Below are 134,484 nucleotides of genomic sequence, written 5' to 3'. Positions count from 1 at the left end.
ACACAGGGGATGCCAGGTCTGAACTCTAGTGTGACGGGTGCCCACCACCCGCTGGAGGATCAGCAGATGCTGAAACATGGGTGGGTTCTCGGGGGGCCACCTGCTCAGGGGCAGAGGCAGGAAGGGAAGAAGCACAGCAGGCAGAGGGTTGAGGGGTGTTTATTCAGAGGGTCACAGAGGACCGCTGGGTTTCAGCAGGTGCTGGGTAACAAAGAGAATGTTTGGGGAAGGGGCCCAGGAGACAGGTGGCAGCTCCTGAGGATAGGGAGAGCGAGATCTCTCGGGTTGGCGGGGTGGCTGTGGGGGATGGGCACTGGTCCTGGGCTCCCCAAGCCCGCCCTTCCCAGTCTGTGGATGCAGCTTCCATGCTAGTGGGGGGTGGAGGGCAGGAAGGGGTGGACAGGCAGGAGAGCTGCCCAGACAGGAGGGGGTATAGGGCTGGAGGGGTGGAGAGCAGGAGGGGTGAAGACAGGAGAGGGTGGAGGGCAGGGCGGGGTGTTGATCAGGAGGAGATGGACAGGCAGGAGGGCTGGAGTCAGACAGGAGGGGGTATAGGGCAGGAGGGGTGAGGACAGGAGGTGGTGGAGGACATGGGGGGTGGAGGGCTGGAGGGCTGGAGGGCAGGGTCACCTTGGCCCTGGTTAGTGGGTGTGAGGGCTGTCATGGACAGGGGAGTACACAGCCCAGCAAAAATCGCCATGAAGATATAGGAAGGGACATTCAGCAGGTACATTTCTAGGGTGAGGACAGGGCAGGCACCATGGAGCTATTTGTGGTTTGAAGATGGGGACTGTAACATTTTAGAGCAGTGCAGGCCAAGAACTCTGCAACAGGGTCTAGGCACTGAGCATGGCCTCATGGGGGATGACAGGTCTGCAGGGCCTTCTGAGACATGAGGCCAAGCCTCAGATCTTGCACTGGCAACAAATAGGGACACAGCAGCTGGACTGGGAGCAGGAGGGTTTGCAGCAGCTGGACTGGGAGCAGCAGGGATTGCAGCAGCTGGACTGGGAGCAGCAGGGATTGCAGCAGCTGGATTGGGAGCAGCAGGGTTTGCAGCAGCTGGACTGGGAGCAGCAGGGTTTGCAGCAGCTGGACTGCGAGCAGAAGGGTTTGCAGCAGCTGGACTGGGAGCAACCACAGGACCCACAGCCCCCCTGGCCACAGCTGGAGCTGGAGCAGGCTGGCACACAGCAGCACATGGGCTTGCAGCAACAGATGGGGACACAGCAGCTAGAGCCGCAGCCCCCACAGCTGGAGCTACAGCCTCCACAGGATCCACAGCCACCCTTAGAGCCTCCGCAGGACCCACAGCCACCCTTAGAGCCCCCACAGGAACCACAGCTTCCCTTGCAGCCCCCACAGGACCCACAGCCCCCCTTAGAGTCCCCACAGGACCCACAGCTGCCCTTGCAGCCCCCACTGGACCCGCAGCCCCCCTGGCCACAGCTGGAGCAGGAGCAGGCTGGCACACAGCAGCACACGGGCTTGCAGCAACGGACGGGGACGCAGCAGCTGGAGCCGCCGCCCCCACCGCTGGAGCCACAGCCTCCGGAACAGCCACAGCAGCCCATGGCTCTGGGGTTGAGGGTGGAGCAGGTGAGAGGAGCAGGTGTGGAGGGAGGGGCAGGTGTGGAGGCTCCTGTGCCGGGGCCCTTTATACCCCTCCAGGGTCAGGGTGACGCTGGGCATACGGCCACTTCCTGGTTCCTGTTTGCACTTTTCCCTGAGGAAATATCGTTGTTTTTTCTAAACTGAAAACAGTCACATCTGCTCTGTTGTGTTTTGCACTTTTACTTCTGAGCTGTGTGTCTGTCATTACCCTTTGGAGCTCATGCCACATGCACGTGACCTGGAAGAGACCGACGGGGCCCCGGCACCTGCCGGACCAGCCCTGTCCCTGTGCCAACAGGACTTCCGACCCTTGGGGAATGTCACTGGAGAGTGAGTGGAGACCTGGGCCTGGACCAGGGCAGCTGGGCCAGAAGCAGAGTGGGAACCCCCGGTGCTCAGGTCCCCTCCTGGCGGACCCTCTGGGCAGCTGGAGGCACCGAGCCCCTCACAGGCCTCACGGAGCGTGTGGCTGAGCATGTGCCTGCTCACTGGGGGATACCCTGGGTCACTGTGTGCACTGTGGGGTTGGGGAGCCTCAGGGGAGGCTGGCACGTCTTCCAACGCTGCCAGGCAGGGTGACACTGTATCCTTGTCCTGGGGATACGATGACAAATGACCAGAAACATGGGCATAGACGAGAGGCGTCCTCATTCAGGACTGTGTAGGACTAAGTCCAAAGTCAAGGTGTGGGCAGGCCCCGCTCACTCCAAAGTCTCACTGAGGACCCCTCCTGCCTCCTCCCACGTCCCTTGGGGCCCATCCCCTCCAGGCTCCCCCTCCATTCTCACTAGGATTCTCCAGGTCTCCACGTGTCTCCTCCTCTGCACTGCCATTTCTCCTCTGCATCCCTCTGCCCAGGACATCTGTGACTCCCTCAGAGCCCATCTCCCGTCTGGGCACCCTCCTCTCAACATCGGGAACATCATTCCCTCTGCAAGGACCTTTTCCAAAGAGGTTACATTCCCAGACCCAGGGACCTGGATGTGGGGAGGAGCCAGTCTTCCGTCACTGGCCCAGCCCTACCGGGATCTCCCTGAGTGGACAGTGCCCGGCAGGACCAGGTCAGTCCACTGAGAAGAGTGTTTCAGGTCCAGGCTGTGCCCTCCACAGTCACTGTCTGTGAGGTGGATGGGTAACGGGACAGACACCGGCTGGTCACAGAGACTTGGGAGGTTTACAGGGCCTTGGGTGCCCTGCAAGGCCAGGCTGGGAGAGGACTCGTCACAGGACTCCTAACCCCATAGGACCAGCTGGCTCCAGGCTGTGTGGCCCTCACTGCCATGACTGTAGCCCTCCTCCTGATCACACCACACCTGCCCCAGGCCCTAGAGCTTTATCCCAGCACCTCCCCGTGAACTAACCTGGACCAGTTTTTTGGGGAGACAGGACAAGCCCAGGCTGTCACGGGGTGTCCACAGACGGCATTTGGGGGGTAAAGTTGACCGAGTGGTCCCAGGCAGATTTAGGGGCCTTATCCACCTCACCCCTCACCTGCCTTCTGGGTGGACGAGCTCCAAGCAGAAAGCCTCCCCCGGGTGTAAGAGCCGGGGCCACCAGGACGAGGGGCACTGCCAGGATGGAGGAGGCCCAAGAGGCTGCTCAGGGCTACAGGTGACGTTCGCGGGGCCCCCTTCCACCTCCTCTGCTGCTCCTCCTTGCCTTTGAAGCTCCTGTCTGCACAGGCTCAAACTGGCCCTTCATCAACCTTGACTTAATTGCCCCCCAGCATCCATGAGGATCTGGCAGGTCATCACTGGGTGTTCGCCTCCTTCAGGGGACAGACAGCAAATGCCCATGACAGCCTCCCAGAGGGAGACAAGTCCAGGCACCGTCCCGTGGGGGTCAGTTCTGGGCCCACAATCCAAGACGGTTCTCCCCACTAGGACCACTGGGGCACTGCCAGCAGGGTGTGCCTAGAGGGGTTGCCGCGGCCACCCACGGGGCCACCCGGTGTCTGCGGGGACCTTCCGCACTGCCCTGCTTGGGCCTCTGCATCTGGTTCCCCCTGCTTGGGCAGCTACTCCTGCGGGTCCCACCCACACACTCATTAGTCTCTCACACGGGGGTTAAACTTCACCAAGTAATGAGCAGGACTAGATGCTGTCTCTGCCCCACGGCCTGGACATTGATAGGGCCACAAAGAAGACTCCCTGTCCTTCTGGCTCTGTGACACTTCCTTCCAGCTATGGACAGTTCTCAGCAAATGACCCGCCCACCCCTCCCAGGGCCTCCAGCCCGTGGCCTTTGTCTCCGTCAAAGCCAGGCCCTCTGAGGGACACAGCACACCCTGAACTGCTTTACAGAGGCCCCCCTCACCCAGCTGTGGCTGTTCTGCCTGCCGGAGGCAGCCATTTATGCAGAAGCTCTCAGTGACCTGCTGCCAGCTCCATTCAGCCGGGTTCCCCACGCGCCGTCCCCACGCACCGTCCCTCACAGTAGGACCGGGGCTGAGGGAGACTCCTCCTTCTGTGCCTGCGGGAGGACCTGCTCTGCTGGCTGGTGGCTCCTGCAGGTGCTTTGGGGTCTGCGTGCCCCCAGGGCCTCATCCACTCCCACCTGGAGCATACTCTGGGGGACTCTTGGGGTGGGGCCCAGGGGTGGTATCGCCTTTCTGTCCCCATCAGCATAGGTGCCCATGGCCCTGGCAGGGTGACTGGGGTGATCGTCTCTGTTCTCTGGCCAGTGCTCACATGTCACATGCTGGGTGCTGGGTCCAGGTCTCAGGGCCCCGCAGCTGGGGGACTCTGCAGCTTTAACCCATCTGCCCTGGGTCTCCTGGAATGTGCTGAGAGCTCCGCGGTCTCCCCTCTTCCCTGGTCAGCTCCTCCTCCTGCAGTTGTGGGGCCAGTGACTGAGGGACTCAGGGAGAGCCCAGTGAGCTGACTGAGGTCATCCTGTGGCAGAAGCAAGTGCTCAGGTTCGGCGCTCAGGGACCCTGGACACCTGAACTCCCTGGTGATGGGAGGGCCTATAGTTGTGCACTTTGCTGACACTGAGTTGGCGCTGATGCAGGGAAGAGCCCAGCGCACCTGGCTCCCTTGGGGGGCCAGTCACCAGGAAGAGGCACTCAGCCTGGGCACTGTCCACTTCCCCTCACCCTGGGGCCAGAACTGTCACAGTGAGACCTGAGGAGCCTGCAGGTTGTTGACGGCAGGGGAGCCCGGCCCCAGGGACAGGGCTTTGGCATCAGGGAGCTTGTGGCCCTGGCCGGGTGCCAGCCATTCCTGCTCATCTGTGCCCTGTGCACTGTCCTTTGTCCTGAGCCCAGAAACATAAGTCACGTCTTCCCTGAGTTCCAGGAGGCATTCCAGCAAATTCCCAATGCCAAGGTGGGAACCCTGGGGACTTGTGGGCAATGGATCAGAAATGCGGTGGGTCTGGACTCATGATGACCCCCAAAGTCTGGACAGTCTCGAGGGACTAGGATCTGAACAAGAAGGAGCTGAGATTCGTCCCAAGCAGACCTTGTGGAGCTGGCCTGGGTCCCAGCGTACCGGAATGGTGTCCAAGGGCTGAGGGCAGGAGACGGGAACCTGGGTTGCTGACAGAGAAACTGGCACATCCGGGTCAGAAGAGCTCTGTGTGGGAGGCAGAGGGGACAGCGCTTGTCTCAGAGCCAAGAAGACAGCAGATGTAACGGAGAGAGGGGGAGGAAACACCGGCACACATGTGGGGCAGGGCCCAGGGTCTTCTAGGTTCCAGAGACGTGCCGCTCCCCAGATCAGCAGCCAGGGCCATGAGCCCAGTCTCTCTGTCTCAGGGAGGCCGAGACACACGTTCCTGGGGGGACTTTGATGCCACCTGGCCACGTGGTCCCGCCAGGCTGGGAAAGCAGGCAGAGGAGGCATGGAGAGGCCCGAGGTTTGCCGTGAACTCTACTGGTTCGGGGTCTGTGGACGGCACCCGTGACGTCCCACTCTGTCTGGATAAGGCAGCCACAGTGTCCTCCCGCGGGGAACGGGGCCCTCTCTAGGTTTGTCTGCCTCATGGGCCCGTGATGGGCTTCACTGATCCGTTTTCTTGCCCTGACTGTGGGAGGGACCTACTCTCCTACTTTTCTCACCTCCTGAGGAGGGACCCCTTTCTCTGCATTTGCACGGGACGTCCAATGCAGTAAACCCCCCTCTGATCCAGGCTCCTGGGCTGTGTCCGGTGGCTATTGATAGGAAATCTGTCCACACATTATCCGTCCCGTCACTGCCCCTGTGGTCTGTGCGTCACTGAGCAGTGTGGTCTTTATTTGCAGTAGGAGGGGCGATCCCAGAGATCTTTCCATTAGTGACATTAGAAAACTATTGAGCAGCTGGAGAATACGAGCAGGGTGGCGTTTCTTTCCCGCCATCGGTGGGCCATTCTCAGCAACAGTCCCAGTGGGCATTAAACAGGCCTCGTAGCCGCCCCTCATTAGCGGGTACGGCAGTCTATACGCCCAGCGAGTTCAGCCTGCCAACTGCACGGCTCAAACTCCCACGACTTGGCTGACCTCACTGTCTCCGGCAACAGCAGCTGAGGGACACGTTTCAGCGTGTCCCCCCACGGGGTGGGAAGGGCCGGATTCTCCATCAAGGCTGGGGACGAGTGTGCGCCTTGGGGTCTTTGCACTGGCTGCCTGGGAACTTCTGGGGGGAGCCACAGCTCAGTCTCCAGGTCCTTCATGTCTGTGCCCCAAGAACCGGCCCAGTGAGAGTCCCCTACCCCGTCTGAACTCCCTGTGGCGCTTGCCCCTCGCACCCGTTCTATTTGTTCCCTGGGGCTCACTGGACAGTCCAGCATCCCACTCGGCTCACTGTCACTCTCCACGCCCGTGTGTCAGCTCCCTGGGTGGGTCTGGGGGTTTCTGCCTGCCATGTCCACAGCACCTGCAGCGGGGCCCAGCCCGGACAGACGCCACCTCTGTTCAATGCACTGGAGGGTTTTCCTCAGGTTACTCTGCTGAGCTGAGATATGGATTGCTAATTTTTTTTCTGTTTTGGATTCATTAATCCAAGTATGAGCATTGGGGTGTATTCTAGACAATTCTCCCACATTTTCTCTGAATGTGACTTCTCTCCTCTCGTTTTCCTTACCTCCTTCAGGAGTTGTACTGATGAGGGTGTTCAACTTTCTCCTGGCATCCTCTCGCCTCCCTGCAGCACCTTCACGAAGGTCCCATTTGCTTGTGTTTAAATATGGAATTATGCACAATTTACCATCATCTACTTTCCAACCCATTAGTTCTCCTTTTATCTGACTGAACATACTCACCGAGTTGTGAAATCTAATTGTCATGTATTTTGTTTGTAGAGTTCTGTATTGCTGTTTGGAATGCTGCGTTTACATTCTGTTCTTACGCACATTTCAATCTGCTTCTTTCTCGAGTCATGTGAAGTACTTACTTGTATCCCGTGCTTGATAATTTCCATGCCCAGCGCCTTTGCTCAGCTGACTCGGTGTGGTTCTTCCGCCAGCCGTCTCATGGCGTCCGTGTGCGGGTCGTGATTTTTGAGCGTGGACTTGTGTTGCTTGGCGTTTCATCTGTGGGAATCCTTGACCCTGTTGAAGGGGGCTTCTTTAGCAGGGAGAGGATGCTGTGTTTTGTCTCACCTAGGACACCCCAACCTGGCTGACTTCACGGAGAATCTCATTGAAGTGTTTGAGAGCCCGGAGCGGGTGCAGACTCAGCTGTGAATGCTGGACAGACCAGCTGCCGAGGACACACGTGGGGGGTGAATTTGGCCTCCAACCTGGACCAAGGCAGGTTGCAGCGTGTCCTGCAGTCCCCATTGCAGAGGGGTCTGTCCAGTCCCTCGTCCCGCTTGGAGGACGCTGCCATCTTTCATCCCAGTGGGTCCGGCACCCCTTGCTCATTCCTCTGAGGCTTCTCCATGTTCTGACCAGCACAGTGACTTCTAAATATGACTTTCTAAAACACAGCACTTTCAACAGCACTTTCAGAGGCCAGGCATGGTGGCTCATGCCTGTAATGCCAACACTCTGGGAGGCCAAGGCAGACAGATTGCTTGAGCTCAGGAGTTTGAGACTGGCCTGAGTAAGAGCCAGACCCTGTCTCTAAATATAGCCGGGTGCTGTGGTGGGCACCTGTAATCCCAGCTACTCGCAAGGCGGAGGCAAGAGAATCACTTGAGCCCAGGAGTTTGAGGTTGCTGTGAGCTGTGAGGCCTCTACTAAGGGTGACAATGTGAGACTCTGTCTCAGAAAAAAGTTATTTTATAATTAAATTCTTTGGGGGTCTGGGCTGTGAATGCTATCTACCTTATTATTGAAACAGAAACTCAGAAGAACTTTCTGAAATGTTCATGTTGCTAAGTACAACTTTTTCCTCCCCGCCGCACCAGGCCCTCCTGCCCCATCTGAGGGTGTCCCCTACGCTAGTGGTCCCCGGCCCTGCCAGTCAAGTCCCTGCGTCTGGGGACTCTAGTCACCTTCCATCTGCCCACGCTCAACCCAGAGTCCGGCTGAGTGTGGGCGCATGGGGTACCATTCCCAGGGGAGTCTGTGAGCTGCCTGGGGCCATCTGTCCTCATCGGAGCCACGTCTGCCCCCCACACCCGCCCCTCACAGGTCGGCCCCCAGCTGCTGTGGTCCCAGATTCCACAGTATCGATGAGCCCTTGACACTAGACTCGTTCTCAGGTGCCGTTTCCAAGATGACTCCAAGGTGGAAATAACATGTCTGGAGTCTGAGTCTGCCCCAGAGGTTGGAGACACCCCTACCAAGGATCAGGAGGAGCTCCTGGAGGAGGAAGGTGCCAGCTGAAACCGGAGCAGGAGAGCTGAGTGAGACATGGTCAGGGAAGGGGGGAAGAGCCTCGTCCCCAGGTGTGCAGCAGGGTGCCGGGCGTGGAAATGCCCGCCATTCCCCGCCTGTGTCGGGGACAGGGAGACTGGTGGGGTATGAGAAGAAGACGGGGCATGAGGTGAGAAGGAGATGCTATAACTAAAATCTGTGACCCCCAAATTTGTATGTTGAGTGCTTAACCCCCAAGGTGACCAAATGTGGAGACAGGCTGCAGGGTGACAAAAGTTACAGGAGATGAGGAGTAAGGATGAGCCCTATTGAAGAGACCCAGGTCTTCATAAGAAGAAGGAAAGCCCCAAAGCACTAGCACTGCCCGCCCTTGTGCCAGGGCCTCTGAGGAGGAGTCCACCCAGGAGCCAGGCATGGACTCCACGGGACACCCGCCAGCATCACCCTGGTTTCCAGCCTCCGCGAGGGTGGGGACGCGTGTGTGTTGGTGACCGTCCAGCCTGTGCACCTCTGTGTTGTAACCAGAACAGAGTAACTCACATTGTGCTGTTGAGAAGTGGGGTGCTTCTATGGCAAACCCCTGAAATGCCTTAGCCTCTCTGCTGCTGAGTGATGGTAGAGATGGGACAGTGCTGGGGACACGGTGCTGGGGACTGCTGTGCAGGGCAGGTCCAGAAATGCTGACTGAATGGTGGTTCAGTGAGGGCTTGGACATACAGGAGCCTGGGGACAACCTGTCTCAGCAGGACTACACTCAGGGGCAGTGGGTACATTCGTGGCCGCGTGAGGTCTCGCTGGGTCACATAGGACAGAGAAGAGGATCCTGATCTGGGGGTGGAGGGAAAGGGACCCTGTGCTGGCAAAGCACGTGGCCAGCAGGTCCCGGGTCCTGGGCAATGTGGAGCCTTCGAGCTGGGACTGGACGTGCTGAGTCTGAACAGCACTAAGGAGCTCGGCACCCCACAGCTCGGTGAGAGGAGAGAGGGCAGAGAGGGAGTGAAGGAGCAATCTCGAAGCAAAAACAAGGAGAAATGAAGGGTTCTGGGAATTCTCGGTCTGTCCGTGTCACCCACAGAAGAGCACGTGCTATGACTGTGGCTGGACAGCCCTGGTTGGAAAAAGAGATCCTGGGCTCAGCTCACGGCCTTGTGCAGCCAACTCAGCAGTTGCTGGTGTTCAGACGCATCCCGCCCTCCACGTCTCTATTAACTTGAACCACAGGAGACAGAGGGACAGAAGGGCACGGAGGCGGCCGTCAGAGATCCTGGTCGCACACTCGCACGGCAGGACTGCGGGCCCTTCAGCCACAACAGGCTATGTTGTTTAGGGAAGGCAAGAAGGACCCCAGAGTCACTTCAGAGATTGTTAGGGCCACCCTGCCCACCAGGGGCCCACGAGGAAGTCTGCTTGCTCCTTGGTGTCAGAGGTGGTCCCTCACAGGCAGCTGGCGGGAACGGGGACTGCAGACGACCGTGGGATTCATGCTGCCCGCTCCCCGGGTCTGGAGGGCAGAGCCCCAACCACAGAGGACTATTCTCGAACCCGAAACCCCCTGGAACTGGCCTTGCTGGACTTTGACCTTGCCAGGCACAAGTCCGTCCTTCCCTCTGGTCTCTCCGTCTGGGCTGGGGCGTCTGTCCTGCCTGTGTCCCATGGTGCACTTGGGAAGCCCCAAGGTGATTTACAGGCTCACGGCTGGGGAACCATGTGCCTCAGGGGGAATCCCACCTTGAATCTCACCCGTCTCTGACGTAGATGACGTTAGGTGGACTTTGCACTTTGGGTTGGTGCTGGAGAGAGTTAAGACTCCCAGGGACGAGGCGATGGAACGAATCTGTCTGCACCAACGAGGCCATGATGCTTGGGAGGCCCCGGGCCGCATGGTGGGGAGGGAATGTTTGTGTCTCCCAAATCCTCAGGCTGAAGCCTCTCTGCAAGGGACAGTGACCTTGAAGGTAGGGGCTCTGAGGAGGAGAGGAGGGAACTCACGGGAGGCCGTAGGGTGAGGCCCACTCTTCTGGGCAGGTCCCCTGAGGAGAGGCAGCCTTGTAGAGAAGGTGGGGGCTCTGCAGTAGGGCCCAGCCAGGAGGGGCCGTGTGCATGCGAGGTAGGTGGGACGTGGGCAGGAGTCTGGCAGGACAGGCCCCGATCCCGACTCTACAGCCTCCAGAACTTGGGGGAATAAATGTCTAATGTTCCAGCCACCCCGTCTGTGGCTTCCTGTCCTGGCAGCCCAAGTCCACTGGCACAACACACAGGGGACAGTTGAGGGACCTGGGACAGAGGCTGACAGAGGAGGCACCCAGGAGAGGTCAGAGGGCAGAGGGTGCGGTGGGCTGTGGTGACCTGGGACCTGGGAGACTGATGGGGAGATGTCAAAGGTGCCTCCAGGTGTGGAATTCTGGAAGACAGGAGACGGTGATGCCCGGAGCCAAGGTCAATGCCATGGGCTCAATTTCCCCCATTTGCATGTTGGGGTCCTAACCCCCACCTCACAGTGTGACCTCAGCATGTGACCTCACAGAGTGATCCAAGAGTGCGACCTCACAGGGTAACCTCAGAGTGTGACCTCACTGAGTGACCTCAGAGTATAACCTCACAGTGTGACCTCACAGGGTGAGCTCTGAGTGTGATCTCATGGGTGACCTCACAGAGTGATCTCACACTCTGACCTCACAGGGCGACCTCAGAGTGTGACCTCACAGTATACCTCATGTTGAGCAGGCCTTTATAGACGTAGTTAGCTAAGATGGGGACCTAACAGAGAAGGGGACCAATCCCAATGTGAAAGGTGACCTCACGAGAACAGGAGATTAGGACACAGCCGTGCACGGAGGGATCACCAGCTGAGGACACAGGAGAAGACCCCGTGTACAAGCCAAGAGGAGAGGCCTCGAAAGGAACCTACCCCGAGGCACCCCGAGGTCAGACTTCTACCTCCAGGGTGGTGAGACTCCCCTGTGGTTTATGACCGGCAGCCCTGGAGGGGCAGAGGATTCCCAAGGCATAGCTCCAAGTGTGTGAAAGTGTTGGAAAGAATCACGAAGCAAACTCATGGAAGGACAGAGTGTGTTTATTTAGAAGACAGATGGACTAGGGCAGGAAGAAGGCTCAGAGCCTGAGGCAGAGAGGCTGTGCCCTGCCCAAGAGGGAGCGAGGGTTGGACACCCCCCTCTCCTCAGGGGAGGGCCTCAGGGGACTCTGATGACTCCATGTCCTCTGGACAAATCCACAGACAATCGAGTTCAGGAGGCTCAGAGCAGGGACACCATGGAGGGAGGGAGGAGCCGGGGTGGCAGGGTGGGGAGAGGGGCCAGCCAGGGTCCCCAGCCAGAGGAATCCAGGCTCAGGGCACCTCCAGAAAGCTACCTGGGGAGGGCAGGAGATGTGGGTCTCCCAGCCCCGAGCAAGGTGGAGTGGGAGATAAGGAAAGAAAGAGGACTGGGCAGGATGGACGGAGGGTTCTAGATGCTGGAAGCCTCCTGGCCTCAGTGACTGGGGTGAGCTCTGAGTGGGGACACCAGGTTGTCACAGGGCAGAGGACAGACTCAGAATCATGCTGAGGACTTCAGGACACAGCTGCAGTCACTCCTGGGGAGGCCAGGTCTGCAGGACCCAGAGGAGGTCTGTGGGCAGAGCCTCAGATCTTGCACTGGCAGCAAATGGGTTTACAGCAGCTGGACTGGGAGCAGCAGGGTTTGCAGCAGCTGGACTGAGAGCAACAAGGATTACAGCAGCTGGACTGGGAGCAGCAAGGATTACAGCAGCTGGCCTGGGAGCAGCAGGGTTTGCAGCAGCTGGCCTGGGAGCAGCAGGGTTTGCAGCAGCTGGCCTGGGAGCAGCAGGGTTTGCAGCAGCTGGACTGGGAGCAGCAGGGTTTGCAGCAGCTGGACTGGGAGCAGCCACAGGACCCACAGCCCCCCTGTCCACAGCTGGAGCTGGAGCAGCCTGGCACACAGCAGCACATGGGCTTGCAGCAGCACACAGGGACACAGCAGCTAGAGCTGCCGCCCCCACAACTGGAGCTACAGCCTCCACAGGACCCACAGCCGCCCTTAGAGCCCCCACAGGAACCACAACCCCCCTTAGAGCCACCACAGGACCCACAGCTGCCCTTGCAGCCCCCACATGACCCGCAGCCACCCTTAGAGCCCCCACAGGACCCACAACTCCCCTGGCCACAGCTGGAGCAGGAGCAGGCTGGCACACAGCAGCATACGGGGACACAGCAGTTAGACCCACAGCCCCCACAGCTGGAGCCACAGCCTCCACAGGACCCACAGTCCCCCTTAGATCCACCACAGGACCCACAGCCCCCTTTAGAGCCTCCACAGGAACCACAACCCCCCTTAGAGCCCCCACAGGACCCACAGCCCCCCTTAGAGCCTCCACAGGACCCACAACTGCCCTTGCAGCCCCCACAGGACCCACAGCCACCCTTAGAGCCCCCACAGGACCCACAGCTGCCCTTGCAGCCCCCACTGGACCCACATCCCCCCTGGCCACAGCTGGAGCAGGAACAGGCTGGCACACAGCAGCACACAGGCTTGCAGCAACAGACAGGGACACAGCAGCTGGAGCCGCCGCCCCCACAGCTGGAGCCATAGCCTCCGGAACAGCCACAGCAGCCCATGGTTCTGGGATTGAGGGTGGAGCAGGTGAGAGGAGCAGGTGTGGAGGGAGGGGCAGGTGTGGAAGCTCCTGTGCTGGGGCCCTTTATACCCCTCCAGGGTCACTCTGAGCACTTGTCATGTCATCCTGGCTGTTTTGGAGTTTCCTGGTGACAGGCTTATTTGTTTGTCCAATTTAGGATTCTCTTTGGCCTAATCCAACATTGACTTGTTCAAGTTTCTAAATGTGGCCCCTTCCTGAAGGAACCGGACCCTATAATTAACCTGCCACCTGCCTTCCCCTTCCTCGTGTCACAGGTGGAAGATGAGTCTCTACAAGATTGTCTGAATGTTTCCTCTGCCCTTGCCCTCTCCCTGTGCTTCCTGTGAAATCGTCATCTCTGTGCAAACACAGTTTGGTTTTACCAGACTTTTCTACAATCACTAAAGAAGCAAAACTGAAGAAAAGCGGCAGCTTCCTCCCGTGCTGACACGGTGCACATCAGCTGATCCCACTTCCCGTATCTGGACACTGGCTCTTCCCGAGTCTTGGCGTCGTGCCCACAGGTCACAACAGTGGTATTTATAAAACCCTCACCAATTTCAGAGATGGGTGGGATGTCTTGTTGACTGTATTCTTGTTAATTTATTATTTTTTTAACTTTATTCAAGTTAATATGAGGGTATGATATTTAGGTTACAGTGTTCTCACTTCCAGGGTAAAGTTCCATTTGTAGAAGAGCCCCTCCCCCAGGCCGTGTGTTATACACCCTCCAATGTGCACATTAGAGAGATCCCACCTCCTGCCCTCCCTCCTCTGCCATACGCCCTCTCCCACCCCCGCCCGCTTCCCTCTACCTCTGAACTGGACTGTAATAGTCTTTCGTTGTTCTTAGGAAAATGTCATTGTTTATATATTGATTTCATATTAGTATGGAGTACATTGGATATTCATCTTTCCATTCTTCTGATACTTTACTAAGAAGAATGTATTTCACCTCCATCCAGGTAACTGTAAAAGAAGTAAAGTCTCCTTAAAATATACCAAGTTTGTTGATTCATTCATGGGTTGATAGGCACTTAGGTTGCTTCCCCAACTTGGTCATTATGAATTGAGCCGCAGTAAACATTCTAGTGCAAATGTCTTTGTGGTAAAATGATTTTTGTTCTTCTGGATGGATAGCTGGTAGTGGGACTGCAGGGCCACATGGAAGGTCTACTGTTAGATCTTTGAGGATTCTCCATACTTCTCCCCAAAATGTCTGATTAGTTTGCAATCCCACCAGCAGTGGGAAAGTGTTCCCTTCTCTCCACACCCACACCAGCATGGTTTTGGGACTGGTGGTGTGGGCCAACCTTGCTGGGGTAGGTGATATCTTAGTGTGGCTTTGATTTGCATTTCCCTGATGATAAAGATGATGAGCAAGGACACAATAAGAAAAGTGTAAGTGGGCAAGCGATTTGAACAGAAACTTCTCTGAGGATGACAGATGAATGGCCAACAAACACACGGAAAAATACTGTTAATTTCTTAATTATTGACTGTGATGGGAATCCCATTTTCTCTGAGTCCGTGCATGGAGGGGACCACTCTGTGTGCTCAAGCAACGCACTTTGTACTCCAACCTGTGTCCCTGCCAGTTTTATTTATAGCGTATTTAAAAGCCGTACTATTTCCTGTCCAGCCCACACTATCACAGGCTACAAATTGAATGTCTGAAGAGTCAGAGGCCTCGTGTTGTTCAGGAGAGGGGAGGGGACAAGTTTCGGCTCCGTGGGTTCCACTGCTGACCCGAGAGGAACTTGGAGGTGACGGGGTGTGGGGCGACGCTTGCAGAGATGACCAGAGCGTCACCCTCACCCCAACCCCGAGCTGGCACCCTGCCCTAGATGCCGGGCAAAGGGACCTCAGCTTTCCCTTGTGCTTCAACGTAAGTATGAGATCCAGAGAGGATGGCTCTGACCTGAGGATGAGGACAGGAGGACGGCTGACAGCTGCGCAGACTCCCGGGAGAGAGGAGGGTACGAGGGAGCGGCAGAAGAGGACGAACCAATATGAACAGCACACCTCTCAGGACAGTCTCCTCTGAACAAATGCGATATAGGGAAAATGAAAAATGTGGCACAGTCACTCTCATAGGCCACATGCAAAACAGAAAAACTATAGGTAAGTGTTAAAAGGAAGCAGATGAACCTCAGATTGTTCCAGACGGAGCAGATGGTCAGAGGGAGTGAGGGCGGGAGGGACGGCTGGGACAGGGATCACTGGCGGAAGACACAGGAGTGAGGTGGGCACTGTGTGGACGGAGGAGCTGAATGGGCAGGAGGACAGTGGAGACCCCACATCAGGACAGGTGGGGAGGCTGGCAGCACACGGAGGGGAAAACACTCAGAACCACATTCCACCGCCCACCCCACAGACGAGGACCTCAGAGTTTGTCCCCAAGGAGCCGAACAAGTTCCAGGAACGTTCAATGCGGCTGCCAAAGACTGAGGACTGCGTGTTTAATCGTGTGTCCCCAATACGCGTGACCCTTAGAACTGGCTCAGCCTCCTCAGTGAGAGCCTGTGAGTTTCCTGAACTTTCGCCTCCGCGTGACTTCCTCTGCCCTCATCTGATACACGGGACACTTCAGCTGGGTAATCAATTCTAGAACAGAAACTATAGCTGGGTAATCAATTCTAGAACAGAAATTTTACTGGGCAATCAATTCTAGAACAGAAACTTCAGCTGGGTAATCAATTCTAGAACAGAAACTGCAGTTGGGTAATCAATTCTAGAACAGAAATTTTACTGGGCAATCAATTCTAGAACAGAAACTTCAGCTGGGTAATCAATTCTAGAACAGAAACTTCACTGGGTAATCAATTCTAGAACAAACTTCACTGGTTAATCAATTCTAGAACAGAAACTTCAGCTGGGTAATCAATTCTAGAACAGAAACTTCAGCTGGGTAATCAAATCTAGAACAGAAACTTCAGCTGGGTAATCAAATCTAGAACAAACTTCACTGGGTAATCAATTCTGGAACAGAAACTTCACTGGGTAATCAATTCTAGAACAAACTTCACTGGGTAATCAATTCTAGAACAGAAACTTCAGCTGGGTAATCAATTCTAGAACAAACTTCACTGCGTAATCAATTCTAGAACAGAAATTTTACTGGGTAATCAATTCTAGAACAGAAACTTCAGCTGAGTAATCAATTCTAAAACAGAAACTTGCTCTCTGCCATCTGATAATAACATCGCTTCTCTTGTGCCTTTCATTGAGACTATAGAAAAGGGGCCCTAAACGTTCTCTCTTTAGGAGCAAACTTGGCGATGCCACCACAGCACGTGCGTTGGCTCAGGGACAAGGCAGGCGGTCACCTGGCCTGTGTCTCCCTCTGCGTTTGTGACCAGGGCTTGCTGTCCCTGCAGGAGCTGGCGGCTTCTCGTCCCTTTGGGGGCTCTCAGGTCTCTCTTGCCCGGCTCCCCGGCCTCCCCAGCCCCTGCTGTCCCTCTCTGCCCCTAAATGACCCCACACTAACACACTTCAAGTACGTCCACACATACTTGTGCGGCTTCCCTGGTTTTCTAACGGTCTTGGTTTAAAACTGACATGCGTGGGAGCAACTCATCTTCTTTCATCTTTTCTCTCAGAGTGTGGACTTGGTAGAAGTGACCTGCTGTTGGGGCCTGTCAATCTCGTCCATTCCCTCCCTGCGTGTGCGCTGGCTGGCACAGCCGCGCCCCTCCCTCCTCTCACTCATTGTTCCGGCCCTTCCCAGCTCCCCAGCTGCCCGGCCCCTGGCCCCACCATGAGCCCGTCCTGCATAACCGTGACCACATCCCCAGAGACGTACATGGCATGGGGGACGATTTCACGAGCTGGGGAAGTTGTTAGGGTCCTGGCAGGTTGGGGTCTCCCGACCCCACCAGGGTTCATCCCTGTTTTGCTTTCGGGTTCCCCGCACACCCGATGCTGTCTGGATATTGACCTGCTCGGCTGTGACCTTGCTGAGTCCCCTCTTCTAACGGTATCGCTGGCCCCTGGGAGCGTTTTCCCTCAGACATGGACTCAGATCAGCAAGCGACTGACCTGTCCTCTCCGTAGCGTGGTGAAGTATCTTCATCTTATCTCAAATTTTAAAGACAGTGTGTCTAAAGTTACTTAATTAAACCTGACATCTGCTGTGGTGTGAGATGGACAGACTCATGAAGTTAAATGGATCTTTGGTCCTCAGCTTCTGTGCAGGAGCGTCCTAACTAATTTTATCAACTTTATGCCGCACCTGCTGAGACGGATCGTGGGAATTCTTCTCTCCTTCGAGCTGTTTTCTATAACAAGTCACAATGACAGATGTCCAGGTGGACAGCCAGGCTGATGGTGTAGGATGGACGCTATTTGATTCTGATGTTACCTGTCGATGACCACACTCGTTTCTCCTCATATTTAACTCAGACTAGCTGCACTTTCATTAATAATGGCTTTTGTTTTAGGGTCATACTGAATCTTGACGTCTCAGGTACACTGAATTACACTTAGCCTTCTCTTTCATTTTATTCCTAGAATTTGAAAAGGGCAGAAAATTTCTTAGGACTCGTCTGTAAAACTGTCTGGGTCTGGACTCCACGGAGCAAAAGACTGCCCTTGGTCATTTCAAAGTATTTGCTGGTTATTGGTCTGTTCCGGTTTTCAGTGACTATTTGTATAAATTTTACCCTTTCTTGTTTTTTTTTTTTCCAGTAGTGTCTCCATTTCTTCTCATCTCAAACCGATAGCAAAAGTTGTTCCCAATATTCCTTTCCACAGCAACCGTTGTGTCTGGTTACTTCACCTTTCTCGGTCTGCGTTTTTTCGTGCTTGCTTTTCGCAGCCAGTCCCCTCGGAGCCGCGTCTCACGGACTCCTCTCGGGACGGCTTCCCTCTCGTCACTTGGTCACTGCTGTTCTCCGGCCTTCTCTGGGCTTCGTTTCTTCCTGTGCTTCCTTTTCCGGCTTCTGCATTTGAATCTCTTGTGTCAGGAGCTACATTCCTGGTGGTCCTGGCTTGGCGTCCCTCTTGAAGTCCTAGTCACGACCCCAAGAGGGGCTGTGTCACCTGAAGGCTCAGCTGGTGTGGGAGGACCCACTTCCAAGACGGTGCGTTCCTCACAGCGTGACCACTCCGCCGGGCTGTTTCTGACGCGGCATGTGGTTTCACCCAGAGGGGCCTGATGAGAGAAAGGGAGAGAGGCCTCGTCCCGCCCCCCACAGGGCTCGTCGTCCACGCCCTGTCCCCTCAGTGCTGTCTGCTCCCTGCATCACAAGCGAATCGCACGTCTGACACTCGGGCGCAGCTCTCTCTGCAGGTGTCAGCAGCATCACGTTCCAGCTCAGCTGACCCAGGCAGCCCTCTCCCATCTGGAAAGACCCTGCCCGGGCACCTTTATCTCACGTTGCTGTGGTCTCGGTGGGGCTGTGTGTGTGTGAAAACCCCTGTGCCCAGTGTGCCCGGTCTCATAGGAGGTGCAGGATTGTTAGGAAGAAACGCTGCCCCTCCCTCACTCGGCCTGCTGGGCCACCGGGTTCTGGTTCTGACATCTGGAGGATGCGGCTGGACGCGAGGCCCGGCAGGAATACTCAACAGTGCTGTGCAGGACCCCGTGTTTCCCTGCAGGACCCCGTGTTTCCCTGCACGACCCCGTGTTTCCCTGCAGGACCCCGTGTTTCCCCGCACGACCCCGTGTTTCCCCGCACGACCCCGTGTTTCCCCGCACGACCCCGTGTTTCCCCGCAGGACCCCGTGTTTCCCTGCACGACCCCGTGTTTCCCTGCACGACTCCGTGTTTCACCGCACACCATGCAGCTGTCCACAGAGCAATTTGCAGACACCTCAAAGACGACTCTGTGACCCAAGCAGTTAAGAAAGGGTCTCTGCGGGTGGGGAAAGGCGAGAGCAGAGAGAGAGAGAAGGAGGCAGAGGTGGGGAAAGGAAGAGCAGAGAGAGGGAATGAATGTGGGGTGTGGGGTCTTGGTGTGTGCCACACCTTTTGGGGGCGAAACACAATTTTAAGAGGGACTTTACCTAACAAATGCAATCAGTGTAACCTGGTTCTTGTACCCTCAATGAATCCCCAACAATATATAAAAATAAATAAATAAATAAATAATAAAAAATGCTCCACCCCAACAATAAAAAATATATATATTAAAAAATAAAAGTAGGCGGCGCCTGTGGCTCAGTGAGTAGGGTGCCGGCCCCATATGCCGAGGGTGGCCGGTTCAAACCCAGCCCCGGCCAAACTGCAACAAAAAAAAAAATAGCTGGGCATTGTGGCGGGCGCCTGTAGTCCCAGCTACTTGGGAGGCTGAGGCAGGAGAATCGCTTAAGCCCAGGAGTTGGAGGTTGCTGTGAGCTGTGTGATGCCACGGCACTCTACCAAGGGCCATAAAGTGAGACTCTGTCTCTACAAAAAAAATAAAAATAAAAATAAATAAAATAAATAAAAAAAAGAAGTCGGAAATGTACATCATGTCCATCAAGAGAAGTCTAATCCTAGTATATCTGTTCAGTAGGATATGGGCAGATACCAGAAAGAACAAAGACATTCTTCACATATTGTCAGAGCATCTGGATATATTGGTACTTGGAATAAGGTGCAAAATGGTGTTTATGATCTGTTAACTTTGTGTAATAGACATGGAGCAATAAGCATGTGTGTTTATACGTGTTAGTTTTCTGGAGGAAACTCAGGAAGGATATGCACAAAGGTAATCAAAGTAGTTGTCATGGGGGGGAGCTCAATGAATGGGAGACAAGAATAGGAATAAGAAATTTTCCTGTGTATTTTTTTACATTGCTTATTTTGTAAGCTATTAAAATATATTCCCTAAAAAAAAAAAAAGGGTCCCCACGCTTGATCCCTGGAGTGTAGTACAGCAGAAAGAGGACAACACACAGTGTGTGCAGCGGAGGCTTCATGAGCATCCAGTGGGTCTGAGGAGCCCAGGCCTGGAGCCTGCAAGGGCTTCTGTCTTCCTCCCAGGAAGGACCTGTCCCCTCCTGTGCTGCTGCCCTGGAGCCCCAGACTGCGGGGCAGACACGCTCAGCAGTGACACCAGGTGGCAGCAGGAGGAATCGCAGCGGGAGTGGTGTGGAGCACAGATGTCACGGTTACCCCTGTGACCCTTGGAACTCGCCACACTCAGAAGGTATCTTTACCTGAGATCCCAGTCTTTCTGGGCGTCCTGCGTGTCACTGTCCACCTCCCACCTGGAACAGAGCCTGTCACGTGGGAGCGAGCTCCTCTGGTCGAGTGGCAGAGACTGGGGTGAGAACGTCCAGGTTTCCATCAGGACTCAGAAACTGCCGGCTGTATCTGGCACCAAAAGGGCCCTGCTGACCAGACTGCTGAGCCCCAGGTCCCTGGACCTGCAGAATCAGACCCCCAGGTCCCCCCTGAAGACAATGAGGACGCGGGGCCCAAGCTCTTCCCAGCAGGATGAGGAGCTGCGACAGAGGGGCCTGCCTGGGCCTTCCAGAGCCCTGGGCTTGGAATGATTGGGAGAGACCAGGAGGTCAGGGCCTCACGGCGTGGTCTGTGCTGCCTCACTGAGCAGTGAGTGGTGAGTGTCACCAGCTGCTCACCTGGTAGAGTGTGCGGAGGGGCAGCATTCCAAAGTGCACCTGCCCACGCACGTGAGAAAAGCAACCCCACAACCATCTCCGCGCCTCAAACAGGAACCAGGAAGTGGCCGTATGCCCAGCATCACCCTGACCCTGGATGGGTATAAAGGGCCCTGGCACAGGAGCCTCCACACCTGCCCCTCCCTCCACACCTGCTCCTCTCACCTGCTCCACCCTCAACCCCAGAACCATGGGCTGCTGTGGCTGTTCCGGAGGCTGTGGCTCCAGCTGTGGGGGCGGTGGCTCCAGCTGCTGTGTCCCCGTCTGTTGCTGCAAGCCTGTGTGCTGCTGTGTGCCAGCCTGCTCCTGCTCCAGCTGTGGCCAGGGGGGCTGTGGGTCCTGTGGAGGCTGCAAGGGCAGCTGTGGGTCCTGTGGGGGCTCTAAGGGAGGCTGTGGGTCCTGTGGGAGCTGCAAGGGCAGCTGTGGGTCCTGTGGGGCCTCTAATGGGGGCTGCGGGTCCTGTGGGGGCTGCAAGGGCAGCTGTGGGTCCTGTGGGGGCTCTAAGGGGGGCTGTGGGTCCTGTGGGAGCTGCAAGGGCAGCTGTGGGTCCTGTGGGGCCGCCAATGGGGGCTGCGGATCCTGTGGGGGCTGCAAGGGCAGCTGTGGGTCCTGTGGGGGCTCTAAGGGCAGCTGTGGGTCCTGTGGGGGCTCTACGGGTGGCTGTGGGTCCTGTGGAGGCTGTGGCTCCAGCTGTGAGGGCGGCAGCTCTAGCTGCTGTGTCCCCGTGTGCTGCTGCAAGCCCATGTGCTGCTGTGTTCCAGCCTGCTCCAGCTCCAGCTGTGGACAGGGGGGCTGTGGGTCCTGTGGCTGCTCCCAGTCCAGCTGCTGCAAACCCTGCTGCTCCCAGTCCAGCTGCTGCAAACCCTGCTGCTCCCAGTCCAGCTGCTGTAATCCCTGCTGCTCCCAGGCCAGCTGCTGTAATCCTTGTTGCTCTCAGTCCAGCTGCTGCAAACCCTGCTGCTCCCAGTCCAGCTGCTGTAAACCCATTTGCTGCCAGTGCAAGATCTGAGGCTCTGCCCACAGACCTCCTCTGGGTCCTGCAGACCTGGCCTCCCCAGGAGTGACTGCAGCTGTGTCCTGAAGTCCTCAGCATGACTCCGAGTCTGTCCTCTGCCCTGTGACAACCTGGTGTCCCCACTCAGAGATCACCCCAGTCACTGAGGCCAGGAGGCTTCCAGCATCTAGAACCCTCCGTCCGTCCTGCCCAGTCCTCTTTCTTTCCTTATCTCCCACTCCACCGTGCTCAGGGCTGGGAGACCCACATCTCCTGCCCTCCCCAGGTAGCTTTCTGGAGGTGCCCTGAGCCTGGATTCCTCTGGCTGGGGACCCTGGCTGGCCCCTCTCCCCACCCTGCCACCCGGCTCCTCCCTCCCTCCATGGTGTCCCTGCTCTGAGCCTCCTGAACTCGATTGTCTGTGGATTTGTCCAGAGGACATGGAGTCATCAGAGTCCCCTGAGGCCCTCCCCTGAGGAGAGGGGGGTGTCCAACCCTCACTCCCTCTTGGGCAGGGCACAGCCTCTCTGCCTCAGGCTCTGAGCCTTCTTCCTGCCCTGGTCCATCTGTCTTCTAAATAAACACACTCTGTCCTTCCATGAGTTTGCTTCGTGATTCTTTCCAACACTTTCACACACTTGCACCTGTGCCTTGAGGGACCCTCTGCCCCGCCAGGGCTGCTGGTCCCAAACTGGGGCATAAACCACAGAAATGTGGAGTCTCACCACCCTAGAGGCAGAAGTCCGAGCTCAGGGTTCCTCGGGGTAGGTTCCTTCCAAGGCCTCTCCTCTTGGTTTGTACACGGGTCTTCTCCTGTGTCCTCAGCTAGTGGTCCCTCCGTGCATGGTGGTGTCCTAATCTCCTGTTCTCATGAGGTCACCTGTCACATTGGGTTGGGCCCCCTTCTCTGTTAGGTCCCGATCTTAGCTAACCACATCCGTAAGGGCCTGCTCCACATGAGGTACACTGTGAGGTCACACTCTGAGGTCACTGTGTGAGGTCACCAACATGCAAATGGGGGAAATTCAACCCAGCTCCCAGTCCAGCTGCTGCTGCAAATCCTGTTGCTCCCAGTCCAGCTGCTGTGTCCCTATTTGCTGCCAGTGCAAGATCTGAGGCTCTGAGCACAGACCCCAAACAGCTTCAGCACATTCAGGATGACTTGAAAGTCACTACTGCCTAATGTCAGAGTCACAAATTGCAATCCAAACCCCCTTCCCAGAACATGCCCCCCACACTTGCAGTGCCAGTGGTGTTTCTTCCCAGATTCTCAAAGGGAAGAGGGACCTTCTCGTGCCTTTGTGCCATTTTCGAAACCCCTACCCCATTTGTGTTGGGGATTAGTAAATTTCCTTTCCTCCTCCCCTCAACAATTCCGATCCCCACAAAGACCCCCCAGAGCTCAATGCCCCTTCCCCTAATGGCCCCAGGATGCTCCCCCCACAGCACAACCCTGACACTTCCCCAGGACCTTCTGTGCTGTTCCAGCAGCCAGGCCTGGTGCCAGCTCCAGAAAAGGGCCTCCTGGCCATGCTATCTCCAGGGCACTTCTTGTGGTGATTCAACCTGTGACCCAAGGTGAAAGCAGATGGAATTCTTTTCCTGAAGGTAAATTCAGGAACATTTACTAAAATTCTGCTTGTGGGTCTCCCTCACCCTTCCTCCTTCACAAGAAGGACCCACTTACAACTGTGTTGGGAAGTGTTCTAACTTTCTCTTTGTTCTTCCTAAATAACATCACTGTTCCCCCGACGCTTGTGCAGGTTACTTCACTTTCTGTCCTCGCTGTCTGTACCGCTCAGGTTTTATTTCCAGTTTCCACTCTGTTTTGCTTTTGGCTACTGTTGGGCCTCGGTCACCTTTCTACTTCAGCCAAGTAATAGAACCAGGTCAGCTGGGGTTGAGGACCTCGACCCCAACACCACCATCAGTGTCTGAGCGTGCCAGCCGCTCTGTGTCCCTGCTCGTACGTGGCGCCATCAGTCGAAAACATTTTTAGAGTCACTGTAACAGTTACATAGAGGCACCTCATTATGTTTTTTTGTTTGTTTGCAGTTTTGGCCGGGGCCGGGCTTGAATCCACCACCCCCGGTATGTGGGGCCAGAGCCCTACTCTTTGAGCCACAGGCGCCGCCCTCATTATGTTTTAAATTTGTGTTTCCCTGATGACGAGTGATGTTGAGCGCCTTCTCTGTGTACTTATTTGCCATTTCTATTTCTTCTTTGATGTCAGTTCAAGTCAAAGGATATTTTAAAATTTTTTTAAATAAAATAAAATTCCCCTTGCGTCACTACCATCGTTCCCGTGCTGGTGGCTCAGCCAATGCGATTGCAAAATTCAAGGAAAGGGACACGTCACACCTGGAACGGGAGGAGGCAGAGCTGCCATCGTGCCACGCGTTTCCCTGTGAACCTGTGAATGAAAACCGCTGCCCAGAGCAAGCGCGCCCAGGTGGGGGCTGGGCTCCTAGTGCCGGTGCTGCGACAGCCTCCACTCACACGCAGCAAGCACCACCTTAAAAGTGAGTTTCAGGAGAAAAGTTTTAAAGTCTGCGCAAAGTAGCCCCGTTTCTCATACCAAACGCTGGAAACTGCCAAATGCTCGTTAATAGTAGAAAACTCCAGTGTGGCCCATTCACTGAATAAAAACCGTGCAGCCTGGGAAGCTCATGATCAGGGGGGAGAGTGCAAGAGCCAGGATGGGCCCTGAGGGGTAGAGAGGGACCCAGGAGAGCTCTCGAGTCTGGGGACATTGTTTCTAAACCTGGGACTGGCAACACCTGGTTCAGTTTGTGAAACCTCCTCAAGCTGTAATCATTCGTGCATTTTTCTCCATAGAATTATACTTCAATAAAATACTAATTTAAAAGCTTTGGCCAGGTGCAGTGGCTCATGCCTGTAATCCCAGCACTCTGGGAGGCTGTGGCTGATGGATTGCTTGAGCTTAGGAGTTTGAAATCAGTCTAAGCAAGACTGAGACCCCATCTTTACCCAAAATAGAAAAACTAGCTGGGTTTGTGGTGGGCTCCTGTAGTTCCAGCTACTCAGGAGGCTGAGGCAAGAGGATTGCTTGAGCCCAGGAGTTTGAGGTAGCTGTGAGCGATGATGCTAGCGCACTCTAGCCTGGGGGACAGAATGAGATTCTATCTCAAATAAATAAATTAAATTAAATGCCTTTAAAATCTACTGGAAGAAAACTTTAAAATGCTGAGAGGCATTAAAGAAGTTGTGAACAGGCTCAGTGCCTGTAGCTCAGCAGCTAAGGGCACCAGCCACATACATGGGACCTGGGGATTCAAAACAATAATGACAACTACAACGAAAAAATAGCTAGGCATTGTGGCATGCGCCTGTAGTCCCAGCTTCTTAGGAGACTGAGGCAAGAGAATCGCTTAAGCCCAAGAGTTGTAGGTTGCTGTGAGCTGTGATGCCACAGCACTCTACCGAGGGTGACTGTCTCAAAAATAAAAAGACTGTCTAAAAAAAAAAAATAAGAAGTTGTGAACAAATAAAATAATTCCTATTTAGATAGGAAGTTTTAATTCTACAACCAAGTCAATTCTTTCTAAATCAATCTATACATATAATGTAATCTAAATAAAATGTTGAAAAGGTTTTTTAAGCTAGTACTAGATATACCAATTGTAAAATTTGTATTGAAAAAACTAAGCATGAAAAGAGACCCTCCCTTCTGGAAAAAAATAATAATAATAAGCATGAAAAACAAATAGGAAACTGCTTTAAAAATGCTAAAAAGGGGGCAGCTGCGCAGGGGCATGGGGATCGGGGAGCGGCCCGGCCTAGGAGACAGAGCGCCTTCCAGAGCCAGGGCGAGGGCTAGGGTGAAGGTGAAAGCAGCACCAAGCCCCACCAGGCCCTGCAGCCGCAGCCTGAGCAAGCACCGCAGCTCAGCAGCTCAGCAGCTGAAAAATTTCTTTAAAAAAAAAAAAATGCTAAAAAGGAGACTAAATGTCAAAACTTATTACACAATTATGATAATGTGAATATCTTGATACAATCACATGAAGATCCAAAAGATAAACATGAAAAAACAGAAACACCACAAAAAGAACCAAATGTAAGAACTTTCTTTCTTTTTTTTTTTTTTGAGACAGAGTCTCACTTTGTTGCCCTCTGTAGAGCACTGTCACATCATAGCTCACAGCAACCTCAAACTCTGGGATTTAAATGATTCTCTTGCCTCAGCCTCCCAAGTAGCTGGGACTACAGGCGCCCGCTAAATCACCTGGCTATTTTTGATTATAGGTGTCGTTGTTTGGCAAGCCCAGGCTGGGTTCAAACCCACCAGCTCCAGTGTATTGGCTGGCACCCTAGACTATGAGCTACAGAAGCCAAGCCAGAATTATATCATAAAGATAGCACTTTAAGTTGGTAAGAAAAAAATGTTATGCTATAAATGATGTTAAAACAATTAGGTAGAATCTAATAAAATTAAAATTGGGTCTTTATTACTCCAAAAATAAATTCCAAGAAGAATAAATACTTAAAACATTAGAAAAAAAAAAATAGGCTCAGCACCCATAGCCCAGTGGTTACAGCATCAGTCACATACAATGAGGCTGGCAGGTTGGAGCCTGGCCCAGGCCAGCTAAAAAACAATGACAGCTGCAACAAAAAAAGTCAGGCGTTGTGGCGGGCGCCTGTAGTCCCAGCTACTTGGGAGGCTGAAGCAAGAGAATCGCTTAAGTCCAAGAGTTTGAGGTTGCTGTGAGCTGTGACACTACAGCACTCTATCCAGGGTGACAGCTTGAGACTCTGTCTCAAAAAAAAAAGAAAAAAAGAAAAAGAAACATGTAAAAAGAAAGGCAAATATGTGCATGGCAAAAAAAATACCATTTTTTGAATGAGACTCTTTCTCAAAAAACATTATTTGTTTATTTGTTCGTTGTGTCAGAGTCTCACTTTGTCACCCTTGGTAGAGTACTGTGGCATCACAGCTCACAGCAACCTCCAACTCCTGGTCTCAAGAGTAGCTGGGACTACAGGTGGCCACCACAATGCCCAGCTATTTTTAAAGACGGGGTCTTGCTCTTGCTCAGGCTGAAATAACATTGTTAACTGAAATTGCCATTCACCAAAAAACAAACTGGTGAAAGTATCTGCTGACATAAAAAACAGAAAAGTATGTATAAATCATTCAATGGAACAAATGTTTAAAACATGATAAAAGATGTCAGAAAGACAGAGGACAAGGAAGCCTCAGAGACCCAGAGCCAGCAACAACTCACAGACTCACACACCTCTGTGATAGCAGCAGACACAGCCCAGTAGCTGCAGCACCACCAGCATCACGCCAGGAAAGGATTCTGGGAAAGAGGTAAGAAATGTCCCAGCTGGTATCTCTCTGACCTGACTCAGAGCACTGCTGGGCTGGTGGCTTTGTCTGGAAGCTGCTGAAGAAAGATGCAATTGGTGGGTGTGCTGGTTCACACCTATAATCCCAGCACTCTGGGAGGCTGAGGCAGGAGTTCAAGACCAGCCTGAGCAAGAGCAAGACCCCATGTCTACTAAAAATAGAAAAACTAGCTGGGCAAGGTGGCAGGCATCTATAGTCCCAGCTGCTTAGGTTGAGGGAGGAGGATCACTTTAGCCCAGGAGTTTGAGGTTGCTGTGAGCTAGGCTGATTCCACTGCCCTCCAGCCAGGGCGACAGAGTGAGTATCATAAAAGAAAAAAAAAATGCAATCACAACTGGGTGCGGTGGTTCACGCCTGTAATCTCAGCACTCTGGGAGGCCGAGGCAGGTAGATTGCTTGAGCTCAGAAGTTCAAGACCAGCAAAAAATAAAGATCCTGCCTCTACTAAAAATAGAAAACTAGCTGGGTGTTGTAGTGGGCATCTGTACCTCCAGATACTCAGGAGGCTGAGGCAAGAGAATTGAGTAAGCACAAGAGTTTGAGGTTGCTGTGAGCTGTGACACCTCAGCACTCTACCCAGGGTGACAGAATGAGACTCTGTCTCAAAAACAAAACGAACAAAAAAAAAATTGTAATCACTTACACACGATAAAGCTATGTCTCCACAGGCAGACACAAGGGGCAGCAAGAGATTCCCAGCTTCTGAGAAGCAGCCAGGACAAGCTGCTTCAGGGACTTAAGGTAACTGTAAAGCACACCTGTCAGCCCTGAGAAGACCCATCCTCAGACAAGGTGTGGAAGGCCCTGAGGTCTCCAGACGGGCTGACTGGTGCAGGCCCTCCTCTACACCAGTGGCTCTCAACCTTCTTAATGCCGCGGCCCTTTAATACAGTTCCTGTGGGTCGTGATCCACAGGTTGAGGTTGAGAACTGCTGCTCTACACGAAGCCAGTCCTGAAAGATGGGAAAAGGTGGCCGTTTTTTTCAAACACTATTGATACCACCAAAAATCACAATACATACAGGAAAATATGGGCCTACCAAAGGAACAGAATAAAACTCTATCAACTGACCTTAGAGAAATGCAGATCTATGAGCTGCCAGATAAAGACTTCTAAGTAACTGTTGTAGATACAGAGACCACCAAATGCACTCAGGGGACAGAGCACCAACAAAAGGATGTCCCCAGAAAGACAGAAACTGAAAAAGACCAGGCAGAAATACTGGAGCTGGAAAATACAACACTGAATGAAAAACCTCATGAGAGACATTCAGCAGCAGAAGGGAGACGCAGAAACTTCAAGACTGTATGCAAAAGCATCAGGTTGGAGGAGCAAAAATCAAAAAGAATGAAGAAGAGTGAAGACAGCCAAAGGGACTTGTGGGACACCAGTAAGTGGACTAATGTACATACCACTGGGCTCCAAGAAGGAGAAGAAAGGGGAAAGGGGGCAGAGAGCTTCTGGAAAGAAACAATAGCCAAAACCTTCCCAAACCTGAGGAAAGACATGGACATAACAAATGCAAGAAGCTTAAAGAAGGCCAGCCAGGGCAAATCCAGGGAGACCCACTCTGAGACGCATAATTAAACTGACAAAATTCAAAGAAAAAGAATCTTTAAAACAGCAAGGGGAAAGCAACTTGTCACATACACGGAGCTCCCAGGGGATTATCTGCAGATTTCTCAGCAGAAATAATATGACATATTCAACGTGCTGAAAGAAAAAACTAGCAATAAAGAAAATAACCCATGGCCGAGCATAGGGGCTCACGCTTGTAATCCCAGCACTCTGGGAGACTGAGGTGGGTGCATCGCCTGAGCTCCAGAGTTTGAGACCAGCCTGAGCCAGAACGAGACTGCATGTCTACTAAAAATAGAAAAACGAGCCAGGTGTTGTAGTGGGCACCTGTAGTTCCAGCTACTCAGGAGGTTGATGCAGGAGGATCGCTTGCACCTCGGAGTTTGAGGTTGCTGTGAGCTACAGCGCCACAGCACTCTACCCAGGGTACAGAGTTAGACTCTGCCTCAAAAAAAAAAAAAAAAGAAAATTATTTGAAATGAAGAAGGAATTGAGACTTTCCCAGATAAACAAAAGAAGGGCTTTTCTAATCACCAGCCCTGATCTGCAAGAAAAACTAAGAAGAGTCCTTTGAGGTGAAAGAGCACCAGGCAATAACATAAAAATGTGAAGTTCTTCAGTAAAAGTGAATACACAGATAAACATAGTAACCTGTATTAAGGTGATTTGATGCAGAAATTCACTTTTAATTATCATGTAGAACTTGCTTATTTATTTTTAGAGACAGGGACTTCCTCTGTCACACAGGCTGGAGTGCAGTGGTGCAATCACAGCTCACTGCAGCCTTGAACCCCTCAACTCAAACAATCCTCTGCCTCAGCTTCCCAAGTAGCCGGGACTGCAAGTTCATGCAACCACAACTGGCTAGGTATTTTTGTTTGTTTGTTTTCTTTTGTTTTCAAGACAGAGTTTCACTGTGTCACCCTCAATAGAGTGCCAGGGCATCACAGCTCACAGCAACCTCAAACTCTTGGGCTTAAGTGATTCTCTTACCTCAGCCTCCTGAGTAGCTGGAACTACAGGTGCCTGCCACAATGCCTGGCTATTTTTTGGTTTCTGTTGTCATTGTTGTTTAGGAGGCCCAGGCCAGGCTCAAACTGGCACCCTAGCCCCTGAGCTATGGGTGCAGAACCTGGTTAGGTTTTGTTTGTTTGTTTGTTTGTTTGTTTGTTTTTTGAGGTGGGTTTCTTGCTGTCCAAGCTGGTCACTCCTGGCCTCAAGCAATCCTTCCACTTTGGCCTTCTAATGCACTAGGATTACAGGCATGAGCCACTCCACACAGCCTGGGTAGAATTTAAGTAACAAACATATAAAAACTACAAAGCTATTTCACTCAATATATAAGTATGTATTTTGTGACATCAACACCAAAGTGGAAGGGCAGGACTTCTTAAGAGCTGAGTTTTTGTACGTGGTGGAAGCAGTTATCAGTTTGAAACGGAACTTTCAGGTGCTTACGTAGTTGTAATGGTGACTACAAAGAAAACGTATAGGGCTATTTTCCAGTTTATGGATGGAGCAACCAGAAGATAAATAAGGAAGCAGAGGGTTTGAACAGACATATGTAGATTACTCGACTCGTCAGCGGAATATATAGAAGGTCTGTGCAGACATTGTTAATACAGAGGAGGTTCCCCGACGTCCACTGGGCAGCGGAGGAGAGCGGGTTGGGACGCGCAGAGGTGGAGCTGGGACGCGGCAGGTGCGCCCCCGCGCGGGCAGAGAAACAAATCTGCGTCTAAGTTTGGGTGAGGCTTGACCATTCCTCGCGGAAACCACTCAGAAGCTCAGAAGGTCTGCGGAAAGTGCGATGAGCGCCGCACCCACGCTCCCCAGAGGGCCTGGGCCGTCGGGACCGACTCACTCTGGAGGGGCCGTGGCACGCAGGACCCCGAGCGCGCGAGGGGCGGAGCTGGCAGCGCGGGAACCAGAAGCTGAGCCGGAAACTCCTGTGCGGAAGACTTTGACGCTGGAGCTGGGCCTGAAACGTGCGGTGACAAAGTGCGTCGGGCCGCCTCGTCTTGCATGTGCTGATGACATACCTCGAACCGCTACCAAACCGCCAGGGACGAGCGGGGGTCGCCGCGTTCTCCACACCCGAAGGCGCGGCACGGGCGCGGCAGCCTCCAGACCCCGCGACCCGCGTTTTTGGTGAGGAAGGCTCCTCCGGGCTCAGGTGTGAACAGTTATCGAGGAGCCGCCCCCAGGCCGGGCGCCGTGGCTCCCGCCGGTAACCCAGCACTCTGGGAGGCCGAGGCGGGTGGATGGCCTGAGCTCACGAGTTCGAGACCAGCCTGAGCAAGAGCGAGACACCCCTCCCCCCGTCTCCACTAAAGATAGAAAAACTGAGGCAAAAGGATCGCTTGAGCCCAAGAGTTGGAGGTTGCTGTGAACTAAGACGTCACGGCACTCTACCCAGGGCGACAGCTTGAGACTCTGTCTCAAAAAAAAATAAAATAAAATAAAAATACCGCCACCAAAATGGCTGCAGCCACCGACAACTGGCAGCTCCGTCGCCACAACGCGCCGCCCGTGCGTCAAGGCTGGAGCAGGGTTTCTGGCTGAACATCAGACCTCCCAGGCGACTCAGCCCCATTACGGCCCAGTTTTGATGGCCTGCGACTTCTGGCTTTTCCCAAACCAAAATCACCTTTGAAAGGGAAGCGATTTCAGATGCTTGGCGCTGAGGGCAGTGTCTGGGAGAACCGTGTGCAGTCCCATGGTGACAAGGGGGCTAAGGCGCCATCGTCCTCGCACAGTGGCCCTCCTATCTCCTTCAATAAATGCCCCTACTTTTCCTATTACATGGCTGTATTTTTATCCAGGGTACATGGAACATTTTCCAGTACACACTGTAGCCTGGGCCACAAAACAAATCCCAACAAATTTTAAATACTGAAATTATATAAGGTGTCTTTTCCAATCACTGTGGAAAGAAACTAGAAATTAAAAGCAGAAGGAAAACTGGAAAATCAGCAAATGTGTGGACGTCAAACAACACACTCTCAAGCAATGGGGCAAAGAAGTCGCAAAAGAAATAGAAAATACCTCAAGACAAATGAAAAGAAAACACCACAAACCCAACTGAGGGGACAGTGAAAGAACTGGTCAGGGAGAAGCTGATAGCTGTAAAGGTTCACATATAAAAGAAAAGAAAGATCTCACTCACATTAACATCCGAACTAAACCTCAAGGAAGTAGAAAAAGAAGAAAAAACTCAAAGTTAGCAAAAGGAAGGGAAAAATAAAGGACAGAGCAGAGATTAATGAAATAGAATAGAAAAACAATATAAAAAAATCAATGAAACTTATAGCCATTATTTAAAATAATCAACAGAATTAATAAAACCTCTGTTAGATTAACTAGAATCAGAAAGAAAGGAGGGGACATGGCAGCTACTGCCACAAAAATGAGAAGGATCATAAAAGAGTGCTATGTACAACTGCATGCTGACCAATTGGACAACATAGAAGAAATGGCATGTTTATAAAAACTTACAACCTGGGCTGGGCACCTGTGACTCAAGCAGCTAAGGCACCAGCCACATACACCTGAGCTGGAGAGTAGGAATCCAGCCCAGGCCCGCCAAACAACAATGATGGCTGCAACCAAAAAATAGCCGGGCGTTGTGGCGGGCACCTGTAGTCCCAGCTACTTGGGAGGTGGAGGCAGGAGAATCGCTTGACCCCAGGAGTTGGAGGTTGCAGTGAACTGTGATGCCACAGCACTCTACCCAGAGTGACAGCTTGAGGCTCTGTCAAAAAAAAAAAAAAAAACTTACAACCTGCCAAGACTGACTCACAATGAAATATAAAATCCAAACAGACCAGTAACAGTAAGGAGATTGAATCAGTAATCAAAAACCTCTCAAAAAAAAAAAAAAAATCCCAGGACCAGCTGACTTCACTGGAGAATTCTACCAAATATTTAAAGAACACTCTTCAAATACTCAAAAAAAAAAAGTGAATAAAGAGGAGGGAACACTTCCAAGCACGTTCTGTCAGGCCCCCATTACCTGATCCCCAAACCAAAGATACTGCAAGGAAGGAAAAGTACAGACAAATATCTCTGATAAATATTGGTTCAAAATCTCAACAAAATAACAGCAAACAAAACAAATTCAACAGCAAATTAAAAGGATTATGCACCGTGACTGTGCCCTGTCCCTAGTGGGATGTATGGTGGTCAAACTTAAACACCCATCCATCCAATATACTATATTATCAAACAAAGGGCAAAAACAATTTCCAATTATCCAGAAAAAAAATCATCTTAAAAGATTTAAGAAATAGAAGAAAACTATCTCAACATAATAAAAGCCACATATAAAATGCCTACATGCATCGTATTCAATGGTGAAAAAGCTTTTACTCTAAGATCAGGAACAAGAAGAGGATTCCCGCTTTCACTAGTTCTGGTCAACATAGCACTAACAAGCTGTCAAAGTTTCATGTCTTTAACCAACTACAAACCAGTGAATCGTTAAGCCCACCTATCACCTGTAAGCCCACTCTTCCAGATGTCTCACTTTTTTAGGCCAAACCAATGTAAGCCATCCACGTATTGATTTTACCTGTAATCCTTGTCTCCATGAAATGCATAAAAACAAATTGACACCCAGCCCTGGCAAAACCACCTGTTCAAGGTTTCTTGGGTGTGGCCATAGGCCATGGTCTTCAAACTTGGCTCAGAATAAACCTCTTTAAATCGCTTTACGGAGTTTGGGCTCTTTTTTCATTGACAATCATGTGGCAAGAGAAGGAGCGAGAGAGGAAGGAGTGGGTCCCAGGCATCTTTACACATCCAGCTCTCACCCATCATCACGGAGAGGAGGGCTCCAACCCATTCAAGAAGGATCCATCCCAGGACCCAACCACCTCCCACTGGGCCCCCTCCTGCCCTGGGGACCAAATTTCAACAGGATATTTGGAAGGGTCAACATCCAAACTATCACACAGAAAACTGGTATGTGCAAGTGCATGCAGTGAGAATAAGACACAGGCCCCTAAAAAGAAAAAGAACTAAAAACCTTGGGGTTGGAGATAAAAACTCGAACATCAGAGCACCCTTGAGGATGAGCTGGTTCCATCAGCTTGGGATGTTATTTCAGCAGCAGGCTTCAGGCTGGGGTTTTGATGCCCCCAAGGCAAGGGGTGAGGCCTTGAAGTTGGGAAACTGGAACTAGGACCCCTGCAGACAGACCAAGACCCCCAGGGGCTTCACCCTCACTGACAAGAGCAATAAAAACTCTGCTTGCCAGGACAGAAACACAATAAGGCAACGTGTCTTTGCAAGGCCTTTGAGAAGAAAGAGACTCTCCCATGGGAAAGGAAGATACTAGACCTGTGTTTTGTCTGTGTTCATTCCAAACACACCTAACTTCACGACACGGAAACGCCTGTGCTGACATGTCAATGTCAAAAACAACAGATGTTGCCAGGTCAGTGAGGCCCAGAATCTAAACCGCCCAGGACATCGGATCTGCACCAGGAAGTGGGTAGGGCTGGAAGAAAGGGCTGGGAAAACAACAACCTACTAAGGGTCAGTTTAGAATCCAAAAGTATTTTTTTTCCTTTTTTTTTGTAGAGACAGAGTCTCACTTTATGGCCCTCGGTAGAGTGCCGTGGCCTCACACAGCTCACAGCAACCTCCAACTCCTGGGCTTAGGCGATTCTCTTGCCTCAGCCTCCCGAGTAGCTGGGACTACAGGCGCCCGCCACAACGCCCAGCTATTTTTTTGGTTGCAGTTTGGCCGGGGCCGGGCCTGAACCCGCCACCCTTGGTATATGGGGCCGGCGCCTTACCGACTGAGCCACAGGCGCCGCCCAGAATCCAAAAGTATTTTTAAAATAGTAAATAAGCATATTGAGCAAGAGTCAGCATTTACAATAAAAAAGATTAAAAACCTAATCTAATGAGATAAAAGAAAATCTGAAAAAATGCTATGAAATACATACACTGAAAACTATTAAGAATGTAAAGGAAGAATCACATTCATAAAAAAGAATAATAAAATATAAAAACCAGACATATTTGTAAAAATATTCATAGATAATTACCAATATGAAACATGCAATCACTAGAATTAAACACTCAAATTACCAGTTACAAAGAAGAGTAGATAGAGATGCAGAGAGAATCCTCAACAGGGAGAAAAGTCAGGGGAAATTAACTGGAGTGCAGCATTGAAAGAAAAAAACAAGAGACAGTAACCTTTAAGAAAACAGGATAAAAATTCCTAGCATAGATCTCATATGAATTTTAGAGGGGAGATAATGGGAAAATTTTCGTATTTGGAAATAACAGTTATCAAGAAAGAAAGAATGAGTTTCATACTGAATAATCACAAGTCCAAAGCTTAATAAATAAAAATATAAACAAATCTGAACCTAGCTACATCACAGTAAAACTTTAGAATACAAGGCAGATCAGGAAAAAAGATTGGTAATTTGGTTGACAACAAACTTGTCAATAAGAAAACAATAGGAGCTAGATGAGAATGAGAAAAAAAATTAAATGCTAATAGGAAATCATTATTAATCTGGAATTCCATACCCAGCTACAATATCAGTCAGTATCAAAGTATAAAAAAACTTCTTTTTCAGCTAGACTAAGGCTTAGAGCACTGACCATTATCAAACCTTTGCAGAAGTAAATGATTAAGAATGTAATTGAGGAAGAAGGCTGTTAAAGGGAGAGGCCAGAGCAGCATCCCCAGAGAAGAGGCATGTGAGCAGATGTGAACTATACTGGCTTAGAAAGAGAGAGATCCCTGCTCAGGAGGCTGAGGCAAGAGAATCGCTTAAGCCCAGGAGTTGGAGGTTGCTGTGAGCTGTGTGAGGCCACAGCACTCTACAGAGGGCCATAAAGTGAGACTCTGTCTCTACAAAAAAAAAAAAGAAAGAAAGAGGGAGATCCCAGGCTGGGATTTCTAATCTCAGCAATCAGAGAGGCAGAGGCAGGTGGATTACTTGAGCTCCGGACCCCGTCTCTACTAAAAACAGAAAGAAAATAAAACTAGCCGGGTGTTATGACTGGCACCTGTAATTCCAGCTACTCGGGAGGCTGAGGCAGGAGGATCACTTGAGCCCAAGAGTTTGAGGTTGCCGTAAGCTGACGCTATGACACTATGGCACTCTACCAGGGCAAAAAAGTGAGACTCTGTCTCAAAAAAAGAAAAAAAAGAAAAAAAGAAAAATCGATAGACTCTAATTCACATATGCATTTAAATATTAAAAGATAAAGTCATGTTTGTGAGACCTCTTCTTACATCTGGGAAATTCTTCAGTTGGTGGCTCATGGGAGACAGAGCCTTTCTCCCAGGATACATGTTTAAAGGGCCAATATTCTCTCTCCCTCTCCCAAGGGCAAGGGCCACCAGGACACCACCTCTGGGTCAGACCCAGCTCATGCAAACAGCAGGGCCCATGGAGGGGCCAATCTGGGTGTGGCAGCCCCAGAGGCAGCAAGGCCTAGGGTGCCTGGAGCCCAGGCCAAAATAGAGCCTGCTAGGAGCTACATGGCCCATGCTTGGTGAGGGCAGCAGCCCCTTCCCCCTCACGCCAGCTTGGTGGCTCTTTCCCTTGTTCAGCCTCCCATTCTCTAAGCCAGCTCTTCAGAAACTTCTAGAAGGCAGTTCTCTTTTTTCTTGGTGGTTGGGGGGAGCACCAAGGACTCACTCCATTGCCCTGGCTAGAGTCCCATGGTGTCATAGCTCAATGCAGCCTCGAACTGCTGGGCTCAAGTCATCCTCCTGCCTCAGCCTCCTAAAGAGCTGGGACGACAGGCACCCACCACCACACCTGGCTAGTTTTTCTATTTTTAGTAGACATGGGGTCTTGCTCTGGCTGGTCCCGAAATCCTAAGCTCAAGGGATCCTCACACCTCAGCCTCCCAGAGTGCTGGGATTATAGGCGTGGCCCATCATGTCCAGCAAGAAAGGCGATTCTGTGCACTCACAACGTCGTGTCCAGAAAACACCCAGAAGGTTTTTCCCTCACGTGCAACTAAAAACCTTGACCGAATCCAAAGAAATCAATTGCATACTTTCTAAAAAAGCCTGAGGGTGCAAGAGAAGGTGGAGATGAACAGAAGGGAAACCGAGTCACTGGAAGACATTAAAAGAAGGGAGATGAGCAAAGAAAAAGCACCGGGCATGTGCAGCACCAAGTAACAGACGACGGAACCTGGCCAGTGCACCGACCAGCCCAGCAGGACACATTCGTTCTCATCATCTCAAAGACAGACTCTCAGATTAGTCTGTCTTGAATCTGTGTAGAGAACAGCTACAGAGCATAAAGACCCTGAGACGCTGAGAACAAAGCAATGGCAAAATACACACAAGGAAGCCATTAGCCAAAGAAAGGAAACATAACCATGACTTATACCAAAGTTGACATAGGGTGAAATTTTACAAGAGGGGAGGTAACAATAGAGACGGGGAGACTGAAAACTCTTTCAAAAGATGTTCTTGTGAAGTGGAGAAGAGAATGAGCAGAAGTGTTTGACAGGGAAGTGGGGTCGAGAGTTCAAGATGTGAAAAACAATACCGAGGTTTTCTAATTGTGATAAAATCCACGTGACGACGTTACTGCTGGACCCAGCTTGAAGTGGCATCAGGCACCTGCACGTTGTCACCTGGCTCTCACTATCAACTGTCTCCAGGATGGACATGGGGCAGTTCTGTAGCAAGGGCAAGAACAGAGGCCACAAGCAGGGCTGGGATTTTAGGCAAGGTGTCCTTGAAGGGAGAAGGGACAAGTGAAGGAGGGGTTGGCCTTAGACAGATGCTGGACAGCTGACAGCAACAGGAGGTGGGGGGTGGGGCACAGAGCAGTGAGGACAGGTGGGGTGGGCAGCTGTGAAGTCCCCTTTGGAGGAGTCAGATCTCGAAAGAGGAAGCAAGATGTCGGTTGCATGGATGAGGGAGAGCCATGAACACATTCCGTTCCTATTCATTCTACACAAACACTGATAAATGCGTGCGGTGGGCAGCAGTGTTAGAAGCGATTGGGCTACGTAGGCATCGGTGTCCTAGGCAAGCACAGAAAATCACTCTTGGTGAGCTTATCTCAGCAAGAGTAAATGAAGGTTAAAAAAAAAAGAGAGAGAGAGTAAATGAAGATTAAAGCACTAGCAGAAGGCCAGGTGCCATGGCTCACACCTGTAATCCCAGCACTCTGGGAGGCCAAGGCGGGTGGATTGCCTGAGCTCACCATACCAGCCTGAACAAGAGCAAGACCTTGTCTCTAAAAATAGCCGGCATTGGGGTGAGCACCTCTAGTCCCAGCTACTTGGGAGGCTGAGGCAAGAGAATCACTTGAGCCCAAGTGTTTGAGGTTGCTGTGAGCTAGGATGCTACAGCACTCTACTGAGGACCACAAACTGAAATTCTATCTAAAAAAAAACCACTAGCAGAGAGAAAGCAATTTGTGACCAAAGGACAACTAACTACTAGAAAGATATATTTTTGCACGTGTATCTATCAACACAGTCTCAAAAATATATAAAATAAAAATAGAAAGATTACAGGGAGAAAATGATAAACCTGCAGTGAGAGATTTTAATGAAACTTTCTCAGTGATTATGAGAGCAAAAATATAAAATATCAGTACTGTGAAAATTGTCAGAATCAAATGGCATCACTTGTTTAAAAAAAAAAAACAAAGAAAAACAAAGAAGGCTATACACAGAGGTTCTCACCCTCATATGCCTGACAACAAAACTATCACAAAAGACTGCAGAAACCACAAGTTTGCACAAAAACCATTGCAGCCTTCTCAAAAGATACTTTGGGGAGGATGTCCACCTGGCAGGGACCTGTCCAGTGCCAGGTTGGTATCACCCTTGTTGTTGAATCTTGCAGCCAAGGATAATCCTTTCAAAAGAGTTACATAATCCTCCATGTTCTTCCTTTAAAAACCTTTGTCTTCCTTCGCCTCCCTGAACACACACAGCATCTCTCCTGGCGACAGCCCCCATGCACTGGCCTACTCTCAAATGTCTTTTTTTTTTTACAGAGTCTCTATCATTTGGGTTCACAGTACAATCAAAGTCTAACTAAAAAGGCAACTTTCTGAACATATATATTAATAGAACACATGTCTCAACAATTAGCGAACATACCTGTTCCCACAGAACATGCAAGAACGGTGATAATAACCAGCCATGTCACTGAATTGAACCCATTTTTCATAAGCCCTTAAAAGGAAAAATGTAAAAACAAATGTGACTCATTTATCCAAAAGGGCTTATAAAAAATTCACCTGAAATACATAAAAATATGTGCAAAATACACTGATAAGTAAAATAAAATAAGCCAGACACCGAACACATCTGCACTGCTGCAGATGGTGCCTAGGAAGCAGCAAGCAGCGGGTAGCTGCCAGGTGGTGCACACGCTGCTGGCCCAGGAAGCCGGAGCAGCCGGTGTTAGGATGCTTCCACCAGCCGAAAACCAACTATTTGCGATTTTATTCAACAAAGTGAAAAACTTGTGAATGCTGTACGCAGACATTGAACACCACTAAAGTCCGCCCTGTGGCATCGAGGCTGTCCTGAGGGCAAGAGCAGGGAGCTAGGCCACACTCACAGTGCCTTGGCCACATCAGAACAGGGCTACCTGTGGGCGCAAATTTGGCCAGGCATAGGCCCAGTGGCTAACACCTGTAGTCCCAACTACTCTGGAGGCTGAGGCAGGAGGATCCCTCTAGACCAACAGACTGATGTTGCTGTGAGCTATGACACTACAGCACTCTATTGAGGACAACAAAGTAAGACTGTCTCAAAAAAAAAAAAGTTTAAGCCCTTGGTGTGCTCCCACTTAATGGAAACAATGTAGGGTATATGGCCACCTCCCAGGTTCAGGACACAACTACAACAGGGACTTTACCTAACAAATGCAAACATTGTAACCTAATCATCTGTACCCTCATATTAATCTGACATTTAAAAAAAAGAGTTCAAGCCTGAAATGAGGCCAGATCCGGTTTAAGCAGGAGCCACTCACACAGTGCCACCTGGTGGCCGCGTTAACGCACTCTGAGGGCCTAGGGACAGGCCACCCACATCCCTGGGAGCACCCCCCAGATCTGTGTGTCCCCAAAGACCGCTGGATACAGAATCCTTGCACCTTCCAGAATAAACACTGTTACTGAAAACTCAAATATGTAGAATGCACCCACCTGCCCACGGTGATGGGACAGTGATGGGGCATTCAGGGCCCCTGGGCAGAGCGGGGTCAGGGACCAGAGATCAGGGACTGGCCTCCTGGGATGGTTCATGGACCATGGAGACCCCCAGTTTATTGGAGATAAGAAACTGGGCCACCCCATTCTCCTCACGTGGTAACACTCTCCACTCCTCAATGATACCAGCCAAGCAGAAAGGGGTGTTGTTTGGGGGCAAAGATGATCTGTTTGGTCCCAAAGCAGCTTCTGTTCTGTGGCCACCACATCTTCAGCTGGAGGGACAGCAGAATCCACACTCCTGAGCATGTCAGGAGAGGAAGGGGCTTGTTTTCCTAGGTCACCCAGAGGGGATGAGTGATCTCTGGGGACCTGGTCCCAGAGAACACGCAGAGACACTTCCATCCTGGAACATTCTTGGACAAAGGGAGGGCTGTGCCTCTGGAGGATGGGCCAGGAGTTGGGGCAGGCAGGGTGAGTTACTGACCCTGAGGCCTGGCCGAGCAGACTGCCATCCTCATCATCCGCCATCCCTCAGGCACCTTCAGGGCCCATGGCTGCCCACCTGAGGCCAGAGGTTTCTCAGTCTACTCCCAGACTTGGGACCCCATGTCCTGAGTGTATCCCATAGCCACCATTTGTGTTCACACCTGAAGTCTGAGTTGAAGAGGTCCCCACCTGTGGGGACCCATCTTCCAACACAGATTCAGACTGGGGATAGCCCTCCCCTCCAGCTCACCACAGAGGCCCTGTCCTAGCAGGTGGCTCCTCCAAGGCCAAAATCTGCCCTGAGGGAGTTCGGAATCCTCACAGATATATCCAGGGCAGGAGGCTGCAGAGGTCAAGGATGGGGTCCAGCTTGGGGCAGGGCAGGGTGTGAGCACCGCCCAGAAGTCATGTTTAGGTTGTTGCTGGTTGCCTCCCTTCTGACCCCAGATGTCTCCCCTGTCAGCGGGCACATTGGCATCCAACCCCCATCTCTGTGAGGAAGAATGAGATGACTGTGCACAGGGTTGGTGCAGAACTGTCCCCAGCGAGCAGGCAGGAAGAGGCGGGGTCTCATGGCTTCTCATGGCCGCCATCCTCCATGCAGAGCCACTCAGGGGCCTGCTGTATCCTCCTCTGCTGCAGGACACAGAGGCAGGCAGTGCCTGGCTGTGTGAGTCCTGGGGTCACCGTGCCCATCTGCCCACCAGCTCACCACTGTCAAGCCCTCTTCCCTGCTAATGCTGCTCTGCTTCTCTTGATTTTTATTTGGGGTAACTGTTCTTGATTGGGTTTTGGGGGCACAGCTTTTGACATATTCTGGATGTGAGTCCTCATCAGATTTGTGGTTGGAAGATCTTTCCCCCTAAGTCTGTAGCTTCCCCTCTTTCTCTTAATAGAACAAAGCTCATGATTTTGATAGGGCCCAGGCTGTCTGCCTTCTCCCTTTGACAAATTCTGCTATCAGTGACATGTCTGTGAACGCTCTCTCTGATCTAGGTTAGGACAGTTTCTTCTGACCGTAGTGTAGTTGAGTATTTCATACTTGGACCTGGAGCCTATTTTGCATGAATCTTGAGTAAGGTGTGAGGTTTGGGTCAAGTAACGTGCTGCCTGCATGTGGACGTCCAGAAGCTCCGGCTCGAGTCTGGGAGGCCAGCAGAGCGGCCCAGGTGTTCTCTGGGGCTCTGTGGTGCAGCACATACTTGGGTTGCGCTGTCCTGCAGGCTGGACATGAGGAAGACGTGGACACCCAGGGTTCACCCTGCAAGAGCAGAGGCAGGTGTGCTCCTGCCTCTAGGCCAGCCCAGCCCTCCACTCTGGGGACAAAGAGCAGCTTGGGGCTCCCCAGGACCCCAGACCCCCAAGCCCCTCACCCAGGCCCCCTCATCCCGGCCCCTCTGGGTTGCAAGGATGCCATCCAGGGAGGACAGTGGACATGGAGCAGGAAGAGATTCCGTCTGTAGCTCACCAGTGGGCTCGGGACTCTCCTGTGAGTGCTCCCACCCCCATCGTCTAGTCTCAGGGATGGGTTTGTTTGTTGAAAGGGCTCCCTGAGGGTCCCAGCGTCAGACCCCTCCCAGCACCTCTGCAGGGCCAGCCCAAGACTGAGGGGCTTGTAGATGGGGACAGACCTGGGGCTGGGTGGTCTCCACACCTACAAAAGGAGCGGGTGCCGAGGTCTGTCCTGTGCCCCAGAAGCCCGCCTTGGCCCGGCCCTGGGTCCACACTGGGAGGAGACCTAGGGCAGGTGGGAGGACCCCAGTCTAGAGTCTGTCCTCACAAAGGATGGAGAAAGGGGGTTAGGGAGCTGTGGGTGACCAGGTGAGATAGGTGACTTGGTGCATCTGGAGACTGCTGGCCTGAGGTGCAGCCAATGGCACCAAAAAGCAGTGGATGGGGCCAGGCCTGGGACCCCTTAGTGGGGGCCTCACCCAGCCCCTAGCCTGGCACAGTCCTCACTTCTTCCCCCCCAGCATACCCTGGAGAAAGCAGGAAATGCCCCTGTTTTATGGAGTAGGGGCTGAGCATAGAAATTTGGTGGATGCCCTGTGAAGTGGGGGCGATGAGCACAGATGGTGTTACTGGGTACAACCCCATGTCACCAGGAGGAATGTTTCCCACTGGGCCTGATCCCAGGACTCTGTCCCTGTGGTTATTTTTGTTGTTGTTGTTGTTGAGACAGAGTCTCACTTTATCTCCCTCAGTAGAGTTCTATGGCGTTACAGCTCACAGCAACCTCAAACTGTTGGGCTCAAGTGATTCTCTTGCCTCAGTCTCCCAAGTAGCTGGGACGATAGGCACCTGCCACAACGCCCAGCTATTTTTTTTTTTTTTTTAGAGATGGTGTCTCACTCTTGCTCAGGCTGGTCTCGAACTTATGAGCTCAGGCAATCCAACCACCTCAGCCTCTCAGAGTACTAGGATTACAGGCAGGAGTCAGCACACCAGGCCCCTGTGGTTATTTTACCAAATCCACCACCGAGAGCAAGGGGCACAGCCTCTGTCAGCTAGGATTTCCCTGCGGCTGGGACCCAACCTAAGTCTGTGGCCAGAGGATGGTGTGTCCTGGGGTCTGGAGGCCAGACCACTGGAGCTCTACCAGCTAGGGGGGCTTGGGCCCCAGGCCAGTGCACTGGGACCCTGAGACACAACCCAGCAGTTGAGGGCCACTCCAGGAAGCCTGGCAGCTCGGCTGAGCCCAGCACTTGGGAGACCAGGTGAACAGATGAAGGGCTGGATGTGGTTCGCCACGGGGACAACTACTGGACAGCAAGGTCGTGTGGGAGAGTGAGGGTCTCCAGGGCCACTGCTGCAGCTGGCACACCATGCTCACCCAGGGACAAGAGGCCTGGTCCCCAAATTCCCTGCCCACCCTCTGAAGGTCACCCTGACGGGAGAGAATATGAGGCCGGGGCCTGGGCCACTCCAGGTGAGTCTGGGGACACTTCCTGGTGACCCGACAGGAGGAGTAAGTCCAGACTAGAGGTGATGATCCTGAGGACTCACCTACTCTTTCATCCTGGGAAAGGAGGAGGGTCCTAGGTAGACCTAAACTCTCCCAAAAACCCAGAGCTTAAACTGAAATCTTCCAGAATGCTCAGGCTCCCCTCCCCCTGAGAGTCATCCAGGCCTGTCTCACCAGAACATTCTTCCATCTGCACATGTCACTACCAGTATACAAAGGGACCCATCACAGGTTCAAGGGGAGGTGTGGTTTCTCCTCTTTGGGGATGACAAGATGAAGGACAACAACCCAGGCAAATAGAAGGTGCGGCCCCTCTATACTTGTCCAGAAGCAGGACAGACAGGCCCCGCCCTGCCAGGAGCCCAGTTCTCCTGCCTGAAGGGATGTCAGTGTCACACACCCTGGGCTCCTGGAGCCCCGGCTGTCCTTCCCTGACATCAGCAATGTCTTCCACACCCTGCCTGGCATCTCTGCACTAACATTTGGAAACTGAGAAAATGGATCATTTCCAGGCAAAACTGGCCCATGTGGAAGACAAAGACAGGCGTTCCCCGCAGGACACCCCAGGGACCACCCGCATGGGAGGGCTGAGGTCGCCATGACCTTCTCAGGACGGGGACTCCTCACCCATGATTTACTGACGGGGGAAGCTGGAAGCTCCCAAGTCATCTTATAAAGCATGCAGCCTTGATACCAAATCCTAGTAAAGACAGGGCAGAAAGGGAGCAGCTGGAAACCCTGTGTAAAATTCCAAATATAATCTGACAGGTTGGAAGCAGTGGGTACGGGAGGAGTGACCAGTCATGGGCAAGGAGGATGCGTTCCAGGAACCAGAGGCGGCTCCCAGCCTAGGGCACGCAGTGTCCCAGCAGCCCTGAGTTAGAAAAGCTGGGGGTGGCACTGCTGCATTCCAGAAAGCTAGGCAATACAATTAGGCAGCTGTGCACACGTTGCTAAAAAATTATTAAAGAAGGCTCAGCATCCATAGCTCAGTGAGTAGGGCCCTAGCCACATACACCAAGGCTGGCAGGTTCTAGCCCAGCCCAGGCCTGCTACACAACAATGACAACTGCATCCAAAAAATAGCCGGGCGTTGTGGTGGGCGCCTGTAGTCCCAGCTACTTGGGAGGCTGAGGCAAGAGAATCGCTTAAGCCCAAGAGTTTGAGGTTGCTGTGAGCTGTGACGTCACAGCACTCTACCAAGGGTGACATAGTGAGACTCTGTCTCAATAAAAACAAAAAAATTAAAGAAATATCTCAATAGAAATAAACTCAACATCATTTTAAAATTATTTTTAAAATAACCAATTCTAAGGCCAAGAGTGGTGGCTCATGCCTATAATCCCAGAACTCTGGGAGGCCGAGGCAGGTGTATTGCCTGAGTTCACGAATTTGAGACCAGCTTGAGCAAGAGTGAGACCCTGTGTCTAAAACTAACTGGGCATTGTGATGGGCACCTGTAGTCCCAGGTACTCGGAAGGCTGAGGCAAGAGGATCGCTTGAGCCCAAGAGTTTAAGGTTGCTGTGAGCTGTGACTCCCCACCACTCTACTGAGGAAGACAGAGTGAGACTGCCTCAAAAAATACACATATATATACACACACACATATATATATAAATTACCAGTACCAACTGTCTCGGAGGGCTGCATCCATGGCCATTAGACAGGAAGAAGACAGCACAGACCCCCGCCATCGTCACTATGCTCAGAAACACTGAGCTGGTCTCAGCCTGCACAACCCACAGCAAGGTAAAAGTCACTGTCACGCAGGTGAATGGTGTTCATCTCTCCTAGGCTGACCACAGTGTGACCACATCACCACGTCCTGGGAACACGTAGAGTCTCTCAAGACCCCTCAGCGTCAGACTGAGTAAGGGAATCAAAGCTGGACACAGAGAAGACACCAGACCCGGCCTTCCCTCTCCACGAGCGAATCACTGTGAGCAGGGCTGGAAAGGCGGTGGGGTCCTAGCTCCTCCTGGGTATTTCTTTTTTTTTTTCATTCGAGACGGAATCTCAAGCTGTCGCCCTCGGTAGAGTGCAGTAGCGTCATAGCTCACAGCAACCTCAAACTCTTGGGCTTAAGTGATTACCTTGCCTCAGCCTCCCAAATAGCTGGGACTATAGGCTCCTGCCACAACACCCAATTTTATTTTATTTTATTTTTTTTTTTTTGCTGTTGTCATTGTTCTTTTAGCTGGCCCGCCAGACTTGGTGTATGTGGCCAGCACCCTACTCACTAAGCTATGGGCACTGCCACCTTCTGGGTATATCTGGTATCTGGGAGGGGGCCATGGGCACCACAGACAGGCCTGAAAGCCACAGTTCTGAGGCCCAGTTCTCCCAGACCCAGGAAGCCCTCCTTCCCTCCTCAGGACTCAGCTCCTCGCTGTGGCCCTGGCCAACTAGCCTTAGGAAACAGAAGCCCAGGCAGGAGCCACCACCACTGCCTCCCTGAGGGGCCCAACTGAGTACAGAGAGGACTGCTCCAGGGGAGGAACCTAGGGACAGGGGACAGGCCCCTGGTAGATGGGAAGAGGGCAGGAGGTCCCCTTCCAGAAGAGGAGCAGGCCTGTCCTGGGCTGGCCTGGTCCCCATCTAGGTGGCTCAGATAGCAGGGGAGGGTCTGGGGTCTGGAAGAGCTCTGGGTCTGACCAGCAGCAGTGGGAGGTCCTCAGCTGTCCCTTTGCCAGGACTGCTGGGTGAGCTGGGCCCTGAAGACCACCCTGCTCCAAGCACAAGCAAGACAAGGAGCTTTCTGGAAACAGAAACTTCCTGTCCTCCAGAAGTGCAGCCGGTTTTGGTTTTGGTGGCCGTGAGTCTTTGGTACCTTCTGAGGCTGACCCCTCCTCTTGGTCCTGCCATACAGAGAATGAAGGAGGGCAAGGATGTCACCACCACACAAACAGCAGATCCATCTGGATGTGAGCCTGGCCCTGAGATATCACATCCAGGTGGTGACATGGTGCAAGTAAGGCCAAAGGGGGACAGTCTTGGGGAAATGGGGGCATCCAGATGGGGCATCCCTGGGGGAGGCAGGGGCCCCAGGTAAGAGTGTGACAGTGTCACCAAGAGCACAAGGGCTCTCCTGGCCCAGGGTGCAGCCAGCACCACCTACTGGACTCCAAGCCCTGGGCCAGTTGGGCACATGGGCCAGAGGACAAGGGGCAACAGCCAACACAAGGCTGTGTTGTGAACCTGCTCCCCAGGGCATGCCAGGCCCAGGGGTGGGACCTGTGGACAGTGGCAGGAGGAGGGGCTCCTGAGTGACCCCACGTTGGGGGAGGGCACATGGAGCGACACTTTGCCAGTCTAGCACCTGCTTACAAAGCTACAGAAACTTTCCTCCAACCAGACCCAAATGTGCTTAGAGATGTTTCCCCAGATGATTTCAAAACTCATGTCCACCAAAAAAAAGGGGGGGGGTGCCGGTGCAGTGGCCCACGCCTGTAATCCTAGCACTCTTGGGCACTCTGGGGGTCCAAGGCGGGTGGATTGCCTGAGCTCACGGATTCAAGACCAGCCTGAACAAGAGCAAGCCCTCGTCTCTAAAAATAGCCAAGCATTGTGGCAGGTACCTATAGTCCCAGCTACTCGGGGGGCTGAAGCAAGAGAATTACTGCACCCAAACCTAGTTTAAGGTTGCAGTGAGCTATGACGGCACTCTACCAAGGGTGACATAGTGAGACTCTGTCTCAAAAAAAAAAAAGAGCAAGAATGCAGCCTCTCTTAAAAATAGAAGTTAGCCAGGTGTTGTGACAGATGCTTGTATGTAGTTCCAACTACTTGGTAGGCTGAGGCAAGAGGATCACTTGAGACCTACTATTTGAGGTTGCTGTGAGCTGTAACACTACTGAGTCCACCCAGGGTGCCCAAGTGAGACTGTCCCCCCAAAAAACTCATGTCCTTGACAACCTGTGAACCTGTGTGCCACTGTCACTGCTTTGTACGTAACTGTGTAAAGTGTAAGCAGCCAAGATGACCTTCCACAGGAGAGCACGATGAGCACAGGGTGGTGCACCCAGGACATAACACAGCGCTTCCATAAGGGTACACGGCCTCACCAGGCAGGGCAGGAAGTGCCTGCAGCTGCAGTTTGCTACCTCAAAGAAGCCAGATTCTGCCAGGGGCAGCTCACAGAGGCCAGAGCTCAAGCCAGCAAGGTGGACAGACCCTGACAGGACCCACCTTGCGGGAGCTTCCAGGAGCCTCCTGCCTGCTGACAAGTCCTCCCAGGAAGCTGAAGGACCTTATCTGACTCAGCCTCAAGTGTCGCCCCACACAGAGGGGGCCCCAGCGCTGCAGACTGTGGTGCACCTCAGCCTGCTGCCCCCACAGACACCCTTCCCACTTACCTTGAGGACACGGGACTCATACATCCCAGACAACAGACTGGGATGCTTTGAGAAGCTGCATCTGCAGCAAATTTCACAAAGCTAAGTCCCCTGTGCCCAAGGTGCCAAAGGGAAGCATGCCGAACAGACCCTGGCCAGCCCCAGGGCAGCACTCACACTGTCTACCTGAGCCCCCACTCCAACCTGGCCAGGGGGTGGGGGGTGCAGACCAGGCGTGGTGGGCTGGCCAGGGCAACGGAGTCCTCATAGGCACTGAGCCACCCCAGACACATACCGGCAGGAGAGCAGCAAGCACACATGTCCTTGCCAGGGCATCCCTCCTCGCCTCTTGTGCACAGCTGGGCCCCAGGGGGGCCACAGAGGAACCCACCTCCTCCTGGGGTGGTATCAAAGGAAACAGGGTGTAGGCCCTGACCCCTCCAGGGAGCCCCCTCTCACTGATTCTACTCATCCCTGGTCTGCCTCCTGAACCCGATGTTTAAACTACGGGAATTCCTGGGCCTCCTTATCCTGGCCTGGGCCGTCCCAGACAGCAATCTGTACCCTCCAGTGGGCTCCAGCCCCAGGTCCCCACCTGAGTCACCCTCTGGGCTTATGAATAGTGAGGAGTGCCCAGCACCCCCAGCTCTTCTCTTCTGGGCCTTCCTCCTCCTCCTCTGCTCTCAGAAGCAGCCGGGCCCCAAGGCAGGTGGGAACATGGAGGGCACATGGCAAGACCCTTCCCATGCCCTCGCCCATCATTCTCCCTTGAAGGCCTTGGACAGGCGGGTCCCGTCTGTGAGAGCTGATGCTGTGCCTTCCCCCAAAGGCACAGAGCCCCTCACTACTAAGCACCCTCCAGGGGTATCAGGGCAGCAGCCCTGAGCCAGGGAGTAGGGAGAATCAAGTGTCCCCCACCCAGACAGGATCAAGGAGCAGGCTTAGGAAGGACCCCTGCCCAAAGCCAGCCTAGAGATCAGGGGAGTGCAACCAGGCCAGTCCTGACATGGAGCAGAAGGTGACATCACGGTGGAGACAGGCCCCATGTTAGGTGTCAAGGGGGCCAGGGGAGTATGACAGCCACTCCTGACCGAGTTCCGAGTCAGGGCTGAAGCCCAAGAGGAACAGCTCTGCAGTGAGGGTATGAGGTAGGATGACCCCTCCTGGCCCAGAGCAGCCTAGGGGGCCACATGGCTCCCCTGCCCCAGGGAGACACATCCCCCACTCTGGAATCAGCTGCCTGCAGGGAGGGCCATGCAGGGACCACAAGGACTCCAGGGATCTAGGTGCAAGGACCCTAGACCTACAAGGGCCAGACAGGCTGGGGAGAAGTTAATCAGCTGGCTCTCCGGCCACCCCGAGCAGAGGACTGTCCTGGGTGATCCTGGGCCTGGGGCCAGTGTGCTGCAGCACCCAGAGCCCCCAAAGGGGTGGCTGGCCCTTCCCAGCCCAGCAGTACTGGGCAGCCCCCAACTCAGCCGCCTGTGCTGTCCCCCAGGCCAAGGCCCAGTGACATGAGGGCTTCTACAGAACCCAGAGCAGCAGGCCTCTTACTGGGGGCCTCAGGGATTCAGGCTGTGGCCAATTGGTCCCCAGTAGCTGATAGACCACAGGTGATTTGGAGATCCCTTCAATGGGCATCAATGCCTAAACTTGATACACCTGGATGCTGGGGAGGCCCTTATTTCCTCCTTATAACCTGGAGCAGGGTAGATGAGCACCTGCCCCTTCCCACCCTGAGGTGCGCTGGTCACCCTCAGGACCACAGGACAAGACCCTCCCACCCAACTTCAAGCCCATCATGAGGCCCTGCCCAGCCCACAGAATCCCCAAAGGCAGAACCAGGGTCACCCCCATCATGGTGGGGCCTGTTGTCTCCCTGCCTTTGGGGGGCAGTGACCAACACATCCCAATAGGACCCAGGACAAGCCCCCAGCGATCTGCCCTGCAGCCCCCAATTGCCCCTTAGCCTGGGCACATCTCTCTGGACCACAAAGATGGTCACCTGCAGAATGCTGGAGGAGCAGGTAAGCATAGGGTTCTTCCCTGCCCCTGCACAGGGAGCAGTGCCCCCTGCCTTGTCCAGCTGGCCAACCCTTGGGGCAGAAACCCCCTCCCAGGAAAACAAGTCCCAGAGCTAGAGGCTCCCAGCCCAGCCCAAAGCCAAGCCCTGGAAGGGGAGAGGCACCAGGGTTGACAAAGGTCCCCCAGCAGCCAGGATAACCACAAAGGGACACCAGCACCCTAAGGACCTAGGAGTTCCTGGCCACCAGCTCAAAGCAGAGTCAGTCCTGTGGGGGATGTGTGTGAGTAGCAGGGACTGCCCCATCTGCCAAGGCAGCGTCTAGGAACTGCCAAGCCTTCAACACCAACTGGTCCCCATAGTGAGGGCCAGAGCAGGGGCAGGAGAGCACCCCCCAACCCCACGCACAGGAGGCACTGGAGTGGACAAGCTCCCTTGCTGAGCGGCCTCCTCCTGGCCATTAACAGAGCCCTGCCCTTCAGGTTGAAAAGTGCTCCCATCATAAACAGGAAAAAACAGGACAGCTGTGTGCATCAGAGGCTGCGTCCCAAGGTCTTCCCACCTCAGCTTAGCATGCCTTGGGGGAAAAAGCCAGGAAAAGCAGCACCGCTACAAAGAGCCTCAGAAGGCCTCCCTCTGCACCTAAAACTCCCCACTTGGTTTAAAAAAAAATAAATCTGCCGTTATCCCTGTCTGTTGCTTTGGCACCCAAAACTGTCTGCAGAAAGCACTGGGCACCTAAAGCAGGAGTGAAGGGAGTTGCTGAGCCCAGGCCCTGACCTCTTGTGTCTTGGAAAAGGCCGAAGCCAGCTGAGGGCAGGATAGAGCCAAGCTCCCCTTATGCCTCCCATATGGCCAGCCGCATGAATGCTCTTCCCACCTTGCAGACACCAGGGTCTACCATCCAATAATTTACTGCAATTCCACCTGGGCCCACAGGGGCCTGCAGAGGGCTGGGGGTACAAAGGGCTGGGATTCCAGTGACATTTGGGCTGTTTATGGCAGTCTCTGCAAAGCGTCCCTGGGAGGGTCTGGGTCACCTCTGTCCACCATCCCTGGTTGGCCAAGCTCCGGCAACACATCCTTCCTTCCTTCCCTTTTCCTTCCTTCCATCTGCGCTTCCTCCCTGCATCCGGCACCCTCACGTCCTCAGCCAGGGCTGGGGTGGGGCACAAAGGATGTCTGCTGATTGCAGGCCAGGGGCCCAGCAGAGCCAGGAGGCCCTGGGGTCATGAGAGTGGGCGCAGTGGCCGCCCAGCTGCCAGGCGCCCGCCTCGCCTGCTGTCAGGACAGCACACACTTGCAGCTCATGCAGCCTGGGCCACTATCGTCTGGCGGATTCAGCTTCCGCAGCTTGTGCTGCCGAATCTCACGCACCAGCGTGTAGAAGGCATCCTCCACGCCCTGGGAGAGGAGAAACCAGGTCATGGCAATGCAGCCTGGGAGCCTGGCAGGGAAGGAGACCTGAGGTCCCAGTCTGGGTGAGGGGATCCCTGCTGATAGCTCGGGCAGAATCCCAACTCCTGAGGCTCTCAGACTCCACCAGCCCTTTCCCTGGGCCCCACGTGCACAAACACGGAGCAGACCCCTGCTCATCTTGACACAACCAGGGCCACTGGCACTGGGCAGGCACACTCTGTAGCAGCCCCTCAGGAGTCAGGGTGGCTCAGGACCCTGCTGGACTCCAGCTCTGGCTCAGGGATTGAACACTCTGTACCCAATGCTTGTCTGATCTATGGTCCCAGTCTTGTCTGCTCCCAGCAGCCCAATTAAAGGCTCAGGACCAACAGAAGCCCATAGGATGCTCTGGGGACAGGAGGGGTCGGGCCCCAGGGTCACCGCTCCGGCCTGGCTCAGGGCAGCTCTCTCCAGGGACCTCCACCTCCCCTGGAGCTGTGTCAGCCCAGGACTGCAGGGCATGAGCCCAGACCCCGGCCCTCGCCTCCCTCACTGCCCTGCCGTCTGGGGAGACTTACAGCGCGAGGGGCCGCTGGGTCACATGGGTCCCGGGGGGGTCCCAGAGGGTCCCGGAGCTGGAGCCAGAGCCAGAGCGGCTGCCCTGTGTCAAGGGAGAGGGCAATGAGCACTGGTCCCTGCCTGGGGCGGGGCGGGGTGAATCCCTGGCTAGCCAAGGGGTGGGGAGCGGGCTCACCTGCCGGGTCTTGGCCGAAGTCTCAATGTAGGGGAGGCTGTAGCTTCGGGCAAGGTCCTGGGCCTGTCGAGACTCCACGGTGCGTGCAGCCAGGTCACACTTATTCCCCACCAATACCATGGGCACATCATCTGAATCCTTAACCCGCTTGATCTGCTCCCTGAGAGGGGGAAGGTGTGAGCTGGCTGGCAGGCTGCGCACATGGCTGAATCCAAGACATGCAGAGAGAGGGCAAGGGGCCCCTGTGCAGGCACAATAGCCTCCCAGTCCCACCTGTGCCACGGCTGCGAGGCCAGCAACATAGGTGGCTCACCTGTACTGATGGATATCCTCAAAGGACTTGGTATTGTTAATGGCGAACACACAGAGAAAACCCTCTCCAGTGCGCATGTACTGGTCCCGCATGGCACTGTACTCCTCCTGGCCTGCCGTGTCCAGGATATCCAACAGACATGTTTCCCCGTCAATAACCACCTGCTTCCGGTATGAGTCCTGTAAGAAAACACAGACTTTCCTTAACAGAGAGTTCACAGAGCCGGCCCTCCCTTACACCTCTCTGCTCCTTCTCCCAGGGTACAAGGATGAGAGGGTTCCCCTCTGGAGGAGGCAGTCACCATGGAGGGTCTGGCTGTGTGGATCCCTGGCCACCTGGGTCCTGCCTGAAGCAGTTATCTGAAACCTGGGAGGGTCATCGGGCTCACCTCTATGGTGGGGTCGTACTCGTCCACAAAGTGGTTCTGGATCAGTTGGATGGTCAGGGCGCTTTTCCCCACACCCCCAGCGCCCACCACCACAAGCTTGTATTCTGTCATGGCTCCTCAAGGGGTTGCAGCCAGCACCGCAGGGTCTCCTGCCCCACCTGCCAGAGAGGACAGTGCTCAGCCAGGGAAGGGCATCCAGCTCCATGGGCCCCAGAAAGGTGGCCCAGCTGCTTACTTGCAGCACCTCCAAACTAGGGAATGGAAGGGTGCCCCCAACTCGCCCCCAACTGCACTGACTGACTGTGGAAGATAAGTCAGGAGCCAGTCCCCAAAAGCAGGGCTGACAGCTGAGAGTTCCTCCCAACCATGAACCCAAATTAGAAGTTGCTGGGTAGGCAGAAAGCCTAAACTGGAGGCGCCCCAGGGCTGAGGTTACCAGTCACCCCCCAGAACAGGTCTAGCTGAAATGGCATGCCACAACGCGCCTTGGCAGGCCAGGCCAGTGCCAGCCAGCAACCAGCTCTGGGCTCCACCGGGAGTGTTGGTGAACCAACAAGTATTTACTGGATGCCTACTGAACGCCCGCTGCAGTTCCAGGGGAGGGGGCAGAGCGCAGTGAGACAGACCCCCTACCCTTCTTGGCTCAGCATACACTCCTGAGATCTTTACAAGGGAGACCCAGAATACTCTCCAGCCTGAAGAGATCTCTAGAAAATAAAGGGGTAGGAAAATAAAGGCGGCTGGGAAGCTGACGCTGATGGACAGAAAAGACCCAGAGGAGGTGCAGGAGTGGGAAGGCTCAGAGATGAGGTGGCCCGCAGCGTAGCCCCGACCTGCGATGCCCATCGCCGGGTGCCCGGCGCATTCCGGCCGCGACCCCCTTCGTCCCAGCCGCCGCTGGCCGTGATGGCCGCCGGCCTAAGCTCTTCCGAGGGCGCCCGGGACTCTGTAAAGGGGCCTGGACTGGGCACCCACCGCTGGAGGACACTTGCGGTACCCCGCGAACGGAGTCGGGGACACGGAGCCTGAGGGGGTGGGCGGGCGAGACGGCTAGGACGCCCCGGGCCCCGCCCCGCCCGCCGCGGCGCAGCCCCCGACGTCGCAGCGCCCCGCCCGGCGCGGCTCACCTGCGCCCCCGCCCGCCCGCGGCCTCCAAGAGGCGGCCAGCTAGAGGCCCGGCTCGCCCCGCCTCACCCACCGCCGCCCCCACCGGCCCCCGCCCTCCGCCCTCCCTACCCCCGGCCTCGGTCCGCTGGGGGTCTCCGGTCCGACCGACCCCCGCCCGCACTCACCGCTCACTGGCGCGACTACCCCAGTGGCCGGGGCCGGGGCGGGGGCGGGGGCTGGGGCTGGGGCCGGGGCTCTCGGCTAGCCCCACGCATGGGCTCCGACCTCGGCGGGTGCGGCTCCAGCTGCGGGCGCAGGACGCGGGCAGCCGGGACTCCACAGGGCCCTCGCATGCCCCGCCCTGCGCCCGTCCGTCATCCCAGCGTGATGCCCCATTGGCCGCGCTCAACCAGGCTCCACCCCAGGACCGCCCCGCCCCGTTCCTCTCCGGTTGGTTAAGTGGCCCGTCAGTCGTAAGCTGAGGCCGGGCTTCCGGGAGTGGCCGGGGCCGGTGGGGTTGGGCTACCCCAAGATCGGGAACCGAGTTCTGGGGCGCGGGATGGGAACAGCGGACAGGTGCAGCTTCCGCGGGACGAGGCCCAGCACTTCTCTCAGACTCGCCAGGCCGGCCTCTGGGCCCCGCGCAGCCAAGGCCTTCCCGGGCGGGGCTGCGCTGCGCAGCCACCGCGGACGCTCTGGGGCTGGGGACCAGGGAAAGGCTGAGGGTCCGCCGGCCGACTTCTGGAGCTGCTCACCCCCGGGTGCCTGCCTAGCCCAGCTACCCAGCCCTCGTGCCTTACAGGTGCAGCAGCAGCAGAGCGTCCGGGCTCGGGACTGCCCACGCGCCCCTCCCCCGCAGTTCTGGCGGGGTCTGGTGCCGGGCACAGCGGGGCATCCCTCGCCCCGTGCTTCTCCCCTCCCAGGCCAGGTTTCAACCCAGAGGAGCCGAGGTGCAGACCCCGCTGCACCATGAACACACCGCGTCCACTAGTCCGACCTCGAAGTTGCCAGGGGAGGCTGAGGCGAGATCTACCTCAACCCAAGCACAAACACGCTGTCTCGTCTTCTCTCCGACTCAGAACCACACGTCTTACACATCAGTCTAAACATCGAAGCAGAGCATAAATACATCCTCCTCATTTAAGAACGTGTGTCGAGGTCAGGCTCGGTCCTCCAGTGCCCAACCCAGCCCCTTCCGTCGCTGAACCCCCACGCCGGTCCCTGCGGCCCCTAGGCTCGTCCAGGTGCCGTCGCAGCGTCCCACTCGCTGTGCGCCCACAGCGCGGCCGGGACAAGAGCCGGCTCCTTGCGTCCCCGCGGGCCCAACTGGTCTCTACACCTAGGGCTGCTCTCCTCGGATGCGCTCTGGCGCCGGCCACACCTCCGAGCCTCCCACCTGGGCAAGCTGTGCACGATTTTCTAGCACAGGCCACCTTCGCGGGCAGCGCCCGGATCGCGGGTAAACGCGGCACGTGGCCCACGACCTCCGGGCACCGAGTCGCGAGGGGGCGTCACCCGGCCGGCTGTGCCTTTTCCCGGGTTGAGGGCGCCCCTGGTCCCGCCCAGCTTCGCGGCGGTTCCTAAGGGGCGTGGCTCAGTCCCAGGGACTGAGTCCGGGGCTTATGAATATTTATGTATTCAAATAAGACCCCCGCCCACGTTGCCATGGCAGCCGGGCCTGCAACCCCGCGGCCGGAAGAACAGCCCAGAGTCGGAGAGAGCGCCCTGCGGGCAGCGCAGCCACCGGGGCCTGACCGGGCCCGGGCACCTGGGCCGAACGCTCAGGTGAAGGCCGAGTGCACCTTCGGGTCGGGGGCCGCAAGCCTCGCTTTTTCTCTCGTGCCGGGGGGAACCTGAGCTGAGGGGTCGGTGCCTGGATGAAGTGGCTGAGCCGGTGGGCCGTGCCCTGAAGGGGCTACCAGTCAGGGGTCATGAGAGGCCCCAAGCCTTGTCCCTGCTGGGAGAGGTAAAGAGACCAGACTGTTCTGGGGGATTCTGAGGCGGAGGCGATGAATCTTGCCTGTGGGCTCAGGCCATGCCATGGACGCCAAGGGCAGTTTCTGGGGGTCTAATAGGGACTTTGGAGCTCGCAGCTTCCAACTCCTGGGCCTTGGACGCCAAGGCCTTTGGGCTCAAACCAGACATATTCCTAGCAGTAAGCAGGACCTTGGGCCAGCTGCTCTCAGGCATACAGGGTAGAGGGTGGTGTGCTGGGCATCTGGGAGCTACCTGTCACCTCAACCAGCTCATACCCTTCCTGAGGCTGGCAGGCCTGGAGTAGTCCGGGGGACACAAGCCTCTTGTGAGGCTTGGGGCAGCAGGGGAGATCCTGGCTGGAAAGTCCACCGACTCCTCGCTGGGTCTTACCTTCCATCATCCTCTGTGTGTGATCACTTTCCAGACCAAGCCACTGAGGTACATGGAGACCAAGTGTCTTGTCCGGGGTCCAACACTCCTCCCGCCACCTCCATCAAACTGAGCTGACACTCCCTAGCCCGGGGCAACTCTGTAGACAAGGTGGAGAGGCTGAATCTTGAACATCCACAGCTGGTTAATAGATGATAAGTGCCCTGCTGGACGTGCTAAGTGGCTACAGGTGCATCTGCCATATTCAAGGATGCTTTTGGCAAACCCGCTCCTGCTGCTGTGCTCAGCAGGCAGCTCCCTGCTCACGTGCAGCCCACGTGCTCAACCTCATAGGGATGGGGGTGAGCAGAGGGCAGTGGAAGAAGCTCAGTGTGATCAAGAAATCTGGTACCAGGCACAGTGGCTCATGCCTACAATCCTGCATTCTGGGAGGCCGAAGTGGGTGGGTCCCTTGAGCTCAGGAGTTCAAGATCAGCCTAAGCAAAAGCAAGACTCTGTCTCTACTAAAAATAGAAAAACTAGCCAGTTTTTATGCTGGGTTCCTGTAGTCCCATCTACTTGGGAGGCTGAAGCAAGAAGATTGCTTGAGCACAGGAATTTGAGGTTGTTTAAGCTATGAGCACTCTACCCAGGGTGATGGAGTGAAACTCTGTCTCAAAAAAAAAGAAAGGAAATCTGGGAAGAGAGATGGTGGGGAGGGAAGGGTTGGCTGAGGCCCAGCCTAAGGACGGAGGAAAGGGGCCAGAGAGGAAGGTGCTAGACATTCTGGGCAGACTTGTGGCTCTACACCCAGAAATTGTGATTCCAGGGGTCAGGGCCAGGTGCAAGCATCTGTGTCTTTAAGAACCAACACCAGGTGAGCCTGTTGAAGGTGGCCCACACTGGACAACCTCCAGGGGCCTCTGGAGGGGTTCTAGAGGGACAGGGGTATGGGAGAGGTCAGGTCCAGGGGACCCTTTTAAAGACAGAGGAAAGTAGGCTTTAGCTGAGTACCAAACATTTGCACTGGGGGACTCAGACAGACCCCAGCATTGGTCACACATCTGGCTCTGTCTCCCTTCTCATTACCTGGGCCAAGTCTCTCTAGTCAGGATGGGATGGTCAGGCCCCAGAAGGATAGCCCCCACCTCCCACACTTGCCCACTTCTGGGTGCTGTGACCTCAGCCCGGCCTATTCCACATGCTCCTGGACACAGTGACAGGCCAGCCTCACTCTCTTACAGGTACTACCTGAGAATACATGCCACCTCCTTGCCCAGATGTTTGACCCACAACAGAAGACAGCTGTCTGCAGGTGAGGGGCCTCAGCTGGTACACGGGTATGGTAGGAAGAGTGCCTGGCGTTTGTAGGCTCAGAGACCATCGGATGGGAAAGGACCCACAGGGCCAGAGTCCCAGCCCTTGTGGAGCCTCCCGTGAGGCAGCCTGGAGCCAGCACTCCTGAAAGATGGGGAGGCACGCAGAGAAAGTATCCTGCCCAGGCACAGGGGTCCAGACCAAGGAGGGAGGTAAGAGGGTGAGGCCGTGCAGGCTCAGCTAAGGCCAGGGTGGGTACCATGAGCCTGCTGTGTGCAGGGGCATGTTAAGGGCCGTGACAGGGTCTCAGCTGGGCTGCAGATCAGAGTAGCAAATGCTTTAGCAGCTTTGTCCTCTGCCTCACCCAGCAGGTTAGTTGTGAATGGACCCAGCCTGGGACAGATCCCTCGGGCCTCGGCCAAGCACCGCCAGCATCCGGGTACGGGAGCTGGGCTGGCAGGGCCTACACAACCCCTGCCCACAGAGGAAGGGTCGAGGCAGCCATGGGGGCAGCCGCAGAGAGCGGCTGGTGGAGCAGTACCTGTCCCCTGCCCGACTGGTAAGTGCGAGGCTGGGACCATGGCCGCAGACACCTTCAAGGGGTGATGTCCAACCTGTCCTCAGCCCCCACCACTGCTAGTCTCCTGAGTCATCTTCAGTCCAGGCCCCAGAGCACCACAATTGTCTGCTGAGCACCAGAGAGGAGGCCTTTCACTCCAGTGGGGGGCAAAGGTTAAAACTCAGGGCACCCAAAACAGAAGTGCCAAGGGAGAAAGGAAACCCCCAACCAGGGAAAGAGCCTAGGCCTGTAGTTGCCAGGGTGGCTCCTGCCTACACAGTCTGGAGCCAGCCTTTATCTGGGCCAGGGGCTCCTCTTAACTATGGGTTCCCATCCTGGACAACCTCACAGCTCTCTCATCAGGGCCCTGCCTGCCCACTTTTGGCTGCTCTGGTGAGAGGACCTGTTGGGTACTGGCACTGCCCAGGCCCTCCTTCCCATACCAGCCACATTCAGAACTCACACTGCCCAGCAAAGTGTCCACTAATGTGGAGCAGAGAGTGACCAGGATCCTGGGAGAGAATGACTTCACACATCCTAGAAGGACTTTTCCAGGAGGCCCAGGCAGGCTGTACACTGTGGATTACAGTGGGTCTTGGCAGGCTCAGCGCTGCTCAGATGGCCTGGCTCCAGGCTCTGGGCACAGTAGGGGTTCCAAAAGTCTCATTGGAGACTGGCAGCCCCAGGGCAGTGGTCCCACCAGCCAAGCACAGCCACAACATCTGATCATGTCCCATCCACTCAGAGTCCACTAGCCATGCCATCAATGGCCAAGGTCAACATGGCTAACACACAGAAATCTTCATTCTCTGCTCCTGCAGGAGCCTTACAGGGTTCTATGGCCAAAAGCATGGACATAACTGGGAGGGCTTGCCAGCCAGGACCATGGCTGACCCCTGGTTGGTTTCTGCAGCAGGCCCTGGCCCAGGTGGATGACCTTCAACTGGTGCGGGTGCTGGAGATGTGTGTGGACACCCGTGAGGGCAGCCTGGGGAACTTTGGTGAGCGCACACCCACACCCCACCTCGGCCACACCAGGCCACCCTCTAGAACAACCCACATCTTTCTGGTTGTGAAAATAGTGCTGCCTGACATTTGGGGGGCAGTATGTCTTTGTCCTTAGAATTGACCCCCGAACATGACATCTGAGCACCAGGTGCTTCTGAAACTTATTTTGAAACGATCTTGAACTTAAGGAACAAAAAAAGCTCACATACCTTCACCTGATTCCTTATCATTCACACTTGCCAAATCTGGATATCATTCAATCTCTACACTCACACTCAAGTGCACATATACAGTTACACATACAGTCACAAACACAGTCACTCATGTACACTCACTACACACACTGAACACACACACACACTCACACTCCACACATTTTCCTGAGCCGTTTTAGTGGTTCTCAACCTGTGGGTCGCGACCCACAGGAACTGTATTAAAGGACCACGGCATTAGGAAGGTTGAGAACCACTGTGTTAGATAGTTGCAGACATAACACCCCTTTCTCCCTTGACCCTTCAGTGTGTAGTTCCTGAGAGAGGGCCATCTCCTAAACACTCACAGCACAAGTCAGGACACACACAGGTGCATGACCCCTACTGCAGACCATATTCAAATTCACCAGCTGTCCCAACTGTCCTTTAGAGCCTTCCCATCCAGGGTCATTGTGGGCTGTTTGCATTCCTGATTACAATCAAGTTAAGCAGGTCCTCTTGGTTGGTCTTGTTTTCTGTTTTGCAATTGCCTATTAAGTCCTTGACCACTGAGTTTGGCTACTCTGCACCATGAGGTCAGTCTAGCACTTCCTGTCAGGCCTGGTCTGGGCCACCTCTTCCCATGGCCGCCCTATGCCTCCTCTTTCACCACCCAGGGACTCTGTGCCCTAACTTTAAAGGACTCAGCTCTCAGAGTCTGTCACTGAGGCTTTCAGCCACACAGGGACACCAGCTGGGGTGTCGCAGTGACTGGGCACATGCTGCCTGCTGACGAGGTGCCTGGGGTACTTGTGGGCCATGGGAGGTAGCTCTGGGGAGGGCCCAGGCTTTGGGCCCCACAGGGCATTGTCCCTACCTATGCCAGCCTACTTCCTTCTCTAAGCTAATGCCACAGTCCAATGGCCTCCTGGCCTTTAGGGACAGCCTGTGCCATCCTACTGCTCGGTGCCCCTTCCAGACCCTGCTTCATTCGGGCCAGGCTGTCCACATGAGGTATGTGGCTGTGAGGTTGCCAGGGGCTCTGGGCAGCTGGACCCAATCCTAACAGCAGGCCCTGCAGAGCCCGGCCCATGGTGGCCAGAGGAGCCCACAGTCCCTGCAGCGGCCCCACAGAACCACCCCATCCCTGCAGTGCTGTCTGGCCAACAGCACTGACACCTGCGGAAGATATAAATGACCCTCCCTCTGCGGCCCACAGGGGTGCACCTGCCCAACCTGAGCCAGCTAAAGCTAAATGGCAGCCGCCTGGGCTCCCTCAGGTAAGTGCCCCCAGGTGGGCCCTATAGGGGTGCAGTGGGAGTGGTGGGTGAGCGAGGCCCAAGGGCCCCGAGAGCCGTCCTGTTGATTGCCTCTTGGAGTCTGTCCTGACCCACGTGACCCTGCGGAGGGCAGGTGCAAGTCCCTCTCAGGTATGGCGTTTGCATCTCTAGGGAAAGCTCCCTCCTACATGGCTCTTTGTTGAAAGGAGGAGGTCCTGGACCAGTCTGGGGCACCGACCTGCCCCCTGGTGTCCTGATGTCTCTGGCTTCTATGTAGCCACAGCTCTTGTCGTGCCTGTCAGCAAGAGGGATAGACACGGAGCTGGGGTTAGGGTCAGGGTGGCCATGCCGGGTTGTGTGGCCAACAAGCCCGAAAGGGGCTCCCTGACCTCAGACAAAGAGACCCCCCAAACCAACCACAGTATAGGGGCTTCTACCACCCTGCACCTCTCCCTGCAGCCCAGGCTGTTGGCCACACCATGAGTCTAAGAGCCAGGGGTGGGGCAGGCAGGTGCCCCCCACAGCGAGAAGGAGCAGGCTGAACTTCTCCATGGAACCCATGCCAACCACAGACCCCATGTAAAACTCAAGTCCCCTGAAATGGGCTTAACCGCTGAGAAAGCTCAGCGCTCTCATGCCCAGTCATCTTGTAATTAAGGGACAACACTGCAAACTGAAGGCAGGTTCATGGTTTTTATTTATCTCACTGGACTGGAAGGAACAAAGCTAATGGAGTATCAGACCTCATTTTGGACAATTTAGGAAAGCAGGTTTCATGAAAACACTGACAATTTTCTGTAGCCCAGGCCTGGCAGCATAAGGAGGGGAAACCCAGTCAAAATTCAAGAAAATTCTCCAGTTATTTGAGTTGAGCTCCAAGCACTGCACCCAGAGATTTCCAGATGCAGATAAAGGCATTTATTAAGCAACTTCACCTTAAAGGTTTTCTCAATTTTCCTTATTTACACACACATCACAAGGAATTTATAAAACACATGAAGATGCAGAAGTGGATGTAAAGTTAGTACAGAGATGCTCTGGCCCTCAGGGTGGCCACAGAACTAGGGCAGAGAGCTGCTGGTTACTTAAAGTGACACCCATGACATCCTCTTGCCAGGGTGACAGCTTGAGGCTCTGTCTCAAAAAAGAAGAGAAGTAATTATGAAATTAAGTATGATACACAATTTGTAACAAAACAAAATAATTCTCAGGCAAAATGATTAGTAAAGTTTATAAAAGTATACTTAGTCTTTAGTAATGACAGCAAAAAAGGTAATGAATTTTCAGTTTGAGTTATTGAATCCTAAAATTTGGGCAAATGATGTTTACAAATCTCCATGGGTTGAAAGTAAACAAAAATTTGTAAAAGGAAACTAATTATGGCCAGAAGAGGTGGTTTAGGCCTATAATCCCAACACTCTAGGAGACCAAGGTGGGAAGATCACTTGAGCTCAGGAGTTGGAGACCAGCCTAAGCAAGAGTGAGACCCCATTTCCACTAAAATTAGAAAAACTATGGGGCGGCGCCTGCCCCATATACCAAGGGTGGCGGGTTCAAACCCGGCCCCAGCTGAACTGCAACAATAAAAAAAATGGCTGGGTGTTGTGGCGGGCGCCTGTAGTCCCAGCTACTCCAGAGGCTGAGGCAAGAGAATCGCTTAAGCCCACAAGCTGGAGGTTGCTGTGACCTGTGTGATGCCACGGCACTCTACCAAGGACCATAAAGTGAGACTTTGTCTCTACAAAAAAAAAAAAACTAGCCAGGCATTATGATGGCTACTTGTAGTCCCAGCTACTCTTGGAGGCTGAGGCAGGAGGATCACTTGAACCCAGGAGGTTGAGGTTACTGCAACCTGGACTGAGGCCATGGCACTCTAGCCTGAGAGAGAGTGATACTCTGTCTCACAAAAAAAAAAAAAAAAAAAAAAGAAAGAAACTAATTAAATAGGACAATTCAATGAACGACTTGGCTTATCACAAAGATATTAAATATATTAGGCAGTATTATAAAGCTTGGAAATAATTTTAATGTGGTATCTATCCGTTCATCAGAAGTTAAGAATTCAGCCCCTGAAAATATCACTGATGTGAAGAGAAATGTTTTGTTTTTCTTTCTTCCTTTTTTTTTGAGAGACAGAGTCTCTGTCACTCTGGGTAGAGTGCTATGGCATCATTACTCACAGCAACCTCAAACTCTTGGGCTCAAGCAAACCTCTTGCCTCAGCCTCCCCAGTAGTTGGGATTGCAGGCACCTGCCACAACCTTTGGCTATCCTTAGAAACAGGCTCTCGATCTTGCTCAGGCTGATCTTGAATACCTGAGCTCAGGTGATCCACCCACCTCTCCCTCCCAAATGTTCTAAACCAGTGGTTCTCAACCTTCCTAATGCCGCAAGCCTTTAATACAGTTCCTGAGGGTCACGACCCACAGGTTGAGAACTGCTGTTCTAAACGCACAGGCTAGAGTTGCCAAATGGCCCCTGGCTCCTCAGAAGAGGCGCTGAAGGTGGGCATGCTCTGCCTTGAACCAAGACTCCAGCACAGAAAATCACTCTAACGATCTCTGAAGCTCAACAAGTATCTATTAAAATACTGCATGGACGGTTTCTGACAACTTAATTGCTTGCATTTCTCAGGTTACCAGGGATTTGAAGCCTTGTACTGTACAACCTGTGCTAATTATTCAGGGGCTTTTGTCCTTTCTGGTTGATTTCTAGTTCTTAGTGGATTCTGGTGCATTGTAGACTTTGCAAGACTCTTCACTCAGTCCCTATCTACTCTTGAGTATCCTTCAGCTAAACAGACCCTGCATTTTGGTCTTTCTCCATCTGTCAGTGCTGGCCAACACCTTGAATGCTATTTAGGAAGCTGGTCCACACCGAAAACCACAGGGACAGCCCCCTTTTCTATTTGCTTCATGGTCTCTCTTCTTCCTTGTCAGGCCTCTTGCCCAACCTACCTGCAAAGTCACCTTCAGTTGGTGCATGAGGATGGGACCGGGCTTTGTTTTCCACCATGTGGTAACCAAGCATGCTGTCATTTTCCTACCAATTCCCTGTCATTCACCAGGTCCACATATGCATGTGGATATGGGCAGGAACCCCTCCCCAGGGCCCTCCGTGGGCTGGCACTGTCTCCCTCAGCTCAGCTCTGTCACCTGGGTTCACAGCTGATTCCCTTCTCTTCACTGTCCTTTTCCCAAGCTGACCTGTTCTGAACTCACATATTCCTGAATTTGAATTTCACAGTAAGCTTGTTGGGTCTTTTATTTATTTATTTAGAGATGGTGTCATTCTGCCACCAGACTGGAGTGTAGTGGCACTGTCACAGCTCACTGCAGCCTCCAACTTCTGGGCCTCCTGAGTATCTGGGCACCACCATGCCCAGCTCTCAAGTCAGGTTGTCTTTATGTTTTTTTTATTGTTTTTTTGTTTGTTTGTTTGTTTTTGAGACAGAGTCTCACTATGTTGCCCTGGGTAGAATGCCGTGGCGTCACAGCTCACAGCAACTTCAAACTCTTGGACTTCAGCCTCCTGAGTAGCTGGGACTACAGGCGCCCGCCACAACACCTGGCTATTTTTTTGTTGGAGTTGTCATTGTTGTTTGGCAGGCCCAGCCCGGACTCAAACCCGGCAGCTTCAGTGTATGTGGCTGGCACCCTACTCACTGAGCTACAGGCGCTGAGCCATCTTTATGTTTTTGGTTTTGTTTTTGTTTTGAGACAGTCTTACTCTCTTGCCCTGGGTAGAGTGCTGTGGTGTCATAGCTCATAGCAACATCAAACTCTTGGGCTTAAAAGATCATCCTGCCTCAGCCTCCCAAGTAGCTGGGACTACAGGCACCCACCACAATGCCTGGCTAGTTTTTCTATTTTTATTAGAGATGGGGTCTTGCTCTGGCTCAGGCTGGTCTCAGACACCTGAGCTCAAGCAATCCACTCACCTAAGCCTCCCAGAGTGCTGGGATTACAGGTGTGAGCCACTGTGCCTGGCTCAAGTTGTATTTTAAGGACCAAAAAAGTGAAGGTCTCCTCTGACGGCACAGAAACAGTGGAGGGAGGAGGCAGCAGGACAGTGCCTGTGCAGCCAGGTGGAAAGAAGCTTGAACCGCCACACTAGCTGCACAATCAGGGAGTTCCCGTCAGCTGCTCCTGACGAAAACAGGACACATCATTCCAGACAATTAAGAGATGACTGGAGCAGCCGTTCCAGGCAGTGGATGGCGGCAAATTCGGTGTCTAAGTATTGGAAAAACAGACTAAAGCACATACGGGGCTGAGGGCAGCAGAATGAAACAGAAAACCTCACTGGACGGGCCAAAGGGCAGGATGGGACACAAGCCATGGGGGCTGGTGAACTGGAGGTGTGCTGCCAGTGGAGAGGGGGTGTTTTCACGAGGCAGAAGTGCAGGGACAAGCGTGACACGTCAGAAGGGCTTCAGGGATCTGGGGAGGCCGGTGTGGCTGTAGAGGGGTCACACAGGAGAGACACGGTGGGAACACAGAGACATCAAGGCTCTCAGATCTACCACCAGTTATAGCTACTGGCTCCACCAAACTAGCCAGCTCTCTGCCTGCCCCAGAAGCCCCCCCCCCCCACACCAGTGTCCCCAGTGGCTCTGGCTTCCAGGCAGCATGTCAGATGCTTACTCCAACTGGAATGCTCAGGAAGCTGCTTGCAGCATTATTAGGAGCACTGTAACACCTACAGGATGAGGGGGAGCAGCTGGCAGGGCCAAGCCATCCACCAAGAAGGCAGCCCCAGCGAGGCCCTCCAGGGGTTGGCAAAGGTGGAGGACATTGTCCCCATGCCAGATACCAGCAGGCCCCTTCCTTGGCTAGAGGCCACCACAGGACCTGCACCTGGAGGCAGCTGCATTCAGGTGGTGGCTGAGCTCAGGGCCCTTACCACCTAACCTGTCTCCCACAGGGACCTAGGGACCTCTCTGGGCCGCCTGCAGGTGCTATGGCTGGCTCGCTGTGGCCTGACAGACCTGGATGGCATCAGCTCCTTCCCAGCACTGAAGGTGGGTGCGGGTGCCATGGGCGGGATGGGGGTGGGGGGTGGCCTGGGCCAGCTGGCCCTGACTAAAAGGCCCCCGCTACCTAGGAGCTCTATGTCTCCTACAATAACATCTCCGACCTGAGCCCGCTGTGCCTGCTGGAGCAGCTGGAGGTGCTAGACCTGGAGGGCAACAGCGTGGAGGACCTGGGGCAGGTGCGCTACCTGCAGCTGTGCCCACGATTGGCCACACTCTCCCTGGAGGGGAATCTGGTGTGCCTGCGGCCGGCCCCTGGCCCCTCTGCAAAGGTGCGTGTGTTCAAGAGGGGGGCACCTATGGCTCTGGTGCCAGGGCCTTCTCATGGGCCAGTGGCCTCTGTGCCCACCTGCGTCCTGGGGCTTGTTAACCGTGAGCACCCCTCTCTCTTTGATTCGATTGCTGGTGCATTCTCCTGGGCCAACCTCTATCCCCCAGGGCTGCGTGCACGCAGGCCATGTCCCTCAGCATACATGTGCTCCCCAAGAGGTCCACAGATATGCCACCTGCCCCCCACAGACTCCTACACACATGTGCATCCACAAATGTGCCTGTGCATGCCCTGCATGGGAACATACTTGTGTACAGTCATGGGCCCACACATGCCCTGCTGAGCACTGACACATGTGCACATCACAGGCCCTGTGTAGCACGCAGACCCACACACCCTTGATGGTCCATGCCCTGCCCTGCCCCTTGGTGGACCTGGGGGTAGGTGCCAGGCCTGCCACTGCTCACCCTCCACCCTGCAGGCACCCAGGGACTACAACTACAGGGCAGAGGTGAAGAAGCTTGTGCCCCAGCTGCAGGTACTAGACGAGGTGCCGGCCACATGCCAGGGCCTGCCAGCGGCCCTGAAGCTGACCCAGGACTGGCTCATGGTGAAGGAGGCCATCCAGAAGGGCAGCATCCTCCCCCGGCTGGGTAGGCTGGAGGCTCCCCTCTGAGTCCTGCCCACCTCCACTGCAGAGGAGGTCTCTATCAGCCCCCCAGGGGAGAGATCACCACCCCAGCCTCCCAGGCCTTCGGCGATGAGGGGGCCACATCTCACACTTGCCCCCAGCCTTAGTAGCCTGTGGTCTGCAGAATTGCACACATCACCCCCAGGCCAGGACATAGTCCCTGTGAGCAACACCTGGTGGGTGAGGAGTGAGCATGGAGGTCTCTCTGGAAGAAAGGAACATCAGAGGCCAGCCCTGGGGCACGCAGTCTGGGCATCCAGGCCCTGGTCTGTGGGTAGTCTGGGGTGGGACCCCGGGATGGCCACTGGCTCCAGCCTCAGTGACCTCTGATTCTGACTCTCAGCAGATCGTCCCCGTGGAGCCCCCATGCAGAGACTTGACCCTGAGCTGTCTCTTTCTGAGACCCAGCCCCTGGCCCCCCGGCCCTGGCCCTTCTCCCTGCTGATCCCTGGGAGCCCACGGCCTCAAAGCCTGCTTTCTGAGGACCCAGCCCCAGGAGACAACGCCAGCAGCCTCACCCATGGTAACTGACCTGCCCCAGCCTAAAGCTCACCCTGCAGCCCCTTGACACAAACCAGGCCCAGCCACACCATCTTCCTCAGGTGCTGGCCAAGTCCTCTGTGGAAACCCCATCAAAGGCCTGCGAGAGCGTAGGCACCAGTGCCAGGTATGCCCTCCCCCCTGCGTGGCAGCCCAGCACCCCAGGGCTCCTGCCCTGATAGCGCCCTGCCCTGTCAGGGCAGGAGCCATTCCAGGGTTGGGGTCTCCAAGACATCCCTCTTCCTCCTCAGGCCTGGGTGCCCCCGGAGCAGCTGCCTCCACACAGGCCAGATCTGGACACTAGCACCTCCACCCTAGGGCCTGACCCTGCAGACAGCTGTGACCTTCTGGACTTGGCCAGGCTTCGGGCCTGGCAGGAGCTGGGCCCAGGGTGGGTGCCCCTGCCCTCCCACCTCTGTGTCCTGTCTGGTATGGGGGGTGACTGGGACTGGGAGGTGCACTGGCTGAGCTGTCACTGGTCCCCAGGATGGCCAGAAGAGCTGGTCATGGGAGCCCAAGGCTAGTGGGTCCTCCTGGAGTCCTCCACTAATTTCAGATTGGCTCCAAGAAGGGACAAGGCTGCAGCTTCTCCCCCTGCCCTACTCTCCTTCCCCCATAGGCACCCAGAGTCTCAGCAGGAAGGGGTCACAGGCCCCCAGGGCCCACGAAGGGTCCCTGAAGAACAAGAGGACCAGGCTGGGCCCAAGACTCCCTGCAGCCCTCTGAGCTTGGCCTCAGGTACTAAGACAGCCCACCTAACTCCAGTGCCTGAGAGTGACCCCACACCTCAACTCAACGTGGGGGCCCACCTCAGATCAGATCAGCCTGGAACTCCCTTCTTCTGCTGTCTCTGAGAGGGTCTAACAGGAAGGTACCCTCCTGGGGTTGGGCTTATAGCCTAAAAAAGCCAATCCCAAGTCTCTCCTTCCCCCAGCTTGAGACCACCCAGGCTACACACCAGAGAGACAGGGCATTCGGCATTCCGGAAAAGGGTGGTCTAGACCAAAAAAGTGAGCCATGCTAGGTGTGTAAGCTGGGGCAAGCATGCTGGCAGGCAAGACATGCCCATCGGGTAGTTCTCAGGGGGCAGGCAGAGGCCTCAGTGGGAGAAAGGCTGCCAGGGCCACTGGAAATCAAGGGAGGGCACCACCTCTCACCCAAAGACAGGACCTGTGGTTGGGCTTGGGGACATATGATTAAGCCAAGCAGGGCCCTCTCCTGAGGATACTGGCTTCAGAGTAAACACAGATGCAAAGCAGAAGGGCTCTCACCAGGCATGGTGGGCCTGCCTGGGGAAGGCCACTGCAAGCAGGCAGGGGAGGGGAACATGTGCCGGCTGGTGTCTGGAGAGGGGGCAGAGAAGTGGACTGTCTAGTGGGCAAGGACTGTAGGGCAGAGGCAGTGTACCTGCAGCAGGGGGGTGGAGGCAGAGCTACTGGAGCGGAGGCGAGGCAGGGCTCAGGCCCCTGAGCCAGATGCCAGGCCAGGAGGCACTGGAGGACCAGGACCAACTGCCCTATGAGTGGCAGAGCCTTCCTTTATAATGAAGGTTTAGGAACTGACCAGGGACCAACAACCTGTGACCAGGCACTCAGGCACAGGACCCTGGTGACCTAAAGCCAGAGCCCAGGCCTGTGGCCTCTTTCCCTGATGGAGGTGGGCTGGGGGGCCTACCACATCCCCAGGCTTCAGACTTCCTCCACCTGTTAAGCCCTTTGTCTGACAGCCTTTTGGATGTGCTGTCCCTTTCTTTGTTTCTAGAGCCTTTCAGGACCTTGAGCTTCCACCTGACTCCTTCTCCTCCTAAATGCCCAATGCCACCTGACTCAGGCAGCAGCTCCCCCTGGGGATCTGCAGACCTGCCCTCCAGGGGGCATCCACTCAGAGCCTTGGGCAGCCTGAGGCCTGGCCTGGGTGAGGGGCCTGGCCTGGGCGAGGGGGTGGCTGCAATGACTGCCCTGAGAGCCCTGGAGGTGGCCTCAAGCCTTAGTCCTCGAGCTCAGGGATGTCCAAGTCCAAAGTCAGCACCAGATCCAGCACCAAGACACCCAGGCCTCCGGTATCGGCGGCACCTGAATCCTGTTGCTCAGTCACACCACTAGTGCACAGATACTACCCCCCTCCACTGCCAAGCTTGCCTGGACTAGGGCCAAGGATCTCATGTGATCCTGCAACCCTATGTGGACTCTGGCCTCACCAGACCAAAGCATCTGGGCTGCTGTGTTGTGGGGTGGGAGGTGAGTCTGGCACCGGAGAGGACTCTCCTAGTAGAGGGGAGTGGGAGCTTGGGACTAGCTAAGGGGGCACAGAGGCCAGAGCCCAAGTTAGGACCCAGGCTTGGGTTTAGCCTGGATAGGGAGGGTCCAATCCCCATCCTTCCTTGGGGCCAGGCTTTCCTGGAGGAACAGCCCTAGAGCCAGGCCTGTCAGACATCTCCCCTGATGCTGGGGCCAGAGCTCGAGAATCCGAACCGGGGGTAGGAGCCCATCCTCCCCTTCAAGGATCCTCCAATTGTCCGTGGGTCCGAGGTGCTTGCATTAGACCGCTCAGGGTGTGTCCAGGCCTCCCATCCTTGGGGGATTTGTGGGGTTCTCACGCAGGCGTGGGACAGCCAGTTACCTCCTCAGGGGGCAGGATGGAAATCATTGTCAACTCTCAGCTGTACAGAATGTGGTTTACTTTGTAGGCAAAGTTGGTTCAATAAATTATGCAGCTGGCAGTGCCTGCCTAGCCCCACACACTCCCTCTGCTGTCCTCTCCCGCGCCCCTACACCCGTCGGCACGCGTCCACAGTGACCGGCAGGCAGCTGAGAAAGCGGAAGCCGTATCTGCTCTCTGCGGTGCGCTGCACTGACAGCGCCACCATCGGGCAGCCCCGATCCACGCTCTTCCGGCACACCTGGGTAGCGCGGGGCCCTGAGAGCGCGCCAGGCGGGACAAGGTGGGGTAGGGGCGGGGAGGGGCTGAGAGTTCAGAGGAGGGAGCTGGGTGGGGTGGGGCTGGGAGGAGAGGAGCGGGAGGAGCCCGAAGAGGCCGGGAGCTAGCGGGGCAGCGAAGGAGCTGCAGGCAGGCCGTGGATAAGTTAGGGAGGAGCCTGGCGGGGCAGGGACGCGCCGGGCAGAAACCCGGCGTCCAGCACACTCGCGCGCACTCACTTGGACCTTGAGCTCCTTCTGGACCTGGCAGTCCTCGGGGCCCGGCCCGGCCTCTGGGTGGGACAGCGATGCATCGGGTCAGGCCGGCCGCGCCACCCGGCCTGCCCGCCCCTCCCTCCGCGCCCCGCGCGCGCACCTGGGATGGCGGGTAGGAGCTCCGGCGTCTTGGGCTTTGCGCCCTCGGGCCGCCCTAGTGCCTCTCGCGGGTGGAAGAACTTGCTGGTGCTCAGAAGCGGCAAGATGCCCCGCTACCTGATGGAACGAGGGCGTCGTGAAGGCGGGACCCGGCCTGGGGAGGCGGAGGGGGTTAAGGAGCGAGACTGGCAGGAGCGGGAGCTGGAGAGATGGGTGGTGGTTCTAGACTGCCTGGATCCGGGAAGTGGCCCTGGCAGAGGCAGGGCCCAGGAGGGAGTCGAGGACGGTCCCCACCCTGGCCTCCTCCAGCGACCGACCCGGGCCTTGCGCAGGGATCGAGGCCGGCGCGGCTTCTCGCGCGTGTGGACGCTGGGGTGAGCCTCAGAGAGCGGGAAGCAATCGATGGACAAGTCGGTGTTGTCGGCAAAGATCCCCGAGATCGGGGTCACATAGTGTGGGACCCGGTACTCACTGAGGACCTGCGGGGCAGGTGGGTCACCCTCATCCCTGAGGCCCTCCCCACCCTCCCCTGGAGGGCTCCCGCACTGACTTTGCCCGTGGGGTCCAGAAGGAGTGTCACACAGCCCTTGCTGGAGTGGAAGTGGACGGGCTCGTAGCCCGAGGACAAGCGCGGCTGCTTCTTGGCGCTGCTGGAACCCTCGCCCCATACCTGGAACAGCGCGGGGCCGCGGGTGAGGGGCGGCAGGAACCCTAGCTAGGAAGGGGTGGGTGCGTGGAGCCCCGAGGGACCACGCAGGCTGTCGGGGAGCCGAGCGCACCGTGACGTGGTGCTGCGGCGCCAGCAGTGTGCCGGACGGGAAGCGGTACATGCACACCGGGAAGTCGCACACCAGCTGCTTCAGCACCAGGCCGCCCAGGTCGACTGTCCCCTCCAGCGACTGGTTGAGAATGCGGACAAACTTCTCTCGGCGGCTCACAGCTACAATCTTCAGGCTGCAGTAGTGCGGGCTGGGACGCGGAGGAGCACTGTGCCAAGACGTTGCATGGCCCCTGCCAGCCCAGACAGCTGCCTGCCCCTGGGAGGAGAGACTCGGGTCCCCCCTCACCTCTGCTGGAGCCCCGGGTCGTTGGGGTCTGTGTGGGGCTGGAGCCCCTGGTCGTTGGTGTCTGTGTGGGGCTGGAGCCCCTGATCATTGGGGTCTGTGTGGGGCTGGAGCACCAGGACGGTCTTGCTGGGCTGGTCTAAGTGGCTTTTCTGGAAATCTAGGGAGAGGAACCGTTTCGGGGAGGGGGACCTCCATGTGGAGCACATGTCCCCTATGAGGCCAGACTAAGCTTGCAGCCCCTGAGGGTCTGGGTGGGAAGGGAGCAGGGCCATGTCAGATCCCCAGCAGAAGGGGTGGCTGGACCCTCTGGGCAGGAAAAAAACCGTCTCAAGGCACAGATCTTGGAGATGAGCAAAGGGTACCAGAGAAACAGGCCCTACTCCACCTTCCAGACCCAGGGATGAGTCTCTGCTGAAGCTCCTGGCCCGGGGCGGGTGACCTATCACCTTCTGCACACGGAAAGGCATGCCCAGCAGGCTGCTGCTGGAGTCAGAGTCGGCACCCCCTGAGCTGCTGGTGCCCATCCAGGGCAGGGAGCTCCACTCGACATTCTTGTGACACCCTTCCACATGCTTGCCAGGGGACTCCAAGCTCCATTTGTCCAGCGATGAGGATGGCAAGGGCTGCCTGTGGGCCATGCTCTGCTGGCTGAATGCTCAGGCTCTGAGCCCCTAGCACTCCTCCCACCTAGCCTCCCCAGGGGAGTAGGGCACCCCTGGTTGTGCCCAGACCCCTTTCCCTTCATCCTAACCCATTTTATAGATCAGAGAACTGAGGCTTAGATGGTTTAAGTGACTCACCAGGAACAACATGGACCTAGATTACATCTGCCAAAGCAAGCCCTCCCTTCCCCTAGCCTCTGGGAGTCCCCACCCGGTGCTATTACTTGTGCCCGGAGCTGGATTCCATCTTGGTGAAGAGGTTGGGGTACCGATGGGCAATGCTGTTCCAGTCCACATCCTCCAGCCGGAAACTCTAGCCAGGAAGCAACAGGCACATGGCCATCCCCACCTGCAGATTTCCAGAGCCCTGACCACGCTCATGGAGAGCCTAGCTTACCTCCCCAGTAGCAGGGGCCTGATCATCAGAAAGGTCACTGGGGTCCATTAGGGTCTCTGCAGTCACCACCTGCAAGAAAGGACTGGAGGTCAGTGGGCAAGGGATGGGGGAAGGGCATGCCTCCCCCAAAGTACCAGGTGGGTGGGACTACAGGCCACATGCCTCTTCAGTGCCAGAGGCAGACAGTCCCAAAGGCAGCCTGATGGGGGCAGGCTTCCACGTAGGTCAGGACACCCTAGCACAAGCATCTGACAGGAGGGGACTCCCTGGCTGCCCAGCCCAAGGGAGTACATGGGAAGCAGGAGAGAAGATGGGGTGGGCTCACCTCCACACTGCCAGTCTGGGATCGCAGCATCCGGCCCACCCAGGAGGACTGGGCCAACTTCAAGAGGCAGGATTTCTTGAAGGTCTCCAACTCAGCCTCCAGCTGCTGCATGGTGTGCCTGGCCTGCAGAAGCTGCTCTTCCAGGTTTTTTTTCTCCTACTCCAGGAGGGCCCATGGGTGAGGGAGGCTTTTTGCAGACTCCAGCCCCAGCCTGGCTCACCCTAGCAGTACTCTGCCCAACTCCCTAACCCTACCCCTCACCCTCTGGGCTTGTTCCTTCTGCTCTTTTAGCTCCAAGGACAGCTTCTGGATCTGATTCTGGAAGAACTTTTCCTGACTGCAGAAGCTCCTGGGAAAGGGCAATTTCAGCAGCCCCCACCTCTGGTTTGGGCAGGGGCTCCTGAGGTTGGATCAGCAGCCAAGGAGGGGAGAAGGTGGAGCTCCACTGCCATCTTAGTCCAAGGGCACATGGTACTACAGGGCAGGGCAGGCTCTGACAAGTCTGGGCAGGGGTCATGCTGAGGGGGGCGGTGTTAGGGTTAGGGCACATTAACTTACTCAAGGTCAGGCCCAGGCCCAGGCTTACCAGTTGGCACTGGGGTCAAAGAGAAACTAAGAGCTATGGCTAGGGCAGGGGCTAGGTTGGGCTGGGAGCTTTGCTGCTGACCTCTCGGTGGGGAGGCCTACCACCTCCTGGAGAATGCGACAGTGCTGGGCACTCTGGCCATTTTGGATGGCCCAGCGCAAGGCCTGGATCTCCAGCTCTCGCTGCCCCCACAGCAGCCTCAGAGTGCAGGGGTCTAAGGACTCTGGGACCACCCTGCAATACCAGCATCCCTGGTGTGTGATCAGGTCTGGCCCTGCCCAGGAGGCTCACCACCCTTCCCTCCCCTCCTTACTGTAAGTTGACAGGATGGACCACCCGTGTGGGGTGGGGCTCGGTGTCCTGCAGGCATGTGTGAACTGTAGGGTCTGCAGGTGTGCCAGCTGGAGGTTCCAGGTCACCACTGACCAGGTGTTGATCTGCCAGGGATGGGAGTGCCTCCTCCTCAGCTCCCTGACCCTTGTGGCCAGACTCGGGGGCCATTCTCGATGATCAATGTTCTTGGGAAGCTGGGAGGGAGGTGGGGCTGAGTTTGTCCTGTGTTCTTCATGTGAGTCCCCTTGTGGGGCTCTCCTTGTGTGGCCACACACACATACATACACACATTCATGCTGGAGAGGTCCAGGCCACATTACTAGTTCACAGGACATCACTCTCTAAGGAGAACCACACGTGTGCCTGTGTACCCCACAGGATACCACATTGTGGTCACATGGGTATCCACACCTGTGTTTCTGACTAGGCCAGGCCAGCAGGTCACCCATCAGGAAACAAGTCCCTGTCATGTCCTCCCTGCCACCCTGGTCCTCAGCCTAGAGCAACTGACCCCAGAGGTGCCTACCCAAGGCCCCACTCCCAAGACTCACCTGAGGCCTGAGCTCTAAGCAGGCCTGAGGAGGGAAGGACTCTACCGTTGCCATGGTTACCAGCACACAGAAGGGGAGGGGCTATTTGTTACCAGGAGCCTCCTGGGCGACCCCAGACTAAGGCCCTGGTTGAGTTCTAGGCCAACTGGGACTGCAGGCAGTGAGAAAGACTGAGTCACTGCCCAGCTAGTTGCCAGACCAGACTCCTAAACTTGAGAGAGGTACTTGCACTCCTCCTCAGCCTGAGGGTGGTGATAGGTGGGTCTTGGGGCTCTGCTACCCCTGGGTGTGTGCCCAGAATGGATATGGGGGGGCAGGAGGTGGAAGGTGATAATGTGAAGCTGAGGGAGCTGTGCCAAACTCTACCCAGCAGTGGTGCCCCACAGCCTCTGTCCTGAGGGTCTGGTGCTCACCCACCTGACCCACAGCTGGAAGCCTCACCCTCTCCCAGGCCCTCTCTACACTCTCTGTCCACCACCTGGACCACCCCAGGAAGCCCTGGGGACATTCCCACAACAATGACAATTACTCCTCTGCCCAGAACAAATGTGAGGTGCTAGACCTGACCCACAAGACCCAAGCACTGCAGCTTTCTCCCCCTTCCTCCCCTACACGTGTTCACCGTTCCTACCTTATATAGGATTGCCCATGCAGAGCATGGCAGGCAGAAGCCCCACGCCTTCAGCTGGATCTGAGGGGGACGGAACAAGCTCCAGACGCCCTGGCTATCCAGCTGGCTTGGGTTCTGCCACGGAGACAGTGGTGATGGGGTGGAGGAGCGGCTTAAAGCTCCTTCAGGGTATTCAAGGTCTGGCCTGAGCGTCCAAACCTCGGGAGGGCCCTGGACCCCGACGGGGGCTGGAAGCGCTTGGATTAAGAGTCTGGGACAAAGAGCACCAGGCCCTCTCAGGGTGGGCCCCTGCCCAAACAAGGTGGCCGCGCCCCCAGTTCCGTCGGGCCCTCACGGCTCCACCTCCCTCCTGCTGGGGACTCACAGCCCAAGACCACGGAGCGCGTCGGCTATTGCCGCAACGGGCCATGCGTGAGCAGGAGAGGAGGAGTCATACCCTTCCCGGCCGATCAAAGAAGCACGGCGCTGGCAACGCTGGGCCTGGAGCTCAGGCGGAGGTTAGCGGTCCCAGGCCGGCGCCCCCTCTATAGGCGGGAACGCGTCACTCAGAAAGGCTGCAGAAGTTGGCCGGGGGCAGGGACAGACACCTGCCCGAGGCGTCGCCGCAGACGGCTGCGGCAGACTCACTTCCACGCAGTCGGTCGACTCGGGACCGGAGTTGTGTGTCCAGACCCTCCCCTACCGGCTCGCCGGCCACGCCCCCTTGCGCTCGCAGGCCCCGCCCACACCTGGCCGCCTCTGGGGGCGGGGCGGGGCGGCGGGCCAATGGGGCGTGGAGGGGCAGGGCGGAGATAGCCAATGGACTGAGGCAGGGGCGGGAGACACGCGTCGAGGAGCTAATGGGGGCGCGATGGGGCGGGGCGCGCAGGCTGCGGGCCAATAGGGTCGCGGGACCGGGGCGCGCCGAGGCGCTGGGGGCAGCAGGTTGCGGCAGTGCCGGAGTGCCCCAGGCCCGGAGGCCGGCGAGCGCCCAGGTGAGCTGCGCCGGGTTCCGGAACCTCCTGAACTCCCGGCTGGCCAGCGCGCTGAGTCCGACGGAAGGGCGTTACTGTCGGGCTGGGACGGAGGGCATGTGGACCCCTCCGGGCTGAGGTCCGCGCTGTGGACGGCGGGGCCCGCGGAGGGGCCAGTACCTTCGGGGCGGGCGCACCCATGAGGCAGGAGGGGCTTCAGGAGCGGGGCAGGGTCGAGCCCCTCTGGGGCGGGAGAAGATGCCTTCCTGGTGTGGGTGTCCCCGGCAACGGAGGGCCAGCGTTTGCTCGCCCAGCCCTTAGGTGGCTGGGGACAGCCGCCCGCGGGAGGAGGCAGCGCCCTCGCAGCAGGGTGACGGGAGACAGGAAATCCTGGACCTGGTTAATAAGTCGCCATGTTCCGGGAGTGGGGGCGTTGCGAGAGGAGCTGGAGAGGTAGAGCGATCCTTAAAGACCTGTGGAGGGCTAAACCAGTTCCTGGGCACCCCAGGAATGTGTGGCCTGCGGGTGGGGCTGGGCACAAGAGGGCGGAGTCCACGCTGAGGGCCTGAAGCCCAGAACCATTTCTGGGGCCAGATCAGAAGGAGTAGAGGAGGGCTAGGCTGTGACCCCGCGCCCTGACCCTGCGGCCTGTGCCCTCCTCCCAGGACTGGGATGCTCTTGTGGCTGACAGCTATGGAGTTGAAGGTGTGGGTGGATGGCATCCAGCGTGTGGTGTGCGGGGTCTCAGAGCAAACCACCTGCCAAGAAGTGGTCATTGCGCTAGCTCAAGCAATAGGTGAGTCCTCTGGGGGTCACCAGACCCCTCAGGCAGCGCTGGGGGGTCTGTCTGTCCAGCCCCATGTTCCCCCAAGGTGGGTGGGTCTGCTGCTGACCCCTCTTGTCTTCTCCAGCCCCTCAAGCCAAATGGATGAGGGTAGGGCAATGTAGGCTGATCCTTTCCTATTCCCTTCAGGCCAGACAGGCCGCTTTGTGCTTGTGCAGCGTCTTAGAGAGAAGGAGCGGCAGCTGCTGCCACAGGAGTGTCCAGTGGGTGCCCAGGCCACCTGCGGACAGTTTGCCAGTGACGTGCAGTTTGTCTTGAGGCGCACAGGGCCTAGTCTGGCTGGGAGACCCTCTTCAGACAGCTGCCCACCCCCAGAGCGCTGTCCAGTTCGTGCCAGCCTCCCCTCGAAGCCACGGGCAGCATCAGGCCATGAGTCCCGCAAAGCACTGACCTGTGGACCAAGGTGTCCCAAGTTGGCACCTGCCCCCTCCTCCCCAGAACTTGTGGCCCCTGTAATGCCCAGACCAAGCTTCGGGACAGATCTGCAGGGCCTGGAGCTCAGGGTACAGAGGAACTCAGAGGAGCTCAGCCACGAGGCCTTCTGGGAACAGGAGCTGCGTCGGGAGCAGGCTCGAGAGCAAGAGGGGCAGGCTCGTCTGCAGGCACTGAGTGCTGCCACTGCAGAGCATGCTGCCCGGCTACAGGCCCTGGACACCCAGGCCCGCACCCTGGAGGCCAAGCTGCGGCTGGCTGCAGAGGCCCCTGGACCCCCCTCACCCACGGCATCTGCTGCCGAGCACCTGCGCCAGGACCTAGCCCTCCAGGAGCAGCATAGTGCAGAAGTACAGGGCAGCCTGGCCCTGGTGAGCCGGGCACTGGAGGCTGCAGAACGGGCCCTGCAGGTGAGCCAGGGCCAACCCCCTGACTGCTCCCCACCCCCAATACAGGTGGGAATCAGCCTAGGGGCAGTGCTCTGTGTGGGGCACAAGGGCCATGGAACCCGCGGCTGTGCTCCTGAGGGTCCCCTGTACCCTCAGGCCCAGGCTCAGGAGCTCGAGGAGCTGAACAGGGAGCTCCGCCAGTGCAACCTGCAGCAGTTCATCCAGCAGACAGGGGCTGCACTGCCATCACCCCCACGGCCAGACAGGGCCCCCCTACAGGTTGGAGCAGTTCCAGGGGGAGGGGAAGATGGGGAGGTAGGGGCTCAGGCCAACTTCAAGCTGATTTGCCCTTCCCACAGGACCTTCTGCCTCCTTTGAGAGAGGAGTCCCTCCCAAGACCTCCCCTCAGTCCTGTCCTTGTGTCTAGCCTGAGCCCTGATGGTATGTCTGCCTCATCCCCACTCCCTCCTCTGGCCTCAGCCTCCTCAGCCTATGTCCCTCCCACAGTTGCCCCCATGAGGCAGAACTTCTGGAGGTAGCAGCTCCTGCCCCAAAGTGATGTTCATTGGCACTCCAGCCCAAGGCTCTAGTGACAGACTAGTGAGGACAGCTGAGACAAGCCAACCTGGACCCTAGAAGGAGAGTCAGCAGTCACAGAGGCTTCTGCCCATGCAGGGGCTGAAGGGTGCTGGAAGGGTCACCCTGGCCCTTGCCAAGTTTGCCAAGCCCTCTGAAGAGGCATGAGATACAGCCCACTCAGAACTTGCCAGGCCCCAAAGGCCACAATTCCTTTTTGGTGATGGGAGGTTCACGGACCGTGTGTTCCACCCGGGATATGTGCTTGCCTGCGGGAGGTGTCTTTCCCTGTATGGACGTGTACACAGAAGAACATGTATGCCACCTTCCCTACCACAACATTGAAACCTCAATAAACTGCCCTAAATACAAAATAGCTTGCATGTGTGGTGAGGCTGAGCTGAGCAGGGTCTGTGGGGTCTAGAACTTGAGGAATCCATACCAGGGCTACTGGGGACTGACCCAAGCTGCCGGGATCTGGTCACAGCTGGGGCTCCTGAGAATGGTATCACTCAGGGACCACTGCTCAGTAAGATCCATGGCTGGGGTTTGCAGGACCCCACATTCTGTTTTGCCCCCACCCTCCTTGGCAGCTCCCCTTTGACAGCCCCAACTTGATGGGGTCTGCTGGTTCATCCCTGGCCTGGGTTGCTGTCTGGGCCCCTCTTTCACCTGGCTCCCCCTCATCTGGCCTGTGCCCCACCAGGAGCAGGAACTGAGGATGCCAGGACAAGCTAGACCCGCCTGTCAGGTTTACTGAGAGCTGAGTGCTCATGGGGGCGGATCCTGGACTCCTACGTCAGCCAGGCCCAAGAGGGTGTGGGCACCAGTGGGCAGGGGCTACCTCTTCCCCACCAGGTGGGTGTAAAGCCTTTGCTGTGAACCTGCAGCTTTCATATTGGTGTAGGATGGCACCCACATCCCAGCCTAGCCCCTGCCTGGGCCCTTGGGCTGGCTGTTGCCTCCTGCAGAGCCCAGGTTCTCAGGCTGGGCCACATTCTCCCAGCTCCTAGGGCCATGGCTAGAGGTGGAGAAATCTTTGTGAAGAGCAATGCTTAGGGTGCTGAGGGCCCAGTGTAGCCTGAGAGACAGAAGATGGGGACGCCCTAGATCATGGAGGACTTTGTGCTGGGTTTGAGGGGGTAGACAAGTTTGGGATGAACTTAGCTTTTTCTTAGGGTGGCCCCTCAGCTGGATCTGGTGCTCCCCATTTCTTCTGGGGCAGACTATAGGAGACATGGAAGTCCTGAGCTGAAGGAGCAAAGAAGCCACCCATGGGTATCAGGAGAGGCACTCCTCAAAGGCCAAGATGACCAGGGCCCTGCTGCTGTGGGGAGTAACTGGAGCTATTTCCTGCCTGAGGCAGGGAAAAGGACATGGGAAAGGCCAGGCAGGAGCGGTTTCTGATCCTGGTGTCTGCAGGTTGGAACCCTCAGCCCAAACCCACTCCTGTCCATACTCCTGCCTAAGCCCATTGCCTGGATCACAGTTACCTGTCCCGGGAGGTGATTGGGGGCCTGGACCTGCCTGACCTGTGGACCCAGATGGAGCAGAGCACCGAGTTCCATGGCCTGGAGTGTAAAGGCCAATGAGGCTGCATGTACCCTGGCGGGGGGGTGGGGAGCTTAGGGTCTGAGAGACCTGCTTCCCCATTCCCTTGCACTCAGCAGAGCTGGCTGTACCTTTGGGAGCACTAGCCTAATCCCCTTCATGGGCTCATCTTCCAAAATAAGCATTCAGGGGGCCATGCCAGATGCCATACAGAGACCATGCCACACATGGCAGGGCACTTATGGCAGAGTCATAAGTGCCCCAAGGGAGAGCAGGCACAGAGTTTGCAGAGCACATGCCCCCTCTTCCTGCATCTGTTTTCAAGGAACACCTGTTCCTCCTGAAGCCACCACTCGTGTGCCCACACCTGGTCATCTGCTGCCAGTGCTGAAGAAATTAACAAGCCCCCTTCCCCACCAGGAAAGGGGCCCCCAAACAGCCACAGTGCTCTGGAGTGGGGAAGGGGACAGAGCCTTCCTCCTCCATGGCTGACCCAGGTGAGCAAAATCTCATAGCTAGGAAAAGTTGCCAGAGTGCTTCAAATCACTGAACAAAGCTTTGAGTTGCTGGAAAGTTTATTCTGAGTTTTTAAGCTGTACTTTGAAAACAATGCTGTATGCTGCACTGAAGTAAGGAAGGGCTGAGCTCCCCAAAATATCCAGTTCCACAGTAGGGCAGGGCCAAGCCAGGACAGGCCACCTTCGCAGATATAGCTGAGGCAGAACCCTACCTGGTGTATGGGATCAGAGGGCAGAGCCAGGCCCTGCTGAGAGCTGGCCTCTTGTTGGGCCAGCTGCCCCCACAGTTGTCTCTGCAGGCCACACTCAGTCTTCCCTCACCTGCCCAGCCTCAGTCCACTGTGGTGACAGATCTGTACGTGTCCTTGTGAGGCCTTGACTTAGCCTCCCTCCTCCTTTTTGGTAGCCTGTCTCCCGCTAGGGAGAGAAAACAGGATCTGCCACAGGTGTCCTAGCCCCTGCAGGCTTTGAGCTGCTCTGAACACATTCCCCGACTGGATATTCACAGTAGACTTGTGAAGGCTCAGTAGAAAAGGCAGGCCCAGCAGACAGACCTCTGGGAGTGGCATGTCCTGGGCCCCACAAATAGGTCCACAAGGTCCTGACCTCCCTCAGTGGCCTCACTGAAGTGGTAGAAAAAGAAGAGCCAAATTGGTCACTGTCTTCCTGTAGGAAGTCCCCAGAGGTGGCCCTCAGGAGGCTGATCCTGTAGGCTCCCATTCTGCTGGCTGAAGATCTGACCACAACACCAGTGTCTGCCCAAGGCTGCCCCCAGCTCGATGACATGGAGAAGGCTGTCCCAGGAACTCTGCACAGCCTGGCACCCTGGGACACACAAGGACAAGAAAGTTCCCTCCAAGGGGGTATCTAGTCCAACCTCAGTCCCAGCAAAAGGAAGGCAGTGCAGCCTCTGAATGTCTCCCTTCCCCCCTACCTGACCCTCCTAGCTGGGCAGACAGGCCAACCCTGTCCATCCCCTTCTCCCTCAATGGCCAAGTGTCCCCACCCCGGGGCCTTGAAGCGTGCCCTCAGCCCTTGCGTGGCCGCTCGCCTGCCCGCCAGACTCAAGTCACAGAGGGGCCGGGGGGTCGCGCTGCCCAGGGACAGATTAGCCGCTGTCACACGCACAGTGGGTCTGGAGCAGCGCAGTGTGCGGTGGGCAGTGGCTGCCCTGCGCCTGGAGGGACGGCCGAGCGGGCTGGCGGGCGGGTGGAGAGGTCGCCCCCCAACCCCGTCCCCTCCAACTTGGGCGTCCGAGCCACGCCGCCCCTGCCCAGCCCGACCCCCCGCAGTCCCAGCGAGAGGGAGGCCTGTGGGGTGCGCCCCCGCCCGCCAACCTGGGACCCCTTGTGTGTCACCTGCGACCCTGTGGCAGGGTCGTCGCCGGTTCTCGGCCCAACTTCGGCAGCGGCCGCGGCTATCCTCCCACCCCCGGCCATCCCCAGGCGTCCCTGGCCAGGGCCCCACCGCCCCGCGCCCAGCCCCGTATGCAAATGACTGGGTCCCGCAACCAATGGCCGGCCGAGGCGGGCCCGCCTGGCGGTGCCTCAGCCAGTGGGCGTGAGACGGGGGCGGGACACCCCGCCCACCGTCGCGCGGCCCTTCGCGGGCGAGGCCCGCGCGTTCCTTTCTGCACGTCGGCCTAGGGAGGGGCCGCCACCTGCCGGGCGGGGCCTGCTGGGCGCGGGCTGCGAAGGCGCGGCGGGACTGGGGCGCGTCCCCTGCCGGCCAGGAGGGTGGTATGGCCCACGACGCTCTCCTTCCAGCCGCGCTGTGGTACTGCCCCGACCCGCTGGGCGTCCTAGCCCAGGCTAGGGTCTCGGCCCAGCAGCTCGGTCCTCTGCTCTCCGGTTTGCGATCGGGCAGCTGGGCAAGGCGGGATCCCTGGTGGTGCGACCACCCAGGCAAGCAGGGAGCTTCCCTCTCTTCCCAGCTCGGTGGTACGGCCCGGCCGACTCTGCCCCCATCCCCGGTGGGAGGACCGCCCCTCCCCGGGAACCCGCTGGGTTCCTGGCACACAGCCCTAGCCCGTGCCATGACCCGGGAGGGATCTGCTTGGGCCCGGACGCGGCGCCCTCGGGACTCACTGCTTGTGCCGCCCCGCCCTCAAAGGCGGCGGGGGTCCCTGACTACGTCTGGGTCAGTGTGGATGGCAGAGAGCGGTTCCTCTCCTCCCACCTCCCTGAAAGCAACCAGAGTCTCCCACACCTGCCTCAGAGCCTGGCCCTCCAGGAACCTCCAAAGGGTCCTTCTGCCCACCATTGTCACCCTAACCCCCATGGCCCCCCTGCATCCACACCTGCCTGAGCAGGCACTGACCCAGCCCAGGATCTCAGGAGCTGGTAGCCTGGGGACAGAAATTCCAGCGCAGTGTTGTGGGGTGTGGCCATCTGTGGACTAGGAAAGAAGAGTAGAGGAAACGGGGGCCAGCTCAGTTCCAATGGCGAGTACAAGACCTGGATTATGGAAGAAATCCCTGGGAGTAGTGGGGTTCCTGAAGAGGCTCACACCTGCAGGGCAGGGCGCAAGTCAGGGTGAACAGATAGAACCAAGGTTTGCAGGAAGAAGTCAGGGCCTAGGGGACGGGGAAGGGAAGAGGACAAGGTGACTGAGCTGTCTTGCCCTGCTGTCATGAATGCCCCTCTTCTCACTGTTTGTGGTGGGTTGAATGGTGCGCCCCCCCCCAAAAAAAAAGGATATGTCCATATCCTAATACCCAGGCTCTGTAAATCTTACCTTATATGGAAAAAGGGTCTTTGGAGACATGATTAAAGTGAGATCATCCCAGACTGCGTGGATGGGTTCCAAATCCAATGACGAGTGACCTTATAAGTGACAGAGAGAGAGACAGACACATAGAGGAGCCATGTGAAGACAGAGGCAAGGATTGGAATGATGTGGCCACAAGATGGTCTTAAGAGGTGCCACCTATGCTCAGTTTGGGCCCAGTCTGGCTCTAGGCAGCTCCCTGGGTCACCTCTCACATCTAAATACAGTTTGGTGTGGTAGGTAGGTGAAGGAATGTTCTTCACGTCTCATCGTGATGTGTGTGCTTATTATAATTCCCAGCAGCCTGATAGAAGCAGGGAAAGATTGGGGTGGGAGGGGCCGGCCCATCAACTGCCTATCCTCCTGCTGTCAGGAACCTCAGCATGAGTCTGTGGGTCCCCTTCATCTAATGGCCTTCAACAGGTAGGCAGGTGTGCAAGAAGGACCAGCACATGCACAGCCCCAAGCTGAGAGGGAGGGGAGGTGCCTGTTCACCACATGAACAACCCTGAAGCATACTCATCCAGCCCTCAGGATGGCCTCAGAGACGGGCATGATCATCAACACCTGATTTTATAGCCAAGTACTAAGGCCACAGAGAAGGTGAGAAACTCGCCTGAGATGGCAGGATTGAGACTAGTGCTAGGGTGCAGGGGCTGGCCTAGGGGACCCACTGATACTGGAGGAATTGCTTCAGACTACCCATCTCTCCCAATCCATCCACTCTTCCTTCCTGGAGGAACCTTTCCAGAGCCCCTAAGTACACTGTTCTTTCTCCCATTTCAAACAGAAAAGACAAAACCCTCTCTGGCCTGGCTTCTCTCTCTGCCCCTACCCCCTCCCCAAGAGTTTCTGGTGCTCACTATCCCTGCTTACACTCCTCTCTTCTCTCCAAGTCCCCTCCAGCCAGCCCCTTCCCCAGCACTGCTGTTGCTCTCAGGCCCCAGGTTGCTCCACCTCGGCCCCTGCTTGTGGCAAGGTGGTTGGCCCCAGATATCTGGAAGCCCCTCTCCTGGTTGTTCCTCCACCCACCCATCCCTACCACCCACAAGCTTATTCTTGGCCTCCTTTGCAGATTCTCAACCTCTTAAAGTTAAGAGTCCTGGGGTCCAGGCATTGGCCCCCAGCCACTGCCCTCATGTGTTCACCTCCATCTCCCCTGGCCTGTCCTGCTCCCCAGGGGCTCTCCAGCCTTACTCATTTCCCCAGGGAGGAGCCCATCTTCCCGTTCCTACCATCTTCCTTTCCGCCTCATATTCCCTCCAGCTTCGCACCCAGCTCCTCAGTAAATCCCATCAGCTCTGTCTTCAGAACTATTTGGAGCCGTCACTTCCCACGTCTGCGCCGATCCCACCCAGGCCCAGGCCACACTGGTCCCCGAACCGGCGTCACTGCCGTCGCCTCCTGACTGGTCCCGGGCTTCCACCCTGGCCACTTCACAGTCTGCTGTCCCCACAGCAGCCTGGAGTCCTGCAAGGCAGTGCCGGCTATCTGTTCGAGACCCCCAGCGGTGCCACCAGAGCCTCTCGCGCTGGGCTCCAGCCGTGCAGGCCTCCGTTTCCGCGTCCGGAGGGCCATCCTCTGCACCTAATTAACCCTGGCCAGTCCTCCCAGGCGCCAGACCTCCTGACCGACCCTGCTTTGTCTTTTTATTAGCGCACATACCACGTGGTTTAGTTTTTACAGTGTTCAGTTTATTGTGCCTCCCTGCACCAACCCGGAGGGGACCCGAGCTGGGGGTGCCTTCTCTGCTGGCCCAGACTCCGGAGGGGCCCGCGCACCGAGGCTCCGTCAGAGTTTGTTCAATGCATGCAAGGATGGAGCCCAGATCTAGCTCGCAGGGGTACCAGGAAGCCTTCCTCCCGCTGTCATCCGGCGCGCCCAAGGGCCCCAGCGCTAGTCCAGGACTCCAGCTCCCGGAAGGACCGGGGAATCACCGAGTGGCCGGCGCGGGCGGGGCGGGGCCCTGGCTGGGGGCGGAGCTCGAGCCTGCAGGAGGCCGGACCAGTTGCCCGGTCTGAAGGGGGAGGCCTAGACGGTGCAAGTTTTTCCCGGCTGCTTATCTCCCCGGGCAGCAGTCTAGAGTTAAACGGCTCTCCAAGTGGAAGGGCCGTTTGACTCCTCCAGGCCTCCGACTACGGGGAGTGGCGCTTTCCTCCTCTTGAAACCTTTCTTCCCCGTCGTGCTCCCAGTGGTTCCGGCCAACGGGCAGGGCGGGGCCCCCGGAAGCCGGAGACGTGCACTTCCGGGTCGAGGAGCGCGTCTCGGCGGCGGCGGCGACACAGCCGGGCCTGGTAGCGGCTCCCGGTCGGGCGGCGGCGGTGGCGAGCGCCCGGGAGCTGCCGAGGGGCGCGAAGTTCCCGGGTAGGTGCGGCGACCGCGCCGATCCCGGGGCTCCGGCCGCGCGGGCGGCCCATGGGCGCCGCGCGCTTTGTCTGCGGCCTGCGCGGCGGTGTTAGGCCTGCGCCGCGCTGGCCGCGGGGTGAGGCGGGCGCCGCGGGGCTGCGGCCCGGCTGCCTGGAGCGGCCCGGGGCGGGCGGGCGCCGGGAAGTCCCGCAGAGGCGGGAAGGCCCTGGGTCTGGGGGCCGGCGTCTGGGCCCTGCCGCCCTCCGGTCACCGGCTGGCGGGGACGCGGCGGGAGCCCACCTGCCTGGTCTTGTGACGCCCCCGCCGGCTGCGATTTCTCCCCGCCGTGTTTGTGGGAAAGCCGGGCTATGCGCTAACTTTGTTTCCAGCTTCCGGTTGTCGGTGTCTTCTTCGCCTTCGGGTTTTGTCTTCATTTCCGTAGGGCTTTGTGGTTGACGATCTGGATTTCTTACTTCTTAACTCACCTAGTCTTCGCGACTAGTCTGGGCTACCAGCCCAGAGAGGTTAAGTAACCTGGCGGTGTCACACAGCTATTGAGTGACAACCAGCATACTTAGCTCAAGCCCTCCAACTCTCTTTTTTATTCACACTGACCACCTTTTTGTCTTTGCTCTTTTTAACGAGGCTTACATTACACCATCGTCCACTGTGGGGTCTGTGTACACTTCTTTTTATATGACAGCAAAATGTCAGTTTGTTGGGTGAACAACTTTTTGGCCAGTGGTCAACTGAGGCTGAGGTAAGGCTTGATTTGGGACTTTACCTTTCTCCCGGGCCGCTGGGTTTTCTTCTTTATGAGAAGAACTGTGCGAGTCGAAAAAATGGTGATGGTTCCTTTCAGCATAGTGCCATTGCTAAGTGTTCAGAGCACACCTGGCTTCAGAACCCTGGGCAGTGCTGCAGCATGGTATTCATCCCAGTCCTGCAGAGGCCTTTTAGGGCCCCTATTTTTTTTTTTTTTTTACTTCCATTGCAGTTTACAATTAAATGGTGAATAAAGACAAACATGGCCCAAACTGAGACGTTGGATTCACTGTAGGTTTGCCTGGTGCCTGGAACCAGCACTCATGTTCTGGGCTTAGCATAGGTACACCAGAGGCCCTTTTGTTTTCTTGATACACGTTGGAATTGCAAAATGTATGGGTTTCCTTGAATCTGAAAAGAGAAACATGTTTTCTTGTTTTCATTTTTCCCACATCCGGAGGCTGAGCAGGAGAGCCCCAATAATCCCTGGGAAGGCTGGAGACCTCCTTACAGAAGTGGCTTCCCAGACTGCAGCCAGGGACAGATGGCAGACCTGGAGATTTTGAAAGAGGGCAGACACGTCTGAGCTGGGGCTGCTGGTGGGACAAGAGTTCTGACTGGAGGGTTCTTGGTGGGGGTGATCCCAAATTGTGATCTTGTCCGTGGTGCTTGCTCTGAAAAATATAATGCCTGCAGAGGCTACTTGTATTCTTTTCCTCTTCTCTGGCAGGAAGGTTCCAGCAGTTGCTGTTGTGTGATGATCCGGGAAGTGGTGATATTCAGCCTTACATAACCTGAGCCTTCCCACTGCTACAGTAGAGGAGTGTAAAGAGGCCTTTAGAGGTTTTCCCCACCAGCCGCGGTGGAGAGTACAAAGGTCCTCAGGGTTTAATCCCATAGGTGATCGGACTTTTGGAGCTTCATTCCTGAGCTGGTCTTTCAGACAAGCTCTCGTGTGTCCACCAGTGTCATTGCCCACTGATCTCTTCTGGCAGCCCTCGCTCCAGCCCTGCCACTCACCCCTTTCTGGTAGTTCTTGGCCTTGGTGCGTCAAGGGAGAAGCCAGGATTTACTTACTCCTATTTTTGACCTTGTGTGTATGAAATACAATTGACAGTGAGGATTTCACTTGGGGTCAGACCCTAGAACTCCCCCTAGCTCTGCTTTGTGGTCTCCTAGGTGATCTTTAGGGGTTTGTATTTCCTGGTGTTTTTGAAATGTTCTCTGGTAGATTCACATGTGTATCTACCTCCTTCCCTGTCTCCAGGGCAGGAACTGTGTTCCCCTTGCACTGTACGCAGTAGGGGCAGGGTAGGTATTGGAGCAGGTGTCCCAGAGTGACATGGGGTCCAGCTCTGGGAATGGACACAGCTATGCTCACTTCTAGGTCTCATCTCCGTGTGCCCCACAGGAGAGGGGTCGCTCCTTAGATGGGACGTGGAGTCTGTCTCTGAGTACTCCTAGAGTCAGTGTCTCCAGCAGGAGCTTTGCCCAGGACTTGGGGACAATGATAAGTAGGATGTCTCTGCTGAGTATACGAGGCAGTGGGGGTACAAACTGAGTTGAGTAGGGATAGTGGCCAATTATCTTAACCTTAGACCACCAGGTAGAAGAAAGATTAATGATTGGGCAATACCACTTCTCAGTGCAGTATTTCCAGGTAGCAGCAGCTTTTGGCAGTTGACAACTGCATTGAATTAACATGGATTCACTATTTGAGAAAACATCATCTTAGAATTAGGGGCTTCGTACTGCTTTGTCAGATGGGGAAGTGGGCGGTCCTGGTCTCTGATCTAGCCTTAGCCCAGTTGGAATTGTCCTCCAGGAGCATCTGTACAGCAGTGGTGGTCATACCCCTGTCCTAGTTGTTGTAACAGACGTGGAGCTCAAAATGTGAGACCCGTGATGGACTCTGCAATGCAGTGAGGTTCTGGTCCTGATGGCCTTCCCTCCCCTATCCCACCAGTCTGTCATGTGATGCTCTTTCCTCAGACCTGGGAGGAAACTGGACTTGGTGGAAAGCAGAGTGCTTCAGGGTGGGCTTCACGGTGACCCACTGAATTCCTACATGACTCCCTTGCGAGAGGCGTTTCTTCCAAGGGTTGCCTGGGAAATGAGGGAAAGGAGCTATGAGCAGAGATTTTCCTTATTTGGGAGCCAAAGTTGGAGGCCCTGATGTAGGAGGATTTCTAAGGGTGTTTATAAAGGTATTCTCTGTTACCCTCGCAGTGACCTTGTGTGGTGGGCAGTTCAAGTGTCCACACTACCGGATCAGGAGCCCAAGAGTAAGTGGATTCCAGAGCCAGGGCCTACTCTCTGCTCCTTCCGCTTCCCTGGTTCTAGGTGCCTCAGGGACTCAGAAGTTCCTGGTGGGTGTGCTCTGGGCAAGGTCAGGAGAGCCTCAGTGGAGCCTCTTGGCCTCCTGAGAGTGGCTAGCCTTTGCTGAGAGTGGTGTGGCAGGGAGTGGGGCCTGTTTATCAGCTGAGCCCTGTGGTGACCAGCCCTCAGTTGAAAAGCCTTACTGGTCTTAGCTCAGAAGTTTATTCCATTTCCTTTGTGTCTGTTGGGGTGTTGCAGGTAGCTATTTTTATAAAAACATCCTAGTCATTATAAATTGAGATCTGGCTTTGAATTTAGCTATAAATAAGAATTCGTGTTTGGTTTTATTTATTTATTTATTTATTTTTTGAGCCAGAGTCTCACTATGTTGGTCTCAGTAGAGTGCCAAGGCATCACAGATCACAGCAACCTCAAACTCTTGGGCTTAAGCAATTCTCTTGCTTCAGCCTCCCAAGTAGCTGGGATTGCAGGCACCTATCACAACACCTGGCTACTTTTTTTGGTTGCAGTTTTTTAGATGGCCTGGGCTGGGTTCGAACCCACCACCCTTGGTATATGTGGCTGGCACCGTAACCACTGTGCTATGGGCGCTGAGCCAATGTCTTTTTTTTTTAATTTGTGCACAACTTAATGGTTGAAGTTGTGTGTGTGTTGTGTCTCATGGCTCTACGTCCCTGAGCTACACAGGTGGGACACAGCACAAGGGCACGTTGTGTAGGAAGTGGTTGCCATTCTTTCAGGGGGCTTCCAGCCTGGGACATGCAGGAAATTGCCTAGCTCTGGTTTCTTTCAGACTGAGCTCCCATGTGTAGCAATGGACGACGACAGCCTGCATGAGCTTGTGGCCTGGAGCCCAGTGCCGGAGGGATGCCCGCATGTTGGCCCTGTGGACATGGCCAGTGATTTTGGTGAGCCACTTGGCACCAGGGGCTTCCCCCAGGAGGGCAATGTCTAGGCCTGCCTGCCATTTTCTCCAAGTTGTCAGCTCCCCTTCCGAGTTATCTGTGTGTTAATTGTCAGCTTTCATTCTTTTGTTTATTTATTTATTTTGAGACAGTCTTGCTCTTGTCACCCTGTTAGAGTACCGTGGCATCAGAGCTCACAGCAGCCTCAAATTCTTGGGTTCAATGATCCTCTTCCCTCAGCCTCCCAAGTAGCTGGGGCTACAAGCACCCACCACAACGCCCGGCTAATTTTAGAGAGACAGGGGTCTCACTCTGGCTCAGGCTTATCTTGAACTCTGAGCTCAGTCAATCCACCTGCCTCTCCTCCCAGAGTACTAGGATTATAGATGGGTATGTCAGCCACCACATCCAGCCAACTTTTAATCTTTAAAAAGAAAAAATTCTTCTTTTTTTTTTTTTTGAGACAAGGTCTCATTATGTCGCTCTCGGTAGAGTGCTATGGCGTCACAGCTCACAGCAACCTCAAGCTCTTGGGCTTAAGCGATTCTCTTGCCTCAGCCTCCCAAGTGACTGGGACTACAGGTACCTACCTGGCTACTTTTTTTGTTGCAGTTGTTTAGATGGCCCAGCTGGGTTCAAACCTGCCAGCCTGGGTGTATGTGGCCAGCGCCCTAACCACTGAGCTATGGGGCCAAACAAAAAAAATTTTTAATTATTCTTATTATTTTATTTATTTTTTATTATTTTTCTTAGACAGAATCTTACTGTGTCAACCTGGGTAGTGCCTTGGTGTCAGCCTAGCTCACAGCAACCTCAAAACACCTGAGCTCAACCAAACTTCTTGCCTTGACCTCCCAGAGGACTGGGATTATGGGCGAGAGCCACTGCATCTGGCCAGTTACTCTTTGATTTTTAATTGCAGAAGTAGTACATTTAACTCTTGCATCTCATTTTTAATGCAAATAACATGTAGAATAAAGGGACGCCGTTTGCCCTGTGTCTGCCATAGAATAAAGGGAAGCCATTTTCCCTGTGTCTGCCCTTCACCAGCCCTGGGGACAGCCTCTGGTAGCCCTTTGGCAGGTGCACTCCTGCATACCTCCATGCATTTACAAAGTAATCCCAGGCTCTCTACTGTCTTGGAGAAAAAACACTGCCCCTGGGGCCTGTGTTTTTACTTCTGATGATCTAGAAGAAAGCAGTGATGGTAGCAGTGGGGACTCCGAGGACAACACAGACAGTGAGCTTGGAGACGGTACAGACCAAGAAGATGGGGCAGGACCTGATCAGGAAGACCTGGAGGACAGAACTGGTGAGATTGCTGGCTTCTCTGTCTCTTCTTGCTGTGACAGGGACAGCCTTTTATAAAACGTGCTCAGTGAAAACATTGTCTTACATCTGGCCTAAGTAGGTATGGGGAAAATGAGAGGAAGCCCTGTGCACACTGGCCGTGCCCTGGCAGCTCACCCTGTGGTTTGTCCTCTCATTCTGATCAGAATTCTTGAGAGCTGGCAGACTCATCCCATGACTTTAATAGGGAATTCCCAGCTCATTTACACTGGTTAACATTTGTGCCCTTGAACTTCCTTGCAGGGAACAGTGCCTTAAAGGACAGGTATGCTTTGGGTGCACTGTGGTGCCTTCTTGCCTGTGCCCTGTTGCCACCCTGAGGGGGACACGGCCTGTGAGGCCCCTGGGCTGGTTGCCCCACCCCAGCCCGGCTGTGGGCACTTTTCTCAGAAGGAGGACTGAGCTCCACTTTGGACATTTAACACACCACTGCTTTCCGTCTGCTAGGCCTCAGCCTAAAGCATCTGCTATGATCTGTGTATCACGGTCTTTCAAGATGACTCTATAGTAGTTAGTAGAATGATCTGGAAAGGTAGCCCTCATGTTGGGGACAGTGCTGGTGAAGGAACAGGACTGACAGCGTGCATCAGAGTTACTAGGTGTGCGTTGAGTTATTCTCTCCTGGATTGACAAATCACAGGCGGGGCCCCCTACTTATTTCGTGCCATTGAGCTGGGGCTTTGGCTTGTCCACACAGGCTGAAGGCATGGGATGCTCGGTGCTGCCAGAGACTCTGGGCTGGAGTGAATGTGGGGACCCAGCTCAGCCAGCCCACTGTCCCTGAACTCACTTTGTAGCAGCAGAAACATTGGCAGAAAGCAGCTGTTAGGGTACCAGGTAATAGAGCAGGCGTGCATCCAAGGAAAGAGAAGGCTCCATAGACCTGGGGGTCAGGGAGAAACTAGAGAAAGTCACACATTAGCTGTAATCTGAAGGATAGCAAGAGGGGGCTGGTCAGCGGTGGACCCGGGGATGGAGTGTTGTCACAAGGCAGCCTCAGAGCTCCAGGCACTGGAGAGGTGTTAGCTATAGTGATGGGCACACAGAACCTTACACCATACTATACTCCTCCAGCACTAAGTTTTGAATGTAAAAAAGTAGCCCAGTGTGTCTAGCTGGTGGGAAATACAGTCATATGTTCAAAGGGCACCTTCTGCCTCCTGGAGGCTGGTACTGTCCAGGGCCCCTTCCTGTGGCTCCTCTCTTCTGCTGCTGCTTTCCCCACCCTGCTATTTACTCTTAAAAATTGCTTACGCTGACATTTCATTTCCAACTCTAGATACTCTCTTTAGATCTCACTATAAAAGATGAGAGCTTCTTAGGACTTTTACCTGCTGCCAGTCCCCAGTTCTCACTTCTCTCAGGCTCTTCGACAGTGTAAATTATTATCCTGCATGTCCCATGCCCTTTGCCAGATGACCACAAGGTCCTGGGAGTGACATCCCAGCATGACCACTGGTCTTCTCCACTCTTGGAACTAGCAGGGCCAGAGCCATTCTGCATCTGGATTCTACCTCCCTCCTGTGTGGGAACTCACTTCCTTTTTATTTTAACATTGTTCTAGTGGCATTTGCCAGGAAGAGAGAATAAATATATATGTTGACTCTGCCACATTTAAAGTCTCTGCCAGTCAAGCCCCAGCCTCAGAGCCACTAAGAAATTGACTAAAGGTGTTGTGGCCAGTGGCTCAGTTAGGAGTCTCTACTCCTGAAGGCAGACAGTTCATTGCCATCATGGTTCGTTGTTTTTTTTTTTGAGACAAAATCTGTGTCACCCTTGGTAGAATGCTATGGCATCACAGCTCACAGCAACCTCAAACTCTTGGGCTTAAGTAATTCTCTTGGCTCAGCCTCTCAAGTAGCTGGGATTGCAGGCACCTGCCACAGTGCCCAGATATTTTTTGTTGTTTGGCAGGCCCGGGCTGGGTTTGAACCCACCAGCCTCAGTGTATATGTCTGGTGCCCTAGTCGCTGAGCTACAGGTGCCGAGCCATGCCATCGTGTTGGGAGAAGGGGTATTGGAAATACAAATGGCCATCTGGGGGGAGGCTGCTGTACTGCAGGAGGCCTGCTTGGAGGCTCAGCTATTGACCTGGTCATCTCTAAGACCTAGGCTGGCCCCTGGGGACTGCTGCTGAGTCTTGGCTTCGAGAGCTTGGAAGCAGTTACAGTTGAGTGTGGGACAGTGGTGGCCAAACTTGTCAGAATCTGAGATGTGTTCCTCAGGACTGTGAGTGTGCTATGAGTGTGGCCCTGCAGGTGGACAGGATGTGTCCTGAGCACAGCTTGGGCCTGCTCACTCCCAGTGTTGCAGCTTCATCTTTTCCTTAAAGTTGTAGTGTTCCTTCTTTCTCAAGGCTCTGAAGATTCTGAAGATGACACAGAGACACCAGTGGTGGCAGGGGACACTCAGGAGAAGCCGCTCACCAGTGGTGTGCTCCTTTCTGACGACGATGCAGAGAGCTGCCCGATTTGTCTCAATGTGTTCCGTGGCCAGGCTGTGGGCACACCAGAGGATTGTGCCCACTACTTCTGCCTGGACTGCATCATTGAATGGTCCAAGGTGAGTCCATTTCTCAGGGGTTCCATGTAGTTCAGGGTGGCCCCTCCCTGTCTGTGGATGACCCACCCTGTGGTCAGCCCTTTGCAAAGGAGCTGGGGCCCCAGGATTCAGTCCTAGTGTGGCCTCTGCTCAGTTCTGCACCATTGTCTGTAAAGCTCACTGGCAGTGTGTCTGGTACCCGGGATGAGAGAGGAGGACCACGGCTTCTTTGGGGTCCTGGCTGCAGAAACCCTAAGTGGCGTCAGGGACATCTGAGGCCAGCTGATATCAGGCTGGCAGGCCCCAGGAGAGTCAGGATGCACGGGCTCTGTGGCAGGGGGCAGTTTGCTGCTTAGCAGACAGTTAGTCGAGTAGATAGGGAAAAACAGAATGTGATTTAGCACTTAGTTATGATAACTGTCAAGAAAGGTTGAACAGGTAGAAGGGACTGGCCAGTGAGGCAGTGTTTCACATCTCACAGTGAGCCCAACATTCTTTGTAAACTTTTTTTTTTTTTTCCTTTGGCTGGTGGCTGGAACCCACCACCTCCAGCATAGGGGGCCAGTGCCCTATCCCTTTGAGCCACAGGCACCACCCTCTTTTTAAACTTTTCATTCAGAAAAAATGTCAAAGAAATAGGACAGTAGAAGGAGGAGTGGTCCTCCAACACCGTCAGCTCGGCTCTGACTCTCGGCTCAGCCCTCAGCTCCACCTGCAGCGTGGCCCTTAGCATTCTCCACAAGCCTGTGTCCTTGCCCAAGTTTCCCACTAGCTGTGTCTTCTAGTCCCTATTCCTCTCCTGGTCCATGTCCCCAGATAGCATAAAACTGTCCCATGTGGTTAATCTGTTTGAAGTGGGACCTAGACGTGGCTCAGGCTGCCTGGCAGGTGGCGTCACCACCTTCTCCATCTGTGGTTCTCCTGTTTCTGTTCTGGTGCCAGCAGGGTGGGTCCATGGCCCAGAGTAGAGTCGGCCGTAGGTTTTTCTTTTGGGAAGCAAAGCTCTGGTTTAAACTGAGGAACAAGACAGGATGTTTGCCATGTGTCTTCTATTTGGTATTCATTAAACTCAGAGAAGAAAACAGTAGAGGCAAAAGTACTGGTTACAAGAAGGCATTTGTGAATAGTTATTAGTGTAGAAATTTCATTTATATTTATAGACAGAGTCTCACTTTGTCGCCCTCGGTAGAGTGCTGTGGTGTCACAGCTCACAGCAACCTCCAGCTCCTGGGCTTAGGTGATTCTCTTGCCTCAGCCTCCCTCCCAAGTAGCTGGGACTACAGGCGTCCACCACAATGCCTAGCTATTTTTTGTTGTTGTTGTTGTTGCAGTTTGGCCAAGGCCATGTTCGATCCTGCCACCCTCAGTATATGGGGCCAGCACCCTACTCACTGAGCCACAGACACTGCCTAGTATAGAAATTTTCTAAGTTGTTAGACTGTGGAGTTTAGCGAGATTGCTGGATATAAGAGGGTTTCTTTTTGTTGTTGTTGTTGTTTTGAGAATCATCTCACTTTGTTGCCCTCGGTAGAGTGCTATGGCATCACAGCTCACAGCAACCTCAAACTCTTAGGCTTAAGTGATTCTCTTGCCTTAGCCTCCTGACCAGCTGGGACTACAGGCACCCACCACAAAGCCTGGCTATTTTTTTAGAGATGGGGTCTCGCTCTGGCTCAGGCTGGTCTTGAACGTAAGCTCAGGCAATCCACCCACCATGGAGTGCTAGGATTACAGGCATGAGCCACTGCTCCCAGCTTGAATATAAGGTTTTAACAAAGGTTAAAAGTCATACCTAGAAACAAATCATAAAAAGCATATATAAAACACATAAAGAGGGGCGGCGCCTGTGGCTCAAAGGAATAGGGTGCCAGGAAGTGGTGGGTTCAAACCCAGCCCCGGCCGGGGGGACGAAGTATTCCGGTTGCTTTGCGTGTTAGTTTGTTTCACTGCGATGTTTCCAAGAGTCTCCACCGCTCCTGCCACTTCTCCCCCTTTCCCGCCACCCTTTGTCTTCTGGAAGCCCGGAGGCATCGACAGCTGCGTTTGTGCTGCTCGTGCTCCGCACAGAATGGTCAGGACAAAAAATAATATTCAAAGACATTTTGGCACTAGCAGTGTGATCCATAGCAAGAAAGATGAGCAGCCTGTTCCAACCAGTGAGATTTCCAGCGAAACTTCAGAGAGCCAAGACAGTATAAAGGAAAATAGGAAAAAAGACTTGTTAGGTATTATTAAAGGCATGAAAGCTGAATTAAGCACAGTGAATGTACAGACCACAAAGCCACCCAAGAGAAGACCTCTTAAAAGTTTGGGGACTACACTTGGCAGGCTTCAGAGAACTACAGAACATGCCAAGAAGAGAAATGAGACCCTGAGTCCTGAGCTGGTGGCAGCTGCCTCTGCTGTTGCAGATTCCCTCCCTTTTAACAAGCAGATGACCAAGACAGAACTGCTTAGACAGCTCCAACAGCATGAGGAAGACTCAAGGGCACAGAAAGATGAAGGGAGACCTAAAATTAGTTTTAGTAACATAGTATCAGATATGAAAGTTGGCAGATTGTCTACAGCCAGAGTTAATACAAGACCAGAGCATCAGATCCAATTTGATGAAGGACCTGACAGTTATACTGGCCAAGAAAAGACCACTAATCTTAGAAAAAGGAGAGATTTATTCAAGGGGAAAAGACTTAATATTTTTGACAGTAAGGCATTTACTGGAGAAGCGCCTGAAACAGACAGGTCACCTTCACTTTGGGATGTGGAATTTGCTAAGCAGTTAGCCACAATAACTGAGCAGCTTTTCAGAATGGGTTTGAAGAGATGATCCAGTGGACTAGAGGGGGGAAGCTGTGGGAATTCCCGATTAACAGTGAAGCAGGTTTCCATGAGGATGGTTCAGAATTTCATGAACATATATTTCTGGATAAATACCTGGAGGATTTCCCAAAACAAGGACCAGTTCGCCACTTCATGGAGCTGGTGACATGTGGCCTTTCCAAAAACCCATATCTGAGTGTTAAACAGAAGGTTGAGTGCATAGAGTGGTTTAGAAATTATTTTAATGAGAAAAAGGATATTTTAAAGTAACATACAGTTCAATTAAAACCATGGAAATTTTTATTTCAAGCTGCTAGAGATGGCTATAACTAAATAAAATAATTTTATTATTAAAAAAAAAAAAGGGCGGCGCCTGTGGCTCAGTCGGTAAGGCGCCGGCTCCATATACCGAGGGTAGCGGGTTCGGACCCGGCCTCGGCCAAACTGCAACCAAAAAATAGCCAGGCGTCGTGGTGGCCCAGCTGCTCTGGAGGCTGAGGCAAGAGAATTACGTAAGCCCAAAAGCTAGAGGTTGCTGTGAGCCGTGTGACGTCATGGCACTCTACGGGGCGGCAAAGTGAGACTCTGTCTCTACAAAAAAAAAAAAAAAAAAAAAAAACAAAGAAACACTTCAGTGTCTACTATGTCACTTGACTCTGATCCTGTTAGGCCAAGCAGGAAGGGCCATTTCTGTTCTGCACACAAAGAAAGTGAGGGTTAAAAACTGAGGGTCTGGGCGGCGCCTGTGGCTCAGTCGGTAAGGCCCCGGCCCCATATACCGAGGGTGGTGGGTTCAAACCCGGCCCTGGCCAAAATGCAACCAAAAAAAAAATAGCCAGGCTTTGTGGCGGGCACCTGTAGTCCCAGCTACTCGGGAGGCTGAGGCAAGAGAATCGCTTAAGCCCAGGAGTTGGAGGTTGCTGTGAGCTGTGTGACGCCACGGCACTCTACGAGGGCCATAAAGTGAGACTGTCTCTACAAAAAAAAAATTGCCCCCAAAAAATAAATAAGTAAGTAAGTAAAGCACTTAAAGGGCTTTTCTAAAACACTTGCAACCCAAGACAGACCACTTTCCAGAAGGAACTCCTACTCTCCAGAGCTGGCCTTGCTGTGCTGTCACAGTTCCAGCAGAAGTGTTCAGAGCACTCAGTGGGTTGTGAACTCCATCTAGGAGGGCCAGAAAGCACCACAAATCGCCAGGATGATGTTGAAAAGGGAAGACATTTTAAGTTCACATATCTGAGATACAGAAAAAAGATCAAGGCAAAAGGAGACACCACCTACTGGATAGTGTGGTTTGTGAAACTACAGAGATAAAGACGGAATTGGTCCCAGGACAGGAATGAGACCTGGAGCGGGCACTGAGGGCCTGAGGGGACATGACACTCATACTCGGAGGCTCTTCATACACAACACTTAGGAGGAGATAGATACCGTGAGGGCCGAGCTCGCACCACACACACAGTGCCAGATGCATTCAGGATCTGCAGTGAGAAAGCAAAACAGCTTTCATCTTTTTTTTTTTTTTTTTTTGGAGACAGTCTCACTGTGTGGCCCTTGGTAGAGTGCCGTGGCGTCACAGCTCACAGCAGCCTCCAACTCTTGGGCTTAAACGATTCTCTTGCCTCAGCCTCCCAAGTAGTTGGGACTACAGGTGCTCGCCACAACGCCAGGCTATTTTTTTGTTGCAGTTATTTAGCTGGCCCTGGCTAGGTTCAGACCTGCCACCCTCCGTGTATGTGGCTGACATGGTAACCACTGTGCTATGGGCACCAAGCCCAAAACAGCTTTCAGAAGAAAACACAGGTAGGTGCACTGTGAGGATAGGGAAGGATTTCCTGAAAAATGTAAGAGATTTGCAGATGGGTAATAAATGCAAGGGTGCTTACTAAGTATGTTAGGGAGCCCAGGTCATGCCAGGGAGACCCTACACACCCCTCAGTCTGCTCAGGGGAAGGACAGACCATGCCTCAAGTTGGAAGGATGGAGCCCCCAAACTCATAGATAGGGTGTCACGTATAACCACAAAGTTGATGTAGTTCAGTCTCTTGTTTACCCAAGAGAAATGGGTATTCCCACAAAAGTCATCCTCAGATGCACACAGCTAGTGGATGGATAGCCACATGGGGTGTCTTTTACTTCCGGGTGCAGAGATCTGAGGGCAGTGCCTATAGCTCAGTGGGTAGGGCACTGGCCACATGCACTGAGGCTGGTGAGTTTGAACACAGCCCGGGCCAGCTAAACAACAATGACAACTACAACAAAAAATAGCCAGGCATTATGGCGGTGCCTGTAGTCCCAGCTACTTGGGAGGCTGAGGCAAGAGAATCACTTAAGCCCAAGTGTTTGAAGTTGCTGTGAGCTGTGACACCACGGCACTTTACCGAGAGTGACAAAGTGATGACACTCTGTCAAAAAAAAAAAAAAAAACCCAGGGGAGTCGCACCAGCCACATCATCCACAGTGATGAGGATGCCACTTGTGAGCAGGAGACCTGGGCCTCTGCCTGTGGGACTAAAATGAATGTTTTACTGTTTACAGTTTATTTAAAACAAGTGAAAGGGAATCAAAACTATTAATGAAGAAAAAATATATATACTTTGTTTGTTTTTAGAAACAGAGTCTCACTTTATCGCCCTTGGTAGAATGCTATGGCATCACAGCTCATAGCAACCTCCAACTCCTGGGTGTAGGCGATTCTCTTGCCTCAGCCTCCCAAGCTGGGACTACAGGCACCTGCCACAACGCCCAGCTACTTTTCTTTTTGATGCAGTTTGGCCGGGGCCGGGTTCAAACCCACCACCCTCAGTATATGGGGCCAGCGCCCTACCCACTGAGCTACAGGCGCCGCCCCTACATATATACTTTTTGAAACAGAGTCTCTGTCTCCCTGGGTTGAGTGCCATGATATCATAGCAACCTCAAACTCCTGGGCTCAAGTGATCCTCCTGCCTCAGTCTCCTGAGAAGCTGGGACTGCAGGCGCCCACCAAAACACATGGCTAGTTTTTCTATTTTTAATAGAGATGGGATCTCGGCTCAGGCTGGTCTCAAACTCCTGAGCGCAGGTGATCCACCCTCCTTGGCTTCCCAGAGTGCTGGGATTAAAGATGTGAGCTACCGTGCCCAGCCTAGCAAAAATATTTTTAACACATAACTAGTATCCACTAATCAGGATGAAAAGAAATTCTGAAAACTTAACAGGAAACATCCAACAATCATGGAAAAGGTGGCAAAGGACTTGAACAGAGGCTGACAGTAGCGGTCCTGGAAGGGCTGTAAACACACACTGTTCCAGTTAAAATCCAGCCCCCCCTCCTCCCCTCCTTCCTTTCATTTTCTTGGCATGTGACACTAAGATGCCAGGTTGCGTTGTGTGCCTGTTCACTGAGCTGTTCTGTCTGTCTGCCTTCACTGCTGTGTCCCCAGCAACTTAGCACAGCTCTGGCACACCTAGGCATTCAGTAAATACTTGGATTTTCAGTGTGAAAGAAACTTTCAGCCTCTGAGTGAATTATTTTGAATACCATATTAGCAGTGAAAGTGTGATTCTACTGGGTTCTGATGTAATTTTTATTTCTCACAGAATGCCAATTCCTGTCCAGTTGATCGAACTCTGTTTAAATGTATTTGCATTCGAGCTTACTTTGGTGGTAAAGTCTTGAAGAAGGTAAGTGAAGATGTTGCAGTGCAGGGCCCAGCCACGTGTGTCCCTGTCTCATGGGAAGGAGATACTTTTAGAGGTTGTTTGCTCACCTAAAATGATAAATGTTGGCTAAGTGTTCTGAAAAAATCAACCAAAACGCCTGGAATGGCCTGTGAGCATGAAGCCTGGGGCTCAGGTGGCTGTCCTGTGCGGGGGGTGTGAGTTCTGTGCAAGTCTAGGTGGTGGAGGTGCTGCTGGACCTGAGATGTGCCCTGGGCTCTGCCCCAGCCTCTGGGAGCCTCTCTCTGGCCCATCTGCTCAGAGTTCCTGAGCTGCAGCAGGATCAGGAGAGGGGAACATGGGTGGGGAGAGGAAGCTGGTTTTCTTGGGGCCAGATTTCAGGAAATACTAGGCAAAATCATTTACCATCGGGGTGGAGGTAAGAAGGAGTTTCCTTTTGGTCTGTGTGCTTGCATTTGCTTCCCTGCATTTTAGGGAATTGAAAGGCTTCCATCGTCTGTCCTTGAGTGGCCCTGGGAAGACCTTGTAGGGGTACGCCTGAGACCTCAGGGCCATAAAGGCTGGCTGAGATGGTGTGGCTGCAGGTCCTCCTGTTTTGGTTAGTGTACCTGAAGCCAGGTTGCCAGACTTTGCTCTCTGTGGGAGCTGTAACTTGTGCCACCAGCGGCAGCTTTGGTCCCCATAGCCTCACTTTGTGTGCTTGGGTAGTTTGTTGGCACTTTCAAAAGTATGTCTGTAATATAAGTAGTCTTCATGTTGGAAATGGCCACAGAGAAGGTGTGTGGGTCCTGAGCTCTTCCTCCTGGAGGGAGGCCTAGGTGAGCTTTGCAGGCAGGAGGGGCAAGTCCTCTGTGACAAGCTGGTGCTGTTGGGGCCTGAGAATGGCTCCAGATACTGTAGGAAAAGCTGGCTGGCAGGAGAGCCCGGTCCCCACCTCACCCTCCAGGAAGGGCCAGGTGCTAGGGGAGGAGAGGCTGCATTCTGGGGAGAGCCTGGGTGAGGAGATGGGGGACCTGTCTACAGACCTTTCATATTTTAAGACTTGAATAACTAAAGCCAGAGGGTACCTAAGAGTTGCTGTAAGGTTGGGTGTGTCACCACTGTCGCTTTCTCAAGGCGAGGCTGTGACAGTCCCCCTAATTGCAGTACATCTAAGCATTCGTTTTTGGCAGGCATGTTTCTGAGTCTTTGCTGAATTACATGGCTCTGAGGTTGGAAACCATGCTCATGAGCACTGCTTACCAGCTCCCTGCACACAGGCCTGTCTGCAGGGCACTCACGGCATGGGGATGTGCTCCCTCTGGCGCCCTCTTGGTCCCCACCTGCTTGATGATTCTGCTTTGTGGCCACATGGCCTCCCCACTCCTATCCATGGGTCATAGCTTTGTTTTCTGCTGAATCATCCTTCCCTCTTAGACGACTGCCCTGGTAGAATATGACCTCTCCATTCACATACTGACCCAGAGACACAGGGCTATGGAGCTCGTGTAGGTGGAGCAGGTCCTGGGCTCGCAGACCTGCTCTGGATTAACTGCCAGTGTTCTAGGAGTTGACCTCTTAGATTTGCAGTTCTCTTTGGTGTATGAGCAGAAGTTCTGTCTTTAGATTCCAGTGGAGAACAGCAGAGCCCAAGAGGAAGAAGAGGACCCAACCTTCTGTGAGGTGTGCGGCAGGAGCGACCATGAGGACCGGCTCCTGCTCTGTGATGGCTGTGACTCGGGGTAAGAGGCCTCCACTGCATGCAGGCGGGAGGGGACGCAGGACACGCAGTCTCTTCCATCCCTCATGGTGATGTTGGAGTCCTGGCATTGGGAGCTGAGCTGCCTTGCCCTGAAGGCTCTTCTCATCACTGCCATTTATGCCTCTGCCTTTTTCCAAAAAAATGTTCTGAGGCTTCTCACAGACATGCACATAACGCACCAAGACAAAGCGAGGGAAGGGAGAGGAGGGAGCCGGGGGGCAGTGCTGCTGGAGAGGAGGCTCTGTGCCTACACTGTCATCGTCCAAGCTGCTGGTGGTCCCCCTGGATGTGTTTCCAGTGACCTGCCTCCACTGGTCACCCTGGCACAGCAGGAGACAGCTGGGAGCCCTGCCCTGTGTGCATGAGTGACACTGCTCCCTGGGAGCCTCGGGTGGCGTCTCTCCATTGCTGTTTTGTCTTGATGGGTGTGGGCATGTGCCCCCACCCCCACCCCAGAAGCCCCCTGCATGGTGCTTTTGCTGTTGGATTTAAAGAATTTTTCTTCTATAAAATTATGGCAAGAGGATTCTGGAAACCTTTCCTTTGGAGCACTTACCCAGAATGTATGGAGGAACCAGTGAGGCTGGCAGATCTGGAACTTTCTCTCATGCAGGAAGTTGTAGTTTCAAGGTTTGGACTCTGAAACTGCCAGAGACAGGAGGCCTGAAACTGCGGTGGCCAGAGCCAGTGCTGCAGCGGCTCTCTGTGGAGGCTCATGAGTCCTGGGGCTGGCAGTCCTGGTTGCCCAGACCTCATACCCCAGCTCACTTCCGTCACTGTGTGCCATCTGTGCAGGACTCAGCTGTGCTGCTGTATTTAGCAGACACCACGAGCTCCCTGTGTGTGCCGTGCAGGTGACTGCCACTGTTATCCTCCTAAGACACTTATTATCAGTCTGCCTGCTTGGGGCCACTGGGAGCACAGGGCCTCCCAGCAAGGCCCCCTGCCTCTCCAGGGCCCTGCAGGTCCTGCCTACCCCAAACCCTGTGTTCAGCAGCCAGCATCGCACAGCGCCTCTCCTCACATGTTAACAGAACACCGTCTTCCCTCCTTTCGCTGAAGTCTCAGGTTGAACGAACCCATGTTTTGTGACCATGTACTGAATACTCTGACCCTACAGATCTTTACCTCTTCAGGATTCCTAGAAGCATCTCCCATCAGTTGCCCCACCAGCATGTGTTGGTTATATTGCTATTAGTAGGAAGCAGGGCTGCTGTCGTGGATGTCCCAGAAACCCCATCAGAAGTGCACTGCCCTGCAAGGGCGAGCAGGATGCTGGGAACACAGGGCCAGAGGGGGCCACTTAGGACTCAGAACTATGTCCACACACGAGGCTGGGTTGTCATCACTGATGGCAGCCTGCAAGCCCTTTGGGACCACCCCTTTCTGAGGTAGGAACCATGTGCTTTCTAGTGGCCTCAAGGGCAGCTGGTGAGCCCAGATGAGACTAGAGGGTCAGAGTTTTCATGAACTAGTTTTCCTTTTAAGCATTTAAATTAAGCCTACAGTTCTTGATTATGTTAGTTTTTAAAATCAGTATCTGTCTTTCATTCTAATAACTTCTTAACACTGACACTGGGATTTTTACAACTTTATTAAAACTTTTTAATTTTGTAACTTACATTTATAAATTTATTTCTGTTTCTGTGTAGAGTATTTGAATTATTTTCACAGGTGAAACAACTCAATAAATAAAAATCCTGAAACACTTTGGGAGGCTTAGATGGGAGAATCATTTGAGACCAGGAGTTCAAGATCAGCCTGAGCAACATAGCCAAACCCTTGTCTCTACCTAAAATTTTAAAAATTAGCCAAATATGGTAGCACATTCCTGTAGTCTCAAACTTGGGGGTCTGAAACAGGAGGATCCCTTGAGCCCAAAAGTGAACTATGATTTTGCCATTGCACTTAAGCCTAGGCGACAGAGCAAGACCTTATCTCTAACCTATATATGTAAAATAAGACATTAAAACTGATAAATATTCTCATACAGACCGTCCCCAGGGTACGGACAAGAAACATTCCTGAGAACATCTTCAGGTCAGATTTTTGTAACTCAGATCCATGGTAAACAGTGCATGGACTGTAATAATAATAGTAATGATAAGAAGGCTATAAAGTCTTGTGTGGTAATGTGATAGTATAATGCTAGGGATACCTCTGTGCTGTGATAATGAGTTACAGAAACTATTAGACTGTTTCAAACAAACAACATAAAAACTCATACAAAAGTTTAGCTAGGAGATAGAACAAATTTCAAAATGAATATTAAAGGTTAATACCTAATGCTACATCTGTGTGAGGCTAACAAGAATATTACCTTATTTTGATCTAACCAAATCAGGAATGACCCCGTGTCAGCAGGTGCCCCACTGCACAGCTCAGTAACAGCGGACACTCACCACACGCTGCCTCACCTGTGTCCACTATTTCTCACCTCACCCTGTAACGCTGCACAGCCCAGGACGGGAGCCTGATGCTCTCTGGGGAGTGATGGCATCTGGCCTTCCTCCAAACACTTGGTTCTACTTTCTTTCCCTTGTGCCTATAGATACCACATGGAATGTCTAGAGCCCCCTCTCCAGGAGGTGCCCGTGGATGAGTGGTTCTGTCCAGAGTGTGCCACCCCCGGCGCAGCCCCTGGCACAGGTGATTCGCTGCTCCATGGGGGCTGGGCCTGCATCCTGTGGAAGGCAGAGGGTGAGGTTGGCTGTGACTAAGGACTTCCAGGCTTTCCACCAGGGAAATGAGCTTCTGCTGAGCTCCCACATGGGGGCTGGAGGAGCCTGGTGTCTTGCAATCGTGTGGGCTCAGTTGACTGGGTCTCCCTGACCCTCAGGGTCTGGAGGAGGTGGTGAGAAGGCCCCAGCCCTGCTTCAGAACTTGCCCTGGCCTGGGCTTCTGCATAGTGAGGGGTGTGATCTGTGGGTCCGTCTGGCGCATCAGCCCATCTCTCTTCCAAGACCCAGGCTCTGTGAGTGAGGAGGAGGTTTCCCTGCTCTTGGCTGACGTGGAGCCCACCACCAGCAGGCTTCGGCCTCGTACAGGCAGGACCCGGGCGATTGCCCGGACGCGGCAAAGTGAGAGAGTGAGAGCAACCGTGAACCGCAACCGTATCTCCACAGCTAGGAGGGCTGAGGTGGGTGAGCCTCTCCGCTCTCTGAGATCTGTCCTGGGACCTCAGCTGCCCAGATTGGTCTCTGAGGCTGGGTGGGAAGGGCTAGGACCAAAGGGGGTGCTGTCAGCAGTGTGGGGTCCAAGGCCAGTGGCCCCTGTGTGCCCTGGTGACTCTGGCAGTCAACCTGCTAGGGAGCAGGCAAGTGAGTGCAGCTGGACGCTGTGACACCTGTGAGGGTGCAGGCTGAGGTGGGGCCATGTCTAGAGGAGCAGGTGCCAGGAGGCCAGGCCACACACAGCCTTGAGCTGACCCAACTGCCAGCTCCTTGTCCTAGTCCAGCACCTGAGTGCATCTTCCTCAGGTGGTTCTTCATGCTGTTCCAGATACTATGAGGGGTCTCCTTAGGGCCACTCCTCCCTGTTCCCAGACAGTGTACAGTGTATCAGGACCAACAGGAGAAGCCGGGGAGGTGTGGGTGGGGTGGGCTCCTCTCTGATGTCAAGTGTTTGCCTTTGACACGCATTACGCTGCATTCAGGATCCTGTGTTGGGAAGGCTGACCCTTGCTGTCCCTCTGGCTCCTGACTCGTTCCCTGCATGGCAGGGCATTACTTGTCACTACCCTTCCCTGTGTCCTGGCCACTCGTGTTCACTGTAGGAGTGCACGGCACCTGTTGAAAAAGGGGGCGGTGCAGTGGTGTGTTCTGCTGGGGCTGCCCTGCTGACCGGACATCCCTCTGCTGTGTAGCATGTACCAAGGCACCTCCTGTCTTCTCTCTTGGATGAGACTATTGAGGCAGTAGCAACTGGCCTGAGCACTGCCGTGTATCAGCGCCCTCTCACACCTCGAGCCCCAGCCAAACGGAAAAGGAAGACAGGTAAGCTGGCCGGATGGGCTGTCCAAGTCCCTGAGCGTGTGGGTCCCAGCTGCACCAGTGCCTCTCCCTCAAAAGTTCTGTTTCCAGGCCTGGAGCATGGTCATTTCCATGTCTTTCTGCAACTTAATTTTCTCAGCAAAAAAAATGCCATGCAAAACCCACACTGCAGACATAGACCATCTGGGTCTGGGTTATTGGATAGATGTATGCAGGCATGCTACCTCTGGCCTTCTAGAATCCCTCTGCCTTTGTTTTATGGAAGGATTGATAATCTATGAATATCTGACAGAATGCACCAGTACAGCCCCTGAGCTGGGCTCTTCTCTGTAGGAGAGTTGAGGTCCCTGGTGCAGCATCCCGGCTCCATTCAGTTCTGTTCTGTCCTGTCTCCTCACTGAGGAGTATCCTGTGTGTGCGTGTGCCACTCTGCTCGTGCTTAGACCTGCTGGGCATGAGGTGGTTCCATTTTAAGGCCACTGAAAATGGAGGTGCGGGAGTCCTGTGGGCAGATACCTTACTTTCCAGGGTGATCCAGAGGCGTGGACTGCTTGGATCATCGGCATATGCGAGTTCAACTTTACAGGAATCAGCCAGGCCGCTTCCATTTCAGACTGCTGCACACTTTCTCACTCACCTCTCAGCAGCACCATCATCATCGTGACGGTGGGAGCGTGGCACTGCCTGTGCTGCCCAGGGATCTCTCAGAAGTGCACTCTGGGCCTGGCCACTGCTCATGGGATGGGTGTGGTGACAGGTGCCTTGTGCACGTATGGCCTTGTCTGTGACTCAGGCCCTTCTTGGCAGCATGTCCACCTAGCATGAACTAGATTTTAGACTAAATCAGAGCTCTGCACCACAGTCAGTCTCCATAGGAGACTTTCTAGGCCTGCTTGGTGAGCAGGGAAAAGGAGAACTCTTCAGGTCATTCTATTACCTGCAGTTAAAATTCAGGATTGCTGGATTTTTACTTCACTTTTTTTGTTTTTTTTTTTTTTTTGAGACAGTCTACCTTGGTAGAGTGCCGTGGCATCTCAGCTCACAGTAACCTCAAACTCACAGGTTCAAGTGATTCTCTTGCCTCAGCCTCCCAAGTAGCTGGGACTACGAGCGCCCGTCACAATGCCCAGCTATTTTTTTGCTGCAATTATCATTGTTGTTTAGCTGGTCCAGGAGAGTTCGAACCCACCAGCCCTGGTATATGTGGCCAGTGCCCTAGCCGCTGAGCCACAGGCACCGAGCCTGAGTTGATTTTCTTTGCTCTTATGCTTGTGAGGGGCCTGAGCTGGTGTGCTCTGGTGGGAAGTGCTGTCGGCAACCACAGCTGCAGTTCTGATGAGCTGGGAAGTGCCTGCAGGACAGACACGCCTCCCTCCACTGCTGGCTTGCAGCAGTATGGTTTGCACAGACACAGAAGGGCAACGCCTTGGTTTGTTTTCCTTTATTTGCCAGTTTTCAAAATAATGAAGTTGCTTAGCAGTGTTCCGCAGTAGAAATCAGTTAGGGTTTTCAGCATCATGATAAACTTAGGGAGTTGAATACATACATCTCTGGCCTGGCATGGGATAGGCGCCTATAGTCTTGGCTCCTTGGGAGGCTGAGGCTAGAGAGTTTATTGCGCCCAGGAGTTTGAACCTACAGTGAGCTGTGGTTGTGCCACTGCATTCCAGCCTGGGTGACGAGCAAGACCCCACCTCAAAAAATAAAATAACAGGCTAGGCGCAGTGGCTCACCCCCGTAATCTCAGCACTCTGGGAGGCCAAAGCAGGTAGATTGCCTTAGCTCACAGGTTCAAGACCAGCCCGAGCAAGACCAAGATAGCAAGAGCTATCTCTAAAAATAGCCAGATGTTGTGGTAGGCACCTATAGTCCCAGCTACTCAGAAGGGTGAGGCAAGATAATCGCTTGAGCCCAAGAGTTTGAGGTTGCTGTGAGTTATGATGCCACAGCACTCCACCAAGGGTGACAAAGTGAAACTGTATAGATAGATAGAAAGGGAGGGAGGAAAACTAAGTAGCCGGGCATAGTGGTAGGCACTGGTAGTCCCAGCTATTCTTGAGGCTGAGAGAGGATTGCTTGAGCCCAGGAGTTTGAGGCTGTAGTAAGCTATGATGCCATGGCACTCTACCTGGGGTGACAGAGGGAAGACTTTGAAAAACAAAAACAAAAAAACCCCATACATCTTGAGTGCAGATCTCTCTGTCTTGATTGCTATCTTCCTCCATGCTGAGATTGCTGGCGATTTTTCTGGGGATGCTACCTTATAAAAGTAAGGTACCCCATGGTTGTCCCAGGCTTGTCTGCAGCAGCACCCATCACCTTCAAAAGGAGGGATTTGGACTGAAATCCTGGGTGTTTTTACAGTTAAAAAATGTTTTAGTCTTCAGAGAATGAACTAGAGATGGCACCCTGACTCAGCTGTCTGAGTCTCTGTCCCACGTGGCTTAACAAGAGGTAGAGAGGAAGGGTCATTGGTTTTATTTGACTTCAGTTTATCAAACTTTGTTTTTTTGTATTTCGTTTCATAATTATGTGAAATAATATTCTAAAAGTCAGTTTACAAGGTGTATTTGGGAAAGGCAAGTCTGCCATTCATTGCTGCCTGTTCACTCTCTCCCTCCCTCTTAGGGATGCGTTGTTTTATAAATTATAGTCATTTTGTAAAAGTCCAAGCCAGAACTCCTACAGGGCTCTGTCCTCCCAGAGTAGGACTCACAGGAAGGTGGGAGGGCCCAGCACAAAGTGAGGTCCTCTTTTTAGGAAAACGGAAGAAAGCTCTAGGAAGAAAGAAAACCCAGTCCAGACCATCTGCGAGAAGGAAGGGCTCGGGGCCAAGACCTAAGAAGCGTCGCCTGAGGAGGAGGAAGGGCGAGCAGAGGAAGGTAACCCTGCGCTCAGCTCCTCCTCCACTGATGGAGACAAGCCTGTCTGGGGTGGGGTGAAGATGGCCTTGAGACAGGCGTCCCCAGCCTTTAGGGCTGGTACACTGAGGACCAGGTATCTCATCCTCAGGGGATGGCCCATGGGGCACAGGCAGGCAGGTGGCCCTTGGGGGCCAGAGCACTGAGCCACCTTCCCGGGGTCCCCAGCAACTGGCACAGGGCTCTTGGGGTGCCAGCTGCCTGGTTTCGGGGCTCACTCAGGCGCCGGGCAGGTATGTTCCCAAGCCCTTGATCCTCATTCAGAATGCTGAGTGGACGTTTAGTTATTTTTAATTTGACACTTAAAAATTGCACATTTATGTGGAATAGTGTCTTGTTTTCCCACATGTATGTATTGTGTTAAATTGAATTTTAACACATAAAAGACAAAAGCCTGGGTTGCAGCCATTGTTCCAGTATTTGCTCTTTCTGTGAATTTGTATTCAAGTTCATGACTCATTTCCTAATGAGTATAAATTGACACACTATGTGTCACACATAAATTTTACATTTATGTAAAAATATGATTTAGTTTTAAATGCAGTATTTGAACATCTGGCCTGTTTATTCATTTGGACAAAATTCCCCAAGTGAGTCGAAATGCCAGCTGTGACCAACTGTGGGCATCTGCAGGTGCATCCCTGTTGTTTCCAGTTCTCTGTTACTGGGCACACTTCCCTTTCCATGACGCTGCGAGCCTAGAGTGGGACCTATCCATGTGTCACTGCCACCTCTTTGTGCCTGTGCCCAGCAGGTTCTAGAATGTTTCGGATGTTTCAGGGCTTCATCCTGAGCTCAGCCCATCCGCCTGACAGCAGCTGCGCTTCAGCAGCTCCTCTCCTCCCATAGGGTGTTCCAGGCCCACAGCCCACCATGTGCATTGGGGGCGGAGGGCACACACCTGAGAGGCAGCACCCGCCTTCAGGCTGCACAGACATGTGGTCCCGGCCCTAGCGCCTAGAATAAGAAGCTAGTAGCACATAACCGTTCTGTGCTGCCTAGTAACCCAGGCATATTCCATGAGGTGGTGTCTGCCTGACGGCTGCCCTTCGGGTAGTCTGTGAGCCTGTGCATCTGTGGTGCACCTATGAGCCATCAGCAGAATTTTTTCATTTCCCTCTTGGTGAGTTCTCACTTGACACAAAATACCACATGACAATAGTGACACTTGAATGCCACCTGGTAACCTGCAATGAGTTGTTGCTTATGGGTGTAGATGTTGGGTATACTTGTTAATTCTTTATGGTTAAGTAAAACCTCTAAAGCTTATGATTAATTTATGCAAAGCCCTTTGGCTTTGGTTTAGTATTTACTCAACCTAGTATTTGATGTTGCTATTTAGACTTCACGTGACATTTCTAGAACCTTTAGATTTTATTCCTGTATCAGTTATTCCTTTTCTTTGTTACTTGGTTACAGAATGAAGTCACTGCTCGTTCTCGAATTGCACGGACTCTAGGCCTCTGCAGGCCGGTCCACGGAACCTGTATCCCATCGGTGTACAAGGCAGTGGACCCCTCGTTGGGGCTGATGCGAGCAGAAATTGGAGCAGCCTCTCTGTCTGTGTTTGGAGACCCCTACGAGCTGGACTCCTTTGATAGGTGACTGCCCCGGGGGATGTTCCTGCGTGGGCACCTTCTCCTAGTCCCTGGGCCTGTGGGCAGGGGCCCTGTTGTGAGTGCATAGATTCGGGCTTCATGTTTGTAAAAATCAGGGTAGCAGCCCTGTCCCAGAGTCCTCCTTAGGTGCCCTTAGCAGAGAGAGAGAGAGGTGTGGGGCAGGGCTTAGGGTTGTCTGAGAGCATTGTCTAGGCAGCCCGCCTGCCCTCCTGTCCTGTTTGTTCGGTATTCATTCATAAGCACCACCCCACAACCAGTGCTTGGCCCATCTTCCATAGCACTGTCTCTCTGGCCTTGGGGCCAGGGGTCACCTGTCTTCTTTGGCCTGTGTTTTCCCCTATAGCAGTGAAGAACTTTCTGCAAACCCTCCTTCCCCTCTGAGTGCCAAGAGAAGGGCTCTGTCCCAGTCAGCCCTGCAGTCTCACCAGCCTGTGGCCAGGCCTGTTTCCGTGGGGCTCTCCAGGTACGTGAGAACAGGGGTCTCTGGAATGGGGGGGTAGGAAGGGTACAGGGGACAGTGGCCCCCAGCATTTCCCCTTGGCTTTGACACAGGTGCAGGCAGCTCTTGCAGTGAGGGGTACTGGAGCCTGTCCTGTGTCAAGGCATGGCAGAAAAGCTTCAGTTCCCAGCCCATCTGGGAGCGTGGGGTGGGCAGCCACAGTTCTGAGCTCTGCAGAGGGAAGTGGCTCAGGCAGGGAGACCGACCCTGGTGAACCTGGCTGTCATCAGAGCCATAGTCACCTCTTGGCTGGTCTTTTCTCATTTGCCCCCTAAGAGAAAGAACTTGCCAAGCTACCAGGACATGTAAAGATGATCATCTGTCAGCCCCTGACTTTTGGTACATTATAACCAGGTCTGACAGAAACATCAGAGGTGACTTTGCCCCAAAATAACCTGGTTTTCCTATAATGGGAACTGCTCGGTAGGGCTGCTTCTCTGGGGGAGTCTGGCCCTGCCTACCTCTGGGCTCTGTGGGGATATGGGGACACTATGGCAGGGTCCATCCTTTGGTCTGTGCCCACAGGAGGGGTCTTCCTGCCTCAGTGCCAGAGCCAGATGTAGAGGAGGCCCCTGTGCCCGACCTGCTGGGGAGCATCCTGTCAGGCCAGGACCTCTTGATGATGAGTGGCGCTGACGTCACCATCCACCGAGATGGCTCCCTCAGCGCCAAGAAGACAGGTGAGGCACCTGCCCCTCCCGGCTGAACAGTCATGGGGCCTGCTGCTTTCCAGATGGCCTCTGAGTCTTGAAGTGCTGTAATTGGGTCTGAGGGTTGCTCAGTTGTTCCCACCCTTATTTCCCATCCTTCCCTGAGGGGAGTTGGGATGACAAGGGAGTTGCTCATGGAGCCCCACAAGCTGGTCTCATCAGGACCCTCTCTGCAAGCAGTAAGTAGCTCACGCCTGTGATCCTAGGAGTCTGAGGATCCCTTGAACTCAGGAGCTCGAGATCAATCTGAGTGAGAGCGAGACCCTGGCTCTACTAAAAATAGAAAAACTAGGGCGGCGCTTGTGGCTCAGTTGGTGGGGCGCCGGCCCCATATACAGAGGGTGGTGAGTTCAAACCCAGCCCTGGCCAAACTGCAACCAAAAAATAGCCGGGCATTGTGGCAGGCGCCTGTAGTCCCAGCTACTCAGGAAGCTGAGGCAAGAGAATCGCTTAAGCCCAGGAGTTGGAGCTGTGAGCTGTGTGAGGCCACGGCACTCTACCGAGGGCCATAAAGTGAGACTCTGTCGCTACAAAAAAAAAAAAAAAAGAAAGAAAGAAAAGAAAAACTACCTGGGCATGGTGGCAGGCGCCTATAGTCCAGCTGCTTGGGAGGCTAAGGCAAGAGGATCCCTTGAGCCCAGGAGTTTAAGGTTGCTGTGTTTGAGGTTTCTGTGAGCTATGGTGCCAGGGCACTCTACCCAGGGTGACAGGAAGGGGGAAAAAAGGACCCTCTGCAGCCTTATGGGCCTGGGTCAGTTCTGGCAGCAATCCTATCTTGCCCCTCACTGGAGGTCTGTGACTGGCTCAGGCACTTTCTTTTTTTTTTTTTTTTTTCCGAGACAGAGTCTCACTTGGTCGCACTCGGGAGAGTGCTATGGCATCACAGCTCACAGCAACCTCCAACTCTTGGGCGTAGGTGATTGTCTTGCTTCAGCCTCCCGAGTAGCTGGGACTTACAGGAGGCACCCGCCACAACACCTGGCTTTTGTTTTTGTTGTTATTGCTGTTTTAGCTGGCCAGAGCCAGGTTCAAATCCACCACTCTCAGTATATGGGGCTGGCATCCTACCTACTGAGCCACAGGCACCGCCCTGGCTCGGGCACTTTCTCATGCACAAGTTCTGTAACTGTTACAGTAAAAGAGAAAACATGGGCACAGCAGCAGCAGTCTGTAACCCCACAGGGCAGGAGGCAGCCCAGGCCCCACCCACCTACCCCCAGTGCCCACCTCACCAAGCAGATGGGACTTTAAAGTGCTTGGGAGGACAGGAGGAAACTATGCTCAGGCAGCAGGACAAGAGCCCATCTCTGAAATAGTAAGAAAAATTAGTGGTGGCTTGTGCCTATAGTCCAGCTACTCAGAAGCATGGGGCAGGAAAATCAGTTAAACCCAAGAGTTTGAGGCTGTAGTGAGCTGTGATCAGCCTGGACAACAGAGTAAAACCCTGTCTCTTTAAAGAAAAGTGCATGACTTAAAGGAAAATTTTGATGAAAGTTAAAGAATTTGGTGGGAAATGATTGCCATTTGATGTTTTGTTTTTTAGCTCCAGTTTCTTTTCGGCAAAACTCAGTTGGTCCCTCTAAAGGGGAAGAAGGGTCCAGGGACAGCCTACAGCCTGGAGCGCTGCCCTCAGGGAGCCCAACTGATCGCTTTTTGGGGAACAGGCCGCAGAGCTCGGGGTTGAGCTGTCAGGGCAGGTCGGCCCCAGCCTGCGCCCCCTCCCGCACATCAGGGGTACCTGTGAGGCCTGTGACCCCTGGAACAGGTCAAGCTCAGAACCTATCTGATGGGAGTGGGCCTGGCTCAAGACAGAGGGCCGGCCCGAGCTTCAGTGGCTTTCTCAAGCACAGTTTGCTTCTCGGTTCCACCTCATCTAAGACCCCCAGTAGTTATTCTAACTGTCCGTCTAAAAGCACGGTCCTGGGACATGCCCTGAAACCAGCCCCCAGGAGAGCTGATGTCGCCACATTACCCCGGATACCAAAGATCAGAAGAAACGATGGTGGCAGCAGGCAAGATACAGTCCCTGCCCGTGGGCAGAGCATTGAGATCCCTAGTGCCTGCATCAGCCGACTGACAGGCAGGGAAGGCCCTGGGCAGCCAGGGCGAGGTGCCCAGGCAGAGAGTGAGCCCAGCAATAGGGCTCCCCAAGAGCCCAGTGGGCACACGGGCAGCACCCGACCCCCAGCCCCCAGTGCCCATGGCAGCCTCTCCCCACTGGGGCCCTCAAGAGGGAAAGGTGTTGGGTCAACCTTTGAGAGCTTCAGGATCAATATTCCTGGGAACACAGCACATTCCACCAGACCTTCCAACCCTGGCTTCTGTAACACCTTCCGGCCTGTGGACAGCAAGGTGCAAAGAAAGGAGAATCCTTCACCCCTCTTCTCCATCAAAAAGACAAAGCAGCTCAAAAGCGAGATCTATGACCCGTTTGACCCTACCGGCTCTGATTCCAGTCCCCCCAGCAGCAGCCCTGAAAGTCTTGGCTCCGGCCTCCTGCCATCCGAGATCACGCGGACCATCTCCATCAATAGCCCCAAGGCCCCGGCACTGCAGACTGTGCGCTGTGTCACCTCCTATACAGTGGAGAATGTCTTTGGCAAGGAGCCTGAACCCTCTTGCAGGCCTCCCTCTGGCATGCTCAAGCTGCAGGCTGTGGGGGCTGCTAAGGTGTCCCCTGGCACGGAGCAGGAGGGACTGGACGAGGAGGAGTCTGCAGAGAGCCAGGGCACTGCCGCCCAGGTACAGAGGCTGTCCCCCCCAGAACCTTGGGATGAGGACGATGGGGCGTCTCACGGCACCTTCTTTAGCTCTGAGGAGCGGACAGTGACCTGTGTGACTATTACAGAACCGGACGCCCCACCCAGCCCGGATGTACCACACACAGCCACCCACAGGGTTGTGGAGCTGCACTCCCCTTCCCGGTCCCGCTCCAGGTCCAGTTCCCGCAGCAGGAAGAAAGCCAGGAAGAAGAAGGCGGCCAGAGAATATCGGAGAACACGTTCTGGGACCCGCTCTGGCTCCAGGGACCGGAGCTCGAGGTCGGCATCACCGTCAGGTGAAGACCACACCAAGAGGCACCGGTCTAAGGCCAAGAGCCGGAGGTCTTCCAGCGACCGCTCCAGCAGCCGTGAGAGAGCTAAGAGGAAGAAGGCCAAGGACAGGAGTGAGGAACGGCGGCGAGGGCCTTGGGGCCATGGCCACAGGCCTCCAGGGTCCCGCTCAGCAAGCCCTGGGAGCTCCTCCTATGAGCATTATGACAGCAGGAAGAAGAAGAAACGGCAATCCCGGGGGAGGGAGTGCTCCCCCCCTAGCAGCCTAGACAGGGCTCACAGGCATAGGCATCAGCGTGACAGGAGCCGCGAGCGAATGGACAAGAAGGGGGGTGTGGCCCGCCCCCGAGAGAGGAGGCGGAGGTCACCATCACCCAGCTCCGAGCACAGGGCACGGGAGACTCGGCAGCCACGTTCCCGTGAGAAGCGGCCCCGCACCTGGTCCCGTTCCCCAGAGCGGAAGGGGGCTGTGAGGGGAGCTTCCCCAGCCCCCCGTCCGCAGGGGGAGCCCAGGCCAGATGGAGACAACAGGCTGCCAGCCCTGGCAGAAGCAGGTGTATCCCCAGAATTGGCTGTGGCTGTGACCCACAGTCCACCCCCAGAGGCTCCCCCTACCCTGGAGGTGCCAGCTGAGTGTGTGCCCAACGACGACGACCTGGATTATGGTGACTCTGTAGAGGCAGAGCACATCTTTGAGGCCTTTGCAGGTGACACTGTCTTCATCCAACTTGAGGATATGAGCTCCCCGCCTTCTCCTGAAAGCTCAGACTCCTCACCAGAGCGAGGCTTTCTGCCAAACCCTGGGTTGCCACCAGCCAGCCTGGCCATGGCTGCCATCCAGAGGGAGGTGTTGCTGATCCATGGTGAAGACGCTGTCCAGCCCCCGCCCCAGGCAGAGGGCCCCCAAGACCAGCACTTGATCAGGCAGGATGTGCTTGATGCCTCCGTGGTGCCAGCTGCCCTAGGCATAGTGCCTATGGGAAAGGAGGATGGCCCCTCAGGCAGTGGGCAGGTGCAGGAGACAGCCAGGCCTGAGGAGGTGGCCCCGCAGCCCCCCCTGCTGCGCTCCCGAGCCCCAGTGAAGAGAGTCACCTGGAACCTCCAGGAGTCAGAGGGCGGGACCCCAGCACAGGACAGGGACCCTCGTGAGTAGGCGTCCCCAGCAGGGGCACTTCCCAGGCATGGGTAGGCTGGGACAGGGGAGGGTGGGGTGTCCTCCTGTGGTCCAGGCAGGAGCAGGCAGTGGGCTAAGAGTGGCTCTCACCTTCTTTGGCTCCTCAGGCCTGCAGGTTAGTCTGTGGGCCTTCCTCCTGGGGTGCTTTTCTGGAGCACTCATCTCACCTGTCTGGCCTTCAGGGACACCACTTCACAGGCCACAGAAGCCCTGGGAAGGCGTCTGGGAGGTGGAGGACACAGCCCCTGGGGGAGTCAGGCTGGTGACCGTCTCTGAGCTGCCTCTTCCCAGTCACATGCTTCCAGAACCTGGGTTCCAGGACTCGGATCCTGCTCAGGTAGGTGCCTGGGCTGGAGGGCTGTGGGCTTTGCCAGTCGCAGGAGACAGGATTTGGCACTCAGCAAAGGTGATCTTCGCAGGTCTGCAGCCCGGACTTGCCTTCTGCCGCAGCTCAGCAGCCCTCAAGCGTCCAACCCTGTGCACTTGCTGGCCAGCCAACAGTCCAGTTTGCTCTGCAGGGGGCCTTGACCCCAGTAGACTGTGGGCCAGCACAGAACCCGACTGCTGTGCTCCCTGTCGTGACCTCAGCCTCGGAGCCAGCCTGCCAAGCCACTGCAGCCAATAACTCAGAGGAGGGGACCCCCACCCCCCGACCAGCCACAGAGAAGACCAAGAAGGAGGAGGTGAGTCCCGCCCTTCAGCTTCCTCCAGGCTCCCAGCCCTGTGAAACTGCTTAGGGGCAGCAGCCAGCCTGGGGTCTCTGGAGAAGCCCGATGTTCTCAGCGCCCCAGGCCTGTGCCCATGTGGGCCTGCAGGTCACCCCGTCCTTGCTCTTGCCCAGTACATGAAGAAGCTGCACGTGCAGGAGCGGGCAGTGGAGGAGGTGAAGCTGGCCATCAAGCCCTTCTACCAGAAGAGGGAGGTGACCAAGGAGGAATACAAGGACATTCTACGCAAGGCCGTGCAGAAGGTGGGCCTCAGGGGGCAGGCGGGGCTGTCCACGCAGCGTCACAGGCAGCGTCACTGCACGGAGTGGTCAGCCATCACCCATGTGGTGGCAGGCTGTGCCCTGACACGGGTTCTGAAGTGTGTGAGAGTAGTTGGGGCTCAGCCGCGTGGGCCTGGGGCAGCACTGAGCATCCTGGCTCCATCCACTTCATCTGCCTGGAGCTGGCCCTTGTAGTCCTTGGGGAGATGCGTCATATTGTCTGTGCCTGGGACACTCTTGTCACTTGTGAAGTAACTGATATTTAAAATTCCCTAGTCGGCTGAGCGCCTATACAACAGTGGTTATGGTACCAGCCTCATGCACCAAGGCTAGCGGGTCCCAGCCCAGCCCGGGCCTGCTAAACAACAACTGCAACAAAAAATAGCTAGGCGCTGTGGCGGCTTCTGTAGTCCCAGCTACTTGGGAGGCTGAGGCAAGAGAATCGCTTGAGCCCAAGAGTTTGCGGTTGCTGTGAGCTGTGACACCATGGCACTCTACCCAGGGTGACATAGTGAGACTCAGTCTCAAGAAAAATAAAAATAAATAAAAATAAAATCACCTAGTCCATGGTTGACAACAGGCCTCCCAGCACACCTCACACCAGGGTCTCAGCTCGGGTGTGTGTCCTCCTGGCTCATGACACCTGTGAGTCCCACAGCAGCCCCATGAGTGGCAGTGATGAGCCAGGGGCTTGAGGGTACAGGGAGCAGCCCCTGCCACGCGGTCACCTGTGCGGAGGGACGGCAGGCTTTTGCTGTGGGCAGTTGGGTGTGAAAGGGTATCTGATGCCAGTATGTCTTTCTCCAGATCTGCCACAGCAAGAGTGGTGAGATCAACCCCGTGAAGGTGGCCAACCTGGTGAAGGCCTACGTGGACAAGTACCGGCACATGCGCAGACACAAGAAGGCGGAGCCTGGGGAGGATCCGCCCACCCAGGGGGCGGAGGCCTGAGGCTGGTGGCATCTCACAGGATACCATCTTTCCTGCCTCAGGAGAGAGGTATCTTGTGATGACCCAGTGTGTGCACCTGTCTTGCTCAGTTTAAACTGGACTTTTTGTATGTGTATATAGGCAATTTCCATTGTGTTCTAATTTATCAAAAATGCATTATCTTTAGAAACTTCTCTGCTGACTTAATACTTGGAAGGTAAAGCATTTGGTGATAAGGGGGCCTCCTGGCTGAAGGGGGTTGGCAGGGGTGACAAATCTCCAGACAGGCTCCTTCCTACCAGCAGCCTCATGCACCTGTCTGTGTAGTATTCCTTTCTCTTGTCCACTTTGCTCCGGTTTACACTCAACTCAGCTGACTCTCACGAAGCAGGGCAGTTTGGGTGGCTCTGAAAAGCTGGGGACAGCCACTGGGTGTAGAGCAGAGCTGGCTGCTTGTGGGCCACAAGGAGCCCTCCCTGGTGAATGTGGTGGTGAGCAGCTTGTTGGCTCGACCTTCACAGCGAGGACAGAGGCAAGAGTGGGTGTGCCGGGAAGGCCACAGTGTGCAAGGGAGTGGGGTCACCTCCCTGGGCTGTGTCAGGTCAAAGGGGGAGATGATAGGCAGCCAGAAACTGGACCCCCAAGCCAACCTTCAGTCAGGACACCAGTGCTAGTTGTGGGGTCCTCTTTATTAATAGATGGGGGGTTGGAGGCCTGCTTAGGCGAGCTGCTCCAGCTCCATGAGGAAGCGCTCGATGTCATCGTAGAGACTGCTGGTGCTGGACAGGCACAGGCTGAGGCTACTGTCGAGGGAGGACACACCTTCACGTTGCACACCTTCCAGGTAGGCGCGGCAAAGCCATGGTTCCAGCTGTGGGGAGGCCGTGTCAGGGGGCCGGGTGTCTGATGGGGGCTGTGAGCTTCCCCAAGATCCTCATCTCACCTTCACCAGAACTAGGCTTTTCTCCTTGGGCCTCCCAGCAGACAGGTCCTGCCCGAAGCCTAGGTAGATGGTGTAGTGGGGGGACCCTCGGCGCCGCCGTGCCTGGAATTCCACCAGCTCTAAAGGAGGAGCTCTGTTGAGTGTTGGGCAGGCAGGGGACCACCTGGAGACAGCCCCCAAGGCAGGTGCCTCACTGACCTTGGAAGAAGGTGCTGAAGTCAAAGATGGGAGTGTCGTGGTTCCTTGGCAGCAAGCAGGCGGGGGTGGAGGGGCTGGCGGAGCCCAGGGGGCTGCCCACCTCCCAGTACACCTTGCATTTGCCCATGCGCCGGGCCCAGAGCTGCAGCCCCCGCAGCTCCAGCTGAAGCCCGGGGGCCACGTGCCTCAGCAGCTCCTCTGTGTAGCGTAGCTGCTTCTGGTCAGGGAGTGCCGCAGGGCTAGGGAACACCACGTGCTGGGGCTCTGCAGCCTGGACAGCTGGGCCTGGGGCACCATACAGAAGCACGAAACGTGGACACACCACTACCTCCTGTAGCACTGCGCGGCCTTTGTACATGACGGTCACCTCCAGCACCCCTGGGCTGGGCTCTGCACAGAGCCAGCTGTGAGCACCAGGGATGGGTGAGAAGGGCCACCCCCCACCCCAGCCTGAGCCTGCTTACCTCCCACGACAGGGCACATGCCGGGGCCAGGAACCGGGTGGGGCTCTGCCTGATGTGGGGGCTCTGGAGCCCGGGGCTGGGGCCGAAGATGAGGGGTGGCTTCCATAGCCCATGCTGCATGTGGCTCCCCAGCAGGGAGCTGTGGGCCTGGTGGGAAGGGGAGAGTGGAAACTGCCACAACAGCCCAGCTGTCCAGCACTGTTCCCACTGAAGCACCCCTGCACAGTTCCCAGCTCCCATACCCAGGGTTCTGACTCTGCAGCTACTGTTCCTGGGTCCCCCAGGATCAAGTATTAGGCCTGGTGCAGTGTGTCCCTGTTACCCTGCCTGCCCCTCCCCCAGGCATTGCCCCTGCTGAGCAGAGCACCCTCACCTACACAGTCCCTGCTTAGAGCTGGCCCTCCAGGAGCCTGTGGCAAGACCAGGTCTGCCCCACACACAGCTTTCAGATGGTCCCCCAGGCAACTCTGCTGCACAGCCTGGAGCAAGAGGTCCCCCACATCACCAGCTGGGGCAGGAAGTGGGCACGGGACTTGCAGCTCAGGGTCTCCTTTTGGTGGGAGTGGCCCTGGGGACCCACCCTGCAGGGCAAAGACAGGATTGGCAGAAGCACTCAAATCCTCCTTCAGTCCCAGCAGAAGGTGGCAGACCCAACACCCAGGAGAGGCCAGCAGAGATGTTACCTGTGTGGGGGAGGCATCCTGGAGGGTGTCTTCCTCACTCAGGTGGATGCCTGGGTCTTCTGAGAATGGGGTGAGGTGTCAGAGGGGCTGGTAACACACCCCCAGTAGCCAGGCACCTGCCTGGGGCCCCACCCCTCCCATGTAGTCCTCACCTCTCCAGCCCCATGTTGATCTGAGGGCATACACCTTGTGAGGGTCCAGGAGGTCCCAGGAGTTGTCTTCTAGCAACTTAAAGCGTTTCGTGCTGTGCAGGGCACAGCGGAAGTTGGTTTTCCAGCCCGCTCTCTGTGCAGCCTCAGGGGGCAGCTGGTCACCTCTGCTGCTGAGTGGCCACCTGCCCCGGGCCACTGCCCAAGCCTGGGGAGGAGGACAGAAAACATGGGCCCCCAGGGCAGGGCTGCAGGTCCTCCAAGGGTGGGGGGTAGTGTCTCACCTTGAAGATGCGGGCATCAGCTTCGCCTAGGTCCCTGCGCCCAAAGTGCTTCCAGGGCACCCGAAAGCGGGTGTGGGCCTCATCCAGCCAGGTCAGCCCCTCGTAGTGGCCACTGCTGATCTCATGCAGAAGCCACTCTCCAAATAGCACTCGAGCCCCTCTGCAGGTGGAGTGACCATGCAGTGTCAGGGTCAAGCTGTCCAGGCCCGTGGGGGTTGCCTTGGGGGAGGGTGGGCCTGGTTCTCACCTCTCAGGAGTCAGGGCCATTGCTCCCTCTACTAGGACAGTCCAGGGACAGTCAGGTATTATGTGTGTCACTACAGGTGTTAGGCAGTGTGACCAGGTGTCAGGTGTTAGGGATCACTGGTGTGGGTTGAGAAGAACTTGTAGCCACCACGTTGCCTAGATGTGGATTCCTCGGCTATGATGGCTACAGATGTGGCGGGAGCAAACACAAAGTCACAGATGTTGAGCCAGCGTCCTGGCCTGGACAGGCAAGTGCAGGCTGGACCCTGCCGAGACAACGGGAATGGCCGCTGGCCACGTGGAGGGGATGCGCCCAGAGGCTCCAGGGAAAGCGAAACTGAACTGCGCGTCTCAGGAAAGCGAAACCTAAATACCAGGCGGGCGGGCGGGCGCCGGTCCCCCGGGCCCCGCCTCCCCGACGTGCCACCCTGTACGGTCCTTGGACGTCTGGAGCTGCGTCCCCCTACCTCGCCGCCCGCTGCCCCCTCGGCCTCCACAGACCGGGAAGGCCGGCCGCAGACTCGCTCTGCCTGTAGCTGCGCTGGGGTCGGGGGTCCCAAGTACCTGGTGACGCCGGAGCCGCTGGAATGGAAGTTTCATCTCGCCGGGCCACTGGGAACCGGCGCTTTTATGGCCTGGGAGGGGAGGGGCGGGGCTCCAGGTGCTGGGCCCAAGTCACGTGCGCGGCGTCTGTACCCACGGGCCCCGCCCCCGGCATCGCGGAGCGCGGCAGCAGTGGCCGGTCCCCTCCACCCGCGTGCTCAGCCCCTGTGAGGCCCAGCGCCCCTCAGGACTGCACCTCCTACACGCGGGGGGTCAGGAGTTACAGGCTGCTGGCAGGATTGAGGGGTGCATTAGAATGAGCCGGGTACTCCACGAACGAGGAAGCAAACCCGGCCTCGCGAAAAAAATCAGGCCCCTTTCGCGCTTTTTAAAATGGGTAATGGGAGGTGGGTGTGCGTGGGGAAACAGCAGCTGTGCGGTTTCAGACTAGAATACTCAGATACTCTGGAAATTAAAACTTGGAAAGGAATTCCTGGTGCCTGATGATGCTAGGAACCCACAAGGGACAGTTTGATGGCCTTCGCGTGGAAGTCCAACCTAGGATCCGCCTCCGGTCCCTGCTTCGGGACCTGCCCCCGCGGGCACCTGGCCGCACTCCGCTGGAGGCACGGCCTGCAGACCCGCGTCCTGCTCTGGCCGCCCTCGGACTCGCCAGCGCGCAGGGTGCTCCCGGCTGTGTCCCCACCCACAGACGTACAAACTTGGGAAGGGATTGTGACCCCCCTTTCCCGCGCCATGTCCCAACAGAGCCACTCCCTTCTGGGGGATTGAGGTTACTCTATGTTGAGTTGGGAGGGAAATATCAAAGCTGAGGGGGATTACGGAGATTTCCCAGTGCAGGGAGCCACCAGCCGCTCGGGCCAGGTTTACAAGGAGAGGAACTTTCGGTTGCCAGCTGGCGCTGGAGGAGCCGCGGTCTGGGGGGAAGGCGGGCACAGCAGGTGGTTTACGGGAAGTGCCCGCGCTCTCGCCCGACCGCCTCCACCCCCACCCACGTCCCGAGCTAACACGGAGTTGCAGTCCACACCCCGACGGGCTCGCCAGGAGACCCAGAAGTGTCGCTTTATTCTGCATAATGAAGGGTGGGCGAGTGTAGCCGAGCGGAACCCCCGGGGTCCAGACCCTCCAAGAGGGCGGAAGGCCACCCTAGATGTAGGTGGAGTCGTCACCAGCTTCGCTGTGGGGACTCCCACCCCGGCCCCCTTCTGCGTCCTCCTCTCCGCTGCCCTCGTTGCCTGAATCGCCAGCGCCATCTGCCTCCGAGGGGGGCGCGTTGAGGACTACGACGTCTGCCTCGGCTCCGATGTCCTCACCGAACCACACCGCCTTGTAGCCGCCTTCTGGCCGGCGCTCCTTGGTCAGGATGGACCTCACGGCGGCGGGGCTTTCTCCAGACGGGGCCGCCGCAGGGGACTCGGGGACACTTCTGGGGGGCACGGGGCTGGGGGGCTCAGGTGTTGCGGGAGGCTTTCGTGGTGCAGGTTGGGCAGGCATTGGCGTTGCCTCCGTGGGCTTGGGGCTGTGCCCTGGGCTTGGGGCGGGTGCCCAGTTGGCCTCCTCGGCAGCATGGAAGGCCTGGTTCTCAAACCCTGGGGGCTGGGGCTCCTGGGGGAGGGGGAGGAAGAGCAGAGCGGTGGGCTCTGACTCCCCACCAGGTGCTCACGCCAGTTTTCTCCCCCTGGTGTCTCTGTCCACCTGTTCAAAACTGTTTTCCCTTGGGGACTAGGTGGTCCTGGGTTCCCAGCTCCACCTGTCTCTGCCCTGCTGTCCTCACCTTTCCGTGGCTGTCCCCTTCCTCCCCCTTCCCAGTCCCCACCCCTCAGCCCCTAAAAGCCTCACCAGAGTTTTGCCAGAGCAGCACTTCAGTTGGTGGCCATAGTGCTTATGGACGAGGGCCCCCAGGCAGAGGAGGGTCAGCAGGAGCAGCGCACCCAGCACCCCGCCCAGGGTGCCCATGTCAACCATCGAGAAGCGCTTGTCCCCAGTGAGGTCATCACCTAGTGTCCCTGCTGAAAACACCTCCCACTCACTGTTAGAAGACCCCAAGCATTGCCCATGCCAGCCTGTGCCAGGCTGAGGACACCCCACAGCCATCCAAGCCTGGCCCACCTCCCAGAGCTGAGGTTCTGGGGAGCGGGCTCTGCTGGTGCCTCCACTGGGGAGCTTTGGTCCCCGTGAGTCCCTGAGGGACTTCCAGGAGCCAGGCTGCCTAGGAGCTGACAGGGCACGGGGTGGGTGCCACCAGCTCCATGTGGGACACAGGGGGCCCAACATAACAGGAAGGGCCGTGAGGGCAGCACAGGGGACGGCAGAGTGAATAGTCCTGGGAATTGTGGGGCATGCTAGACTCCAAATCTGGTTTTTGCCCCACCCTCCACCCATCTTCTCCAGGTTACCTCATTGGGTGTTGGGACTGCCTTTGTCAGACTAGAACAGTCCCCCCTTGGGACTGCATAGCCACATGGTCAGGCCAGGCTGTCCCGGGGTGGACCCTGCCCTATAGAGTAGTGGTTCTCAACCTTCCTAATGCTGCAACCTTTTTAACACAGTTCCTGTGGGGCGTGACCCACAAGTTGAGAACCGCTGCTATAGAGTGTCCTGGGGCCACCCAGAGTCCCAAGAAAGGAGAGTAAGGGTAGCTTCCAGGCAAATGGGTTGGGTGGGTACCTGAGGGCAGAGGGCTCCTGCTGGGCCCTGGGGGTGTCAGCCAAGAGGTCCCTGGACTCATGTTCTGTGCTGGGCCCCCAGTTGTGCCTGATTGCGGGGAGGTGCTGCTTGCCATACTGGGAGGCTCCCCAGGTGTGGGTGAGGCAGGTGGCCTCAGAGTTGTGCCTGAGGGTGGGTGAGGCCCTGGGCTTCCTCCAGAGCTGGTTGTGGAGGGTCCCTGAGAGGGCCCAGGGGGCCTGGGGGCTTCCACGGTTGTGCTGTGCCAGGGCTGTGCTGTTCCTCCAGCCTCTGGTGGACCTGGGGCCATGGACAGTGCTTGGGCTTGCCTTTGCCCCGCCCGGAATAATACCTTCCCTAGGGAGGGAGCCACTTAGCCGGGGGGGGGGGGACCCCAAGAGGGCTCATTGGGTCATGCCCTGCAGGCTCACCTGTGGGGGGGGCTTCCTGTTCAGAAACTCGGATCTCAACCACTGTGGTTGCTGTGCCCAGGGTCACCGTGTTCTTGGCCTCAACCTGAGGTAGGACAGGAGTTCGTCCTTCCTAGCCCTTCTTAACACCCATAGCCTTCAAGATGCCCACCCATCTGCCCTTCACCTCTGCATAGAAGACCTCCCTGAGAGCCAGCACAGTGGTGGTCAGCACTGTCTCTCCATCCATCCGGAAGTAAGAGTGGTTGGTGACTCGATAAGTGATGGCTGAGTTGAGGTCCTGGAGGCAGCAGCTTCAGTGAGTCCTGGGCCCAACCCACCCATACAGAGGGCAGGCCCCATACAGAGGACAGGCCCCGTGGGCCCAGGGTTTGGGCAGGGGCTTAGATTCCTGGGTGGCAGGAAGGGACTGATGGTCAGGCTCTGGGCAGCCCTTGGATGGGCCACGTACTGGGAACTCTGGATCCTGGGCCCGGATCCTCAGAGGCTGGGAGGGGGCAGCGGCGTCCTTGACAGCAACACCTGCTCCAGAGCCAAGTGCCACGGTGCCAAGGTACAGGTTCTGGGGGAAGTGGGGCAGGCTCCCCATGGCAGCAAGGGCCTGCACAGTGACCTGGGTCATGGAGTAGCGGGCACGGTCGGTCTGCTCACCCTAGGGGATGGGGGAGGCAGCAGTGACCAGAGAGTGCTTGAAGGTTAAATTGGTTCTGCAGCTGGAGCTCAGGAAAGGCTGCCCAGCCCGACACTGGTGCCCACCTTCACCACCAGAAGGAAGGTCCTCGGGCTGGGCACACTCCTAGCCATGGTGAGGTTGCCAGAATCTGGGTTGATGGTGAATATGCTGTCCACATCTCCTGGAAGGACAGTAGTGTTTGGCCCCTGGTCTGCATCCCTCAGGACCAGGGTCCCAGCTGGCTCTGCTCAAGGTGGGAGCAGAGATAGAGTCTGGGCTGCACTCACCATTCACGATGCTATAGATGACACGCTGGTTGATGGCCCGGTCTCCATCCTCAGCATAGATGGGCCCAGGACTCAAGACAAGTGGGGACGGCTGTGATGGTGGTGGGAGGAGCATTGTGGGGCTAGTGCAAAGGGCCCCACCTTGGGCCCTCCTATTCCCCTCCAGCCAGCAGAGGGCCCAGGGCAGGAGGCCTAGGCAGTCTGAGGGGTGTGCCTTCCTGCCTGCCGGGCCACTCCAGTTGTCCAGTTGACAATGGTCAGTAACATCCCCTTGCATCCCTTACCAATGAGCCAGGTTGCCCAGAGACATTTGATCAGTTTTTTGTTTTTGATTTTTTCTCTTTTGGTTGAGGCAGGGTCTTACTATGTTACCTTCGGTAGAGTGCTGTGGTGTCACAGTTCACAGCAACCTCAAACCGTTGGGCTTAAGTGATTCTCTTGCCTCAGCCTCCCAAATAGCTGAGACTACAGGCACTCGCCACAACACCCGATTATTTTTTGGTTGCAGTTGTTGTTCTTTAGCAGGCCCAGGCTGGGCTCAAAACCACCAGTCCGGGTGTTATGTGGCTGGCGCCCTACTCACTGAGCTATGGGTGTGGACCTTTTTTTTTTTTTTTTGAGACAGAATCTCACTGTCACCCTGGGTACAGTGCCATGGTATCACAACTCGTAGCAACCTCAAACTCTTAGGCTTAAGTGATTTTCTTGCCTCAGCCTCCCAAGTAGCTTAGACTACAGATGCCCACCACAACGCCCGGCTATTTTTTTTTTTTTAATTGTAGTTGTCCTTGTTTGGAAGACCAGGGTCAGGTTCAAACCCACCAGCCCCAGTGTATGTGGCCGGCACCCTACCTGCTGACCTACAGGCATCAAGCCTGATCAGTTTAGATAAAAAAATGCTTTGATGGAGGGGTGAGCAAACATTTAGGAAGAGGGGGTTTGTAGGAAGGGCTGGACTTCCACCTGTCATGCACCAGGGGAGCTCAGAGGGTGGGCACCGTGAGGGCCTGCAGGGAGCCTGTATAGCCCCAGTGGTGGCTCTTGGCTGGGCGCAGATGTTGCTGTTCCTTGGGAACACCAGTGTCACCAGCATCCCAGCCCAGGGCTGCCTGGCTCTACCCCAGGGACAGTGGGGTCCATGTTCCTGACAGTGATCACAGGGTCTGTTCATCTCACCACCATGCTGCTTGCAGGAATTGGTTTATGAGGAATGTTCACAATCTGTTTCAAAATCACAACTGAAATTGGCCCCTGAGCTCCATCAGGGAACCCTGGCCCCAACCCCAGTGCTGACCCTGACGGCAGCTCTCTGACCTGCCCAGCGTTGCCCCCCGACCCCATTACCAGCTTGTGTTCCGTGGGAACAGCCCCATGGTACTGGGCCTGAATGCAGACGTAACCATCGAAGAAGGAACAGGGCAGGAACCACGGGGGCCGCAGGTCTGCAGGCAGCACCTTTAGCACCAGGGTAGCGGTGGCCGTGTGGCTGGGCTCTGCACTCTCCTCTGCAGTGTCCTGTAATAGCCCATCCTGCCAGCTCAGGGCGTGGAGCAGCGTGGAGGAGCCTTGAGTGCCCAGGACTCAGGGCCGGAATGACCTGCTCACCCCCCCAGGACTCAGGGCCGGAATGACCTGCTCACCCCCTCAGGACTCAGGGCCGGAATGACCTGCTCACCCCCTCAGGACTCAGGGCCGGAATGACCTGCTCACCCCCCAGGACTCAGGGCCGGAATGACCTGCTCACCCCCCAGGACTCAGGGCCGGAATGACCTGCTCACCTCCCAGGACTCAGGGCCGGAATGACCTGCTCACGCCCCCAGGTCTCAGGGCCAGAATGACCTGCTCACCCGCACCAGCAGCCGGAAGGTCATGTTCGGCCACTTGTAGAAGTCCAGGGGCCGGTCCAGTCTCAGAGCCGGGCGGTTTGCACCCACCAGGGAGAAGAAGTCACTGGCACCCTGGAGAGGATGAGGAAAGACACAACCTAAGACTCTGCAAGGAGGAGCAGCTTCACATTCAGAGGCCAGCACTGGGCAGGGTGGGCAGCACTGACTGGGGTCACTTCCTGAAGGGTGTAGAATAAGATGTCATCTTTGTCTGGGTCCTCAGCCTCCAGCTCTGTCTCAGGGATGACAGTAGAGTTCACTTTAGTGTCCTGGGGGTGAAAAGGGGTTTGGTCCAGCCACATGGACCCTCCTAGAGGTCAAGGTCCCCAGCCCCTGGCCCATTTGCAGGCCCCCATGCCCACCTCCTCCACGGCCTTCTCTTTGGTTGTGAAGGGGAACACTGGGGAGTTGTCATTGACGTCCAGCACTGCCACGAACACCCTCAGCTGGGTCACCTGGAGAGGGGGGTCATCAGCTAGTCCATACATCCGTTCAGCAGATGTTGGTGAGGGCTTATGGTGTAACTAACTGCACGGTTGTAGGTGGTGGGACACAGCGGTGGGAAGAGACCGGCCTGTGCTGGCAGAAGTTATAATCAGCAGGAAGTAATTTAATTCATAAAGTTCGCCAGAGGCAGCAGGGGGTGCTGGAGGAAAAATAACACAGGTACTGCCTGGGGACGCAACCAGCAAAATCTCCAGTCAGGAAAACAGCAAAACAATTGAGTTTCCTCAAAAATAAATCTCCAAAGGCCAGGTGCAGTGGCTCACGCCTATGATCCCAGAACTCTGGGAGGCTAAGGTGGGTGGATTGCTTGAGAGCAGGAGTTTGAGACCAGCTTTAGCAAGAGAGAGACTTATCTCTAAACATAGCTGTGGCAAGCGCCTGTAGTCCCAGCCACTTGGGACACTGAGGTAAAAGGATGGCTTGAGCCCAAGAGTTTGAGGTTGCTGTGACTATGACGCCATGGCACCCTACCCAGAACGACAGAGGGAGACTCTGTCTCAAAAAAATAAAACAAATAAATAAATCTCCAAGAAAGAAGAACAGAGGATAAATTATAGATTAAAATAAACATAAGGCTGGGTACGGTGGCTCACACCTGTAATCCTTGTACTGTGGAAGGCTGAGGCAGGAGGAGTGCTTGACTCAGGAGTTCAACACTTGTCTGAGCAAGAGTGAGATCCCGTCTCCACAAAAAGTAAAAAACCCAGCCGGTGTCAGGGTGCTTGCCTGTAATCCCAGCAACTCAGGAGGCTAAGGCAGCAGGATGCCCACGAATATGAGTTGCTGTGAGCTATGACACCACTGCACTCTGCTCAGGGAATAGGAGTGAGACTGTCCCAACAACTAAAACAAGGTAAAAGAAACCTAAGTAGCCAGGCTGGGGGGGCTCATGCCTGTAATCCCAACACTTTGAGAGGCAGCACCAGGGGGAGGGTCACTTGAGTTTAGGAGTTCAAGACAAGCCTGGACAACATAGCAAGACCCTGTCTCTAAAAAAACTTTTTTTTAAATTAGCTAAGCATGGTGGCACATGCCTCTGGTTCCAGCTACTCAGGATGCTGAGGCCGGAGGATCACTTGAACCCAAGAGTTGAAGGCTGCAGTGAACTGTGATTAATAACAGCTTAATAACAATGACACCCTGTCTCAAGAAAAAGAAAGAAGGAAGGAGGGGGGGAAGGAAGGACGGAAGGAAAGGAGAGATGGAGGAAGGAAAGGAGGGATGGAGCCAGGAAGGAAAGAAGGGACAGAGGAGGAAAGAAAAGAGAGAGGGAGGACGAAGGAAGGAAACTTAAGAGAAGTATCAACCAGTTGGGCTCGGCACCCATAGCTCAGTGGTTAGGGAGCCAGCCACATGTACCGGGGCTGGCAGGTTCATACCTGGCCATGGCCTGCTAAACAATGACACCTGCAACAACAACAAAATAGCCGGGTGTTGTGGCGGGCACCTGTAGTCCCAGCTACTTGGGAGGCTGAGGCAGGAGAATCGCTTAAGCCCGAGAGTTTGAGGTTGCTGTGAGCTGTGACGCCATGGCATCATAGTGAGGGCAACATAGTGAGACTCTGTCTCCAAAAACAAAAAGAAAAATAAATATCAACCAGTTGCATTATGTGGACTTTGCTTGGATCTTGATTCAAACAAAAAATTGTTAAAGGGCGGCACCTGTGCCTCAAAGGGGTAGGGCGCTGGCCCCATATGCCAGAGGTGGTGGGTTCAAACCCAGCCCTGGCCAAAACTGCAAAAAAAAAAAAAAAACAAAAAGACCTTATGAGACCACAGACAATTGCTGGATGTGTGGCAGTGACTCTCAGTCACTACAGTTCTCAGGCGTGACAACCAGTACCACAGCTATGTTTAAAAAAGAAGGGTTCTTATCTTCTAAAGACACATCCTGAGGCACTTATGGGTAATGTGCTGTCACTGGGGGGCCACACTCTCTTTTGCAACTTTACTGAATAAAAGGCTAGAAAATGAAGCAGGTGGGGGTGGGCTGTGTAGAGGGGGCGGATGCAGCTTCCAGCAGGGTGGTCAGGAGATCCCCTGATGGGGTGAGTGAGCCCAGAGCTGAGTGGGGCTGAGGAGTTTGCACACCGCTCCAGGCCAAGGGGCAGGGCTGAGGGCAGGGGTGTTGGGAGTGGATTCAGCTTTGAGGAAAGAGTCCTGGAGGTTTTAGGCAGAGTGGGGCTTATGAGGCCCACAGGGACTGCTATGCCTTGGGGAGAGTAGACTGGAGTGAGCAGGGCAAAGGGCGGCAAGTGGACTGGTGGAAAGTTTTTTTTTTTTTTTTTTTTTGAGACAGAGCCTCAAGCTGTCACCTTTAGTAGAGTGCTGTGGCATCACAGCTCACAGCACCAGCAACCTCCAACTCCTGGGCTCAAGCGATTCTCCTGCCTCTGCCTCCCAAGTAGCTGGGACTACAGGCGCCCACCACAACGCCCAGCTATTTTTTGGTTGCAACCATCATCGTTGTTTGGCAGGCCTGGGCTGGATTCGAACCTGCCAGCTCAGGTGTATGTGGCTGGCGCCTTAGCCCCTTGAGCCACAGGAGCCAAGCCTGGTAGAAAGTTTTCAGAAAGAAGTACGGTGCTGAGAGTCTGGTGGGGGTTGGAGGTGGGAGAAGTGGGGCAATTCTGGGTCTGGCCCAGGGAGGAAGGGCAAGACTCAAGGTGCCAGTAACCAGCAGGGGGCGTAGGGGAGCAGGTGGGGACCTTGGAGCCTCTCTGGGTGGGATATCTGCTGGACAGATGTCAGGGATGGGGGAATACTCGGGGGTTCCTGTGTCTGAAGCTCAGGACAGAATTTGGCTGGAGGAAGTGTGGGTGTCCTCAGTGGAGGGGTGACATTTAAAAGCACTCTTGGCTGAGGTCACCAAGGCAGAACAGAGCCCAGCTGAGCCCCAGTGATGGGGCAGGAGAGGGGTGAGGGCAGGACTCACCAGCGTGCCCCCCCGTGTGCACTCCAGGTGGGCCTGCAGCAACGTGTTCTCCTGTGGAGGCAGAGGGGCCTTGGGAATTGGGGATCCCCTGCCCAGCAGCCACAGCCACTGTCCCCATTTCACAGTGGGGAGACTAAGGTCAAGAGGGACAGGTGCTGGCCCCAGGTCCCTATCCTCTCATTGGTGGCCACTCTGAGGGCATGGGCCCTGGCAGCCAAACAGCCCCACCCCACCTCTCATTCAGGGCCTGAAAGGCGTCAGTGGCTGCCTGAGGAGCACAGAGCTCTCAGGCCCTTCCAGGGAAAGTGTGGTCCCAAGATCCCCAGAGAGCCCCACTCGAGAGAAGGGCATGGGTGCCTGCCTGTGTTCCGTGGGGCATACCCCTGCCAGCCTACAGCCCACCTCGTAATCAGGAGTCATGTTGAGAAACAGCTGGCTCCCCTGGATCCGAAATGCAAAGGTGGTGGACGAGGGTCCAAGGGCCACCTGCTGGCCCTCCGGGACATAGATGTCAACCAGGGGCTCGGTGAGATTTGTGTTCTCCTTGACCTCGAAGAAGGTGTTGCTCACAGAGCAGACTGTGAAGTTGGAGAGGGGGGGTCAGTGCCCCCAACTCCAGCCACCCTGCCCTGCCCACCCACACCCAGCACGTACCCTGGGCCGTGGCACCCGGGGGTCGACTAAGCAGCCCCAGGAGCAGCAGGGGTGGCCATAACCAGGCCCAAGCCCCCATCTTGGCAGCTGGCTCCTGACAGGAGGGTCCTAGCCGGTCTGGCGTCCGGGACTGGCAAAGTTCCTGCCTCAGCAACCTTTGTCCCTGCCAGGCACCGCCCAATTTATGATCTTTATGACCAGCCCCCGCCAAGGGGGCTCCCGCCGGCCGGCTCAGTCCAGCTGCAGCAGCAGAGAACATGGGGTGGCCATTTGTACCAAGCAGGGCGGTGTGTGGGATCTGCTGGGGACTCAGCCCACAGGCACCAAAGTGGCAAGTGGCTAAGGCTGGTCTGAGGCCACGACCTGGGGATTTGGGTGGTAAAAGCTGGGGGGGGGCTGCAGACTGGGGAGAGGCAGAGGGCTGGGGAAAGAAGGTGGGGTGCTGGGCTCGGCCCTGCATCTGGGTTTTCTATCCCAAATCCAGGCTGCCCTCTGCTCAGCTCTTCCCCTAGACTCTCTCTCTCTCTCTTTTTTTTTTGTTTAGAGACAGAGTCTCACATTATCACCCTCGATAGAGTGCTGTAGCATCACAGCTCACAACAACCTCCAACTCCTGGGTTTAGGCAATTCTCTTGCCTCAGCCTCCCAAGTAGCTGGGACTACAGGTGCCTGCCACAATGCCTGGCTATTTTTTTTTTTTTTTTTTTAGAAACAGAGTCTCACATTGTCACCCTTGGTAGAGTGCTGTGACATCACAGCTCACAGCAACCTCCAGCTCTTGGGCTTAGGCGATTCTCCTGCCTCAGCCTCCCAAGTAGCTGCGACCACAGGTGCCCGCCACAACACCCGGCTATTTTTTTTTTTAATTGCAGTTTGGCCGGGGCTGGGTTTGAACACGCAACCCTCCATATATGGGGCTGGCGCCCTACTCATTGAGGCCACAGGCGCCGCCCCGCCTGGCTATTTTTTTGTTGCAGTTTTGGGGGGGCTGGGTTTGAACCCCCCACCCTTGGTATATAAGGCTGGCACCCTACTTAGTCACAGGTGCTGCCCTAGAATTTCCTTTATACAAAGTCCCTAAGGCCCCCCCTTGCAGCTCAGATGCCAGGGGCTCCCTTCCAGGTCCACTCCCCTTCCTCTTTTCTCTGTGTCATGGGGACACCCCTGCCTGTCCTCTGCGTGGAGCTGGGCAGGGTCCCAGTGATAGTGATGGCAGGGCTGTGAGGGGCAGCTGGAGGATCTTGGAGGGCCCTGGTGCCCAACAGAGTGGGGGAATCCAGTGTGGCTCCCCACCTGCCCTGCCCCTTTCTTTGGCACCCAAATCTCCCCTCCCAGCAGCTGGGGAGAGGCCTTGGGGCGGCACCAGGAGGGGGGCCGCCTGATGGGGCAGTGGGACCCCTTTGCACCTGAGGCTCCTGGCCTTCCTCTGCCGGCACTGAGCCACACTGCTCCACTCCTGACGCTCCTGACCCTGGGGAGTGCCCCAAGGTCTCCTGCACTACCCCCACTTGGAGTCATCCGTGTCCCTCCCCAACAGACCACACAGCTTGACATGTTGGTGCTAAGATTTATAGTCTAGAGTCCTCTAGAGTCCTCACTCTGGAGTGGATTGGCATCCTTGGTGACACCCCCACCTGCCACCACATCCTGATCACCTGAGCCCCCTCCTCACATCTCCCCATCACCCCCTCCATAAACACTGACCATGTGGCTCCTGGGGCAGGAGTCAGGGTATCCTGAGCCCCTGATATTTGCTAAGTGGATGACAAGGGCCAGGGAGGGAGCAGGAGGAGCTCAGCCAGGACGGGAGGTGGCCCTGATGCCAAAGATAGGATGAGGCATCAGGCGGCCCCCAGTTTAAAGGGCAGCTGGGTGTGGCCACAGCCCTTCCACGGGATGGGCGGGGACTTCTTCACCTGACAACCCCCCTGAGCAAGGGCAGCCCTCACGGTAGAGGAGGGACACACGACAGCTCATGACAGCAGAGGAGGGACACGCCAGACTCCCGGGTCCAGGGTCTGAATTCTTCCTTTATTGATGCCAAGCGCAAGTCCCCTCCCCCATACTCTCTTCCCTGTCCAGGCTCCTTGACCAGGTCCAGTGGTGGGGAGGGTCCTTCCCCCTCAGGGTTTCGTCAGGGCCTCGGGGTTCCTTTAGCAGTGGCAGCTGCTGGTTCTGAAATCATAACCCTAGACCTGGGCCTAGGGGGCAGCCAGGGAGACCAGGTCCGATCCAAGGAGGCCCTCAGGGGCGTCCTGCGGAGACAGGCAGCTCAGGGGACGGGTAGTGGAGCTGGTGATCCCACCCAGCTGGTGAAAGTGGGCCTTCTCCGGTCACCAGCGCTACCCCCGGGGCCCCAGGATATGGAAGGGGGGTCAGGGGAGCTGGCGGGGTGCTCACCAGGGCAGCAGGGGGAACGCTCGGGACCACAGCAGGCAGAGATGGCCCTCCACGGCCTTGGACTCGGCTGTGCTGTTTTCTCCGTCCTGCTCGCTGCCCCACGCACCCCACAAATCAGAGAATTAGTCCTGGAGCTGGAGGTCTGACATGCGGCCTGCCCCCCTCAGCGGGCCCCGCCCGTGTCCCCTCACCTGCGCTTGCCCACCAGGCCCTTGAGCAGCCGCTGCAGCCGCGCGCTCTCCCGTAGGCGGCTGAGCTCGCTGGTGAACGTCCCGTCCGAGTGTCGCCGGGCCCTGGGGGGTTGGCGGATCAGGCGGGGTCAGGGCCACCCCGGGGCGGGGTGGGGGGAAGCGAACCGTCCTGGCCCGGGGTGGGGTGGGGCCAGCGCGGGTCCAGGGACGCGGGCTCACCTGAGGGGCGCGGGGGGCGCAGCGGCGACCCCGAGGAGGAGCAGCAGCAGCAGCAGCAGCGGCGGTGCCCGGGAGGACATGGCGGGGCGCGGTGCGCAGCCGAGCCCCCGAGCCCCCTTTATAGCGGCTCCCGGGAAGGGGCGTGCGGGAGGCGGTCAGCACCGCCCCGGCTCCAGGCGCCGCAGCATCGATCTCGGGAAGGTCAGGGCCGCCCCCCCAGCTGTCGCCCTGGCCGCCGCCCGCTCCCACCGCCGCGTCGGCGCCCCTCGGGCCGGGGAGGGGCGAGGGTTCGGCCGGGCGCGGAGCGGCGGGTCCTGGGCGGCAGCGGGGACACCGCTGGAGCTGGAGGCAAGGGGGCAGCTGGTCCTCAGGAAGGACTCTGGAGCCGAGAGTAGATGTCCCAGCCAGGGTGACAGGTGGAGGGAGCCTTCACTGAGTCCGCTGCAGAGGACAGACCCAGGGCCAGACTTGTTCTCATGATAAATGAGAGATTCATAAACTTCTGAATAGTCTCTTCAATGTTTCAAGCTTTCCAGGAAACTGCAGCAAAAGATTTCAAAACTGGCCCCGTGTGGGCTCAAGGCCCACTGCCAGGGAGGCGTGAGGCCTGCCTGGCCTGCCCCTGCCCTGCCACGAGATCACACGTCCCCACGTCTGCTGGCGGAGGTTCCCGCCTCACTGGGCGCCCTTCCTCAGGACCCTCCTCAGCATCCTCACCTTTTACTGAGCCTCAGCTGGGGCTCTGCAGCTTCAGCCACACAGTTCTCATCTTGCCTCTTGGGTGAATGTTATTTTCAATCATGACTTCTTCTGAAGTACAGTTCTATGAAGTTTTGTTGGTCGATTGGTTCCAGAGATGGGGTCTTGCTATATTGCCCAGGCTAGAGTGCAAAGGCTGTTCACAGGGCTGATCACAGCTGACTGCAGCCCTGAACTCCTGGGCTGCGTGGGCTGCTGGAGTAGTTGGGACTGGGGTGTGGGCCATCACATGTGGCCACCCTGTAAGGGAGCTCAGGCTTCTGAGTACCCCCAGTAGGCTGGCTCCCCCCAGGATGCCCTGAGCCTCTCAGTATCAGTGCGGACTCCTTGCCCCTGGCAGCCATA

The 134,484-nt window shown here is 55.3% G+C and overlaps 10 protein-coding genes and 1 pseudogene across 44 annotated transcripts; 5 read left to right on the top strand and 6 right to left on the bottom strand.

The window, feature by feature from the left end:
• Positions 1-12,001: 12,001 nt before the first annotated feature.
• On the bottom strand, positions 12,002-12,994 carry LOC128564607 (keratin-associated protein 5-1-like). Its single transcript, XM_053560086.1, has one exon. The coding sequence runs from the start codon at positions 12,992-12,994 to the stop codon at positions 12,002-12,004; it is 993 nt and encodes a 330-aa protein (XP_053416061.1).
• Positions 12,995-20,815: 7,821 nt separating this feature from the next.
• LOC128565275 (keratin-associated protein 5-4-like) lies at positions 20,816-21,634 on the top strand. The gene has a single exon (XM_053561621.1). The coding sequence runs from the start codon at positions 20,816-20,818 to the stop codon at positions 21,632-21,634; it is 819 nt and encodes a 272-aa protein (XP_053417596.1).
• A 28,837-nt stretch (positions 21,635-50,471) lies between these two features.
• HRAS (HRas proto-oncogene, GTPase) lies at positions 50,472-53,865 on the bottom strand. Of its 6 annotated transcripts, XM_053561407.1 has the most exons (7): positions 53,719-53,803; positions 53,060-53,133; positions 52,427-52,584; positions 52,039-52,217; positions 51,726-51,885; positions 51,550-51,632; positions 50,472-50,977 (listed from the first exon to the last, which is right to left on the bottom strand). In XM_053561407.1, exons 3-7 carry the CDS (start codon positions 52,535-52,537, stop codon positions 50,914-50,916), a joined length of 597 nt encoding a protein of 198 aa, XP_053417382.1. In that variant the 5' UTR covers positions 52,538-52,584; positions 53,060-53,133; positions 53,719-53,803; the 3' UTR covers positions 50,472-50,913. The 6 variants fall into 6 exon arrangements, with proteins under 6 accessions (XP_053417382.1, XP_053417379.1, XP_053417383.1 ...); XM_053561404.1 differs by lacking the exon at positions 53,060-53,133 and having other exon boundaries at positions 53,719-53,865; XM_053561408.1 differs by lacking the exons at positions 53,060-53,133; positions 53,719-53,803 and adding an exon at positions 53,402-53,539.
• Positions 53,866-55,293: 1,428 nt separating this feature from the next.
• On the top strand, positions 55,294-69,297 carry LRRC56 (leucine rich repeat containing 56). 13 transcript variants are annotated; one of them, XM_053561398.1, is made up of 13 exons: positions 55,294-55,318; positions 57,124-57,194; positions 57,568-57,755; positions 58,669-58,756; positions 60,174-60,234; positions 65,161-65,257; positions 65,341-65,541; positions 66,022-66,193; positions 66,575-66,754; positions 66,834-66,898; positions 67,023-67,162; positions 67,391-67,509; positions 68,533-69,297. In XM_053561398.1, the coding sequence occupies exons 3-13, from the start codon at positions 57,579-57,581 to the stop codon at positions 68,871-68,873; spliced, it is 1,641 nt and encodes a 546-aa protein (XP_053417373.1). In that variant the 5' UTR covers positions 55,294-55,318; positions 57,124-57,194; positions 57,568-57,578; the 3' UTR covers positions 68,874-69,297. The 13 variants fall into 13 exon arrangements, with proteins under 13 accessions (XP_053417373.1, XP_053417369.1, XP_053417364.1 ...); XM_053561394.1 differs by lacking the exon at positions 55,294-55,318 and adding an exon at positions 55,338-55,499; XM_053561389.1 differs by lacking the exon at positions 55,294-55,318 and adding an exon at positions 55,338-55,499 and having other exon boundaries at positions 57,565-57,755.
• Positions 69,298-69,431: 134 nt separating this feature from the next.
• Positions 69,432-75,189, bottom strand: LMNTD2 (lamin tail domain containing 2). 11 transcript variants are annotated; one of them, XM_053561381.1, is made up of 16 exons: positions 75,050-75,189; positions 74,614-74,863; positions 73,983-74,133; positions 73,412-73,625; positions 73,180-73,332; positions 72,774-72,861; positions 72,513-72,668; positions 72,188-72,256; positions 72,015-72,103; positions 71,514-71,755; positions 71,129-71,285; positions 70,841-71,048; positions 70,612-70,731; positions 70,379-70,540; positions 70,063-70,174; positions 69,432-69,979 (listed from the first exon to the last, which is right to left on the bottom strand). In XM_053561381.1, exons 4-16 carry the CDS (start codon positions 73,597-73,599, stop codon positions 69,477-69,479), a joined length of 2,247 nt encoding a protein of 748 aa, XP_053417356.1. In that variant the 5' UTR covers positions 73,600-73,625; positions 73,983-74,133; positions 74,614-74,863; positions 75,050-75,189; the 3' UTR covers positions 69,432-69,476. The 11 variants fall into 11 exon arrangements, 9 of the variants coding, with proteins under 9 accessions (XP_053417356.1, XP_053417354.1, XP_053417359.1 ...); XM_053561379.1 differs by having other exon boundaries at positions 74,614-74,727; positions 75,050-75,187; XM_053561384.1 differs by lacking the exon at positions 73,983-74,133 and having other exon boundaries at positions 69,432-69,670; positions 69,927-69,979; positions 70,063-70,178; positions 74,614-74,727; positions 75,050-75,187.
• A 302-nt stretch (positions 75,190-75,491) lies between these two features.
• On the top strand, positions 75,492-78,174 carry RASSF7 (Ras association domain family member 7). Of its 3 annotated transcripts, XM_053561403.1 has the most exons (6): positions 75,492-75,587; positions 76,232-76,362; positions 76,540-77,252; positions 77,388-77,510; positions 77,591-77,672; positions 77,739-78,174. In XM_053561403.1, exons 2-6 carry the CDS (start codon positions 76,239-76,241, stop codon positions 77,768-77,770), a joined length of 1,074 nt encoding a protein of 357 aa, XP_053417378.1. In that variant the 5' UTR covers positions 75,492-75,587; positions 76,232-76,238; the 3' UTR covers positions 77,771-78,174. The 3 variants fall into 3 exon arrangements, with proteins under 3 accessions (XP_053417378.1, XP_053417376.1, XP_053417377.1); XM_053561401.1 differs by having other exon boundaries at positions 77,591-78,174; XM_053561402.1 differs by having other exon boundaries at positions 75,580-75,705; positions 77,591-78,174.
• Positions 78,175-84,338: 6,164 nt separating this feature from the next.
• Positions 84,339-117,192, top strand: PHRF1 (PHD and ring finger domains 1). 2 transcript variants are annotated; one of them, XM_053561196.1, is made up of 18 exons: positions 84,339-85,009; positions 88,890-89,004; positions 90,197-90,313; positions 92,708-92,913; positions 99,295-99,378; positions 100,981-101,096; positions 103,668-103,765; positions 104,080-104,255; positions 104,982-105,111; positions 107,869-107,990; positions 109,449-109,630; positions 109,992-110,111; positions 110,673-110,827; positions 112,401-115,055; positions 115,267-115,421; positions 115,504-115,767; positions 115,926-116,054; positions 116,880-117,192. In XM_053561196.1, the coding sequence occupies exons 2-18, from the start codon at positions 88,911-88,913 to the stop codon at positions 117,021-117,023; spliced, it is 4,947 nt and encodes a 1,648-aa protein (XP_053417171.1). In that variant the 5' UTR covers positions 84,339-85,009; positions 88,890-88,910; the 3' UTR covers positions 117,024-117,192. The 2 variants fall into 2 exon arrangements, with proteins under 2 accessions (XP_053417171.1, XP_053417170.1); XM_053561195.1 differs by having other exon boundaries at positions 84,340-85,009; positions 90,194-90,313.
• On the top strand, positions 92,924-96,059 carry LOC128565017 (28S ribosomal protein S31, mitochondrial-like; annotated as a pseudogene). Its single transcript, XR_008374194.1, has one exon. The product of XR_008374194.1 is annotated as a 28S ribosomal protein S31, mitochondrial-like (transcript).
• Positions 117,193-117,553: 361 nt separating the features above from the next.
• Positions 117,554-121,087, bottom strand: IRF7 (interferon regulatory factor 7). 3 transcript variants are annotated; one of them, XM_053562785.1, is made up of 10 exons: positions 120,534-121,087; positions 119,971-120,235; positions 119,724-119,883; positions 119,443-119,647; positions 119,291-119,346; positions 118,981-119,188; positions 118,608-118,754; positions 118,144-118,533; positions 117,946-118,064; positions 117,554-117,873 (listed from the first exon to the last, which is right to left on the bottom strand). In XM_053562785.1, exons 2-10 carry the CDS (start codon positions 119,988-119,990, stop codon positions 117,721-117,723), a joined length of 1,458 nt encoding a protein of 485 aa, XP_053418760.1. In that variant the 5' UTR covers positions 119,991-120,235; positions 120,534-121,087; the 3' UTR covers positions 117,554-117,720. The 3 variants fall into 3 exon arrangements, with proteins under 3 accessions (XP_053418760.1, XP_053418759.1, XP_053418761.1); XM_053562784.1 differs by having other exon boundaries at positions 117,556-117,873; positions 119,291-119,349; positions 120,534-121,080; XM_053562786.1 differs by lacking the exons at positions 119,971-120,235; positions 120,534-121,087 and having other exon boundaries at positions 117,557-117,873; positions 119,291-119,349; positions 119,443-119,534; positions 119,724-119,877.
• A 495-nt stretch (positions 121,088-121,582) lies between these two features.
• On the bottom strand, positions 121,583-130,728 carry CDHR5 (cadherin related family member 5). 2 transcript variants are annotated; one of them, XM_053562782.1, is made up of 15 exons: positions 130,571-130,728; positions 130,319-130,494; positions 129,917-129,967; positions 126,837-126,929; positions 126,642-126,743; positions 126,436-126,546; positions 125,933-126,103; positions 124,589-124,679; positions 124,385-124,482; positions 124,080-124,280; positions 123,795-123,908; positions 123,629-123,713; positions 123,201-123,497; positions 122,373-122,542; positions 121,583-122,138 (listed from the first exon to the last, which is right to left on the bottom strand). In XM_053562782.1, the coding sequence occupies exons 1-15, from the start codon at positions 130,647-130,649 to the stop codon at positions 121,680-121,682; spliced, it is 2,298 nt and encodes a 765-aa protein (XP_053418757.1). In that variant the 5' UTR covers positions 130,650-130,728; the 3' UTR covers positions 121,583-121,679. The 2 variants fall into 2 exon arrangements, with proteins under 2 accessions (XP_053418757.1, XP_053418758.1); XM_053562783.1 differs by having other exon boundaries at positions 122,373-122,539.
• A 1,852-nt stretch (positions 130,729-132,580) lies between these two features.
• Positions 132,581-133,578, bottom strand: SCT (secretin). The gene is made up of 4 exons (XM_053562781.1): positions 133,381-133,578; positions 133,162-133,263; positions 132,971-133,063; positions 132,581-132,825 (listed from the first exon to the last, which is right to left on the bottom strand). The coding sequence occupies exons 1-4, from the start codon at positions 133,458-133,460 to the stop codon at positions 132,705-132,707; spliced, it is 396 nt and encodes a 131-aa protein (XP_053418756.1). The 5' UTR covers positions 133,461-133,578; the 3' UTR covers positions 132,581-132,704.
• Between the last annotated feature and the right edge of the window lie 906 nt (positions 133,579-134,484).

Source organism: Nycticebus coucang, chromosome 14 (genome assembly GCF_027406575.1).
Source record: "Nycticebus coucang isolate mNycCou1 chromosome 14, mNycCou1.pri, whole genome shotgun sequence".
Classification (NCBI taxonomy): domain Eukaryota; kingdom Metazoa; phylum Chordata; class Mammalia; order Primates; family Lorisidae; genus Nycticebus; species Nycticebus coucang.
This window is presented reverse-complemented; position numbering and strand designations above follow the sequence as displayed.

Coding starts and splice junctions, on each gene's coding strand:
- SCT (XM_053562781.1), bottom strand. CDS start 133,460: ATGTCCTCCCGGGCACCGCCGCTGCTGCTGCTGCTGCTGCTCCTCCTC. Junction 133,264..133,380: donor GCGCCCCCCGCGCCCCTCAG/GTGAGCCCGCGT, acceptor CCAACCCCCCAG/GGCCCGGCGACACTCGGACG. Junction 132,826..132,970: donor GCGTTCCCCCTGCTGCCCTG/GTGAGCACCCCG, acceptor CTGTCTCCGCAG/GACGCCCCTGAGGGCCTCCT.
- HRAS (XM_053561404.1), bottom strand. CDS start 52,537: ATGACAGAATACAAGCTTGTGGTGGTGGGCGCTGGGGGTGTGGGGAAA. Junction 51,633..51,725: donor CTTCGGCCAAGACCCGGCAG/GTGAGCCCGCTC, acceptor CCCTTGACACAG/GGCAGCCGCTCTGGCTCTGG. Junction 50,978..51,549: donor ACCCAGCGGCCCCTCGCGCT/GTAAGTCTCCCC, acceptor CTCCTCTCCCAG/GGCGTGGAGGATGCCTTCTA.
- LOC128564607 (XM_053560086.1), bottom strand. CDS start 12,994: ATGGGCTGCTGTGGCTGTTCCGGAGGCTATGGCTCCAGCTGTGGGGGC.
- PHRF1 (XM_053561195.1), top strand. CDS start 88,911: ATGGACGACGACAGCCTGCATGAGCTTGTGGCCTGGAGCCCAGTGCCG. Junction 105,112..107,868: donor CAAACGGAAAAGGAAGACAG/GTAAGCTGGCCG, acceptor TCCTCTTTTTAG/GAAAACGGAAGAAAGCTCTA. Junction 115,422..115,503: donor AGGACTCGGATCCTGCTCAG/GTAGGTGCCTGG, acceptor TGATCTTCGCAG/GTCTGCAGCCCGGACTTGCC.
- LRRC56 (XM_053561398.1), top strand. CDS start 57,579: ATGGACCCAGCCTGGGACAGATCCCTCGGGCCTCGGCCAAGCACCGCC. Junction 65,258..65,340: donor GCTCCTTCCCAGCACTGAAG/GTGGGTGCGGGT, acceptor CCCGCTACCTAG/GAGCTCTATGTCTCCTACAA. Junction 67,163..67,390: donor TGGCAGGAGCTGGGCCCAGG/GTGGGTGCCCCT, acceptor CTTCCCCCATAG/GCACCCAGAGTCTCAGCAGG.
- LOC128565275 (XM_053561621.1), top strand. CDS start 20,816: ATGGGCTGCTGTGGCTGTTCCGGAGGCTGTGGCTCCAGCTGTGGGGGC.
- LMNTD2 (XM_053561381.1), bottom strand. CDS start 73,599: ATGGCCCCCGAGTCTGGCCACAAGGGTCAGGGAGCTGAGGAGGAGGCA. Junction 72,669..72,773: donor AGAAGGAACAAGCCCAGAGG/GTGAGGGGTAGG, acceptor CTCCTGGAGTAG/GAGAAAAAAAACCTGGAAGA. Junction 70,732..70,840: donor CGCCGCAGCACCACGTCACG/GTGCGCTCGGCT, acceptor GCGCTGTTCCAG/GTATGGGGCGAGGGTTCCAG.
- CDHR5 (XM_053562782.1), bottom strand. CDS start 130,649: ATGGGGGCTTGGGCCTGGTTATGGCCACCCCTGCTGCTCCTGGGGCTG. Junction 130,495..130,570: donor CCCGGGTGCCACGGCCCAGG/GTACGTGCTGGG, acceptor CCAACTTCACAG/TCTGCTCTGTGAGCAACACC. Junction 123,909..124,079: donor CCCAGGATCCAGAGTTCCCA/GTACGTGGCCCA, acceptor TGCTGCCTCCAG/GACCTCAACTCAGCCATCAC.
- RASSF7 (XM_053561401.1), top strand. CDS start 76,239: ATGCTCTTGTGGCTGACAGCTATGGAGTTGAAGGTGTGGGTGGATGGC. Junction 76,363..76,539: donor TGCGCTAGCTCAAGCAATAG/GTGAGTCCTCTG, acceptor TATTCCCTTCAG/GCCAGACAGGCCGCTTTGTG. Junction 77,253..77,387: donor CTGCAGAACGGGCCCTGCAG/GTGAGCCAGGGC, acceptor CTGTACCCTCAG/GCCCAGGCTCAGGAGCTCGA.
- IRF7 (XM_053562784.1), bottom strand. CDS start 119,990: ATGGCCCTGACTCCTGAGAG. Junction 119,350..119,442: donor ATCAACATGGGGCTGGAGAG/GTGAGGACTACA, acceptor CCCCATTCTCAG/AAGACCCAGGCATCCACCTG. Junction 118,755..118,980: donor TCTAAGCAGGGACTGTGTAG/GTGAGGGTGCTC, acceptor CCTTCCCACCAG/GCCCACAGCTCCCTGCTGGG.